The sequence below is a fragment of the Spermophilus citellus genome, assembly GCF_964194105.1.
Source record: "Spermophilus citellus genome assembly, chromosome: 4".
Taxonomy (NCBI): Eukaryota; Metazoa; Chordata; class Mammalia; order Rodentia; family Sciuridae; genus Spermophilus; species Spermophilus citellus.
This window is the reverse complement of record NC_138185.1, coordinates 27,325,127-27,454,830: the sequence shown is the minus strand read 5'-3', so window position 1 is coordinate 27,454,830 and position 129,704 is coordinate 27,325,127. Positions and strand designations below refer to the sequence as shown.

The following is a 129,704-nucleotide window of genomic DNA, read 5'->3' as shown; positions in this document are numbered from 1 at the left end:
CCTATTTTTCTTTTAGGAAAAAAGAATGTTGGGCATTTTAAAATTTATTTTAATCTGAAAACCTGTGTCTTCCAGTTTGAAATTATTTCTATTATTTCCTTATTAGATATATTTTCCAGAAATATTTTCTCACAAAGCATTAGAAGAGTAGCATTATTTCACACTTTTAAAAATCTCTTTAATGCTGGCTTCACAGAACACAAGTGAAGTCTCACATCTACTTCTGCATTCAATCCGCTGCAATATGTTGTTTTGGTTGAAGTGTATGAAGAGGTTAGGACTAAGTACTGTTGTTTTCTTTTTAAACAGGACTGGGGATTGAACCCAAGGCCTTGCACATTCTAGGCAAGTGCTCTACAACTGAGCTACCCCTCCCCACCCCCAACCCTTTTTATTTTGAGACAGAATCTCACTAAGTTGCCAAGGCTGGCCTCCAACTTGTGATCCTCATGCCTCAGCCTCCCAAGTAGCTGGGATTACATGCGTGTGTTAGTGTGCCCGATTAGCATGGATGAACTGGAGAGTTAAACAGTTCTATGTGCCCAGTCTAAGAGGAGCCCTCACTTTTGTCAGTTTTACCTCCAGGAGCCCCGCCAGATTCTCATAGTGAGAATAAAATATCAGGGAATATCTCATACACATCAGAGGGAGGGGAAAGTAACCACTGTGAAATAAGCCCAGCACATTCTCAGCAAAAGTGGCCCAGCCAGCAACGGCAGAGACTTCATCGAGCCTAATTCAACTCCAGCCCCCTTTAGCCTTTGAGCCTCAACTAAAGGTGAGAAGGAGCTAAGATGAACTTAGCCCAGGGGCACAGGCCCATTACAAGTGTAAGACCAAATCATGGGGCTGGGGATGTGGCTCAAGCGGTAGCGCGCTCGCCTGGCATGCGTGTGGCCCGGGTTCGATCCTCAGCACCACATACAAACAAAGATGTTGTGTCCGCCGAGAACTAAAAAATAAATATTAAAAATTCTCTCTCTCTCTCTCCTCTCTCAATCTCTCTTTAAAAAAAAAAAAAGACCAAATCATAGGGTGATAGGGTGCTTCCTCTCTCTGACACCTTGGTACCTCTCTACAGGGCTCCTCTCTGACAGGGGGTTACAGGTGCAAGAACTTCAAGGCTTAGTTCTCTTGAAGCTTTGTTTTGGCAGTGCTGGGGATTGAACTCAGGGCCTCACACATGGTAGGCAAGTGCAGAACACTGAGCTATCCCCAGCCCACTCAGACTCTAAGGAGATTCTGGGGAACCCAAAAGACAACAAGGGAGATCTCTTCATCAATTTCGTTTATGTAGCAGAACACCACAGCCTGGATACTGTAGAAAGAACAGAAATGGAGGCTGAGAAGTCCAAGATCAAGGTTGCAGGGGTTTGTTGTCATGTAGGGTACCCGGCTCTGCCTCTAAGATGCTCCTTGTATACTGCATCCTCCGGAGGCAGATGTCATGTGCTCATGCAGCAGATGGTGGAGGGCCAAGGAGGGAAGGCCTCCCTCTGGAGAGCCCTTTTATAAAAAAACAGGTAGCGCGCTCGCCTGGCATGCGTGCGGCCGGGGGTTTGATCCTTAGCACCACATACAAAGAAAGATGTTGTGTCCGCCGAAAACTGAAAAATAAATATTGAAATTCTCTCTCTCTCTCTCTTCTCTCTCTCTCTCTCCTCTCTTAAAAAAAAAATAGGTGAGCTCATCAATGGGGGCGGAGCCTCAAGGTCAATCATCTTCCAAGAGCCACGCCTCCCAACATCACTGCATTGGGAACCAAGCTTCAGGGTGAATCTTAGAGAGCAAAAGCCACTTGAACCACACAGCAGGAGACAAACAGAGTACTGGAGGCAATGGGCAGCTGTGACACCTATAGCTAGAGCAACAGTCAGCACAGCCAGACTGCTAGCCAGGTAAAGGAGCATCCCATCCTGTCGTCCCACACAGCAGACCTTCAACAACAATAGATTATAAGGAAAGTAAAAGGCAAGAAAAACGTCTATCTGAAGAGACAAATAGCAACAGAATCATCAAATCAGAGAGTGGGGCACTGTGAGACTAACATAACTATGAACAATATGCCAAGAGCTCTGATGGGAAAGTGGGCGACAGGCAAGGACCGATGGGTAAAGAGGACACCGAGGGGGAAGCCTACAAAGTGTCAAAAAGAAATGCATGAGAGCAAATGGGCCAGAGCAGACACGAAGAGCATCCGGAGAGAAGACACCATCAGGAAAGAATCGTGAACCATCTTGAGGACACCCAGTGAAGCCTTCCAAGATGAAACACAGAAAAAATCATGAAAAAACAAAACAGGGTTGGGGGTGCAGTTTAGAGGAAGAGCACTTGCCTGACCTGCATGAGGCCCTGGGTTCAACCCCCCACCACAACAAGCCGGAAAGGAACATTCAAGAACTGTGGGACACAGCACAACAGACTCCACCAGACCCTTCACCAGGCCATGCTGATCTTGCTGTCACAGATGAGTTCTTCCTGCCTGGGCTTGTTCTCAAAGTTCTTTGTCAAGCAACTGTGATCCTAAGCTATTGTGTCTTCAAGGAGGTTCACGGAAAGAATGGAAAAAACTTTGAAGTATAGATTTCTAAAGACTTTACAATCACACCATCGGACTAGAATTTGGAAGAGATTAGGGCCCTACTAGGGCCCTACGTGACCAATTCATGGGGCTCCACGAACCCAGCAAGACCGCACCTCAGCCCATGAGCCCCGCACCTTGTCCCCCAAGGCAAAGCAAGGCCTTAGCCATCCTGAAGGGTGAACAAAGCCCTGACAACCACCGGTGGGACACTTAGTGGCCGTCGGGTGGTTGGTGTAGTTTTACCAAAGTTGAAAGGGCAGAGTAACAGGGCATATCTGACAAACTGGAAATGCCCGCCATCCTTTGGGAAGATGGACTGGCCATTTGTAGAGGCCTGTGTATATGATATGAAGAAGCTGCTCTCAACTTGCCCCCCCACACACACACCTTGTAAAACCTGTGCTACATCTGGACATTGTAAATGTAAAGAGATTGCAGACATATGATAGAGTTACAAAATAACGTAAATGCCCATTTGTTTGAAAAAAATCAGAAATTTCTTCTGGAAGTGACATTGAATGGGATTGTTAGACCACCTCTAGGAACGAATGGCACTTGTCTCGCTTGTTCAGTGGGTTAGAGGACACGGAGAAGACTTTGACCGTGAGAAGGAGGTCTCGTGCCAGACTAGTTTTCTGTAAAAGCCGCTTTCTACTATAACAATTGTTTTGTGTGTGCATTTTATTCCTCATTACTGTATATATAGTTGAAAATGCTAAGAACTTTTTTAAAAAATATCTATAGACTTTTGAGATGCTCTAAAGTGCCTGGCATATGTTAAAAGTAGAAGTGGTAAAATATAACACATTTTGTAAATTTATTTTATATAATTTTTAGTTGAAGGTGGACACAATACCTTTATTTTATTTATTTATATGTGTTGCTGAGGATCAAAACCAGAGCTTCTCACACAGTAGGCGAGTGCTCTACCACTAAGCCACAACTCCCCTACCCCCATTTTTTTTCTTTTTTTGTTAAAATTCTTATGAAAAAAAAATTTTTTGGAGGGGGCAATAGCCAACCCCCTGTTGAGGTACAGAGTTGTGTTCTGGTCCTCATACCCGTGTGCTCACCGCGAGCCAAGAGTCGTACCTTATGTCTATGGGTTTTGTTTTCTTTGCTCTGTACATAGTGTATATAAAGGACAAATGAGTCCTAATCTACATCTAGTCTTTCTAGATGTTATGAGGTTGCCAGTGTATGAGAAAAGTAGAATTATAAAATTCCTAGGAAGGATTGTCTTCTGAAAATTTGAGCATTATAGCCCACCGGGTGGGTGAAGGGCAAGAATGCTCATATTTTGAAGATATTTTCTGTTACATGTGTGCAGTGTAGTCAAGACTGTCGTACAGAGTGGACAAATTGAGTCCCTACTTGAAATATCTAGTCTGTCTAGATGTTTAGAAGTGCCCGATATGTGTTATAGGTAGAGGTAGTTACAATATCACTCAGTAAATATTTTTTTGCTAAACTTCAAATGAAAGATTGTCTTTTGGGAATGGAATGATTGAACCTCCTCTGTGAACAGTATGGTACTGTCTGTACTTGCTCAGTGATGTGGAGGGGGCAGGAGGGAAGCAATTGCAAAAGGTAATATGTTAGTGTGTTCACACTTGGACATTTTCAGACACCAGTTTTCTGCATCTTGTTTTGCTGTGTATATAGTGTATATAAAGGATAGATGAGTCTCAAATTTGCAGCATCTAGTCTCTCGATGTTAAAGAGTTGCCAGTGTATGACCAAGTAGTGAAATTACCACATTTGTAAAAAAAAAAAAAAAAAACCGTGGGACAATGATAAAAGGGGTAAATACACAATGGGGATTGTAGAAGAAGGAGAAAAAGACACATTGTTGAAGTAGTAATGGCTGTGGGTTTTTCAAAATAATGATAGATACCAGACCACAAACTCAGGAAGTTCAGAAAACACAGAATAAATACCAAAAAGTTTAAGCTAAGTGTTTCACACTCAAACTGCAGAAAACAAAAGGAAAAGAGAGGATCCTGACATAAGCCACAGCAGGGAGAAACCCCTTACCTACACCCATCGAGGAACAGGGGGATCATCCCCGACGCCCGCCAGAAACTATCCAAGCAAGAAGAGAGAGAAATGACCTGCAATCCCAGCAGCTCAGAAGGCTGAGGCAGGAAGATCATGAGTTCAAAGCCAGCCTCAGCCGTGAGGCCCTCCGAAACTCAGCAAGAAAAAACAAGAAGAGAGGGAAATAAAATATTTAAAATGTTATATTGAAGGGGAAATTTTTGTTGTTATTGTTAAAAGCCTAGAATTTTGCATCCAGCAAAATTGTCCTTAAAAGATGAGGGAGAGCTGGGAATGTAGCTCAGGGGTAAAGCACTTGCCTCGTGTGCCCAGGGCCCTGGGTTCAATCCCCAGCACTGCCCCAGCACTCCCTGCCAAAAAAAAAAAAAGTGATACCCCAGAGAGAAGGACGATGATGGAGGTTAGAAATTCACCTCCACAAAAAGGAAGAGCATGAGACAAAGAAATAAAGAAGATAAAGTAAAATCTTCCTCCTTTGTATACCACGTGATCATACCACGTGGATCAGCACATGAACGACAGCAGTATTCTCAGACTCGGAGCGGGGATTACAGCAGTAAGGCACTTGCACTACCCATGCACATAGGTTTTTTTTTTTTTATTAAAAAAATTATTTTTGATTGTAGGTGGATACAATATCTTTATTTTAATTATTCACCTTGTGGTGCTGAGGATCCAACCCAGTGCCTCACACACGCTAGGCAAGTACTCTATTACTGAGCTACAACCCCAACTCCTTTTTTTAATTTTTGAGACAGGGTCTCGCTAAGTTGCTTAGGGCCTCACTTAGTTGCTGAGGCTGGCTTTGAACTTGGGGTCCTCCTGTCTTAGCCTCCCGAGCCCTTGGGATTACAGGCATATGCTATCAGATAGCCCAGCTGAAAGTATTAATTCTTAACTATTTATATGCACAGCTTAGATAACCTCACAAACATGCTGAATGTAAGAAGACAGACACAGAAGAGCACATACTGTGTGATTTCTTTTATACAAAGTTCTAGAACTGCAAAACTGACCTCTTTGTGATAGATTAACAGATCAGAATTTGTCAGATAATAGAATGGTTGGGTGACTGCAAAAGAACCTGAGGAAATTTTCAGGAACCATTAAAATAGTCTATATCTTTAAAAAGAGTATTAATTCATTACTTTGTATGTTATAATATAAATAAATTTGTTCACTTAGGGCTGGGGTTGTAGCTCTGTGGTAGAGCCTTGCCTGGCATGTGTGAGGCCCTGGGTTCGATTCTCAGCACCACATAAAAATAAATAAAATAAAGGTCTATAAAATATATATACATATATATTCACTTAGTTTTTTTGTTGACAAAATATGTGAAATCCTGTAAAAGAAATATTTTGCTGCCTGCATTTCTTTTCTGGCAATTACTATTATTCATTTTCCTTCACAGTTATTAAAGAAAATAATTACATCACTTAGATGGAGGGAAAGCAGGAAAGAGATCTGATCCAAGCAGGCACTGAGTTGGAGGCTGAGTTTGTGCCAAGCTGTGCTCAGCCCTCCATGGTCCACCCTCACTGAGACTTCACCGGACCCCATGCTTTCAGCACCCATTCTACAGGTAAGGAAACCAAGGCTCAGTAAGGTGGGAGGGTGAACTGACGATTGGTCACACAGCTAAGAGGTGGTAAAAGGAAGCGCTGGGGGCAGGGGAAAGCTCAGTTGGTAGAGTGATTGCCTCGCATGCACAAGGCCCTGCAACACACACACACACACACACACACACACACACGCACAGGATCCAAGCCCATGTCTCCCTGACTACAGTGTCCACTTCCGAATTGCTAGGTGAGAACTGAGACCCCTGCCACCAGGCCTGGGGGTGGGTGGCCTGGGAGAGGCCAGTGCCCACCAGGTTCGGGGATGGATGTCCAGAGGAGAAGCACTGAAGTATGAAGACCATGTGAGGAGTCCGGTGACAGGGCTGTGACTGCCAGGGCTGGTCTGGGTGGCCTTGGACTTGCAGTCCTTCTGCCTCAGCCTCCCAAAGAGCTGAGATTACAGAGGTGCGTCATGGTGCCTGGCTTTTCTCTGGAGACTTAAACTCTACAAGTAACTGAAGAAGTTACTAATGCAGTTACTATTCTCGTTTATAAATATGACGATTGGGAAACAGAGGAGTGACATTCTAAGGTCACATCTCTGTTCTGCTTGGCTCAGTGACTGTCTCCTAGGAAGTGGTGACTCTGTTCATAACTAGTTCTGACTCACAGCCTCCCCTCAGTACTGGCCTAATATTTCTGGAATGAGGATGTCAGCCAGCAGGTGGAGGCCAGCGAGGTGTGGTCATTGTCTGCTGCCCAATTGTGATTCAGTGCTGTGATTCAGACCAGTTTATCACTTAAAATTACTTCTAAAATGATACCATGTGAAAATAAATATTATTGAATATACAGAAGATTGATAGTCAGCAGCCAGGTAATGTAGCTGGAAGATGTAAAAACTGCCAAAAAAGATTGGATGTGAAGAACTTTGGTGATTATTACCCAAGAGAACAGTGAGTGCTATGCAATTTTATAAGCAAAACTACCTCTTTTCAGTTTTTTGTTTTCTTTTAGTTCAAGGGATTAAACCCAGGGGCACTTAACCACTGAGCCACATCCACAGCCCTTCCTATTTTTAAATTTAATACAGAGTCTCGCTAAGTTGCTTAGGGCCTCTCTAAGGTGCTGAGGCTAGCCTTGAACTTGGGATCCTCCTGCTTCAGCCTCCTGAGCTGCTGGATTTACAGGTGTGCACCACCTTTTCAGTTATTTTAAGGACATATCTGATATTTTTTTAAAAAAAAAACTAAGAAACAGGGCTGGGGATGTGGCTTAAGCGGTAGCGCGCTCGCCTGGCATGCGTGCGGCCCGGGTTCGATCCTCAGCACCACATACCAACAAAGATGTTGTGTCCGCCGAGAACTAGAAAATAAATGTTAAAAATTCTCTCTCTCTCTCTCTCTCTCTCTCTCTCTCCTCTCTCACTCTCTCTTAAAAAAAAAACTAAGAAACATATTAAATAGATTTTTTAAAACTCAACTTAGAATTAATGGTGTCAGAATCAAGAAAGTTCAACAAACGGGATTCTGTGAGCAACGAAAACCCACTTCAAACTGGTTGGGTGAAAGTCATTTCTCTGAGGGGCTGTTAGACCATGATGCAAGAAAAGACCATTGAATCCAATTAAAATCAAATTAAAGCAAGCTTATTATTTCGACCGGCCGGGCTGCCTCTCCCAACAAAATCGTGGGAGCCAAGGACAGCACGCAGCTTTCTTGCAGCCCAACTTTATAGCCCAAAAAGTTACACAAAGGGGTGTTACAGATCACAAAACTCTGAGGAGCATAACACAAAGGCTAGTTTACATTTTTGCTGGCCCCAACATCAGAATTTATGCAGGTCGTTAGAGCCTCAGAGAGGGTCGTTATCTGGCCAGGGAAGGCCAGGATTTATGAGGTTTAGGAAAGGGTTGTTATCTGGTCAGGGAAAACCCGGCATGGGTGAGTTCAGGGCACTGGCAGGCATTCCAATCAGCTTTACAACATCAACTTATGGCCAGGCCATACAGACATCCTAATGTTTTTACAGAAAACAGAAATGAATCCTTGTGATAAGCTGGCTTCTGATCTAAAGAGAGAATTAGGCTAGGGATATCAGGGCTCTTTGCACACAGTGGGATTGGGGCAGAGCTGGGCCCTGTCGAGCTGTCGCTCCCCCAGCTCCACCTGCTGGGGGGCTCCATGCTCAAGGGAGGCAGCCTCAGAGCCTCTCGGATTGGAAGCTTCCAGACTCTCCACAGTTGGGCAGTCCTTCACCTGATGCCATTGGCTGGAACAGGGTCACATGACCCCTCACTTCTTCCCAAGTCTGGGAACGGAATGGAATGCAGGGCTTCCCCTTGTCAGTCCTTCTGCTGGAGTCAGAAGCAAGGAAGGAGAGGCTTCCTCAGAGGAAAACTGGGAGCAGCTACATAAAAAGGGGAAATGGGTGCTGGGTGAGTCCAAAGAACCATCTTTCAAAAATAATTATGTAGATATATGAAAAAATGTAATAACAGTTGGGGGGTTAGAAAGGTAATGTTGGGGTCACCCCCGTGGCAGCTCAGGTGATCCAAAGGACAGCAGCCTTGTTAGACCACCTGTCAGAATTCGAGAGCCCATGGGGGTCTGTGGTGTGGTAGGGATGGGAAACCCGAGGCTCCAAGGGAGGTGACACCCAGGGCCACAGGGCAGCCCACAGGAGAGACCAAACTACAACGCAGACGGGGGGGGGGGGGGGGGGGGGGGGGAAGGGGGGGGGAGGCGTCTAACTTCTCCATGCAGCGCCTCTAGCTTGCCTCTAATGCCCAAGGGGGGCTCTGGGTGGGGGCCTGCACAAGCAGGGCACTCTGGGGCTCCCGTCCCAAGCTTAGTCTTGAGGCCTGCAGTAGGAGGAGTCTTGCAGATACTGGCGATGAGAAATCTGATTGGGTGATGACACAAACGACTTTGAGTCAAGTGAGTGTGACTGTGCAGCTGAGTCTTTAAGTGGGCTTCAGCTGAAGGGAGCCGGCACTGATTGACAGGGCGGCCAGGATGCCCCCTGAAGGAGGTGCAGGCTTCTGTTGATTTGCTGGGGTGGGCTACGGTCTGGCCACTTTGGCCCAGAGCACAGCTCCAAAAGGTGTTTCTTCTTCATGAGACCTGGACCCCCACAGCTGTGCACAACACCAAGATCCTGTGCAAACGTCCTGGCCTGTGACTCAAGCTGAGCCTTTCAATAGGGCGGAAGGACCTGGGAGCTTGGGTGGCTATCGCTGGCACAAGGGCAGGTAGAAGAAAACACGCAAGTTCCAACCAGAAACCAACATGTCTGCACACAGGGCTGAGTAAGACCAGACTCCAAAGTTAGGGTGGCAAAGGGACAGACACTATATGAAGACAGAGATCCTATTCCAGTCGCCCATCACAAGACCAGGTGGAGAGGCGAGTCAGTGTTTATAGCAAATGTGGTCTTCCTGCCGCTGAAAAGTTACCTAGGCAACGGTTATCATCACAGCGCACATGGCCAAGGTATTATCCACAAAACAGCTGCGGGCAGGCTAATCAGGGGTCGCCCTGGGAGACTCCAAAATTAGTGACTTTTAATTTGACTAAAAATCAGTGAAAATAGGTTAATTTAGATTTTTCCCAGGCCACAATTTCATTGTTTGCAAACATCTTGCTTGTGTGTGTGTGTGTGTGTGTGTGTGTGTGTGTGTATGTGTATTAAAGTCTTGTGACAGGACTATTGAAAAGAGCACAAGGATAGAAAAGTAAATTCCATGCTACAGGGGAATCGTAGTTTAGCGCACCCAGGGATTTATTTCATTGTCCCAGCCTCTGTCCCAGCATGGTGGTCCCTGGCTGTCTTCCAAAGATACACTCAAGTCATCTGGTGCAAAGTACTGGTGGCTCCTTCTCCTCCTTTTCCTTCTCCCTCTTTCTCCTTCTCTTCTTTCCCCTCCTCTCCCTCTTCTCTGTGTTCTTCTCCTTTTTGTTGTTTTGGGGTTTGAGGGTTGCATTTCCAGGCCTTTTTATTTTTTGATTTTGACACAGGTTCTCACTGTCTTGGTGTGGATGGCTTGTGATCCTCCCACCTCAGCCTCCTGAGTTGCTGGAATTACAGGCATGTACCACCACACCCAGTCCTTGGCCTTTTTTTGTGTTGGGGGATCCTGGGAGGGGAGTGTTACTGGGGATTGAACTCAGGGGTGCTCGACTCGACCACTGAGCCACATCCCCAGCCCTATTCTGTATTTTACTTAGAGACAGAGTCTCACTGAGTTGCTTAGCGCCTCGCTTTTGCTGAGGCTGACTTTGAATGAACTCTGATCCTCCTGCCTCAGCCTCCTGAGCTGCTGGGATCACAGGCGGGCACGGCCACACCCAGCACTTGGCTTCTGTTTAACAACACTAATCTCCTCAGCAACCACACCATCAACTCCGTCTCACAGTCTCAGGGCATGGACTAAATAAATACAAACACATTCTTTGCTAGAATGCAATAAGGATTGCCTCTATTCTAATTCCCAGCAGAGGCCTCACTTCCATCTGAAAACCCATGAATCTGGACTTGACTGTCTACACTCAGCATCCTGTTTTTCTGAGCTCCCATAAGAACTGCCCATTAAGTTCTGCTTAAGTTCTCAGCTGTCTCTAGCCTGTTTCTCCAAACTTCTGCAAACCAATTTCAAAGGCTTCTGAACCACACCCTAAGTTGTAGTCACAGCGATGACCCCACTTCTTGGTACCAATGTTCTGTATTAGCTTTCTGTCATTATGACAAAATGCCTGAGGTAATCAACTTACAAGGAGAAAAGATATATTTTGGTTTATAGTTTCAGAGGTTTCCGTCCATGGTTGCTTGTTCCCTTCCCTTTGGGCCTATGGGGAGGCGGAACATCATGGTGAGGAGCTTTAGAAGAGCAGAGCTGCTCGCCTCACAGTGGCCAGGAAGGAAAAGAGGGAGGGAGGGAGGAGAAAAAGAGAGGGGGAAGGGGTAGGGGGCATTCCCAGTATCCACCTCAAGGGCACACCCAAATGACCCTCCCTATGCTCTGCCTCCTAGAGATTCTGCAGCCTCCCAAGAGCAGCGCAGGCTGGCGACCATGAGCTTGTGGGGAGGCATTCTAGATCTAAACTACAACAGATAGAACCATATTTCATTTTATATGCCCTCTGTAGGCTCTTCCTGCCCTGACAGGTGATCTAATAAGAACTCTTTCCCACGCTGGGGTGACCTGAGGTAGGTGATCCAGAAGTCACATTTATGAACCCCCAATTATCATTTGTTAATTCCCTTGCAAACAAATATATGCAATTTAATGTAGTTAAGAGAATGGAATTTGGAGCCAGTCTGCCTGGGCTCATATTTCACATTCACTCTTTACTTTGAGCATTCTACTTTAAACTCTCTGTGTGTCCATTGCATCTGTAGAGTGGCAATAATAGGGCATCTGCATGATCCCTCCACAGTGTTGAACACGGGCCCGGGCACACAGGTTCTCAGGAATGTTGGTGGCTCGTTCTGCTGGGAGTCCCCTGTGCAGGAACCTGGTTTCCCCTGCGCCCCACCCCAGGCTCAGGAACCCAGCCTCTGCCACTGCCGGCCCATTGTTCTGGCCTTCCTGTGTGGGGCAGTGGCCACTCCTTGAGGCCTCTGGGAAACTGGCCCTGGCCCCTCCCCAAACCCAGCCCTGCTTGACTGCCTGCACCCGCCTGGTGGCATGCGCTGGACTGCAGCCCCAAGACCGAGTCCCAGTCACCTGCCTTCCTCTCTGAAAAACAGAGAACAGAGGGGCCCACCTGACGGCCCTCTGGGGTTGAGCGAGGTAGCCCACAGGGGACGCTGGCAATCTTAGAGCACATCTGTCCTGGCACTAAGTCTCCGTCAGGACTGGCTTTCAAAATGCTGCTTCCAGCCAGCAGGCAGGGGACAGCTGGGCCTAGGGTCTGGGCCTGAGTAGGTTTCTCAGATAATGCTGTATCTCCCTACGGGAACCCCAGGTTCCCCCTAGAAAAAGGCCGAAAGCGGGTGAAAGGGGTGGGCAACTTTCCCAGCAGGCAGCTGGAGGAGACGTGGATGTGGAGTCCTTGAATCTGTGTGACCTCTAGCAGAGCCCCTCCAGCCTGGGCCTGTCTCCCTCCTCGAAAGTCCTAGGAAGGTAGATGAGGCTTCTCACCCGGCCGCGCAGGACTGGTGGGGTTACTACGGGAAGCTGTTATTCCCTCAGGCCTCAGTTTGTCTAATCTGCAAGTTGGTAAGCTCACCTAGATGGCTGAGATGGCTCCTGGTCCCAGAAGTTTCCGCAGTGGCCCTCTCCCCATTCTCTGTTCAGAGGAGGGGTGGTGGCGACTGGTTGGAGTTGGCTACTGAGGCTTTGGGAAGAGCAGACAGGGCTTGGCTTCTGCTGTGCTTTCTGCCCACCCCAGCCCCAGGAAGCACAGGGCCTGTGTGTCCACTGGTCACTTTTGACATGCCCTAGGTGACACAGGCAGCAGGCAGTGTTCAATAAACCCCACTCCTGTCAACAAAGGGGGGTTGCTGAAGGTGTGAGGAGCTGGGGCTCACCTCAGAGCAAGTCAGCAGCTGTAGAACCTCACCCCTGCTGGCCTTCACCTTTGGGGACAGGGGATCTTTCCATGGAGGTCACTAAATATGCTCTTTTCATTCCCCCTATCGTGTGAACTTCACAAGAACCCCCAAATCTTCTGTTTGCATGGGGGCAGACGCTGGAGGCTTGGAGGCCCCCACCTTTGTCAATTCCCCCCAAACTGTTCCAAATTAAGTCACCCCAAAGAAAACCTGGGAACCTATTCTTAAGCACAAAAGTCCCCTCCATCTTGACCGTCTTTTCCAAACCCCTCTGCCAAGTTCCTAGTCTCAAACTTGCCCACCTAAATTCACCAAGGGCTCAGGAAAGCAACTGGCTTCCACTGAAATACCCGCGTCCGCAGAGGCCGCTGGGAGTGAAGAGACTCCTTGCCCAGTTGTTTCTCCTGTGCCTCAGTCACCTTCACTAAAGGCCTGCAGGGCAGGAAATACTGCCCCCTTGTTAGAGCTTGGAACTGCAGCTCCTGGCTGGGACTGTGTCCTCTGTCTGGGCTGATGGAACAAAATACCTCAGACAGGGCAGTTTATGAACAGCAGAAGGTGCTCGCGGTTCTCGAGGTTGGGAAACCCACAGTGAAGGAGTCTCTGCTGCACGGATGGCAGTGGGGGCCTTCTGGTGCAATCTCACGACAGACAGAAGGACGAACTCCCAAGGCCTCATTCATAAGGGCCTCGCCCTCAATCACCTCCCCCAAGCACCCTCTCTTCAGACCACCACCTTGGGGATTAGGGTTCAGAGGATGGATTCTGAGGGGACACCAACATCAGATCACAGCAGCCTGGCGGGACAGTCAGGTACCACAGGCCGTGCGCAGTCAGCTCTTTTGGGTAGGTCCCAGCAGGGCTCCATGCAGCTCTCCCCAACCCCCCACCTGGCAGACAACCAGGAACAAGATCTGGGATCATCTTTAATGTCACCCTCTGTGCATGTGGTTGGGTGGCACATTCCTACCCCTTTGTCGGTGGGGCCACCTGGCCAATGGTGTAGAAGTGTTATTTGTCACTTCAGGCTGAAGTATTTAATTGCCAGATGGAGACCCCTTTCCCTCTGCCATGCTGCCAACAGCCTCTGAGATGGCAGATGTCCATCACCCTGAGGCCTGGAGTAAGGTGTGGGCTCCTGCCAGTCCTCGGTGGAACGTGGTGTGTGGGGAAACCCACTCTGTGTTCGAAGCCACAGACCTCAGGGTGGTTTTTGCTGCAGTGTGACCTAGCCCACCTTGACCAGTATGGCCTCCAGACCACAGGCCAAGATGGAGCTGAGACATGGACGGTCACTGTGGTGCCGGGGCCCGGAAGGGGCTTTGGTGTTACTATAGCACCCTTGGGTGGCACACCTGGGGGAAACCTGAGATCATCCACCCAAACTGTTCCCTGAATAAATGTGGACACTGGGGCCCAGAGAGCAGGGCGTGACAGCAGGCTGTAGCAGAGGGAGCCTGTGATAGGACCCTCTCGGACTGGGCTAGAAATCTGTGCATCTCGATTCCCATTTGACAGACAGGAGCGTTGAGGCCTGGAGAGGAATTGAATGGGGGTCAAGACCAGATTCCCCACTCAGGACTCTTCATGCTCCCGTCCAGGCAGACGTTCCCAGGCTGCTGCTGGGAAGGCCTCGCAGGCACAGCACCAGGCAGGGTCAGTCTGGCCAGGGCCGCCAAGCACACCTTGGCAAGGGTGGCCGAGACTGCTCTTGGCCACCCAGTGTCATGCTCCCCACTTTCTTAATAATGAACCCCAATATCTGGCAACGGGCCCTGTCTAGACTCCATCTCCCAGCTTCCCATGCAGCTCCACCTGGCCATGAATTAGATTCTGACACAGCTGAAGTCTACCTAGTGATACCGCTGGTTATTGGTGATGAGTCCTGCTTCCCCACATGTTGAAGTCTGAACATTAGAGAAGCTGGCCGAGGCAAGCTTATGAAGCAGGGTTTATTTAAAAAGGGGTAACAGACTTCTCCTAGAAGGGAGAAGGGGGCCATAGCTGGTATCCTGGTATCCCAAGAAGCGAGGTGTTCTGCCCTTTTTTATATGTCCTAGGCTTCCTCTGCTCTCCTGCCCTCTTCCCCTATCTTTCTTCTTCCTGTTTACAGGACTAGGCCCAGGAATACTTGGTGGGGTGGCCAAAAGGTAGGAAACAGGTGGGCTGAAGGGGAAGGGCAGGATGGAGCAGCCAAGGACACATTAACAACCTTTTAGCTCTCTGTAGGGAGAGGCAATTCCTGGGACAGGTTACTTTGGCAACAGGTTGGAGCAGGGGCAGGTTCTTGATAAGATCCCTCAAGGGACAGTCTCCAACTTCCCAGACTACTCAAAATTGGCCCCTAGATCCTACCTGACTCAATTTACCTATCTATACTGACTGCCTGTCTAATTCTGGCTTCACTAGGACCTCTTGGTGGCCTTCCTAAAAGGAAATCTATGACTCAGATGCCACAGGGGGTTGGGGGAGCCCAGGCACCTTGGTTCAGTTCTCAGCCAAGGCTTGACTTTGCCACTCTTGGCTGTGTGGCCTTGGGCAAAGTGCTGTACTCTCTGATTCCTGACTCAGTTTATGCCCTGTGCCCAGTGGAGCACCTAGCCTGCAGGAGCTAGAGAGATGGTGTTCCTCCTGTCATTACATTCAGCAGGGCCGATGAAGTGTAGTGACATAAGTCTGCGCTGCACTACACCTTCCAGATCTGTGAGAGTTGGAGTGAGCAGTGGTTTCCTCTCTGCCCACCAACCAACCTCCCCTCCCCTGGTAAGAGCATCTTCATTTTCCCTGGAACCAGAAGACTGGTGTTTGCAGCCATAAGGGAGATGTCCTAAATGCCAGCTTGTCCTAGGCATTCCCCATGACTCATTCATTTTATCCTGTAAGCAAGTAGACATGGAAAACGTAGCTCAGAGAGCTTTCATAACTGTGCAACGTCACAGATCTGGACTGACATCTGATGCCCTGGCCCAATTCTTCTTTAAATAAGGCCAAGTCATGAAGTTCAGACCTGTAATTGTCTTTTCGAGGAAGAACATTTATTCATTCAGTAACTGTTGAGAGTGTACCATGTGCCGGGCACAGTGCCAGGCCCTTGGGATAAGAAACCGACAGACAAGCCGCTGCCACCATGAGCAGCTCAGGGGCCAACTGCAGGTGATGACTTCTTCAGGAGGGGAATGGTGGCTGGGTCTTCAGGTCTGTCCTGGCCGCTGTCAGGGAGTTTCTGCAAGTCTGCGCGTGTTGGCCACCATGCTTTAGATTTACGGAGAGTGTTGATGCAAACAGACAACAAAGCAGAAAGACAGCTGTCAGAGCCCAGGTTCCCATTTTTATTTTGAAGGGAGTAGTCATTGTATATAGAGCGACCCCCCCACCGCCCTCAAGGAACCCAGGGTCTACCTGGTAGCCTTGGGTAAATGTGAACAATACAAGAGGAGAATTCTCCAAGAAGAGAACAGGATTGTCTGACCTGGAGGTAGAGGTGAGAGAGGCCACCTGGATGGGGACGTCACTGTGCCCTCTGTGGCACTCCTGGCTGAAGGCGCTCCACGTGCAGTCACAGTGTCTCCTCCCTGGAGTCAAGACTCAAGATCTGCTGCCCAAGGCTGGTGCAGTTCTGCCCAGGTGCGTCACAGGGACTGTGACGTGGGCCTGCATGGCCTGGCAAGCAGCCTCGATACTCACCCCTCCCCGAGTGGGCGCCCTGTACCATTCCTCGAGGGAATGCCCAACACCCAGGTCCCCCTCCTTCCCTAGGCACCAGGTGCGACAGGCACCCTTACCTAACCAAACCCACCAGAATCTAAATTCCTCCTCCTTTTCTGTTTAACCTGATGCTGAGAGCCACAGCCGAGTCAGAATGGCCCCTGGCATTTTGCCAATAGTACTGGTTGAGAGGCAAGCCATTAAGATGATGCTGGATTGATTTGGTTGTATATTAGACCTTTACTGTCCGACTGGGCCTGCTACTTTGGAGTTCTCGTGGGGATTCCCGGAGAGTTCCCATTGGTTGGGGAAGTACGAGAGGGGGGATTTCCGGAAGAGGTATTTCCGGTTGTTGGTTCCTGGAGGAGCCCTGTGGCGTTCTGGAGAGTTCCCGGGGAGCGTGTGTGGAGTGTGCTGGTGGAATTCAGAAATAAAGTTTGTTCCTGCTTCAGTGGCTCATGATTTGTGCCCAGCCAGACTGCGGCATTCTGACTTTTGTATTTGAGTGTTTTTTGAGATAACACACTTACATTTTTCAAAATTTAAAAGCACCAAAAAAATATGCTTAACAAAAAATCCCCTCGCACCCTCCCCCACAGCTCCTTAGCTCCCCTTCCAGGAGACAACCAGTTGAAATTCCTTTTTAAAACAGTTAAAAACTTAGTTTGGGGTCCTCCCTTACAACATGTAAGTATTCAGAGCAAAGAATAACATAAAAATCACTAAACTACATTACCACCGTGGAGGACACACAGAAGCACAAACTGAAAAGCTCACCTGACTCAAAAATGCAACCCAGTGTGTGAGAGACCCTGGGTTCCATCCCCAGCACCAGGAAAAAAAAGCAAAGCTGCTCCCCCATTCCACATCCAGTCAGCCAGCATTGAGTTCATGTCCGTCTAGACTGTCACTTACAAAAACAAAATGTAAGAGCAAAACCACAATAAGGCTTTTTCCTTACTGTGTCAGGAGCATTTCCTAATAGCTCCTTCCTTAAGTGACTTTAATAGTTGGATGGTTTATTTAACCAGACCACAGTGACTGGCATTTGGGATTTCTAGACTTTCCCTGTTTTTTTTTTGTTTGTTTGTTTGTTTGTTTGTTTTTTAATGGTGGTGCACATCTGCAATCCCAGCAGCTCAGGAGGCTGAGGCAGGAGGATCGCGAGTTCAAAGCCAGCCTCAGCAATGGAGAGGTGCTAAGCAACTCAGTGAGACCTTGTCTCTAAATAAAATACAGAATAGGGCTGGGGATGTGGCTCAGTGGACGAATGCCCCTGGATTCAATCCTGGGTACCCCCCCCCAAAAAAAAAAAACAAAAGCAAAAAAACATGGAGATGGGCCCTGAGACCTCACAGTAACAGATTTCTAGAAGAAATGCTGGACCACAAGAAATGGGCACTTTTTAAGACCCAGGGGACCCATCAAACTGCCCTCCAGTCTTTTGCCATTGCCACCACCAGCAGGAGGTCTCCAACCCAAACACAGACTTCCCCAGGAAAAGAGCAGAAAGCTCACGCCCCAGTCAACAGCTCTGTGTTGACACAAGTCAGCTGTGTGCACTAACCCACCTCTAAATCCAGAGGAGGCCACCTGCCTTGTTTACCCAACCACAACTGACGTGGGCCTAGCCCAGCCCAAGGTGAGTCAGTTGCCCAAGGGGCGGGCACTACCCTTCCTAGAGCAGGAACCCAGCTGGGACAAGGGCCACTGCATTCCAGGGAGTGAGACAGACTTTGAGCAGTGGCTGGAGGACACGCAGCAGCACCTGTCTGCAGGTAAGAGCGGGGCTGTGCTGACTGGGAGAGGACTGAGTGAGCCCTGCTCTCACACCATCTCCTTGCCACCTCTCTGTCCCTTCCTTTCTGGGACTTCCAGGCAGTTTTCGTCCACCCTGCCACACTCTGAAAGTGACCTATGAATCAGGGTTTCCTCTTCTGACTCTAGCAGCCGGCCAGGTTCCGGGGCTGGTGTTCTGCGCTGCCTCCGACTTCTACCCGTACTACTGGTCTGTTTCCCAACCCCAGACCTGGGGGGCCCTCTGAATGAAAGCTGAACCTTGGCACTCACTCTGCTGCTCACCAGGAGAGCGCCAGGAGTGGAACCCACACCTGGGTCCTCACGGGAGCCCTTGGCAGCAAAGGCCCTGCTGAAGGTAGAGACGGTGTCCACAAAGAACAGGGCCCAGGTCTCTGCTTGTTACTTCTTTTCCTGAAGCTGTTTCTACAAACCACCTCCTGCCACAGCAAGGAAAACCTGCTGGGAAACAGCCAGTGGCTTGACCACTTAGGAACCAGTGTCCTCATCTGCAGGCTGGAAGTAGCCCAGCTGGGACAACAGAATGAGAACAGAAACGAGGAGTCCGCCCATGTCCTCTATGGCAGGGTCTCAGGAAGGGGCTCGGAGTGGGCTCACCGTGGGTTTTTGGCTGTCCTGGCTACTTGACATACTGTGCTTAAATTAGGAACACCTCTGCTGCTTCCCCTCTGCACAGCTGACTGCAGTCTTGTGGTCAGATGTCCCTGAGCACAGCAGGCACCCCCTCCCCAGGGCCTACGCAACAGCTGTGCCCTCATCCTGGAATGCTCCTCCTCACCCACGTCTTTAGGCCTTTCCTCACATGCCCCCCATCCTGCAGGCAGGCTCCTCTGGACCTCCTGATTCTCCACTCTCCGTCTTGCTTCACCTTCTCCCTAGCGGTTCCCACCACCTGAGAGCCCACCGAGTCATGGGGTTTTTTAATCTAGCTCCTCACTACAAAGGAACTTTCTCAAGAATCAATTCTTCTGTTCACTGCCATACTGCTGGCAGCTAGAACAGTACTTGGACTTAGTAGGCACTCAGTAAATGTGTTGGATGAATGAACTACTATTATCGATTGCCTATTATGTGATAGTTACCAAGCTAAATGTTTTCCAAATCCCTCTTTAAAAAAAATCCCCAGACAACTCTGGGGATTAGATATGGGTAATATGGGTACTATTACTCATATTATGAAAGAAATGGCACCCCAAAGGGTCTTAGCCATGCTCTGCTCTCACAAGCCAGATGCAGGTAGTCTGAGCTCAGCCTCCCTCCAAGTCCTGGCTCCTGCCCTGACTCCCTTGGGCGTTCCCATTTGGGAATATCTGTGTTTCTTGAAGTCCACAGCTTTTCCTCAGCAGGTAGTACAGCCCTGAGAGGAGGGGGTGGGGGTATGGGACTGTGGCCTAGCAACAGCCTCTTCCTTTACAACTCACCAGATCCCTAGGCTAATTTGGCCTTCAGAGCTATTCCTCCACCACCTAACCCACGCTTCCCTCCTGCACACTGTCTTCTAAAGGATGAGTTGTCCACAGGAACACGTGGGAGTCCCTGATCTTCAGCTCTTTGGAACAAAGTGTTCTCACTCTATTCAAATATGGGGGCTGAAGACCCCTTTCAGCCCTGATCTCCCAGGACCTGATTGCTAGATTGCTGTGGGTGTTATTGCTTATAAAGAAGCTCAGGGATGGGAATCTGAAAAGTACAGGGAGAGAAAAATCCTCAGGGAGACGCGAGTTAGAGGGGTTGTTTCTTTCTGGGGAACCAATTATTTGCAGGAAACCATTAAGAACTGAGTCAACTCTTCCTCGGAGATTGTAGAAGCCACCACCTTTAGGCTACCTATCAGGGCTGTTTTCTTCTCCTTCTCTAAGCTGTGGGAATGGGTAGACTGCATATCTAGTTTTCAGACTTTCTCCTGTCTCTGCTTTTCAACTCCTTTGGAAGAAATAATTGGATGCCTGTTATATGCCAGGCACTATGCTCAGCACTGTGGATTCTTAAATGACATTCTCTGAGAAGTGAGGATAAGCAAATAAATACAGCACACTGGAATTGCAACCCAGGAAATGCAAAAGGTCTTGCTCATAGTAGATGCTTAATAAACACTTATGGAATGAGCAAGGCATAGGTGATAGATTCTGTGGTCTAGAGAAAGGAGGTTTGCCCTTCTCTCCTTGGAGGGCTTAGAATTAAACCATCAGATGAATGAGGAGGAAGTTGTGAATGTCATTCAAGAGAGAGGGCACAGCACCTTTAATGGCACTGAGGCACAGCTCTCAGGTTGTTTTAGAACCAGCAAATAATTTGGGATGAATTAAAATGCACGGTGAATGAGTGCAGAGGTGATATGGGACATTATCAGGGTTAGGGTTAGGGAAATTTTATGCCAGGCTCAAGTTTGAGATTCATCCTGATAAAGAGGTGGGTATGGTTTCAAAAGGAGGGAAAGGCAGGATCGGAGGAAAACTGATTTTTGGTTCAGCCCATGGATGGACTTGGTGGGGCTGCACTGGAGGGACAGCACAGCTGGGGGAAACTTCAGTAGGAGAATCAAGAGGTAGTAACTATCCAGAGGGCAGCTGGACTCTCAGGCCTGGGCTTTGCTATCCCCCGTACTGCACTGCACACTACACTCTCATTCCCTAGAACTTTCTAGGGTCTTCTGCCTTCAGGTGGCTTTCCTAGCCTTTTTTTTTTTTAACCCTACAGTCCCAACTGCCAGAGTCCCTTGTCAAAGGGCAGTGGGTCTGATTTCACCGGAAGCCCAAGTCTCCTTCCATCCCTGGTGGTGCCTGGGGAGCATCCGCGTGAGGTGGGGGCACACGGTCAAGAGGCGCAGCGTGACGTCACGCCGGGCAGAAACGCTCTGGTCTTCAAGGGCCTTGGAGGCCAAGGGGAGCGCGGAGACTTCCTGTTCACACCAGCAACAAGCCGCGGGGAGCAGGATCTCCCAAGGCTGGCAGCAGTGGCTCGGCCTCACCCCTCTCCCCCGGAGCCCACGCGTGTCGCTCGGAGCCCAGGGCGTGGGAGCGCAGGGGCCTCGCCCACTTTAAGGTTCTTTCGACAGGCGCGGCCTCCATTCCTCGCTTGCTCTGCCGCTTTGCGGATGCCGCTAATCACGGGCGCCTGTACTGTGACTCTAATAACCCACCCAGCCGGCCTCCTACGCGGCGAGGAGGCCGCCATTTTTCGCTCCACAGCCGTGGGGCATTCTGGGAGCTGCGCTCGGCCGCTCGGGCTGAGGTGGGCGTGACACATGTGCTGAATGGGGGGGGGGCTCTGCGCAGGCGCCGTAGGCAATGCAGGCGGGAGTGGCGGGCGGGAGCCGCTAGCAGAGCGGGTCAGCTGGGAGGTGTGAGGGATGGGCTAGCTGGGGCCGGGCGTGGGGGGCGCGCCCCAGGTCTCTGCGGTGCCTCGGTCCATGGAGTTTGTGCTGGTTGCAAATTGAGGCGAGGGAAGGGGCAAGTTCATCCTGAGGCTTCATACTAGGCGATGGTTCCCTTTTGGTGAAAGAGAAACAAATCAATAGGAGGCTTTATCTATGTGGGAGGAGTAAGGGAAGTGGCAGTGATCTATAACAAACGATTGTAAAGTCAGACGGATTAGGTTGATCATGCTTGTACCCAGTTTACAAGTTCAGATTTAACAGGAGGCAATATTCAACTGAACTTTGCAACAGTTTATATTTGACATCTGGAGTCAAAGGCTTAGTATATAGGAGCGTGGAGTCACGGTGACAGCTACAACTTCAGGAAGGCTTGGGCAGGCTATTGTGCTGACACCTGTGGTGAGCAGGGTTCACAGCGATTTTCCAAAATGGTGAAGAAAACAAAGTATAACTTCCCTCAGTTAACCTATTATATGCATTTTGGGATAATACAGTGCGTGCTAAAACCAGGGATATTGTCTTTATATTTGTATATGGAACAGATTATAAACAGATTTTGTTTTGTTTTGTTTTGTTACATGACGGTTTGGTTCATCCTAGGAAGGTGGGTGTCCTCAGGATAACAGAGCTGAGCTTTACAAGGAGGAAAGTGAAAGCCCAGGCACAAAGCATCGCCCTTGGCAATATTATTATTTTTCACAAGTTATTTTTTTAATTTGTTATTTTTGATATATACATGACAGTACGTTGAATTTTGACATATTATACACATATGGAGTATAACTTCCCATTCTTGTGTTTGTACACAAGTTGAGTTTCACTGGTGGTGTGTTCATATATGAAGATAGAAAAGTCATGTCAGATGCATTCCACTGTCTTTCCTATTCCCACCCCTCCCTTCCTTTCATTCCCCTTTGTCTAATGAACTTCTGTTCTTCCCTCCCCACCCCCTTACTGTATGTTAGTGGCAGTGTATCAGAGAAAACATTCAGCCTTGCCTTTTTGGGATTGACGTATTTCACTTAGCATGATAGTTTCCAGTTCCATTCATTTACTAGGAAATGCCATAATTTCATTCTTCTTTATGGCATTAATTTCATTCTTCTGAGTATTATTGTGTATACATACCACATTTTCTCTATCCATTTATCTCTTGAAGAGTTTTCACAATTAAAACGCTCAGGGGGTCACTCCAGGGAAACTGGGCTAACTGGGCTGTGTAAAATGACCACATAAGAGACACAAATACCTTTTTCTCTGGGGTCGCTGTGACAGCTTCTCTGACCTTAAGGGTCCACAGGAAGAGAGAGAGCACGCGCTGACCCCTTTTATTGAGGAGAAGCTATTCAAATGAGGCAAGGGGTCAGGTTTCAGAGGGCTGAGTCTATCTTCATGATGTCCACTATCAGCAGGTTGACTAACAATTAGGTAGGCCATACCCAAAGTCACAGTAAGAGAAGGGGACACACACAAGGCACTTCCATGGAACATTATCCTAAACAGGGCAAGGGGTTATATTACAAAGGAGCAGGTGATCATAGCTCCACCCATGGGGCTATAGGAAGACACAGCCTGGCACCGGCAGGAAGACAAATTCAGGAAGAGCAGGGCAGTCTAGCAGCATGGGTGCCTGAGGCCACATCGCCCAGCAGGGGAGTTAACTCAGTCACGTGGGAGGTTGGTGTCCTACAGAGGGACCTAGTTTGGTTCCATAGCTTAGCTATTGTGAATTGAGCTGCTATAAACATTGATGTGGCTAAATCACTGTAGTAGGCTGATTTTAAGTCCTTTGGGTGTATACCAAAGAGTGGGTTAGCTGGGTCAAATGGTAGTTCCCTTCTAAGTTTTCTGAGGAAACTCCATACTGCTTTCCAGAGTGGCTGCACCAATTTTCAGTCCTACCAGCAATGTATGAGTGTGCCTTTTCTCTAAATCCTCACCAACATTTATTGTTACTTGTATTCTGGATAATGGCCATTCTGACTGCAGTGAAATGGAATCTCAGTAGTTTTAATTTGCATTTCTCTAATTGCTAGAGATGTTGAACATTTTTTTTCATATATTTGTTGACTGGTTATATTTCTTCTTCTGTGAAGTGCCTGTTCATTTGACCATTTATTGATTGGTTATTTGGGGGGGTTAAGTTTTTTGAATTTTTTATATATTCTGGAGATTAATGCTCTATCTGGGGTGCAGGTGGCAAAGATTTTCTCCCATTCTGTAGGCTTCTCTTCACATTCTTGATTGTTTTCTTTGCTATGAAGAAGCTTTTTAATTTGATTCCATCCCATTTATTGATTCTTGATTTTACATGTTGCATTTTAGGAGTTTTATTGAGGAAGTCTGTTCCTAAATGGATGTGATGGAGATCTGGGCCTAGTTTTTCTTCTGGTAGACACAGGGTCTCTGGTCTAATGCCAAGGTCCTTGACACTTAGAGTTGAGTTTTGTGCAGGGTGAGAGAGAGGGGTCTAATTTCATTTTGCTACATATGGATTTCCAGTTTTCCCAGCACCATTTGTTGGAAAGGTGATCTTTTCTCCAATTTATGTTTATGGCGCCTTGTCTAGTATGAGATGACTTGAAATACTTCTTTTTTTATTTTACTTTATTTTATCGTGGTGCTGGGGATTGAATCAGCCCCTCTTGCCACTAGCCAAGCCCTCTACCACTGAGCTATATTCCCCAGCCCCTAAAATACTACTCTTAATAGAGGAATAATGTTAATAATTACCACTTATAAAAAGAGACAGAGAGGGGTTGTAAATCTGCATATCTAATCTCGCATTATGCCTTGACCAGAATCACAAGGGAAGCCTGGGGGCTCTTCCCAGTGTCGGCCTCTGGGGAAGAGACTTGAACTACAGGAGGGGGTGGGGTGGGGGGTAGGCTCTCTCTTCACATTGTTCCCCTTGCTGTGAAGAAGCTTTTTAGTTTGATTCCATTCCATTTATTGATTCTTGACTTTACTTCTTGCAATTATAGGAGTCTTGTTGAGGAAGTTGGTTCCTAAGCTTTGGCAATGTTATTGCATTCGTATCCATGCTAAGGGCTAGAAGCTCGGCCATGAGTGAAAAGGCCCAGTTGCTGCCTCTTGGGACTCCCGATTTAATGAGGCAGTTGGATAGGTAAAGAGATGACCACAGGAGCAGTGAATGACCAACAGGAGTAAGGGCATGGGGCAGTAGCTACCAGGAGCACAAATCAAGTGGGCTTCCTGCAAGAAGGGTCCCTTGATGTTGGACTTGAAAATTATTAGGATCTAGCCAGGCAAGATGAGGAGGCCGATGGGTCATTCCAGATAGAAGGAATGACACACACAAAGGCCTGAAGACAAGGGACAATAACATTCATTCAAATATCTGAAACTAGCCTATCACAACTGGGACTGAATGAAGGAATTGGGACGATGCGTGGCAAGAAAAGAAGCCGGAGAGTGAGGCCACTGTTGCCAACAGATGTCCCCTGGGTCTTGATTCTGTCTAGAACAGTGGCTTGGGTGTAAGGGACAATACAGAGTGGTGGGGCCTGAGGTGCCCTGGAGTCTGCTGCTTCTCCACCATAGATAGCTACTCAGATGCGGGCCAGGAGCAACAAAGCTTCCTGTCTTTGTTTGTTTGTTTTTAGGAGCAATGGGAAATATAGATTATAAACGCAGGGTCTTGAGTTTTGCATTTAGGCCACTAATTTGAATGTTACATACTCTGCAAGGTTCGTTACATACTCTACAATCTGTTTACAGCTAGCTCATGGGGCGCCTGTTCCAATCTCCGGAGGAATCAGGACGTCCCTGTGGGCCATTTTAGGAAACAAAGGTCACATTCTGAGGGCAGTGGCATGCCACCTAGGGACACCACGCAGGGCCACAACACCTGAGGCGCCCTCTGGGAGCATCCACAGGGGGGAGGTAAAGACTCGTTGGAGGATGTTGTGGCCCTGGGGAGGGACCGGGAGATGAAGGAGGTCTGCCCAACACAATGTGTGGGGGAGGGGACTTGATACAGACTGGAAGGGTGGGGGGTGGGGGTCAGGGATGACGGGGTGGGGCAGCATGTGCACTGTGGGAAGGAACAGTGACACGTGTGGATGTTCTTGGTGCCCATGGATCACTGAGGGAAGTGCCCAAAGGAACTGGTCCCTAGGAGCAGGCCAGAGTCACATTTCCCTTGGCACAGCCCACCCAGTCCCCTGTGCCACCATCAGGCCTTCCTTTATCACATGCACCTGTCACATGTAGGCAACAGGACACACCTTGACCCTGAGAACCTGCCGTCCCCCTGGGAAAACAGACTGAGGACAGTTGAAAAGTTCAGGGTGGGAGGCTGGCCAGAGCCTGTCCCTAAGGGCAGGCCCAGGGTGAGAGGGACAGTGACCTTTCTACCAGGAGCACCTTTCTGCAGGATTCAGGGTGATCGGGGGTGGGGCAGGTCTCGGGCTGGGGTGGAGGTGGAGGTGTGCAGAGCCAGGGGTGAGAGGGTCAAGGGGATGAGTCCAGAAAGACCAATAAAGATTCCCTTCCTGCATTTTATCTAGCAAGGAGACAAAGCATTTCTCAAACGGCTGTGACTCCTGTCACCACTGGCCGGACTGGCAACTATAAAACCACACAAACACAGAAATACCTTTTTGGGGGTCAGGGACAGCTCTGAGCCCTCAGGTGTCAGCTCCCGTGCAGGAAGGCAAGGTGAGCAAGGGAGGCAAGAGAGAGAGGGCACAACAGAAACCCCCCTATTTATGGAGGAAAAGCCATCATAGAATATTCCACCCAAATAAGGCAACGGTTTGGATTTCGAAGGGTGGAGTCTTGCTTGGTGATGTCTTGTGATCCCCAGGTTGATTGACATCTTGGAAAGCCACACCCATCTCAGGTGCTGTGTGGGATCACGGGCAGAGGGAGAGAAAAGGCACACATACGCACAGCCCAATCAGGCTGCAACGTCAGGCCAGTCCCCTCATAGGGCTCAAATGCGCATAGCTCACACACAGGGCCCATGGATGGCTCATGACAGATTCCTTTGAATTTCTCTGGGCATCTTGCTTAGGGGCTCTACTGAGTCTTGCTGTTAGCAAGTGTTCTCAGTTGCCCACCACCCCAGTCTACCTTTGTGGACCAAGCTCTGTCCAGTGATTGAATTTTGCCTGTTTGTATGTATGTTAGGGGTGTGTGTGTGTGTGTGTGTGTGTGTGTGTGTTTCTGGAGATGGAACCCAGTGCCTCACAAAGGCTAAATAAGTGCTATATACTACTAGACTATACTCCCAGTCCCCGTGTGCATATTTTTAATGAATTTTAAGGATCTTACTTCATTTTAGCTAAGATCAGAAGTTGCCAGGGTGTCTGGAAATCAGTGGTATACAGTGGATCTCAAATATCCAGAGGTGTGTGGAAGGTGAGGGATGGAGGGACTTGGAATGCCCTGCTGCCTTTGCCATTTGTAGTTGTGAGATGATTCTGTGCATACCCCTAACCTAGACCTGGTATATACCAGGTCCTTTATATATGCCTGCTGGGTTATATTTAGATCTTGAGTGATCTGACCTTTGACAGATGGCAGGGGAGAATGTGGTTCATGATTCTGCCCTTCCTCCTAGCATATCCTGGCTGATCCCCTGGGCCTGGGTTCTAAGCCAAACATAGTTGGATGTGTAGAGACTATGAGCTTTGGAGTCAAACAGACTGGCTCAAAACCTAGCCTCCCATTTCTTTCTTCTTTTCTCCCCCCGCCCTCTGCTTTCTCCTGGGCATTACACTCAGGGGTGCTTTACATCCCCTGACCTTTCACCTCTCTATATCCCCAGATATTTTTAATTTTTAATTTTGAGATATGTCTCTCCAAATTGCTGAGAGTCTTGCTAAACTGCTGAGGCTGGCCTCGAACTTGCAATTTTCCTCAGCCTCCCCAGGCATGTACCACTATGCTCAGCCAGTCCTCCCATTTCTAAAACAGGGATAATAACACCCCCTGATGATTTTCTCATATCCAGGAATGCTGAGTGGCATATGGGGCAGAAGCCTGATGTCTGCGCCTCTCCTCAGGAAGGTGGGAGATGCATCCTCAGCCCCTCACTCTCTCTCTCTGCAGGGTGTCCCAGGGAGCAGCCATGTCCACCCTGTACCCATCTCTGGAGGACCTGAAGGTGGACCAAGTCATCCAGGTAAGCCACCAGGCCCCATTAGCCTGGGTTCCTTGGCTGAGGCCTTGGGGGTGACCCCCGGGTAACTAAGGGAGACTTTCCTGGAAGGCGCTGGGTGCTGTGGACCCTGGGCACTCCTGGGAGTCCCTGTGGCCTGCAAGTCCCACTGCAGGGGCTGGGCAGGGAAGGCATCCAGAGCCAGGGCCAGCGGAGCCACAGCAGGAGTGGGAAGGACCAAGGAGCCACCGACATGCCTTTCAGGCCCAGCTCTGTCCCCACACTTCCTGCTACAGGTGGACCCTGTGGTGCCAGGGCCAGCTCCATGGGAAACCCAGAGGGTGTGGCCTTGGTGTGTCCAGCTTCTTCCTCCCTCCATCCCACTGCCCTGGGGTCCCAGAGCACTTTGAGAATTTGAGCCTTTCCCACTGAGAACTTGTTCAGGAGGTTGGCCTTGGTGTTCTGGCTGCCACAGGCAAAAAATGGATGGTGACATTTGGTGGGTCATTGGCCCCAGGAGAACCTCCTCTCAGAAAGATGTCTAGCTACAGAGGCCACTTTTTTGAAAAAAAAAAATTTATTTTAATTAATACATAGTAACTGTAGCTATTTATGGGGCACAGCATAACATTTCACTACCTCTACACTGTGTAAGGGTCCGATAAGGGCGGCTCGCACGTGTATCACTGCAGACATTTACCATTCGTTGTGTTGGGAACACTTACAACCCTCTCTGCTCGCTATTTTTAAATATTTGATCCCTTACTCTCAACCATTGTTTCCTGACTATGCTGTAGAACATTCGAATGTATTCCTCCTGTCCCGCTGCACCCCTGCACCCTTTAACAATCCTCTCTCCAACCCTCTCCCTGCCCCATACCCTCCCAGGGCCCTAAGAACTACACTTCTATTCTCTACTTCTTTGAAATTGAATGTGGGAGTGAGAACTTGCAGTATTGGGCTTTCTGGGCCCCACTAATTAACAGAGCGTAGAAGCCACCTGTAGGCCACAGAGCCTGGAGAGCTCCAGGGCACCCCCATCCCAGGCCCACATTTGTACCCAATTCCCAGACTCCCCTGCTCAGGGAGCCCCAGGTTCTGAGGATCCCGGGGCCCTGGCCATAGCTGACGGAACTCCTTGCCCCTGCCCAGGCCCAGGCCAGAGCCTTGCCCAGGATGGCCGCCCTGCCTGCCCAGGAGACAGCTGTGTCCCCACCCTCAGGTGAGTGAGCCTGACACAAATGTTCACACCTAACACCCCAGCTGGCACTACTGGTCCTGGTGGGTCCCCATCACCAGAAAGGACATAGAGGATTCTGCTCCCAGGATGGGGCAGGTCCTGCTTGCCTGGGTCTCGGGGTAGTCTTGACCTTGAGAACCCAGCCTCACGTTTCTGGACACTTCTGGACACTTCCTCTCTCCTTCTATTATGTGAGGGCTTTATGCACATTTTGCTCTCTCCAGAACCCTTGGAGGGGACACTGGCCGACTGGTTTAGTGAGGGCCACCACCGGAGGAAGCGTGCGGACACCAGATGTTCATGGTGCCCCCTGAAGGCGCTCCTGCATTTTGAGTCAGTTCTGTAATAGAAACTTGAACTCAAGCTCCATCTTGCCCTCTACCCTGTGCAGGTTCTCTGGGGGTTGCCCTGGGCTCAGAGTCCTTCCTCCATGACTGTGGACCCCACCTGGCCCCCACTAGCTTTGTGCTGGATGTTTGGCTGATGCCAAAGTCAGTGGAGTCAAATTCCAGAGTGGTCCCCGAGGGCCCCTGAGGCCCAGGCTGCTCCAGGACAAAGGCAGGCTCCCTTCCCCATGCGCAGCTCATCCTCTGAGCCAGTCTGCATCAGCAGCAGTGTCCCGGGGTGCTCAGCACAGGGAATAACAGTATCCCCAGGTTCCATTTTTTACTAAGAATGGATGGCCAGGCATGGCGGAGCACATGCTCTTGAGTGACCTTTCTTCCTCCTCTCCCATCAGTTTTGTACCCAAACCTAGCGGAATTGGAGAGCTACATGGGTCTTTCCCTCTCCAGCCGAGAAGTCCAGCAGAGCCTGCCCCAGATGCCAGAGGGCGACTGTGTGAGTGTCTGTCTTCTGTCCAGCCATGGCTCAGGACGTCCCGAGCCCCCCTTCCCCCCAGTCTCATCTTTTCTCTGTGTTTGAGTCTCCTTTCTCCGCTGGGTTCTTATTTATGGGTCTGTTTCTTAGCGGCACTTTTCATTTTGAGCCTTTATGGGAAGCATTCCGGGGCTTCATGTCTTCCCTGCCCCTTGACCTGTGGCTTCAGGCTGCTGGTCTGACACAGCTGGATGCAAAGAAAAGACATTAGAGCCAGTAGGAGCCTGGGACATCTAATGCTATGGCCACCTGTGACTCAGCAGCAATGGCAGGTGCTCACACCCTGATGTGCTCCCCAAGTCCAACAATACTTGATTCCTGCTTTTCATGGTTTCGAGAGCAAACCAAACTGTCACATGAAATGCTCCTGAAAACGCATTCACTGATAGGACCCCTTGCAATCAGCTCTGGCATCCCTGTGACCCATCTGTCAATGTCCCCATTGTTTAGCTTCTCCCCGAGCCAATGCAATTGATTGCAGAGAACAATTTCACCTCTTGCCAAGGCTGCAGGATTTCCTGAAGCTGATGCAAGTGACAGTAGCCATATGTAAATCCACGGATGAGTGAGGACTTGACAGGAGGAAATCATTAAGGATGAGGACACGTGGGACCCTGGGGAAAACCGGTGACTCCCTACGGTCTTTTTCCTAAATGACCTCCTTGATAGTCATGCTGTGAAATACAACCAGGAAGCAAAGAAGGTCATGTTGGGTAATTAGGACATAAATGCATTCAGTCTAGGTCATAATAATATAAGAGGATAAGATGTATTTTTGTAATTGAAGGCTCTTGCATTGTGTTTTACTTTTTATTTTACCTACTTATCACTTTTTGTGATGCTAGGCATTGAACCTGGGGCTCCCACATGGTAGGAAACTGCCCCACCACTGAGCTGCATTCCAGCCCCAAACCTTTCACTTTTAAATAATAGGTTTAAGTCAGGCAAGGTGGCACAAGCCTGTAATCGCAGCAGGTTGGGAGGGTTAAGCAGGAGGACCGAAAGTTTGAGGCCAATGTTTGCACTTAGTGAGGCCCTAAGCAATTTAGTGTGAGACTCTGCCTCAAAATTTAAAAAAGTAAAAATAAAAAAAAATAAAAGGTCTGGGGATATGGTTCAGTGGTTAAGTACCCCTGGGTTCAATCCCCAGTAAAAAATAAATAATAGGCTCACAGGCAGTTGCAAATATAGTATAGAGAAGTATATTTCACTGGTTATGTTTTGTTGATCTCTTTGTTCTTTTGCAGTACAGGGATCAAACCCAGGCTCTCACGCATGCTGGCCAGCCCTGCCACTGAGCAGCACCCCCACTCACTGGTTCCGATTTACATAACCATAGCCCTACCTCAAAACCAGGAGTTTGACTCTGGTGCAATGAATGCCTGCAGGTCTGTGTCATTTTGTCACATGTTTAAATACACGGAACCACAGCACAGTCAAGGATGAACCACTTCAGCCCCAGAGACTCACTCCTGCCGCTGCTTTGGAATCCTGCTCACTCCCACCTCCACACCCTCCCCAACCACTAGTTTATTTTTCCATCTGTATAATTTTGTCACTTTGAAATATTACATATTATAATGTGACTTTCTGAGATTGGCTTTTTTTTTTTTTTTTTTTGGTACCGGGGATTGAACTCAGGGACACTCAACCACTGAGTCACATCCCCAGCCCAATTTTGTATTTCATTTAGAGTCAGGGTCTCACTGAGTTGCTTACTGCCTCACTTTTGCTGAGGCTGGCTTTGAACTTGTGATCCTCCTGCCTCAGCCTCCTGAACCTCTGGGATTAACAGGCGTGCACCACAGCACCTGGCAAGATTGGCTTTTTTTTTTTTTTACTCAATATGTCTTTGATGTCCATGCCCGTCATCATATGTGTCAGTAGTTCATATCATTTTTCTATCTATGTGTTTATTTATTTACTTATTTTTGATACTAGGGATTGAATCCAGGAGTATTTTACCATCTAGCCACACCCCCAGCCCTTTTAATTTTTTTTATTGTGAGACAGGGTCTTGCATAGGGCCTCACTAAATTGTTGAGGCTGGCCTTGAACTTGGGATCCTCCTGCCTCAGCCTCCTGAGTCACTGGGATTAGAGATGTACACTGTCATGCCCAGCAGTTTATTCCTTTTTATTGCTGAAATATTCTGCCATTCAATGTAACAGTGTTTGTTTAACCTGTTGAAATACATTTTAGTTGTTCCAGTTTTTGATTATTACAAACAAAGCTGTTCATGTATAGGTTTTTGTATAGACATATTTTATTTTCTTCTTATTTATTTTTGAGGATTTTACAAAGTTGCTTAGGGCCTCACTAAATTGCCCAGGCTGGCCTCAAACTTGCAATCCTCCTGCCTGAGCCTCCTGAGTTGCTGAGTACAGGCATGTACTGCTGCACCCAGCTTGCACTTTTCCCTCCTCACTCTTCCCTTCCTTTCTCCTCTTTCTTCTTGTTATAAACGCTCAAAGTGCACTGGGCACAGTGGCACATGCCTATAATCCCAGCAATTTGGGAGGCTGAGGCAGGAGGATCACAAGTTTGAGGCCAGTCTGGGCAACTTAATGAGGCCCTAAGAAATTTAGTGAGACCTTCTTTCAAAATAAAATGTAAAAAGGGTGGGGGATGTAGGTCAGTGGTTAAGCACCCTGGGTTCAATCCCTGGTACCAAAAAAATAAATAAATAAATAAAGATTAAAAATTGCCCAGACAATTACTAAGTACAGTTACTAAGTTATATGGTAAATGTATAGTAATAAAAAAAACTGTCAAAGTATTTTTCAGAGAGGACATGTCACTTTACTTTCCTTTCAGCCATGCATGAGTGCTCCTGTCTCTCCACCTCCTCTCCAGCATTTGGTGTTAGCATCGTTTTTTCATTTTAGTCACATGGTCGGTGTAGTGACGCCTCACTTTGGTCTTAATTTACATTTCCTAATGGCTAGTGATGTTGACTATTTTTTCATGAATTGTAATTACATAATTTTTAAGTCCAGTGTTGGGAATTCTTTATATATTCTAGAGTCCTTTGTCAAATATGTGGTTTGCAAATATTTTCTCTGAGTCTTCTCTCCTCCCTCCCCTCCCCACCCCCTCCCCTCTCTCAATCCTCCTGCCTCAGCCTCCTGAATCTCTGGAATATAGGCATGCACCACCACACCTTACTCTTTTTATACTTTTTTTTTAGTATGTATTTTTATAGTTGTAGTTGGACACAATACCTTTGTTTTATTTATTTATTTTTTTTAATGTGGTGCTGAGGATCAAACCCAGGGCCTCGCACATGCAAGGCGAGTGCTCTACCGCTGAGCCACAACCCCAGCCCGCTCTTTTCCTACTCTTAATGGGGGTGGAGTCTTTTGCAAAACAAAAGTTTTAATTTTGACAAGGCCAAAATTTTGACTTTTTTTCTTTTGTGTTTCATACTTTAGATTATCATCTAAGAAATTCTTGGCAAGTCCTGGTTCCTGAAGATTTTCTTCTTTATGTTCTAAAACTGTTACAGTTTTATGTTTTACATGAAATTTATGACTGACTTTGAGCTAAATTTTGTATAAGGTGTGAAATTTAGGTCAAGGGTCACGTTTTTTGCCCCTGGATGACCAACCACTCCAGCTGTTCCAGCTGATTGTTGGGAGAGTCCCCCCTGTTCCCCCGGGCTGCTCTGCACCTCTGCAGCAAAGCCCTTGTCCTTTCTTGTGTGAGGCTATTTCTGAATGCTTGATTCTGTCCCATTGATCCGTGTGTCCAGTATCACACTGTCTTATAGAAGAAATCTTGAAATTTGGTGGAGAAATTCCTCTCCTTTTGTTCTTTTTATCCAAATTGTTTTATTCTAAAATTTTGTTGTCTTCCCATAAAAAGTTTAGACTAACTGCACCTGTATCTACAAAATATTTATATACATTTGTTGGAAATTATATTATATTTGTATATCACTTTGGGAAAACTTTATAACCATACTAGTTTTTCAACCCATGGATACTCTTCTATTTTTTTAGGTTTTCTTTGACCACTTATCAGTATTAGGTTGTTTTGTTACAGTTTCAGTATATGTTTTGTTAGACTTATGCCTAAATATCTCCCCTATTTCAAATTATTATAAGTGATATTTTATTTTTAGTTTAAGTTTCTACTCGTACTTGTTAATACACAGAAGTATCACACATATTTTGAGACTAGGTCCTGCTGTCAGCCCAGGCAGGCACAGAACTCCTGGGTTCATGGGATCCTCCTGCTTCAGCCTCTGCAGTAGCTGGGTCTAACAAGCCCAATTCTCTGTACCTGTGGCTCGAAGCATTGATTTTCTCACAGTTGACTTGTATCTTATGACCTTGCTGAGCTAATTTGTTGGATGTAGGAGTTTACTTGTAGATTCCTTGGGATTTCCTAGTAGACTGTGATGTCATCAATGAATAAGAACAGTTAGATTCCTTCTTTCTGGTCTGTATGCCTTTTATTCTCTTTTTTCTTGCCTTATTGCGCTGGTTAGCGCTTCCAGTACTATGTTCAGTAGATGAGTGAGAATAGACATCTTTGCCTTGTTCTGCACTTTATGAGGAAGCATTTGTTAATCTTTATATTTTGGGGTTCATTTTTTTAAGAATGAGAATTATACTGAGCCTTTTCATGCGCCACTGCTCACTATTTACCATATTATTTTTCTATTTTAAGTGAATTTGAAGGGATCTCTTCCTGATATCAAGTTGCCTTGGAAAACGTGCCCCCCTCCCTTCTCTGGGGCCCCACCACCCTTTCTCAGCCCATTTTTAGGGACATGGGCTTTGATGCCCTCTAGTGGCTTCCTGGAGCCACGGCGCCTCCCAGCCCCTGCGGAGCCGTGTGTGGTCTGGGGTGGATCTGGGCTCCCAGGGACTGCTGGGTCCTCCTTTGCTCTTTCCTACCCGCCAGCCCAGAGACCCCTGAGGCCTTAAGCTCCTGGGGTTGGCCTGACTCCCTGTGCCCCTGATGGCTGCAGGAGGCGATCTCCAGTCTCTTGCCTGGCCAGGTGGTGGCACCGGTGTCCGGGAACAACCTAGGCGTGAAGCGCGCGGAGATCAAGCCCGGGGTGCGGGAGATCCACCTGTGCAAAGACGAGCGCGGCAAGACGGGGCTGCGGCTGCGGGCCATCGACAAGGTAGGCGCGGCGGCGGGACACGACCCCTGGTGAGAAAGCGCGCCAGCCCGAGAGGGCACCGCAGTGAGGAGGGGGCAGATGGGGCATCCTGACCCAAGACCCGGGGCTGGGCTAGGTTGCGGCAGGGACCCTCCACCACCCCTTCTGGGCTCCCGTTGGTCCGTGGCTCCCTGGGGAGCCATGCCTCCCCCCGCCCCCAGGCACCCCACCACCCAGGGATCAGCTTCCTGGCAACTGACCGTGAAAGCTGAGAAAGCCATGCCTCTGGAGGGGCGTGTACTGGAGGGGTCGCCGTGCAGCCTCTGGCCAGGGTTCAAATCCTGACCCAGCTTCCCCCAGCTGTGTGGCCTGCCCTGCTTCCTCCCCAGGAAGATGGGGTGACCGTGTTACCTGCCCCGCAGGGTCGAGGCCCCCGGGCTCAGGGCGGCAGGGGCTGACTCTAGGCTGCCTTCCCCAGGGGCTCTTCGTGCAGCTGGTCCAGGCCAACACCCCTGCCTCCCTTGTGGGGCTGCGCTTCGGGGACCAGATCCTGCAGGTCGATGGGCGGGACTGCGCTGGGTGGAGCACGGAAAAGGCCCACCGGGCGCTGAAGAAGGCCTCGCCTGAGAAGATCGTCATGGTCATTAGGGACAGGTGAGCAGCCAGAGCCCCAGAGCCCCTCTGCCTAGTTCCAGCCACGTCCCCAGGCCCAGCTCACTCTCCCTCTCTGCCAGACCATTCCAGCGGACGGTCACCATGCACAAGGACAGCTTGGGCCACGTGGGCTTCTTCATCAAGAAGGGGAAAGTGGTCTCTGTGGTCAAAGGGAGCTCTGCGGCCTGCAATGGGCTCCTCACCAACCACTATGTGTGCGAGGTGAACGGGCAGAACGTCATCGGACTGAAGGTAGGCGGTGGCCGCTCTCCGTGGGCTCGGGGGAGACCCTGGGGTGGGAGGGCTGGTATCTGGACAGGCTGCCGCCCCTCCCCTCCCCATGCAGTTTCCTCCTCCTAAGGTTTCAGTAAGACCCTGTGCCTAGAGCTCTGCAGGGCACCAGGCACAGGGCAGTGCTCAGTAAGTACTAGCTACTGTGACTAACCCCAGGCGCTGAGGGCAGAGGGGCGTGGCAATGCATGTGAGGACAGGGGCACCCCAAGGTGCCCGCTGCATGGACACCTCTTTCTCTGCATGGTGCTCCTGGTTGCATGTTGATCACTTCTGATCTTTGTTCCTTTTTCAAAGGTGGTGGTGAGTTTGAAAATCCAGAAGGTGCAAGGAGGGGTGGGCGCTGTGCATCTGGAATGGGGGTGTCTTGGGGGAATGGACCAAGGATGATGAGTCATATGGTCCTGAACAAGTGAAAGTGGCTTTATCCTGACTTGATACCACTTGGACTCAGAGTGGCTCTCAAACCCAGTTGTGACATAGAGGGAGCGCCCCCTCCTGTCCATGTCCAGTGCTTTGGTACTTGTGGGGCAGAGCTCCCCCCACAGAAGTGGTGTGAGTAGTGGCATCTCACTCCTCAGCTGACACAAGCCATTCCTGTCACATGTTTGCTTCCTTATGCCTGACAGTCTCCCCCACCTTCCTTGGAGTTTGTTCTTCATGACTGTTGTGGTCAGGAAGTTCTTCCTAATATCTGTCCAGTATCCCACCTACTGCATCATCTCCCTTTTCTCAGACATGACAACTAAAAAGTGCTTAAAAAGTTGAGTATAGTAATATGGATTCTGAGTAGCTGGAGAGCCCTGATATTAGTGAACTCCTCCTTTGAGAGCATTACAGTTCTTCCTTCCTAACTCTTCTGGAAGTCAGTCCTGCTAAGATGGGATTCTGTCATCTGCATGGATGGCTCAAGGCATGGTCGTGAGTTTGTCAGTCACTGTCCCAGGCCATGTCTCTGTGAGGCCTTAGGGAGGAGTTTGTCCTTCTCCCGAGAGGCTCTAAATGGCTCGTTTCTTCACTGGTCTCTCTGAAGTTTATTTCACTCTGTGGCTGTCGCTAGTCCCACCTGGCACATTCGCTCCCATTTATTCTGGAACAACTAAGAGAACACAGCCAGGGACAGATGTGCAAAGTAACGGTCACCAGGCCCTGAGTCCGGGCCAGAGGCTCCGATGGCCCCGGCTGTTGTGTTGGGCTGCTGGGCACAGGCTGCTCAGAGACTTCAGGTTTGTCCTCCTCATGGTCGCAGATGTAGGGGACAGCACCCACCTGGCCTGTCTGGCCACACGAGCGGGGGTCAGGTGTGCTTACTGTCTCCCACTGCAGGGTTCTTCTTTTTGGGCTTTAGAACCCAAACCCCAGTGTGACTGGGGCCAGGGAGATGGGGTGGCAATGTGGGCCCTCGCAAGGGGAAGGAGGCTCTGTCTATGAGGCCGTGTTGCGTGCCTGGCCCACGCAGCTGGCCTTCGCGGGCGGGGGAGGGGACTGCACGCTCCTTTGACCCTGGAGATCCTCAGATGGGAGGCCCACGTCCTTGCTCAAGCCAGACTGTGCCTAACCCTTGCCAAGCAGGTTCAGGGGCCCAGGTGGCCTGGCCCCTGCAGTTGGGCATCAGTGGCCTGTGGCAGTATCTCTGGCCCCGGCCCTCAGGGAGACCATTCACTCACCTCCTATCCAGGACAAAGCGATCATGGAGATTCTGGCCTCAGCGGGAAACGTCATCACCCTGACCCTCATTCCCACTGTGATCTACGAGCACATGGTCAAAAAGTAAGGAGCGCCCTCCTCGTCCCCCCGCCCCCGGGGCCACCTGGCTTAGCCACCCTGGCTTTTCCAAGGCTGACCCAGGGGGCAGGCCCAGCTTGCCCCACCTCCTCTCTCTTCCCCTTTCTCCGAGGTGGCTGGTGGCTTCTGGGGATCTGAAAGTTTTAGAACAGGGGTGAATGCCCCCCTGGGGTGCACAGGCTCGGGGGGCTGGGCAGGGAGAAGGAGCTTCCAGTGTCCACCACTGTCACCATTGCCACTGTCTAGGTTGTCCCCGACGCTTCTCCACCACACCATGGACCACTCCATCCCAGATGTCTGAAGCTGCAGGAGGGCAGCTCAGCCATCCCACCCTCCTGCAGGAAAGGGCAGTGACCTCTTGGATGACAGGTTGCAGCTGGCTGCCTCCTGGGGTGGGGTCTTGAGGGGAGCACGTTTCAGGTGGGTGGCACTGGATGGCGTGAGTCTGTCACTCAGGCACGGAGGTCTCTGGGAGTCTCCCTCCTAACCAGGCCGCGGCCCCAGCAGTACCCGATGCAGCCCATTCTCTGCACTTATTTACATGCTGGGCATGTGGACGGGCCAGCCAGACGCCTCTTAGAGTCATAGCTGAGTCCTTGGAAGACTTTGCCTCTGCCAGGGAAACAGCCCCGCAGTTTGAGAGACAGAACCACATTCTTTGTGAGAATCTCGCCTTCGCCTTCCCTTGCTTTTTGCTGCAGACTGAGCACAGATGGTCAGTTACGACCCTTGACTGTCTTTGGAATAAAGATTTGATTGGCAACACAATCCCTTCCTCAAAGGTCATTGGGAATTCCAGAATCCTTGGTCCCGGGACACGCCAGGGCTGGTGTTCTTTGAAACAGTGGTGACACTCAGGCCTTTCTACACATCCCCTCTGAGAGGGGTGACTTGGCCCTGCCTCCGCCAGGTACTGCCAGCTAGTCTGGCGCAGGGATGGCTGGATCTAGGGGGCTGTGTGGTGGACGGAGCGTGTCCTTGGCTTTGAGCTGTGGGTGACCGTGGCTGCTTCTGCATCTGCAAAGTGGGCATGAGAAGCCACGTCAGGGCTGTTGGGGAGGAAGAAATGCAAGGCACTCAGTGTCCAGGGTCTGACACCTGGTGGGGCAGGCGGAGAGGGTGTCCCTGATGTGGAGTGGGCAGTACTGGCCCGCCAACAGCCTCTGCTTCCCTCTGTGCTGGGGGAGGACAGCGCGGATCTCCCCCAACCCCCGCCTTAGAAAATGACACTGTACAAAGAAACCAGGCGGAGAGTCTTGCTGTGTGCTCATGCTTTAATCAGAGCTGTCTGGCGCAGGTAGGACTCTAAACAAAGGACAAAGGGGACGAGAGTCAGGACCCTCCCCATCTCCCGCTTCCCACGCCCCCTGAACTCTCCGTCAATGGTCTAATAATATAAGAGTGCACTGTGACCCAATGGCATTGTCCCCAGGTCAGAGAGGGAGTCGTGAGTTTGCAGCAGGTGTTTGTCTAGAACTTTGTAAGTTGCCCCGCCCCTCCCCAAAGTGCTGCCAGACGCCCATGTGCTCGTGGTGCCCGGGAAGGTGCTCTGTGAATGTCGAAGCTGCTCCCTTGGGAGATACTGGTCCTAAACTCTGTTCAGGGTCAGCTCCCCGGGGAGAAGCCCGGGCCCCAGCTCCCATTTCCTGCCTGAGCTGTGACCAGAGGGGCATCAGGGCTGCCCTGGTCCTGAACTAGGTCTCTGGGCTCCAAGGGACCAACAGTTCTAGACCGTGGTTCCTGGGGATGTCGTTCCTCAGGACTTATCTGCTCCAGCCAGGGGCTGGGAGGGGGGGTCCCGACGACTTCTACTCCAGAAGCCAAGTGCAGGTGGGAGGGCCACACCCCGACAGGAGGAGGGTCAAGCAGAAGGGAAAGGGGAGCTTTGGAGGATCAGTGCTCTGGGGAGGCCCAGCCCCCGGCCCCAGCCTTGCCCTCCCAGGCCCTTGTCCGGGGCCCCGCTAGTCAGGGCCGGGAGTTGGAGCCCACAGGCTGCTGCTCGGCCACCTCTAGGAACTATTCGGGCAGCACTGCCCCTTTGCATAGATGCAGGATACTGAGTCACACAGGCCCAGGAGCTGGACCGGGGCACCAGCCGTGTGGGCCCAGGTCTGTCCCAGGGCTGGGCAGTGAGCTGCATTCTCCACTGGCCAGAAGAGAAGCCTGAGAAAGGCTCCAGCAGACCCACAGAGGGGACCCAACACGATGGGCTGGGCCCCCGGACCCACGCAGGTCTGGCCCAGAGCAGGAGTCGAGGTGTCCGCCAGCCCTGTCCCCTCCTCCACGGGCCTCAGGCCCACCCACTGCCCAGCGCTTTCCAAGCGGCTTCTCGAGCAGCGGGGCAGAGTGGACTAGGGCCCCAGGTGCCCTGCCCACGTCCACCGACACACAGACACACTAGGAAGGCCACAGACATCGAGACGCGGACAGGGGCAGAGGGGCGCAGAGCTCGACTAAGTTCCAGTGGAAAACACGTAGATTCTATGGCGTCAGATGAGTTCGTACATTTATTTTGTCTGCAAAGCTTTGACTGTGTCTAGGGAGACGCTACGCAGCTCCGTGAGGACACGGCTCGGGAGGCTGGGTCCGTGGCCAGTCCTGGCTCGGCTTTGGATTGCTTTTGTTCCCTGCCTCCTCCATGGCACGAGCCCAGTGTCCTGTGGGGCAGCCCCAGCAGGCCCCAGGCATTCGGGCTTGATTCAGCTGGGGGGGGGGGGGAGCTGCGCGTAGGAGGGCTGGCCTGAGGCCCCAAACGAGGTGGGGGTCTTTGGAGGCACAAAGCGCGTGGGGGGGCTCCTGCCCCGATGGCTGGGCTGCTGCCCATTCCCAGGGCATGCAGGTGCCCCCTCGCGGGGAGGGCACAGAGCGGAAGGGCAGAGCCCGTGAGTCAGGCAGTGGGGTGAGGACAAGCCACCTTGGCAGGGAGCCGGAGTGGCCCCTAGGCCAGAGGGCCGAGTGAGACCTAGGGTCCCGCCAACTCCCCATGTGGGACCCGACGTCTGGCAGGTGGGTCCGATGACCGGAGGGATGTGACTTTGTAAACTAGTCATGGCAATTAACATCACCGGCTTTCTGGGGTCTCCCACGGGATTCCAGGCAAGGGTTGGGGACAGTGAGCTTCCCAGGCTGACTGGGCTTGGGCTTGGGCAGGGGGAAGGTGGCTGCAGAGTTCCAACCCCCTCTGCCATGCCCCTGCCCGGGAAACACGTCCCTGCTGTGGCCTGGACGAACCCCATGGCTTCTGGACCCCGTTTTGAGATCTGCCAGAATCTGCACCCTCCTCCGAGGCAGATAGGTTGAAGACACAAGGACACTCATCCCGGGAAGAAAGCAGCCACCTCTCTGGAGGTCCTGGGATGAGGGAGAACCAATCCCCAAAGTGAACGTAGTGCAAGGGAGAAGTTGGGCCCAAGGCCCCCAGAGAAACTCGGGCAAGCTCCAGGGGCCGTGGGGGCCTCCGGCTTTTCAAACTGGCCGAGGATTCCTGAGTCCGGCCAGGCCTCGCAGACAGCAGATGAGATGGCCTCATCTCAGAAGGTGGAGGGCTCCCTGGACCGCCCTGCCCCTGACGCCTTTCCTGCTGGTGGATACTCGCGATGGGACCTTGTCTCAGGTGAGGGTCCCCGCCCAGCAGCACCGAGCCCATGGGGCTTAGATCTCTCACAGAAGAACGATCGGACACACCCAGAAACACCAAGAGGAAAGTGGATGGTGGGGAGGGCCTGGGAGGACAGACAGACACAGAGCCCACCCTGCCTTCTGCCCCCGGCAGCCCCAGCCCGTCTGTTCCGGGCTCACAGCCTCCACGGTGCTTCTGAATCCCAAGGGGCGGACAGGCTGGGGGCGCTGGAGCTCCAGCCCAGGCCTGGGATCCAGACCCTGCTCCGAGTCCGTGGGTTAGCTGTCTGCACGTTGGGCCACGGCTGCCTCCATCTGAAGGGATAATATTGGCCCAGAAACCTGGGCGCAGGGCAAGGGGTGACTTGGGAGAGAGGACATGGAGTGGACAGGCCACTGGACAGGATGGTGCAGGGGGGAAGCCTCCCCAGAGAGATCCAGAGACTTCCTAAGCAGGGCCCACCCTGTCTCAAGGGCCAGGTGGACACAGGGGGCCCTCACCAGCTTCTGTCTCTGCAGTTTGCCCACTCAGTGCGCCCCTCACTCCTGGTCTTTGGCCTTTCTTACTTTTCTCTCTCAGGAAGTCTTGGGGTGTCTCCCCCAAGCCCTTCTCCTGGACCCTGGTAATGTTGGGGGGTAAAAATGGTTCCAAACCCAAAACTAAATAAATAAGATGATACCCATGGGGACAGTCGAGGGGAGGAGGGCATCCCTACAATCAGTGGTCAGGCGGCCGGGTGCTGCGGGGACAGGCCTCCTCAGAGCTGGGAGCCCCCGCTGGCCGAGCTGGGCCCCGGCTGGCTCAGCGAGCGGCAGCTGATTCTGCGGATGGAGTGCAAGGCCACCGTGCAGCAGCCCCGCAGCAGGGAGCTGATGTTGTAGATGGGCTGGCCCTGGCGCCGCTGGGAGCGGCAGAGCCAGGCCACGGTGGGCACGGCCGGCACCACCACGGCCAGCAGATCCACGATGTAGTGGCGGCTCCAGTAGCTCTTGGGCTCCTTCTCGGCCGGGGCGGCCTCCTCCTCCTCCTCAATGGGGCACACCACGCTCACTGACAGGCTGGGGCTGGGGTTGGCTCCAGGCCCGTGCGCGGTGGGCCCGTGGGTAATGGGCTCCGGGGCCTCGAGCTCGTCACCCACGGTCACCACCACTGCTGAATCGGGGTCTCTGGGCCCTGGGGGGTGGGGATCTGGCTCCCGGTGCCTGTCCTCGGGAACTGTCCCACAGACCTGGGCCTGGGTCACTTTCTCCAGGATGGCGTCCAGGTCGGGCTGGTACTGCGCAAAGTCCGTCTGGATGGCGCGCTCCTGCAGGCAGCTGACCTGCACGCCGGCCTCCGTGCCACACAGAAGCTTCTCGTAGGTGTTGCTGGCGGGGAAGCGGGGCCCCAGGTTGAAGCTGTGCAGCGAGGCCTCCTCGGGGCCGCAGTCCACCCCGGATGAGAGCAGGCTGCTGGCCTCCAGGGCATCCGTCCGGCTCAGCGTGTCATCAGCGGCCACAAAGCCACTGTCAGGTCCATCCTCGGCGGAGGCGCTGGGGGGGTCACCAGGCTGGCGGTCGCCGCCGCAGACAGCAGGGTCGCTGAGCTTGGTGTAGGTGGAGCTACGGGTGAGGGAGCGGGCGGGGGACCCGCCGGCGGACTCCCCGGTGCCGTCCTCCTTGGCCATGCCGTTCTGGGCCACCTCCATGCTGTGCAGCAGCGTCTCCAGCTTCTTGTTCTGGATGTTGATGTCCACAAAGTACTTCTGCAGCCCCTTGTCCTTGTCGATCAGGTTGTTCTTGACCGTGTCGATGACCTGCTTGAGCTGTTTGATCTCCTTGCGGGCCTCCTTCAGGGCCAGCTGGGCCTCCACGCGATGGCACTCCTCCTCGATCCAGTCCTCCTGCATGCGCGACAGCTGTGTCTTCAGGTCATCGATCTCTGTGTCCCTGTGAGCAGATGAGACGCACTTGCTCGCTGCCTGCCTGCCTGGCCTGTCACCACCACCAGGGAGAGGCAAGGACGGGGCAGGGTCACCAAGGACGGAGGGCTCTGTGCTGCAGAGGCTGAGAGCTAGGAATAAAAGGAAGGACCCCCTGCCTGGTTCCCTTCTACCCCACCAGGAGGAGGAGGACAGGTGGAGCAGGAGGCCAGGGCTGAAGGCAGGAGGGGCCTCCTCCTGGGAGAGAGAAGAAATGTCCATATCCCATCCCCCAGGACTGAGCTGCAGAAGATTTTTTTGGGGGGAGATACCAGGGATTGAACTCAGGGGCACTCGACCACTGAGCCACATCCCCAGCCCTGTTTTGTATTTTGTTTAGAGACAGGGTCTCACGGAGTTGCTTAGTGCTCACTTTTGCTGAGGCTGGCTTCGAACTTGGGATCCTCCTGCCTCAGCCTCCTGAGCTGCTGGGATTATAGGCGGATGCCACCATGCTCGGCTAAAAACCTAATAAAACTTTAATGTAAAACAACAGAAACTAGATAGAAAAGCTCTGCCTGCTCTATAGAAAGGGATGCAGCCTCCTATTAAAGCAGGTGGTGAACATTTTAAGTAAAGGGACGTTTGGCCAGAGACCCCCAGGGAGAGGACAGTGGCCTGAGAGAAGTGACCACCTTCGACGTCGGCAGGGGGAGCTACATTTCTGCCATCCCCCAAGCGGAGGGTGAGAAGTGGCAGGAGTGACTCTCGATTTCAGCCATGCTAGAAGTTTCTTCTTTGTATCTACTCTAAGGAGGAGACACTGAAAAGACGGCTGGGGAAAGACAGGGCTGCTCCTGAGAGCAGGGGCAGGCGCAGGCCAGCAGGACCACTGGAGGGTGCTGGTGCAGAAGAGCACAGGCCTTTCAAAGGCCTGAGTTAGAGATAAACCTGGAGGGTGCAGACAGGGACATTAGAGAAAGGCCGTGTGGCTGGAGGTGACACCGGGGTCAGCCTGAGCAGAGGCCGGCTAGAGGCAGTGAAAAGGAAGGACAGCCTTCCACAGACTAGCCCCTGCCCTGGGCAGCCTCGCCCTCCAGGCCACAAGCACCCCCTCAGCTGGAGCCCTAAATCCACCGATGCCGTGGCAGTCAGTGTGGGGTTCCTGAGCTCAGCAGAGTGACGGTCCCAGATCAGGAACCACGTGCTTTTCAAAGTCAGAATGGAAATTCCATTTCAGGACTAGGCCCAGGATCTCATTCCACAACATACCAAAGGCACCAGGCCTCGCGGACTGCAGTGGCCACGTGGCCAGCAGTGCGGCCTCCTTTGGAAGGCAGCCAACCATCCAACAGGACACGACCCGGCAGCAGCGAACCTGAGTCACTTAGAGCAGCAATGACAAGCCGGGTGTGGTGGCACAGGCCTGTGATCCCAGCAACAAGGGAGACAGAGGCAGGAGAATCCAAAGTTCAAGGCCAGCCTCGAACAATCTCAGCAACTTAGCGAGACCCTGTCTCAAAATTAAAAAAATAAAAATGAAGGCTGGGGATGTGGCTTAACCTGGGTTTAATCCTCGGTACCAAAAATAAATAATCAAGTGGAAGTGACAGATGTCACTTCACAGCATGAAGGATACGAGGGATACGTGGCCTTCATTCCTCCTGCCTCGGGCGTGGCTCACTCCTGGCCTCTCCCCCACAAGAAGATGGGCTGGGAAGAAGGCACTGGGCATGCTCAGTTTGGAGCCTCCTGGACCCCAGGGGGCAGTGGCTCTCCAGCCCTCCGTGGACGACAGGGCATTATGTCTTAACTGGGTCCTGAAGGAGGAGGTCGCCAAAGAAGCCACATGGGGAAGACACCTGGAGTGGTGGGGACGCGGTGTACAGAGCACAGAGTGACCAAGCACGGGGCATCTTTGAGGAGTTGAGGTGGGCCCCACAGAGGGCCAGGAGTGTGGCAGCCCAGCAAGGAAGGACCTGCCACAGAGGCCACAGGGCAGAGTGACAGGGCTGCGGTGTGCGCATGCCCAGGCCACGCAGGGCGGGTGGTCTGCTCTCGAGCCGCAGAGCTGGCCTAGAAAAGCAGCTGAGAGATGGACCATCTGCTCCCTGGGAATATTACTGAGAAAAGGTCAGGCAGAGCCTGGAGATCATTAGGAAGAGGATGAGAAACAAAAATAGAAAGCCCAGCTCAAGGACAGCAAGGTCCCCAGCACACCCCAAACCTGCGCTTGGAAACCACAATGCACCCCGACCGGATTGGCTGCTTGGCAGAGCAAGAAAAATGTGTCAGGCTGGGGCTGGGGCTGGGGCTCAGCCTGTGTGAGGCACTGGCCTCAATCCTCAGCACCACACAAATAAATAAATAAAGGTACAGTGTCCGTCGACAACTAAACATGTTAAAAGAAAGAAAGGTGTGTCCATGCATGCAAATAGACAGACTTCACAGAGAGACCAGTGGTTGCCAGGGACGGGTAGCTGGAGAAAAGTGGTGATTGCTAATGGGAATAGGATTCCCTCTGGGGTGATAAAAATGCTGATGGAGTTAGATGATAGTGACGGTTGCACAATCCTGTGGCCACACTAGAAGGCACCCAGCGGTGTACTTTGGATAGGTGAGTTGCATGGTGACAGTTACATAGGATAAGGTGCTATATAAGAAAAGAAGCCATGTGCGGTGGCACACTCCTGAAATCCCAGAGACTTGGGAGGCTGAGGCAGGAGGATCCCAAGTTCAAAGCCAGCCTCAGACTCACTCTGAGCTGCCAGAGGAGGGTTAAGCCAGGAGAAACCCTGTCTTTCAGCTCCCCAGCCCACAGGGAAGAGAAGTGGCCAACAGGGCCCATGGTCGGGGACAGACTGCCACAGGAGCAAGGCTGACAGGCCAGCTCCTCACTGGGGCAGCCCCCACCTGGACCAGAGCGGCTTCCTGGGGCCATCCAGAGGAGCTGGGGGGCGGGTCCTACTAAGGGGCCCAGACGAGGCTTGGGGGGAAGGAGGGTGCGGTGGGCGCCTCGAAGCCCTGGCCGCTCCTCCTTCTCAGAGGCCCCCTGGGCTGCACCCCGCTGCCCAGCCACCCGCTCACCGGTCCTGGAGCCGGTCCTGGGTGTCCTTCAGCCGGGCCTTCAGGTGGCGGATGCAGACCTCCTTCTGCTGCAGCGGCGTCAGGTACTGCTCGGGGGTGGGGGGCTTGATGCCATGGTTGTCGCTGCACAGTGTGTACTTCATGGAGCGCCTGCAAGGGACGCCGTCATGGGGTGGGGAGGAGGGGGCACTGGTGCTGTGGGGGACAGGCAGGGGACACCTGCCTAACCATCCTCAGTCCGTGACCCCCAGGGGCCTCCAAACCACGCCTCCCGCGCAGGCCCCAGGAGCAGGGGAGCCCTCTGGATTTAAGGGACTGTTGAGTAAACCCAGGACAGGGGTCTCCAGGAGGGGCACCCGGCACCTGGCATCTTGTCAAGCGCCCTCCGGCTGCCATCTGCATGGTCCTCATGGCAGCCCTGGGTACAGGGTGCCTTCACCTTTGAGAGGGGCACTGGCTTCAGAGAGGCTGGCTCTTGCCCCCAGCCCCACAGCCAGCCCCAGGGTGAGCCAGAGCCCCGGCTCCCAGCCCCCGACTCAGACAAGGACCCTGAGGGCAGAGGCTGGGAGGAAGGGCGGGCTCCAGGTGGCACGGAGGTCAAGAGCAGTGTCGGCAGCACTCCTCTCTGGAGCCTGGAGCCCACACAGCCTGGGCACAGGGAGGGAGACGCTGGAGGGCACTCTGCCCTCACCCACCCTCATGTACCTGTGGATGTCACGGAAGCCACACTTATTGGGAGTGCGGGTCTGGGTACAGGACTCCCAGTCCTAGCCCCCTGCATGCCCCCACACCCCCATCACCTTGCTGGTGCCCTCACCAGTGACCACCTGTGCCAGGCCATGGTCCATGGGTGGCCACACTGCCACCCTCTGGGGACACATGCATGGACACCTGTGGCTCTGAGGATGGGCTGTCACTGCAGGGCCCTGAATGGCAGCAGGCTGCACAGACGGCAGTGACGTGTCTTGGGTGCAGCACACACAGCCCCACCACGCAGAGGAGGAGGAATCTCCAACCAGAGGGCAGCCGTGCCAGGGACCAGGGCTGACCAAGGCTTTCCCCGAGGAAGGCCCCCCCCCCCCCACTGCACAACAGATTGAGGCCCAGACGGCTCCACCCACGGCTTCCTGGCTGCTGGATCTTCTGTACTTAAAGAAACCTCCTTGCATCTTGCCTTAAAATCCCAGGCATGTCCCCATGTCACCAGAGACTCAGGCCCTGCTGCCGTCCCACCCTGCTCCATCCAGGATGGGGACTTCCAGACACAGAGAGGGGCAGACGCTTTACAGGCCCTGGTGGGTCCTAAAGTTGGAGGCCATTTTTAAAGTCCTGTGGAATCTCTCCAGTGTTTGTAGATTGTAAACCATGGAAGAGAATGTGGCACTAGTGTGGGAAGGAGGAGAAATGCCATCTATGTAGTCACCTCCTGGTCCCTGAGTTCGACTCAAGCCCAATCCCATGTAGGCCTCTTTATAGCTTGGCAAGGGGCAGGGGGTGACATGGGCTGGGGGCTTGTGTTTTCTCCCTTTGATCTAAAAAAAAATCTCTTTCCAAATGAGAAGCAAGCCACATGGACTGTCCTAAGGCCCATGTGGCCCTCTACCTGTCCTCCCCATGTAAGGGACTTGGCCAGAGGGATGCAGTTTGTCCTCCATGCCTGGGGTGTGGTGGGTGGTGGTGGTACTAGTGGAATCAAGATAAAACTAGTAAAAGTAGAAGGTTAGAGGGAAGAGACTGTGTTAATATTTTTCCATTTTCTTTCATGAGTCTTTTTACATTTAACTCTCTATCTTTGTAAAATACATATATGAATATATAAACAGAGCTGGGTGTGGTGGCATGTGCCTGTAATCCTAGTGACTTGAGAGGCTGAGGCAGGAGGAATGCAAGTTTGAGGCCAGCCTCAGCAATTTAGCAAGGCCCTAAGAAATTTAGTGAGACCGGAGACCCTGTTTCAAAATAAAAATTAAAAAAGGGCTGGGGATGTGGCTCAGTGGTTGAGCGCCGCTGGCTTCAATCCCTAGTACCCCTCCCCAGCAAAAAATAAAATAAAATAAAAGGAAAGGAAAATATGCTATGATGCGTGTCTCTCAGCCATTCAGGCCTTTGAAAGCTTGGCTCTAACAGGCACCCTGGCTGACCCAGGGGCAGCTATCCTCGTGATGAGCAGGAGGACGATTCTGCAGAACCACAGCTCAGGCGGGGGCTGAGATGACCCTGAGGGCTACAGTTATGAGATGTGTTAGAAAAATCTGTTACTAACGAGAAAATATTGAAATTGCCAATTATAGACTTTTGCAGACGTAAGCTAACACATCCCCTTATGTCCTCAGGGTTCTGAGGTCTGATGCAAACAGGAAACTGGGGGATCCTGCACAGATCATCTGTCACATGTGTCTTGGTGAAAAATCCTGAGATCTACTGCTTCCACAGCTCTGGACCTCACTGCACACAAATGACAGCCTCTCTGCTGGAAGGGCCACATGGGTCTTCCCCAGAGAGGCTCTGGCGTTGGGAGCTGCAGGCAGGACATCTTCTGGGTTTTTCTTGCCCATAACCTTTGACTCAGATCAAAGTCCTAATAAGAGCAATAATTGGCATGTGAGATGAGGGGCAGGCGTATGGCCCTCAGCTCACTGAAGTTCCGCCTGTTAGCTCCACTTCACAGACAAGGAAATGGGGACTCAGAGACAGGAAGAGGCCAAATCCCAACTCCCTGCAGGTCCCCGCGCTCCCCTACCACCCACGGTTAGTTCAGCAGAATGGGGCCCTTCCTGCTCTTGCTTCCTGGTGTTGAGGACCTGCAGTCCCCCTCTCCCTGCCTGAACACCTGACCCTGCTCTTCCAGTCTCATGCACGGTGTCCAACACCACAACTCAGCACCTTTATAACACATCTCACTTTCCAAAACTTGGCCACCTCTGCCACTCTCAAAGTGTTCCCTGAGAAGAGCAAGCTGGCAGCATGCTGGTGGCGTGCCCATAGGGGTCTTGCCTTCTTCCCAACAGAACCTGGGTTTTGTCTGGGGTGGCACTGTGCTGGGGAAAACTCCACCTCTCTGCACTAACTGGCCTGCAGCTAGAGATAGTCACATGGCCCTCTTTTATCCAATGAGGTGTCAGCAAGGTTTCCCAGGGAAAGTGTCTTCTTAGGGTGGGGGGGGGGGGGAGACAGCAGAGGGGATCTTGGGTCTTTTCCATCTTTTTTCTTCCTGGATGGCTGACCTGATGGCTGGTGGTACAAGAGCCATCCTGTGGTGCTGAGGACAAATGCTGTTCCCAAAGAATGGTGGGACAGGAAGGGGGAGGAGCACTTATGCTTTCGAAAGCCGCCTACCTCATGTTCCGTGTTCTGAAAGCATCACCCCGAGGTTACTTAGGACACTGGATTTGCTTTTGTGCAGGTGAGTATTATCATGTCCGTTTTAAAGACAGAACTGAGGTTCAGAGGGGGGCAGTGACCTGCTCAAGGTCGCGCTGCTGTCACATCCTGGAGTCAGGGATGGTCAGAAGCCCTGCTGCGGGCTCCAGGAGGGCCGATTACCTGGGCGTGGGGCTGCTGTCGCTGCCCTTGCAGGAGCCCGAGTTGCTGCTGCTGCTGAGGGAGGAGGTGCCGTAGGCGTCCCGCACGCTCACCGGGGGCGAGGTGCGCCTGGGGGCGGGGAGAAGAGGCAGGTGCTCATTCTGGCTGGTGGGCAGCTGCGGACACTGGGCGAACACAGCCAGGCCGCTGCGGCCCAAAGTACTCCCACTTTGGGGTCATCAGGGAGAGAAGCGGGGGGGACAAGGGGGAGCACAGACAGGGGTGACAAAACAGCGCAAATCAAGATGGAAGCCAGGAGGCTGGTCCTCGGGGTCCCCAAACAAGGAGCGTATGGGCGGGGCTGTGGATCAAGGGTGGGGCCCCTCTCTGAGTCCTCAACTCCCAGGGTCCCCCAAGCCCAGGGTAGGAGATCTAAGAGGGACTGGAGGAGGGCCTGGGTGAAGACCAACGGAGGCCAGCGGAGCCTGGGGGAGGGGATTGTGGCCCCCTCCAGGAGCAAGGCTGACGGGGGTCCTGGTAGGAGCCCCGAGGCTTGAGCCTCCAGGTAACCTCCATCCCCGGGTCACTGGAGCCCTTGAGCCTTCCTGGAGGGCTGAGCATTAGCAAGCCCATTTTACAGACAGGAAATCCAGGATGTGATTTGCTCAAAGAACACTGCAGGTCAATGGCAGGTGGGGACAGAGGCCTGCCCTCCTCCCGCCCCTGGAGGCCAAGGTTCTGGGCCAGGGGAAGACTCACCTGCGGGATCCAGCAGAGGCCCGTCTACTCCCTGGCAGGGACATGGCCATTAGGCTGCGGGTCCGGGTGAGGGGCGGGATAGGCGGTGTCCCCGGGGCTGAGGAGAGAGGGCGGGTTGGGGGGGCCGCGGGGAGGGCCGGGCCAGGCCATGTCATCCTCTCACTGGGGCCGCTGCCCGGCATGGCTTCTCCTGTCACCACCCTTTGGCAGGACACCCCAGGACTGGGCGAAGCTCTGGCCACAAGTGCCTCTCCCAGTGAGTTCAAGGGGCTGGTGCACAGGTTCCTGCTACGGATCGTCACAGCCCCAGGGGTGGCTGTAAACCATCAGTCCAACCCGGTGTCTCCAGATGAGTGAATGTGCCCAGGGGGGCAAAGGTCGTGCCCAGGGTCACCGGGGCAGCAGGAGTAGGGCCCCGTCTGCCCCGCAGTACTGGGTCCCTGACCCTCAGACCCCGCCTCCCCCGCTCTTCGCCTCGGCTGAGGCTGCAGTCTGGAGGACCCCCGGGCAGGACCAGGAGCCCCAGGTGAGGCTGGCCTGGTCTCGACGACCATCAACTTCCCAGTTGGCGCGATGCTCGGGGCTTCCCGTCTACAGGGGAGACAAGACAGACCAACGTACCAACACACGTATAGAAAGACACACGGATGCGCACAGACACAAGCAGGCCCCATGTCCTGTCATTCCAAGGTGCACCACACACATCTCCATGAACATGCCCAGCGCCTGCCTGCGACACGGGACACGCCGTGGCCCCCAGCCCCACGCCGCATGCAGGCACCCCTGCAGACCCCCATGCAACCGCGCATGCTGAGCCTGGCAGAGCCCGGGAGCTTAGGGCATAGGCTGAGCGCAGATGAAGAGGGGGTGGGGACGGAGCAGAACCCCCCTCTGCTTGCTCCCGGCTGTGCTGGTGGGTGGGCCCTACAGGAAGCGTCCTTGGCTGGAGGGACTCCGGCGCCCACTGGCTCCTGCTAGGTGTCCGAGGCTTCTTTCCTGGGCAGGGGCACAGGCTCCAAGGGCAGCCGGTGGGGCTTTAGGGAAGGGGAAGCTCCATGCCAGCGAGGCCGTGGCCAGGTGGGGAGGAGGGCCGTGTGGGCATCAGCTGGACCCCTAGAGTGCCACGCAGAGGGACCCGGCTCTCTGCAGCCAAATGCTAATTCCAAGCCAGCTCCAGAGGCAGCCCTCTACTTTCCAAGCAGGGACTGAGGACAGTGGCCTGGGTTCCAGGAGACTTGGCTGGGGTCCTCGTGCTGTGGACCTCATCGTGCAGGGAGAGCAGCGTCCAGCCCGCTCCACGCCAGACCCCCGTGCCTCACATTACGTACATTACGCCATCGACTCCTCCCAACAACCCTATGGGGAAGTGCTGTGATTAGTCCCCTGTCACCAACGAGGAACCAGCCCCCAGGAGGGAAGGGAGTGTCCGGGTCACCCCCTGGGTACCAGCCCAACATCAGGCACTAAGGACTGGGTCTCAAACCTCAGGGTCCCTGGGCCAGGGACCACCCCTTCCCACAGCAGGGCCTCCCAGGAGTCCGGGCCTCCCAGCCAGTGGAGGGGCTGCCTCCTTGGTGGACAAAGATGGCCTATTCCCCTGGAGGCCTGGACACAGCCAGCATTGTCTGCTTGGAGGTGTCGGGTGCCGGGCTGCAGGAGCAGCAGACACCACACCTGTCACCTGAGCTGCTCACCGGGCTGCGTCCCGCCCCCCAGGCAGGGCCTCCAGGAGCCACAGGGCAGCCCCAGCAGGAGCTCCGGGCAGGTGTGGGGCAGGCCAGCAGTGCCCCCAGTGCTGGTGTGGACAGCTCACTGTCTCCCAAGCACCAGGAGCAGCTGGGGGTGGCACCGGCAGGGGCTAGTGGTCTTTCCTCCTGGATGGGCAACAGCCCAAAGATCACCTGTCATCCACTGAATCCCTCTGTGGCCAGGTGGCCCTGCTGAGGGCTTCCTTGCATCCTGCCCCCTTACTTCCCACAGTGTCCCTCGAGGCAGGCTGTGTGTGTTTGTGTGTGTGTGTGTGTGTGTGTGTGTGTGTGTGTGGTGCTGGGGATCAAACGCAAGGCCTTGGGCACGCGAGGCAAGGGCTCTACGAGCTGAGCTCTATCCCCAGCCCGCTTCACTGTAGTCTGCTGGGCTCTGGCCTCCAGTTCACACCAGGCTGGTTCTGCAGGCCATTCTCTGTCATTGCCCCTCCCCCTGGCTTTTGGGAGGAGGCGAGCAGGAGGCTGAGCCCAGCACTGGCGGGACTCCCAGCCCAGCACGGGGCTCTCTCCTGCCCGCCAGCTCAGGCGAGAGTTGCTAAAGAGCCAGGAAAGTCCAGGTAGAGTTCCAGGGCCACGTCCTGAGAGGCAGGCAAGATGCCACGTTGGCTCGGAGCTGCGTGTGGCCTTGGTACAATGAAGGCCTTGTCCCCACTTGTCCCTGCTGATACCTTGCCCGGCAGTCCCTTGCCTCCCTCTTCCTGCGCCCCTTCTTCCTCCCTCCCTCCACAGGGCCGGCATTGGTACCTGGATGCCGCGGACAGTCTCCTGGGAGGCAGAGCCAGCCATTCATTCGGGATGGAGGTGGAAGTGGCACTTCCCCTACTGGGACAGGACCTGACAGGCAGTGTCCCTTGTGGGCAGGCAGAAGCCACCCAGGCTCAAAGGGAGCCACCTCTCCAAGTTCTGCTCTGACGCCTCAGTATGTGCCTTGTGCCTTCTCAGGTCCTCCCTCCCTCCAAGGCCCCAGAGAGGAGGCAGGTTGTCATAGCATTTGTCACCATGCCACCAGCTCAGCCTGGAGTCCCACAGGCCTGTCCCCAGGCAGCCAGAGGCTGCCATTTGCAATGGAAGTGGCCTGGCTGGTAAGCACGCAGCGCATCCTTTGAACCCTAAGGGAGCAGCCCCTCGGTGCTCCTGGCTCCCTCCATTTCCCATCCTGTGGGCACCATGGCAACCCTGCTGTGTCCACCCCTGAGACGGGTCCCCCACATGCCCGGGTTTCCTGGGGGCCTGCAACCAGGGTCCAGCAGATCTGGGCTCGAATCCCAGATACAGGCCTCGGGCAGCTCCTGCCACTCCTCAGAGCCTCGGGACCATTTGTACACGGGACAGTGACGAAATGTACCTCTGTGGTTACTGTGAGAGCCGACCTGAGCCCCAGACATGCAACATGAAACCACACGTATGTGGGGCTTAGGTCAGTGTGCGTCACACAATACACACACACACACACTCACACATACACTCACACAACACACACACACAACACACACACTCACATATACACACACACACTCTCTCACACAAATTTACATATGCACACACATATACACACACTCACATATATACACACAACACACATACACACAACACACACACTTACATATACACACACCCACACACAATCACACATACACACACTCACGCATACAAACATATACACTCTCACATATACACACTCACATGCTCACATATACACACACAATACACACATACAACATACACACATAATACATACACTCACACACACATACGCTCACATATACAAACAAAACACACACACAATACACACATATATACACACACTACACACACATAATACACACTCACATAATATACACTCACACACACAATACACACACAATAAACACACTCACACAATACACACATACACAATTCACACACACAATACACACACACTCACATACACATAGTCTCACATATGCACACGCATACACACTCTCACATATACACACACATACACAACACACATACTCTTACATACACACACCCACAATACACACACACACACTCTCACACACACAATACACACACACTCTCACATACAAATAGTCTCACATATGCACACACATACACACACACTTTCACATATACACACACAACACACATACTCTTACATATACACACACCCACAATACACACACTCAAACACACTCTCACACACACACAATACACACACACATTCACACATACACACACACTCTCACATATACACACACTCAACACACACACATACTCTCACATATACGCACACACAATACACACAACACACACATACACAATACACACATAATACACACACATACTCTCACATATACGCACACACAATACACACAACACACACATACACAATACACACATAATACACACACACTCTCACATATACACACAAAACACACCACACACACAACACATATATACACACACATATACACACAAAAAACACACACATAATATACACTCACACACACAATACACACAAACACACTCACATACACAATACACACGCACATATACACACACAATTCACACACACATACACACTCACACACATATACACACACTCACACACACCACACACACATTCACACACACACCCACACACACATTCACACACTCTCACACACAGCCAGTAATCTGAAAGCAATTGCAATGTGATATGAGATTCAAAACAGAAACACATTCTAGGCACATTGGTGGCCTCAGGAAGGTCAGGAAAAGCTTGTCCCAACCCATATCTGCGCTGGACCTTGGAGGATGAATAGGAGATGGCCAGGGGAGGGGAGCAGCAGTCTGGCCAGAGGCAGCAAATAATTCAACAGCAGGGCCTCAGGAAGCGAGGGTGCCCCGGAGCGGGCAGAGATGGAGGCCGGCGATGCGGCAGGTGGCCGGCCAGGTGGGCTGTGGGCACAGATGGGAGCTGGGGTGGCGGGGGGCCTGCAGGTGCTTTCAAAGGAGGGGGTGAGGCACAATCAGATTTGCACTTGAGAAACCTCCTGGGTTGGGGTCCTTGTGGCGTGAGCTGGGACAGGGAGAGATTAGAGGGCGGGGGACCAGTTGGAGGTGACTAAAAACTCCCAGGGAGAAATGGAGAGGGTCCGATGGGGCAGTGGCAGGGGGAGGGAGAGGAGGGTCTGTTCTTGGAACTCATTAGAGGTAGGAGTTAAATAAAAATCAAGGCACAACTCTGGACCCTGAAGTTCAAGGCCCTCCCATTCACACTGCTCCCAACTCTTTCTCCCTCTCCCTCTGGTGACTCCCAGGGACCCTGCTGGTCACGGCCGCCCCCGCACGGTATGATGGCCAGCCGGGGGCACCCTCCCTCACCCAGCCCTGGCTCAGGCACAGGACCTGCGTGTGCAGGTGCCGCCCGCAGCCCTTCCCAGGGGCCTCTCCCTGACTTCCTCCTGACCATGTCGACTGCCTGGGGCTGGGACTCAGGGAGCAGCCCCCGGGGATTTCACAGGAACAGATAATCAACACACGTGCACGTGGGTCACACAGTGGATGAAACACGCGGGCTGGACCCAGGAGCTGGACTAAATGGTCTCTGAGGTGCTTCTGGATCTAATGACCTGCTCCAGTGCTGTCCAGGGACAGATGCTGCCCCCTTCAACCACTGGGACTCCTGGGTCTCAGCTTCCACATCTGTAAAACTCGGAAGCTGCACCCCAACCCCGACAGGCACCATGGCATTTTCCTGGGGGAGGGCACAGACCAGGGTGACTTCAGATTCCAGCCAAGCAAAGTCCCTGCGTGGACTTTCAGTGATCTCTTTCTGAAGCATGAGCCGTCGGTAAAGAAGAGCAACCCTAAAACCGCAGCCCTGAAATCCCAGGGAACGGAACCGTCTGCCTGGTGACTTGAGCCACAGACGGCTGGAAAGCAGAGCATCACCACCTGGGGACAGACCCTGGGGGCTCCTCCCTGCTGCCTGGGCTGAGCGGGTGCTCCTAGAGTGCCGTGCAGAGGGGGCAGGAAGGCGGGCTGAACACACGTCCACAGCCACCTCTCCATCTCTGAGAGCTGGTGACACCAGGCGACTCGCGGCTGAGCTGGGCAGACCCTCCACTGGCCTCGTGGCCACACCAGCCACTGCCCTGCTCCTGTGCACCATCAGCAGAAGCTGACCATCCTTCAGGATTTGGGAATCGAGGCACACACAAGTCACCTCAGGGCTGCAGCCACAGAGGACGCCACCCTGCCCCTGTCCTGGGGCAGGGTGGACCCACAACTTGGCCAAAGGCTGAAGGGTTCCCAGGGCAACAGGATGGGCTGGAGGGCTGAGGCCACCCGACCCCGGACATCTCCACTTGTCAGACTCTGACTTCTGGGCACTCGGCTGGGTCTGCGAACCATGGAGGGGACCTGGCTTAGGGACTCCCAGAGGGGTGCTCAGGCCTCAAGAGCTCCCTCCCGTATCCCTTCTGCACAAGGGGGTCTGAAGTAAGATTACCTTTTAAAAGGGTTTGGGGCTGGGGGTGCAGCTCAGTGGTGGAGCCCGTGCCCAGCACACCAATCAGTGCGGAGCCAGGGGAGGGGCTGCCGGGTAAAGATGTACCCACCCTGTTTATCACAACGAGGTGTAACTTCACACCCACCAGGGTGGCTGGACAGTGAAACACGAAGTGGGGAAGGTGCTGGGGGAGCCTGGCAGCTCCCCAATAGTCAGACACAGAATCACCATGTGAACCAGCAGTTCTGCCAGGTGTGTTCCCCAGAGAACGGAGAACAGGTGTTCAAACAGAAACCTGCCAGGCGCGTTCACCGCAGCAGCATTCACAATGGCCAAGAGGTTGACACAATCCAACGTCAATTGATTTTTTTTTTCAGGGCTGGGGATGGAACTCAGGCTGCAGGCCCAGCAAGCGATCCATCACTGAGCCTGAGACTGCCCAGGGTCCATTAATAGGCGGGCGGATGGACACAATGAGACAGGTGTCACCACAAAATACTACGTAGCCACAAAAAGGAATGAGGGGTTCATATGTGCTGCGACTTAGAGGCACCTCGAGAACATGATGCTGAATGAAAGAAGCCAGACACGAAAGACCGTGTGTTGGGGCTGGGGCTGGGGCTCAGGGACGGAGCGCTCGCCTTGCACACGTGAGGCCCTGGGCTCCATCCTCAGTGCACATAAAAATAAATAAACACGATGACAACTACTCCATCCACAACTAAAAAATATTTTTTTAAAAATACCACGTATTGTATGATTTCATTTACACAAAACACCCAGCAGAGTCAAACCCTGGAGACAGGTTGGCAGAGACCAGCGAGGGAAAGGAGGAATAGAGAACAACTACAAAAATTTCTTTTCTGGGATGATGAAAATGTGTTTTCCATTAGATTAAGGGACTGGCTGGGCAATTTTGTGAATGTCCTACAAACCCCTGAATCGTACACGTTAAAAGGGTAACTTTTATCCCTGTGTGAATTTGATCTCAGTAAAAATTTTGCAGCTTTATAAAAATCCACAAAATACATATTTATTTAGGTACTAGGAATTGAACCCAGGGCGCTTAACCATTGAGCCCCATCCCCAGCCCTTTTTTTAAAAATATTTATTTTTTAGTTGTAGGTGGACACAATATCTTTATTTTCTTTTATGTGGTGCTGAGGATTGAACCCAGTGCCTCATGCATGCCAGGCAAGCACGATACCACTTGAGCCACATCCCAAGCCCCCCAGCCCTTTTTTTATATTTTATTTAGAGACAGGGTCTGACTGAGTTGCTTAGGGCCTCCCTAACTTGCTGAGGCTGGCTTTGAACTCATGATTCTCCTGCCTCAGCCTCCGGAGCCGCTGGGCTTGCAGGCGTGTGCCCCTATGCCCAACACGATGCATATTTTAAATCACAAGGGCCAGGGATGGCCCGAGATGGGAGGGAGTGCCCAGAGCTCTCGGCAGGTGTGCAGCAGGGGAACACAGGCAAAGCCTCCCCCACCCACTGCAGGCAGTGGGCCCAGAAGCCGCCTGGTCTCCTGGCCCTGGGTCAGCCCTGGGCAGTGCTTCCCGAGCTCCCTGCAGAGGGAGGCCAGGTGGAGACTATTGGCTCTGACACCTGTGAAACCTGAAGCCACAGGGGAGGGGGAAGTCCCAAGGTGGCTCCCTGGACTTTGGGTCGTGGGCATTTTGCATTTCACTGCATCAGGAAGCCCTCGTCAGACAATGGACGCGTGGTGCTGCATAAAAGAAATAAGTGACCTTCCCAAGAGACTCTCAAAGCCATGTGGAGGAGAGGGAGAATGTCCCCAGGTGCCTCCATAAATGCAGCGCTCACCAAGATGAGAGGGAAGTGTAGGACAGAGCTGGTTTAAAAGAAATTCCTCTGAACCGGAGTAAATCTCTGTTCTTAAGAACCGTCTTGGAGGCAAAGGAGAGGCCCTGCAGGACCACCCTGTTCTGGCCTCTCCCAGCCCAACTCTCTAGGATCCAACTAAAGTAGCAAACGAAGGGCCACGGAGGGCCGGGGGCTGGACTCTGGTGGAGCACTTGCTCAGCACATGTCAGGTCCTGAGTTCAATCCCCAGCAGCACCAGAAACAAAGAGAATAATGGAAGGATGGGGGCAGTTCTGGGAAATCAGAAGACTGGTCATCTCCTGCTGTTACTCCCACTTCCTCTTTTTTGGGGGACAGGGGTGGGGATTGGGGATTGATCTCAGGGGCACTCGACTACGGAGATACATCCCCAGCCCTATTTTATATTTTATTTAGAGATAGGGTCTCACTGAGTTGCTTAGTGCCTCACGTTGCTGAGGATGGCTTTGAACTCGCCATCCTCCTGCCTCAGCCTCCCGAGTTGTTGGGATGACAGGCAAGCCCCCCTGCGCCCAGCTACCACTACCTCTTGAAGGAGATCTTTTTTTTTTCCTCTTCAGAGATTTGCCGGCATATACCCTCAGGGAGCCAGAGCACACCCAGGGGTGCTTCTGAAGTTATGGGCACCGACCTCCAGGCCAGCCTCCCCCAGGATCGCTCTCCAGGGCAACATGGGCCAGGCCTCCCATTTGGGAAGGGAGCCGTAGGTACCTCCTGACTCCCATCCCTCCACCATCCCAGCTGCACCATCATGGACGCTCAGGGAAAGGTGGGGGGACAGAGGGGCCACGGAGCCAGTCCCAGCTTGGTGGCTACCTGGCAAGGGGCTCCGAGCAGATGGAGGCCGTCAGCAACCTTGGCCGCCGCGGAGGCTTCCCTGGGCTTCCCGACTGATAGAGCTGTCAAGCCTCAGCCGGCTCCTCTCCCTGCCCCTCCTTCCAAGTCTGCAGCCTAACAGCGTCACGGGAAGGGGCAGACGGTGGCACTTCTATCCCTTTTCATCTCTTGGGCTTGGTTCTGAGGATCCTTGAGTCGGCGTCCACGACACTGACCCCAGTACCAACAGGGCTGACAGACTCAGAATTCAGGCACGGATCATGGGCGGGGCCGGTCACAGCCCAGCATTTTACACAGAGAGAAACTGAAGCCCAGAGAGAGTCTGAGAGCCCCTGGGACTGCCCTGCAGAGAGGGAGCACAGCCTAGGCTGGGAGCTGACGTCGGTGACAAGCCTCCACCTGTCACCCCCACTCAACCCAGGCAACGGTTCCATCAGATAAGACACAGGGTAGAAGGAAAGCCCAGAGGTAAGATAGAAAAAGTTCTGTCAACTTTGAAGCAACTCACAAATGACATTACAGTAAACTGTGCATCGAAACTACAGCCCAGGGAAGGAGGAAGATTATAGCCAGAATGCAGGTACAGACACGGTGGCAGTCATGGGGTTCAGATTTCATTCTGAGCTTCCTGGCCACTCGGGTGAAAAGGGATATTGTACTCCGTCTTGTTCTCATGGTTAGGAGAAAGCAGGAAGCAGATTAATTTGGGGGGAGAAATAAGGATATCCCAAACCAAGTGTCAAAAGAAATAATTTTGCATGGGATTAACTGCAGGAGCCTGTGAGGAGGGTGGTATGATTTGGGTATGAGGTATCCCCCACTCCCAACATCCTGTGCTAAGGCGGGATGTTGGGAGGTGAAATGACTAGACCACGAGTGCTATGAGGAGCCTCCTCAGTCCACCCTAGTGAGAATGGACCGGTGGCTTGGGAGGTGGGGCACTGGTGGTGAGCCTGGAAGGGTGCGTCTCTCCTGCGGCCCCCTCCCCATTTCCCTCCTCGGCCCCCCGCCGGCAGGTCCTGAGCCGCTCTCCCCCCCACATCCCTCTGCTGCGAGGAGCTGCCTCCCCTGGGCCCAGAGCTCCCCTCTGGAGCCTGAGCCAAAGCCCTTCCTCCTCGAGGTTGTGGCTGCGGGTGTTTTGTCCATAGTGACGTGGAGCGGACCAGCACCAAGGTCCTAAGGCCAGAAGACGGTGCCTCGGAGCTGGACCAAGTTCCCCACTGTGCCATGCTGCGTCACAGGGTCGAGGCACCCATGGGTCACGAGGACCAGAGGGCTAAAGGGCTGTGGAGAGGCCATCAGATCTGCTGGGGCCACGTCCCCATCCCAGACGGGGGACCACAGACCCCCCGCCTCCACCTCCCTGCGCATCCACGACTCTAGTCCAACTGCCACATTCACTTAGCAGAAACCCACAGCGTGGACAGGAGACCGACACTGCGACACTGCGAGGCGGCCACTCAGCTCCTGGCGGCCACGGGCACGAGCACCCAGGCCCCTGGAAGCCGAGTCACACCCATCTTTCCGCAGCTCCTGGGGGCTAAGCACAGAACGGCCCCCATCAGCCCCTCAGCTCTCTCCCCGCAGCCTCCCTTGGCCTCGGGTCCCAGCCAGCCATGCTGGATTCCGCCACCTTCCAGGGGATCCAGAGCCGCCATGAGGCCCCGTGGCTCCCAGTTCCTGGATGAGGGCGGGTGACCATCAGATGCCCTCCTGCCCCTTCACTCAGCCTGAGTCGGCTTTTCAAGATGCTTTAGGAGGGAGGTTCTGACAACCTGTTAAAGACCCCATCTCAATGGTTCTCCCCCTGCCCAGGATAGAACTGACCGGGTAGAAGACACAAAGGCTCCGGGGTCAATGACAACGAGATTTGGATTCCAAACTCCCACAGTCACCATATTGACGAGGGTGGAAGTGCTACTCTACTTCTCGAGGCCTCGGTCTCCTTATCTGTAGAGTGGGGCTAACCAAGGTCTCCAGCACAAGATGGCCCTGGGGAGCAGTGACATTTGGTAAGTGCCTGGCAAGGTCCTGGCATTGGGAGAGCCCTCCAGTGGCAGTTATTTATTTACCTAAGTCTGTTATTATTCTAATGGACTCCACATATTATATCTTTATCCCAACCCCAAATCTTTTTTTTTTTTTGTACCAGGGATTGAACCCAAGGGTGCTTAACCACTAAGCCACACCCCCAGCCCTTTTCAAAACTGTTTAATTTTGAGACAGAGTCTCACTTAGTTGCTGAGGCTGGCCTAGAACTTGCCATCCTCCTGCCTCAGCCTCCTGAGTTCCCGGGATTACAGGGGTACACCACCACCACTGACCCTACCCCAAATCTTAATCTGAAATATTGTAATAGTTTGTATTTTAGAGATTCCTAACTACAGTGTCATTTTTTATATCTTAGTTCTACTGGCAAAAAGAGAGAGAGAGAGAAGTCATAGGCCAAGAGCTGTCTACCAAACCACAGAATTTCAGGACACTGCCATTTTGGTCAAACAGAGCGTGTTGAAGTTAAATGTCCAAAATGCAGATTTCTGCTTTTTCCTTCAAAAAAATGTGGTTTTCTGTAGCTTTCCTTGTTTCTGTTAACAGCGATGCGGTTGTTCCAGGTGATCAGGTCAACACTCAGGTGCATCAGAGGAAACACCAGCTTTCTCCCCCTTACAGTGTGGCCAGAATCCGACACTAGCCAGTGACTGCGGTCTCCTCTCCCTAGTCCAAGCCACCACCATCCCTCCCCTGGACGCAGCAGTCCCCTAAACCCCTGCATCTCTACGCTGTAGCTGGAGAGGTCCTTTCAGAACGCAGATCAGACAGATCCCTGCTCCCCTCAGAACCCTCCAGCAGAGCCCATGGTGATGCAGAAGCCGAGCCCTTACTCCTCTGATGTTAGGTCCTGCACACCCTTCCCTCCTGCCCTCTGCTTCCTGGTTCCCTGGGCCCTAGTCACCGGGACTCCATGCCGACTCCTAACCTCGGGACCTTCCCACAGGCCATCCCTTCTGCCCGGAACGCTCTGTCCCCAGACTGCTACCTGCTGTGACGTCACCCACCCAAGGTCTTTGCTCCAGAGGCACCTTCTCCATGAGCCTTTTAAAATACGATCCCCCACCCCCAGCACACCCTCTCTTTCTACCCACACTTTATTTCCCCCCATGATGCTTAGCAGCGTCTAATATATGGATGTGCTTATTTTGTTTATTGTCTTTAGCATTTAAGGAAGACAAGGATATATAAGGAAGCCCTGGATACGTGCCCATTTGGATCTTTTTTGGGGGAGGGTACTGGGGATTGACCTCAGGGGCACTCAACCACTGAGCCACATCCCCAGCCCTATTTTTTTATTTTATTTTGAGACAGGGTCTCACGGAGTTGCTTAGCGCCTCGCTGAGTTGCTGAGGCTGACTTTGAACTCACAACCCTCCTGCCTCAGGCTCCCAAGCCTCTGGGAGGACAGGTGTAATCTACTGTGTCCGGTCCATTTTGATCTTTATTTAGTCCCCAGTCCCCAGTCCCCAGGACACTGAAGACACTCAGTACATATTTGCCAAATAAGTAGGTGTGCACACCCTTGGGTGGATGTCACCACCCAAGTAAGTATGGGCTTCTGAGCAGGTCAACAGCAGGGCAGAAGTTCCGCAGTGCTTCATTTACATGACAGTCCTTTCCACGCAGCCCTCTTTAGTGGGCTTGTCTCTGTGCGAGGTCATGAGGGGGAAGGGTCTCCTCCGCCTCCGAGTCCTCAGGGACCAGCGGAGACTGGAACACAGCACAGCCACTGGCTCTTAGGGGGGAGAACCAAAGCCGCACAGTGTTTTGCCGTTGTCATCTGCAGCACCGGGGACGGAACCCAGGTCTCGTGCATGCAAGGCAGTACATGACTCAGGGGACCTGTCACTGTGCTCTGTCACTGAGCTCCATTCCCACTTCTTTTTACTTTTTAAACGTCAAGGCAGGGTCTCACTTTGTGGGGCTGCCCTTGGACTTGCAATCTTCCCTGTGTCCGCAGCCCCTGGGCGCAGGCGCTACCCAGCTGCATTCTCTCCATTCGCCCTGGCGCAGGCTGGGGAAGGTCTGGAACTCGAGTGGATCCCTCCTGCCCCTCAGAGCACCTCTGCACACTCAGGAAATCCAGTTAGTTGTGTCAACAACTCCCAATCCTGACCGCAGCTCTCAGAGAATGAGCCAAGAGAGTCAAACCCGGGGAGCCGTCCTCTGGGAGTCTCTGTGATGAATTCACCTGCTTGCTCAGATTTTATCTGAAATCCCCAAATCAATACTCAAGTCCCTCGCAGTCCACAGTCTCTCGCAGACAGGGGAGGTCCAGCGAGGTGACCTTGTTCCCGCTATCTTCCTGTCCACGAGACAAGGCCCCAGCACAGGGCCAAGGTGCTCCCGGGTTTCTATGCCTAAGATGACTGAGGGTCTCCCCGAGAAAATGCCTGGATGGGGTGAGCCTCCTCCAGGCCTGGCTGCCGAGTTGGGGCTGGTGTTCACGAGCATGAAGCCACGTGGAGCAGGAAGGTGCTTCTAAACAAGCCCCCGGACAGCAAGGCTCTGCGTCCAGGCAGATGGCCCGACCGGAGACTCACAGGTCCCAGACCCTGTGTTTCCCCTCCCAGCTCAATAGTCTGCACAAGTTGATAGAATATAACTATCGCACAGGAGGATCAACCTCCAGCATGGAGGTTCCCTCTGAGGCCGGTAGTGACTACGATGCCGTGGTTCAGGAGATGGTCAGGCACAGTGGTGCAGGCCTGGAATCCCAGCGGCTTGGGAGGCTGAGGCCAAGTTCAAAGCCAGCCTCAGCAAAAGCAAGTTGCTAAGCAACTCAGTGAGACCCTGTTTGTAAATAAAACACAAAATAGGGTTGGGGATGCGGCTCAGTGGTCGAGTGCCCCTGGGTTCAATCCTGGGTACAAAAAAAAAAAAAAATCAAAACCAAAAGAAAGAGAAGTTCAGGTGACAGAGTCACACCCCTGTATTGCCAGCAGTGGGTGCCAGCCTGTGTCACTCTCAAGGATGATTTCTTTAAAGGCACACTGTTGTGACCCAAGTGCAGGGCAGCCCATGACAAGCCCTAGTCCATGGAGCGTGTTCCAGCTGGCAGGACTTGCGGCAGGCGGCAGGAAGCCTTTGGAGACCATGCACTTGGCAAAAACAACCATGAAGGCTAAGCAAAGCCCCGCTCTGGGCTGGCCACCCCCTGTCCTCCCAGCTCCCACAGGCTGGGGCCTTGGTCTGCTCTGCCCTGGCTGTAGCAGAGTCAAAGTCCGAGCTGCTCTGAGGCAGGCGACCATGGTGCTCCAAACTGGCAGCCCATAGGCTGCACCAAGCCTGCAGAGGGCTTTCCTTTCACCTGCGTGCGTATGGATGTTAATTTGAGTCAACCTTTATAATTTTAAATCAGATTTATTTTTTGAGTGGGGGAGAGGACTGGGGGTTGAACCCAGGGGCACTTCACCCCAGTCCTTCATATTTTGAAACAGGGTCTTGCTAAATTGCCGAGGCTGGCCTCCAACTTTCGATCCTCCTGCCTCAGTCTCCCCAGTTGCTGGGATTACAGGTGGGCGCCACTGCGTCCAGCTCAGATGTTTTTAATCCAGGCTTCTGGTTTGTCTTGAACTGAGGATCTTGCAGCTCTGTGCCCACATTTCTGCATGGCAATGACTATCCAGGGCTCAGAAGTGGCTCCCTTTGGGCAGAATTCTTACCTCAGATCTTGCTCTCAACCTGACCTGCTTTGTTTGTTAGCTGCCTGGCCCTGGGGTTTGGCATGTCTCATGGAGCCTAGACCCACTGAAGGCGGAGGACCTGGGCTGGGGGTGGGGAGGGGTGGCACTTGCCCAAGGCGCCAAGTCAATCGGTGGCAGAGCTGAGCTCAACCTGCGGCTTGCAGCTCTGAATCCAGGGCAGTGTGATGCACTGGGGTGGGGGGGGGGGGGCGGGAACCCAGCCCTGAAACGAATGCTCTTTGGCTTGGATCCCAGCCGGTGAGAAGAATGGGGGGCTGGGGCTAGTGGAGAGTCCTGGCAGGAAGAGGCTGTTGGGCTGGAGAGGCAGAGCACCCCACTCCCGCTACAGCCAGCAAAGAGCGCTCTTCCTCCAGCTGCTGCCAAACACTGACTTCCTCTCTATGAAATGCACCAGGTGAACGGCTCAGCCCCTCCCCTGCCCTGTTGACACAGTGCTCTCAAGTGTCCCTTCCACCTGTCCTTTCCCCTGAGCAGCCAGAGCGTCACAGTCACAGGGATCCAGAAACCACAGACAGCAGGGACTCTAGCAGGGTGCGCGGTGCGCACTCCTGCAAGCCCTGAGGCTCAGGAGGCTGAGGCAGGAGGATGGCAAGTTCAAAGCCAGCCTCAGCAACTTAGCAAGGCCCTAAGCAACTCAGTGAGACCCTGTCTCTAAATAGAATGTAAAAAGGGCTGGGGATGGCTCAGTGGGAAAGAAAGAAGGAAGGAAGGAAGGGAGGGAGGGAGGGAGGGAGGGAGGAAGGGAGGAAGGACTCTATCCTCAGGCAGCTCAGAGCTGGGGCCCGGGGCGCTGTGGCTTCGTCTGCTAATTGAGGTTCAGTGGAACGCAATGATGTACCTGGGAGTCTGGCGCCAGCACTCAGGGGACGGCGGTGTCTTCCCCTTGCTCTACAGACAGGAACTCCTCCCAAGGAGAACACAGACCGGAGAGACTCCCTCAGCTCAGCCTGGGTGGATTTTACATTTTTAATATAGTTATTAAAGTAGAACTCACCCTTTAGAGACTTTCCAGTTTTGCTACTCAAAGATAAATCACTGAATAATTCGTTACTCTTTTTTATTTTGCCTGAGCACAGATTTTTTTTGGCAGGGGGTAAGGGGAGCATTGTTATTTTTACACTGTTCTGGCCATGGGGTGTGTGTGTGTGTGTGTGTGTGTGTTCTGGCCATGGTGTGTGTGTGTGTGTGTGCACCCGCACTGGAGGCACCTGTGCATGTGCAATTTTGTATCTTTTAAAGTTTTAACACAGTGTAGGAATTGTACATATGGCATATTCTTTATAGAAAGTGTTTTATGGGCTACATAATATTCCACTTTGTTGGTCCATGATGGTTAATGTAACTTTTCTCTGCTAAACATTTAGACTTTATTTCTTTCATAAATAATGCAAAAATAGATATATTTATGCACAATTACTGTTCTGTATTCAGGAATTTTTCCTCAGGATGGATCCCTGCTAGGGATTAATGTCTGAATGTGTTGCCAATTGTTTTCCTGGAGGTCTGGGTCACTGATTTCCCCTGTTCATGACAGCCACACAGTAGCTGGGGTTTCCACTCTATAAAACCACTGGCACTAGGCCAAAGCTCAGACACAGTGTCACCAGGTCCAGACATGGGGGCTCACACTTATAATTCTAGCAACTCAGGAGGCCGAGGCAGGAGAATCACGAGCTCAAGGCCAATCTCAGCAACTTAGTGAGACCCTGTTTCAAAATAAAAATTAAAACAGACTGGGGATGCAGCTCAGTGATAAAGCACCCCAGGATTCAATCCCCAATACCATTTAAAGAAAGAAAGAGTCATCCAGGATAGTCCTACCCTCCACCCCCACCCTCTGTGGCCTTCACCCCCATGGGGCAGTGGGGAACTGAGGCTGAGCTTTAAAGTGGCCCAGCTCTAAGACCCAAAGACAGGCTCCCAAAGCTCCTCCTTCTCCTAACGCCAGCAGGTTCTGTCTGTGTGGCGGCTCTGGAGTGGCTGTGTCCATCAACACTGACCAAGCCTCTCCTGTGCACAGTGGTTGCCTCTGCAGACAGACAGTCCTGGTCATCAAGGCCTGGCTCCAGGAGTGGGTGGGCAGAGGCCAGACGAGTCTCTGCAGGAGTCAGGGGCACCGGAGCAGGATTCTCAAGGGTGAATGCCCAGCTGCTGCCGGGCACTAAGAGCAGTCTATGGAGGAGGGCTGTGGACAGTGCGGGGAGGGCGGGGGGCTGAAGTTCCTGCAGGGCTAAGCTCAGGGAGCAGGGAAGTAGAGAGGAACACGGGCCAGGAGAGGAACCTACAGAAGAAAAGTCCTGAGCAGTTTTAAGGTCAAGGTCAAGTTTAAGGCTCAAGGTCAGATTTATATTGTAAAAGACGATCCTGTGCTAATTCTGTCAAGAATAGGTGGGGAAAGGAGGAGGAGAGGTACTAGGAGACCAGATGGGGGGTAATGAGGCTTCAAGGCGGGGCTGCCAAGCTAAAGTGGGGGAGGGAAGGGCACGGAGGAAGGAGAAGCAGAGATGGCTTCAGAAAGACACTTAGGAGGAGGCCCAGGAGACACCCTGTGGGGAATGAGGGGGAGAATAACAGAGACGATGCGGGCACCCTAAGAGGTGGGTGATGAACTCCAATCACTGCCTCCCAAAGGTCACACCCTCCCTCTCCCTTAAAACAGAAGCCAGTTTTTGTTCTGCTTAAACATACAAGCAGACACTGGCTCTGTGTCCAGAGCTGCGGTGACAGTCCTGGCCTGTGAGCTTGAGCTGCCCCAACTTGGCTGTCTGCTCACCTGCAGGGGCTGGGAGAAGCCGGCCGTGCCTCCCATGGCTGGGAGCCTTGCCAGGTGCTGGAACAGGGCTGCATTCAGACTGCGGCTCAGCTACCAGGCTGAGGGGAGCCAGGCAGCACCCCCCCCCATGACCTGGAGGGCAGGTGACTCCAGGTCCCAGGCAGAGGGGCCCACAGAGCCCTCCTCTCTGGCCCCAACCCCCCGGGGAAAGCCTGGCAGAGTACAGCACAGTATTGGCAGCAGGGGACTCAGCTGTCCTCCACGCACAACCTGAGGGCACAACCCTCCTGACCGCGGACCTGTCTCCCGTCTATAAAGTGGAAACCACACCTGCCACCTCTCAGAGCTACTGGGGCAGCGTGACCTCCGTGTGACCTCCCACCGCACTCCCTTCCCAAAACCATCTTCTCCCGCCTTTGCCCGCCATGCAGTGCCCTCCGCCTGGAAAGTCCCCGCCTGTGTCCCTCTCCAGCCAGCTCCTCTCCCCGTTCGGTTCCTGCAGGTGTGCGCGGCTCCCCGCGGGGCCCCACTATGTCAGCCCCCTCCAGGCACCTTAGAGCCGGAGGCCGCACCCCTCTCCCAAGGCTCCGCTGTGGACCACAGCCTCCCAGCTGTCGGGGTTTCTGGGCCTCCACGCCCCCACGCACGCACAGGTACGCATGCACACCCCCACACGCGCATGCACACCCCACACGCGCATGCACACCCCACACGCGCATGCACACCCTCCACACGCTGCTGGAGGGCTGTGGACGGGCTCCCTAAGAGGCGTTGAAGGCCGCCTGCTCCTGTGGGTCAGAGCCCAGGCGGAGCACAGCGGAGTCAAGCATCCCCCACCTGCCATCAAAGAGCACAGCAGCCTCCTCCTCCGCACCCCAGAGGCCTTTAGATCACAATGGGGCAGACCCCTAGGCCTCACCCTCGAGGTGCAATGGTCAGCTGCAGAGCCCTGCTGAGCCTCTCACCCACAGCCAGGCGCTGTGGTGGCCTTCTCCCAGCACTCACCCCGGGTCACAGGAATGAGGCATCAAGGGCCGGCTACAGCCCTCTTCCTCTCAGATCAGCGTGCCATGTGGGCTCTGGCATTAAACTTTCCTGGGACTGTCTGCAGACGGAGGCTGCAGAGCCCTGTGAGCCGCGAGTACCTGCAGGCGCAGGCCTTCCTGACCTGCCTGGCAGGAGGAAGAACTGAATTCCGAAGCAAGGGTCTCTCGGAAGCCAGTCTCCCTTAGATTCTCTCTCTCTTTTTCCCTCTCTTTAATTTATTTTCTGCAGTACTGGGGATGAAACCCAGGGGTGCTCTACCACTGAGCCACATACACCCCCAGCCCTTTTTTTATATTTTATTTTGAGACAGGGCCTGCTAAGGGCCCAACCTGATCTTGAGCTTGTGATCCTCCTGCCTCAGCCTCCCCAGATGCTGAGATTATAGGTGTGCACTTTGTGTACCACCGTGGTGCCTGGCCAGTCTTTTAGATTCTCTCTTAAGTTTTCTTTTTTTTCACCCACACATGTACCATGAGTATGAGACTCTCACAACCCCTCTAGGGAAAGCCACAGACCGAGAGAAAATATTTGCAAAATATATTGTTTGACCAAGAATTTGTATTCATAGTGTTAAGAATTCATACAACTCAGAAGTCCAGTAATTCTTTTTTTCTTTTTCTTTTTTTCTTTTTTTTTTTTTTTTTTTTTTTTTTTGGTACTGAGGATTGAACTTAGGGCCACTGGACCACTGAGCCACATCCCCAGCCCTATTTTGTATTTTACTTAGAGACAGGGTCTCACTGAGTTGCTTAGCACCTCACTGTTGCTGAGGTTGGCTTTGAACTCACGATCCTCCTGCCTCAGCCTCCCAAGCCGCATGGATTACAGGCCTGCACCACCACACCTGGCTCTATTTTTTTTTTTTTTTTTTTGATGAGCAAATCAGTAAAGATACATGGATGGCAAACAAGCATATAAAATGATGATCAACGTCATTAGTCATTAGGAAAATGCAAATCGAAACCCAGGCTGTTGGAATGGCTAAAATTAAAGCCTGGCCATTCCAAATGCTGACGAAGTTGTGCAGGGGCTGGAATCCTCACATGCTGCAGCTCTGGGAATGTACAATGCACAGAACTTTGGAAACACGTGGGCAGTTTCTCAGAAAGTTAAATATGTATTCACCAAATTATAGCCATTTTACTCCTAGCTATTTACCCAAGAGAACTGAAAAACACATGTTCATTGAAAGATTATACACAAATAGTTATAGTAGTTTTATTTATATTACAAAAAAAAACCCTGGAAAATAACAATTGTCCATCAACTGAATGGACAAACAAATCATGTCTTATGATTTATCCACACAATGGATGCATACCATTCAGTAAGAAAAAGGAAGATACACACAACATGACTCTCAATAATGCTGAAGCCAGGTGTGGTGGTACACGCCTGTAATCCCAGTGAAGAGTGGGAGACTGAGGTGGGAGGATTGCAAGTTTGAGGCCAGCCTCAGCAACTTAGTGAGACCCTGTCTCAAAATAAAAAATTAAAAGGGCTGGGGATGTAGCTCAGGGCCAAGTGTCCCCAGGTTCCATCTCTAGTACCTCAAAATGAAGATATACTGAGTGAAAGAAACCCAATCAAGAGCGGTGCACCCTGCGTGGTTCCTTTATAGGAACTAGAAGCCAGCTGGGCTGGGTGTGGCTCAGTGGAGAGTGCTCACCTGGCAGGTGCAAGGCCCTGGGTTCAATCCCAGCACCGAAAACAAACCAAAACAAAGGCGTCTTCAGTTGTTGTCTGGGAATGAGGTGGGAGGAGGCTGAGGGGGGATTACAAAGTCTGAGGAGGGTGGACCGTCATCTCACTGTGGTGGTCGGCTCTGGGTCTACACTTATGTCAAAACTTACCCAAAGGTGACTTTAAACACCGGCAGCTTCCTGGTATCCACTCTGCTCAGTGACGCTGGAAGAGGAGAGGGGCCTATAGCTGCTCTTTCTCCTGGGAACAGCAGTGTCACCTGCTGCTGGCATCAGTGCTGTGACCAGCCCTGTGCAGGGACCCCAGACCCTCTGGATGGCAAGGCTGATGAGCACAGTTGTCTGTCACAACTCCAGCAAGGTCACCTACTGGGACAGCCAGGCCCGTGTGAACGGCCCACGGAAAGGAGAGGAAGATGGATGGGGAAGGCAGAGCTGTCCTGGGAGGTCAGGTGCATGCACACCCAGCCCCCCCCCACAGCCCCCCACACACTCACACCAAGTATGAGACTGCCACCTGGCCTCTGGGGCACCGAGGATTCCACCTGACCCTAGGCCACTCGTGCTGTGCTCTGTTTCCTTTGGGGGACTGGGGATTGAACCCCGGGGCACTTAACCACTGAGCTACGCCCCCAGCCCTTTTTGTTTTTTGAGACAGGGTCTTGCTAAGCTGCTGAGGCCAGCCTCAAACTTTGGCTTGTGATCCTCCCGTTTCAGCCTCCTGAGCAGAGTAGCTGGGACCACAGGCAAACCTTGCTGCACCCGGCTTAGGCTATTTGTCACACACTCAGCATTTTTCCGGAGTGTTTCCTCTGTGACTGGCTTGTGCAGGGCAGGGGGATGCAGAGGCACATCCACCCCATCTCTTCCCTAGGGCATGCGTTCCAGCAGCCACGGTGTAGCCTTCCCCAGATCCACCAACACCTGCTCAGGCCGGCTCCCCCCACTGCGGCCATCCGAGCCCCTCTCCAGGGCCTGATTTTCTCTGTGCCCTTGCCACTTCTTGGGAGGCACCGGTGCTGGCCTCCTCCAAGTCTTGCAATGAGCTCACACGTCCAGCGAGACTGTCTTTATCTGTGCTAAGCAGACCTCCAAGCCGAGCCCAGCTGACTTCTTTTTTTTTGGGGGGGGGTTCTTTTTTTTTATTGGTTGTTCAAAACATTACAAAGCTCTTGACATATCATATTTCATACATTTGATTCAAGTGGGTTATGAACTCCCATTTTTACCCCGTATACAGATTGCAGAATCACATTGGTTACACATCCACATTTTTACATATTGCCATACTAGTGTCTGTTGTATTCTGCTGCCTTTCCTATCCTCTACTATCCCCCCTCCCCTTCCCTCCCATCTTCTCTTTCTACCCCATCTACTGTAATTCATTTCTCTCCCTTGATTTTTTTCCCTTTCCCCTCACATCCTCTTATATGTAATTTTGTATAACAATGAGGGTCACCTTCCATTTTCATGCAATTTCCCTTCTCTCTCCCTTTCCCTCCCACCTCTCATCCCTGTTTAATGTTAATCTTCTTCTCATGCTCTTCCTCCCTGCTCTGTTTTTAGTTGTTCTCCTTATATCAAAGAAGACATTTGGCATTTGTTTTTTAGGGATTGGCTAGCTTCACTTAGCATAATCTGCTCTAATGCCATCCATTTCCTTGCAAATTCCATAATTTTGTCATTTTTTAGTGCTGAGTAATACTCCATTGTGTATAAATGCCACATTTTTTAATCCATTCATCTACTGAAGGGCATCTAAGTTGGTTCCACAATCTAGCTATTGTGAATTGTGCTATGAACATCGATGTAGCAGTGTCCCTGTAGCATGCTCTTTTAAGGACTTCAGGGAATAGTCCGAGAAGGGCAATAGCTGGGTCAAATGGTGGTTCCATTCCCAGCTTTCCCAGGAATCTCCATACTGCTTTCCAAATTGGCCACACCAATTTGCAGTCCCACCAGCCGTATACAAGAGTACCCTTTTCCCCACATCCTCACCAGCACTTGTTGTTGTTTGACTTCATAATGGCTGCCAATCTTACTGGAGTGAGATGGTATCTTAGGGTGGTTTTGATTTGCATTTCTCTGACTGCTAGAGATGGAGAGCATTTTTCATTTTTCATGATAGGAAAAGAGGAACTTAAATTATCACTATTTGCGGATGATATGATCCTATACCTAGAAGACCCAAAAGGATCTACAAAGAAACTACTAGAGCTAATAAATGAATTCAGCAAAGTGGCAGGATATAAAATCAACACGCATAAATCAAAGGCATTCCTGTATATCAGCGACAAATCTTCTGAACTGGAAATGAGGAAAACCACCCCATTCACAATATCCTCAAAAAAAAAATAAAATACTTGGGAATCAACCTAACAAAAGAGGTGAAAGATTTATACAATGAAAACTACAAAACCCTAAAGAGAGAAATAGAAGAAGATCTTAGAAGATGGAAAAATATACCCTGTTCATGGATAGGCAGAACTAACATCATCAAAATGGCGATATTACCAAACGTTCTCTATAGGTTTAATGTGATGCCAATCAAAATCCCAATGGCATTTCTTGTAGAAATAGATAAAGCAATCATGAAATTCATATGGAAAAATAAAAGACCCAGAATAGCAAAAGCAATTCTAAGCAGGAAGTGTGAATCAGGCGGTATAGCGATACCAGACTTCAAACTATACTACAGAGCAATAGTGACAAAAACAGCATGGTACTGGTACCAAAACAGGCGGGTGGACCAATGGTATAGAATAGAGGACACAGAGACTAATCCACAAAGTTACAACTACCTTATATTCGATAAAGGGGCTAAAAGCATGCAATGGAGGAAGGATAGCATCTTCAACAAATGGTGCTGGGAAAACTGGAAATCCATATGCAACAAAATGAAACTGAATCCCTTTCTCTCACCATGCACAAAAGTTAACTCAAAATGGATCAAGGAGCTTGATATCAAATCAGAGACTCTGCGTCTGATAGAAGAAAAAGTTGGCTCCGATCCACATATTGTGGGGTCGGGCTCCAAATTCCTTAATAGGACACCCATAGCACAAGAGTTAATAACAAGAATCAACAAATGGGACTTACTTAAACTGAAAAGTTTCTTCTCAGCAAGAGAAACAATAAGAGAGGTAAATAAGGAGCCTACATCCTGGGAACAAATTTTTACTCCTCACACTTCAGATAGAGCCCTAATATCCAGAGTATACAAAGAACTCAAAAAATTAGACAATAAGATAACAAATAACCCAATCAACAAATGGGCCAAGGACCTGAACAGACACTTCTCAGAGGAGGACATACAATCAATCAACAAGTACATGAAAAAATGCCCAGCTGACTTCTAATGGTCAACTACTGAGATCTTCAGAATCATGGAAATTTGGGGCAGGAAGAATCTGAAGATGTCAAAGGCCAAGGTCAGAGGGACTCAAGTTCCAGAACCTTCCTGATCCGCAGGAACCCCGGCCTGCTTGAACCCTTCCAGTGAAGAAGGAGCTCATTACCAACCAAAGGGGTGCAGGATCTTGGGAAAACAGGAGGTTCTTCCTAACTCTTATTAAGCACCTACTATATACTAAACTTTGTGCAAGGGACTTTGCATACATTTTTGTTTGTTTGTTTGTTCGTTTTTTAATGTGTGTAGTACTAGGGATTTAAACCTGGGGTCTCTACTTCTGAACTATGTCTGCAGCTCTTTTGGGACAGGGTCTCACTAAGTTGCCCAGGTTGGCCTTGAACTTGAGATCCTCCTGCCTCAGCCTCCTGGGTAGCTGGAATTACAGGTGTAGCTGGCACATACAGAGGGAATTTCTGATCTGGTTTCTCATGCCAACTTTGCTCCTATGAGGCTAGAATTCACTGGGATGCTCATTTTACTACTGAGGTAATGAACAGAGAGTGTAAGTTACTTGTCCGTGGTCACAGAGCAAATCCACAGTAGAGGCGGAGAGGGCGGTTAGAGTGCATCCACCTCTGATCTGTGCCTTCAGCGAGGCCCAGTCAGGAAGCAGGACTCCTGCTCTCTGCCGAGGGCGGGATCCTGGTGTCCTTTACCTGGACAGCGGGTCTCTAGGTTCCTCACAATGCACATCGCCTGCCCGGCCCCAGGAACCCAGGCCTGCTCTCTCAGGCATGGAGCCCCTAGAGCGAGGAGCTCCTGACCTGGCAGGTGGCCGGGGCTCTTGACAGCACAGAGCTCAGCGTGGGGACTAAGGGCCTGGGCTCCCTGGAGGTGCTGTGGGGGTCGGAAGAGGACCCCTGAAGGTGGTGTGTGAGCTGGGCCCCACAACGGAGCTGAAGGCGCAGAGGGAGCAGGAGCCGCAGGAAAAAAAAGCCCAGAGAGAGGGGACAACGCAGGGAAGATAGTGAGACGCACGGACGCCGCGACTGCTGCTTGGGCAGTGCGCCCAGGGTCACTTAGGGACTTACTTGGCTGAAGCCATCAAGCGTGGAGACATCCTCGGCCCTGAGCTCGCCCGTCCACCCCGGGTGAGCAGCCTGGCCCACAAGGGCCCCTCGGAGAGCGGGAGGGAGGACCAGCCAGCGCCGGCCTCCGCCAGGAACAGGCGGAGAGAGCCAAGGACAGAGGGGACAGGAGAACCTGGGCTCTGGGGCCCGAGACCTGGCAGCTCGGCCCCTGGGAAGGAGCTGGGGACCTCGCACGGGACAGTGGCTCTGCTTCCTCTCCACAGCCTGCTCTCTCCCCTGGCTGCCAGGAAACTGCCAGAAGGTCACATGTCCCTGTGCCGTGCACAGTGTGGTGTCACTTAACTTGCATGAGAGCTGGGGCTGGGGGCAGAGGAGCAACTGAGGGGACGTCCCATCCTGCACACAGACCCTTTCCCACGGCCGCTGCCAACAGGGTCCCCTCTCCTTTCAGGCAGGAACAATCGATCCCTCTCTGGTGGATGAGGAAATGGCCAGGGGCGTAACACGATGTGTCCCAAGTCCCCGCCAATGAGTGACAGGACTGGAAACCGGCCAGGCCTGACCCTGAGGCCCTGCTCACCCTGAGCTGCTCCCAGGAGACCGGTTCCTTCAGAGGATGGAGCAGGGGCTCCTCCCCCTTGGCTCTGTGACCCAAATGTGAGGGAGGTGACCTCCACACAGGTCTCACTGAAGGGGCAATGTTGGGCCCACCTCCTGAGGGGCTCTGGGGGGACCCGGGATCACTGTACCTCCACGTTACTGTTTCAACAATCAGAGGAACAGGGAACTGCCTTTGCCCACCCATGGCCAGCAGAGCAGCGGGCTCCCTGGCCCACGCCTCCCTCCTCTCCCCTCCCCCAGCCTGCGCCACCTGCTCTTCAGACCCTGTTCTAACCACATCTCAGTGTAGAGCTCTGCTGCCAGCCGCTGTGCAACCGTGAATCAATTACTTCCCCTCTCTGAGCTTCAGGGTCCTCATCTGTAAAATGTGGATAACACATGCTAAGTGGGCCTCCTCCTCCTCCTCCTCCTCTTCCAGAAAACCTTCCCAGATAGTCCTGACCTACAGCTGTTCTTTCTCTTGGGAACAGCAGTGTCACCTGCTGAGGGTATCAGTGCTGTGACGAGCAAGGATCCCAGACCCTCTGGATGGCACGGCTGATGACCACGGCTGATGACCACGGCTGTCACGACGGCAGCCCGCTGCAAGAGTCGCTTCTGGTCATCTGGGCCTGTGTGAGTGGCCAAGAGAGCAGCTGTCTTGGTGCTAGATGGCTTCTGTTCGAGAATGTTCTCCTTGGAATGGGCCGGAATGCGCCTCCTTTGCTGGCATCTTGCCAGCACTGGTCTGCGTCTTCAAGGCCTCAGGACCCCAAGCTCTCCCGTGACCTGCAGAGAGTCCCCTTTCCTACCCTGTCATCGCAGAGGGAGGCCACATCCAGCACACGGGGCTGGAGTCCTGTCCCCACCTCTCCCTGGTCCACAGCTCGGAGCCTCCAGTTTGCTCTCCTAGGAGTCCAGTCTCCTCCTCTAGAAAAGCCCTGCCTCCCTAGTGCCCCCCTCGAGGGAGTGTTCAACAATGGAAACTTTGTTTCCTTCATGATGCACTTATTGGGAGGCTGTGTGGCTCAGGGGAAGGAAGGAACACTCTGAGGTTACAGACAGACCACGATCTCAGTGTGGGCTCTGTTGCCAGCCGCTGTGCAACCTTGAACAAATCACTTCCCTCTCTGAGCCTCAGCGTCCTCATCAATGTGGATAACACAGGCTAAGTGGGCCTAAAACAATGTCAGTTTTGTGGCGCCGGGGCTCAGAGGTAGGGTCCTTCTTCAGGGTCTTCCCAGTTTTTCAGGCCAATAATAACATTGCTCTACACCCAGTGGCTGGCACTGTGCAGGGTGCTGTCACAATTGCCACATCTGCCCTCTAGGGCAGGCACTCTGGTGGCCAGCACCTGGCACTCGGAAGTCAGTGTCAATGGAGACCCCATTCCCGTCAGGCGGATGCACCAGCCGCGCCTCTTCCTTCAACCAGGCTGAGAAGCTTCCAGGCAGGGACCACTGTAGGTGCCGGAGACCCTCAGAACCCACCTTTGCCTTCCCCGCCCCACCAGGGCCAGAATGGAACCTGGCCACCGTCGGTGCCCGGGGAAGACCGGATTCCCTGGACCACAGGAACGCAGACCGTCTTCAGTGGCTTTGATCTGAATCCCCAAAGGCCCCGGAGCCGTGTCTGCGGGGTCCCTCTTGCTAATTAGGAGCTCCTCTGAGGTCCCTCTCTAAGAATGCCGCCCGACCTCAGCTTCGCCTGTGCAGGGCCATGCAATAGGCGGACAGCTTGCAGGCCGGCCCACAGCGCCCGCCTGAGCGGAAAGCAGCACGCCCAGCCAGCTTCCACGGGCAGGAGGGCGTTCCTCTCCAGGGCCTCTGGAGCTGGGTAAGTGCCAGGGCTCCCAGGCCATCCTCTTCTGAGGCTGTCCACCAACTGTCAGGGACCTCTGGTGGGAGGCCTGGTGGGGCCCAGGCTCAAGAGGGGACAGGGAGGTGTCTGGAGGCCTCAGTCCCCAGAGCTTCAGTCCTGCCAGAGCCACCCAAAACAGAGGGGCACAACCAGGGCCTTTGAAGTCGGGGGCCCAGAAGCCAATGGTTGACAGCTGTCAAAGTGAGGCTGAGCTCTGAGCTCGCAGGTCAGGCTGCCCTGGCCGGGGTCGCCTTTCGGCCTAGTGTCCCTCCTCTGTGGACCGGCTGGCAATTTGCTGGGCAGGGCGTGCCCCACATCTGAAACCCACATCAAGGCCGCTACCTCATGGCCCGTCACAGACGCACCTGATTTTTTATTTGCTGATTTATTTTTGTGGTGCTGGGGACTGAGCCCAGGGCCTGGTGCAGGCCAGGCAAGCACCACTGCACGGAGCCACGCCCCCCAGCCCACAGACACATTTTAAAGTGTGCATTTGAAAACATTGTCCAGTCAGCCACATTTTTAAAATTAGAAGATGTTACAGACAAATATCTGGATTTCTGTGCTGTGGATCAGATCTGAGAACACGGGCCCACGTGCTCATGGACAAGAACGGTGGTACAAGAATCCCCATGCCTACAACCTTCCTGTGGCCAGCCCCCATGTTGCCTTTTTAGGAGACTGTAGTCGAGGTCCCTGGGGGCTTATGTAACTTATTTTAGCACACAGACCTCCCAATGGCCCTAGGAGATTGACAGCATCATCTCCCCATTTCACAGGTGACAAGCAGAGACTCTGAGGCCAAAAGGAATGCAAACCCAAGCACCTGACTCCAGAGCCACACAAGGACACTTGTCTGTGGCGAGATGAGCAAAGTCAGGACAAAGCACGAGCTGGCTTGTGGTTCTCGAACTGAACCCAGAGGCGCTCTATGATCAATCTCGTTAAGTTGCTGAGCCTGACCTTCAACTTGCCATCCTCCAGCCCCAGCCTCCTGAGCATTGGGATTACAGGCGTGTGCCACCCCAGAGCCACCGTGCCCAGTAGGGGCTGTTTGTTTGTTTATCTGCGGTGTCTGGGACGGAACAGGCGAGGCAAGTGCTTGACCAATGAGCTACACCCACGGCCCACAGTGAGTTTCTAGAAAAGGAAAAGGAAAAGGCATTCGATTGGAAGTGGTGCCTTTTTCCTGACAGCATCGCCTTTCTGTCTCAGGGAGAGGGGTGTTTAAATGCTTCTATGTGACAATAAAGTGAACTCTCAGTGTCATTAGAAATGTCCTTCCCCAGCATAATAAAGAGCTGGCCAACCTAGGATGGGTTCCCAAGGCCCTCTGTGAGATCCAAGTCCAGGAGCCACTGCTCACCATCCAGCCCTCCTGTCCCCTCCTGTCCCCATGTGACAGCAGACTCCTGCTCCTCCTGGTTCGGTGCATGAAACAAAACAAACACACAGCAACTGCCTCCGGGTATCTCGGAGTGGAGCCCCTCCCCAGCCCTGTCCCCCAGCCCCAGAGCCCTCCTCTGGCCTCTTGCTACATTTATCTTATTCTTCCCCAAGTCAGGGCTACCTGCACCCCGCCCACCCTTGCACCCTGGAAGTGGTTATAGAACAGGAAGAAGCGCTGTAGATGGCCAGAGTTGGAAGAGTCACCGGCTCTGCTTCCCAGAGGTGTGGACGAGCACAAGGCCCAGTCTCAGGTCACCACTGAGTCATAGCAGAGCCAGCGCGAGGGCCCACAGCTCCTGGCTCCTTAGGGCTGGAACTCCACACCATGCCACTTCCTCCCCGACACCGCGTTCTGGTCGGCGTGGCGCCTCAGTGACAGAGGACAGTGCTGGGCATGTGACAAACGATAAATACCTGCCCACTGGGGATGCAGAGCACCCGGGGCCACACAGGCTTCCGTCTCTTCAAGGGCCTCACTCAGTGTGTCACCTGCACCCAGCCTGTCAGCACCGGCTGCCCATCAGGTGGAGATGTGGCCCTGCAGGCCCCTGGTGGCCCAGATGCAGAAAGAGCGTCTGCAGTTGGCTCAGAACTGCAGCCCCACTGCCCAGAGGGCCAGCCCAGTCCTGCTGAGCAATCGTGGGAAACTGCTTTCACTCTGAGTTCCTCCAGGCAGGACGGACAAGGATGGACAGGGCCAAGGATCTCCCAAGCAAGGCACTAAGCGGGTCTTCCAAGAGGAATTGAAGAGTCCAGCTTCTAGAATCCTCCAAGGACAGGGAAGGTTCTGGTCCACCCGGGGCCAAATGAATGGTCCAACTGGAACTGTGCCACAGAGTGAGCTTGGATGGCCCTCAGACTCTCTGGCCCCTTCTGAGTTGCTGGGGACAAGAACTAAAGGTCAGCTTGGCGCAGTCACACAAACCTGTAATCCCAGCCACTGAGGCCGCTGAGGCAAGAGGATCGCAAGTTCCAAGCCACCCTCAGCAAGAGCGAGGTACTAAGCGACTCAGTGAGACCCTGTCTCTAAATAAAATACAAACAGGGCTGGGGATGTGGCTCAGAGGCTGAGTGCCCTGAGTTCAATCCCTGGTACCAAAAAAAAAAGGGGGGGGGGGGAGAGAGAGAGAGAGAGAGAGAGAGAGAGAGAGAGCGCTCTAACAGTTCTCTAGAATGTTTTGGAGATGTCCTGAGCTAGTTGAACCTTTATCATCATTTTTTTTATTCCCAACCTCAATGTGCCACCTCACCAAAACCGACCAGGCCCATGGGGTAGGTGGGAAAGACCACCCAGGCTTCTCTGCTCCCCTGAGACCCCGCATCAGCACGCCTCACAGCTCCTGGGCATTTTCCATACTGACTGTTGGGTATCCAGCTCTCCCTGTTCCATGAGAACTTCTGGAAACCAGGGATCACCTCTGATTCTTTCCTGTACCCTGTGATTTTTGCCCAGGGTCCCCTAATAGACAACAGCAGATACTAACCAGCACCCAGCAGCTCTGGAGTCCACCCCAGCCCCCACAGCGGGGTGAAGCCACACTTGGGCCTCTTAGGGCTGGGAGAGGCACCCAGTTCGTTGGAGGGGTGGGAATGCTGACTCCCAGAGGAGCCTGGCTTACACGGTTACTGGGACAATGGGAGGCCTCAGACTAAAAGCAGGCCTTTGAGGCCCAGGCCAGCGGCTTCCAAGTTCTATGACACATCAGCGGTCAGCCCTGGGGAGCCCTGAGCCCCTTTAATTCTTATAAATTAAGAATTTAATTTATTAAATTCTGGCTCTCTGGCCTCTAGAATTCTTATAAAGTGCTTGTGTATTGGGAGGGTCTGGGGAAGACAGAGCCCAGCAAACAGGGAGCACTCAAAAGTGTGTCTGTCCTGACTGTCATTCAGACCCAGGCACCTTCCCTGGTCAAGGGGCACCCGGCCCCGTCAGAAAGCAGAGCTCGTGCTGAACTCCCCAACCATGACTCACACACCCTTCAATCGGACCGGCCGGCCCTCGGCAGCAAGCCCGCGACCTCTCATCACGAAGCCTTCCCACCCTCCTGTCCCGACCCCTGTAGGAGTGTGCCAGGGCACCCTAACTTAGCCACAGCGGGGTTCATAAAGGAAAGCGAGTCAGGCCTCGTCGCAGGTTAACAAGGCCACCATCTCCAGCTGTGCCGCATGGGCACGTCACTTGGTCTAAACCTCGGTTTCCTCATCTTTCCAATAGGCCTAGGTTGTTCTGAGGCGTACGTGAGGTGGGTGTGGGTCTCGTATATTCTACACGTAATATCAGGAGGAATGAAGAGTTATCCACTTGAAATAATGTCAGTCCTAAAGGAGCCTCAGCCGTCCAGCCCCGTCCCCTCAGGATAGAGATGGGGATGCAGAGACCTTGAGGGGGGCCTGGCTGAGCCAAGGCCACGTGACGAGGGGGTGGATGAGTGGGACCCGGGGCCTGATCTCCTGACCTCCTGCTGCGGTCTTGATTCCTGCTCTGCTCCCTCCCTCCACACAGCGATGCCTGGGCTCACTCTTCCCAGCCCCTTCCCTCCACAGTCACGTCTCACACTGGCCAAAGCCATCTGGACCCCTCCTTGGCAACATCACCACCCTCCCAGCACATGCGCCCCCTTTGGCCCTAGTCAGGAGCCCTAGAAGGACATGTCAAGTATCTGTTAGCCAATGACAATGGCAAAGCCGAGAGTATTAGTTATACTAACGACGACCGTGTCCTCCACTTGAAAGCCCTCCTCCCTACAGCGCCCCTACCCAGTGCAGGATCTAGTCAACCCCGCTGCTGTAGGAAACATTTCCTCACATATATTCAATCCAGCACTTATTGAGCATCTACTTTGTGCTCAACAGCACAGAGCCTGAAACACAGAGAGGAAAAGCCTCTGTCAGCAGGAGCTCACGGTAGAACAGGGATTTAGGGCAGAGCGGGGACACCATGGTTCCCTTTAGTCTAAATGGTGCAGTGGCAGAATGCCCTGCCGGCCCCAGTGGGGAACCTCTTTACCATGGTGTCCAAGGCAGAAGGCATCTGTGCAATCAACTGGAAAAGTCCAGTGGAGGCTGGAGACGACGCCATGGAGGGAAGATAAAGAAGAGAAAATACGGGTGCCCCAGACCTGACTCCCTGGTCTCAGGGAGAGACTGGGGGGGGGAGGTCCTGTGAAATCTGGAAGTCTCGGTGCCTGTCCCCTTACCAACATGCAAGATCAGATGCTTCTGCTCCCTGGGAACCTCTGCCCGAGGATGTGAGGGTGCTCCAAGCCCAGGGCTGGCCTACACATGTTTTCTTGGGACCATCATTTGCTAGAGGGATGTCACAGCCCTTGCAGTGGAAATGTCTGCACCTCCTGGTTGCTGCCAAGGCCCTCAACCGGGTGGCCCAACACGTTCCAATATTCATAATCTCCTGGCAGGGACACCATCCTCAGGGATGTGGAAAAGACTGGCCCGGGAGGGGGAGGGGCAGCAGATTCAAGGCAGCCCTCTCCTCTCTCCGGGTCCATCTCCCCTGAGCCCGGAAGATCTGAGCACCCACTAGGTGCCAGGCATGGGCACCATCCCAGCAGCTTCCAGCAGGTACCCCTCTTCCCAGGTTACAGATGAGGAAGCTGAAACTTGAGGTGAGGCATAACAACACAGGGATGTCACTATAGACCTGTCTGACACTTCCAGTGCCAGGAGGCCCACAAGGTCAGCGTTTCACTGGAGAAGTCCAGAGCTGAAAGGCACTAACCCAGGGAATCCCAATGAATCCACAGACCTGAAATCAAATAGCTTTGGTAGGGAGGTCCCCCTGACAAGAGCAGCTTGAGGGGTACCCTAAACGAAACAGACCATTGAATCCAACTCCGGCGGCATGGAACACAGCAGAAAGACACCCACGCCCGGAGCATTTTAAGATGGCTACTTGTCGCCAACTAGCAAGTTCAGGGCCTAGAACCGCGGTCTCTAGCACTTTTCCTCACCCCACTCCACGCAGATCATCTTTCCTAGGAAGCTCCTCCAGCCCAGCCCAGCCCACACCACCAGATGGGCAGAGAAGGCTCAGGGAACAGGCAGCATGTGACCAGGCCTCTCCTTGAGTCTGCAGGGCTGAGGCAGGGAATCTGGGGCTCCCCAGGCTGGTAGGTGTCGCCAACAGCCCCCTCCTTGCTGGGGAGTGGAGGAGAGTGCGGGCACCCCGTGGAAGCTCAAGGGAGACTGCGGCCCACTCTAGGAGTCCTGGACAGTTTTTCCAGACACTGCAGAGCGCGGAGGCTCCCCGGAGGGAAAGGTGGGGAAGAAGCAGTCATTGGCACTTGACCTTGGAGTAGGTGTGGGGTTCCGTCCTGCTCCCACCCCCAGTACCCTGGCTCCTTCTCCAAGAAGGAAAAAAAAAAAAAAGAAACCCCGCCTGTTTGCCAAATACCAGAGGAAGACAAACAGGACGGGGAGGGGGCGCTCCCTGGCAGCGCTCGGGTGTCGCCCACCTTGGGCACCCCCCTGCTGCGCTCGGCATCCTGTCATCAGTCAATCTCAGGCTGGGGTGGGGGCGCTTAGGAAGATGCAGGGGACTGAAGGGAGGGCAGGAATGAGTCACGCTTAATCCCTCTCGCGGTGCCCTCGGAGGGATTCTGTCGCAGCGAGCGGTCGCCAGCGGCCCCCGGCCCGGGCGCCGGAGCGCGGTCCCTCCCGCCGGCCGCGACCTCCTTACCTGAGTCCACTCGCCCTCCGCAGTCCCGCCGCCCGCACCGCTCCGGCCCGGCTTGGCGCAGCGCCTCTGCAGTCGCCGCTGCAGCCGCCTGGCCCTGATCAGCGACCTGCGGCGGCGGGGGAGAGAGACACACGGGGCGGCTGAGCGCGGGCGGGGGACGCCGGGGCAGTCCAGCCCCCCGCCGACCGCTGGGCCGCCCCGGGCAGAGGGCTGGGGGCGCCGGCTGCCAGCCGCGGGCCCAGTGCGCGGCTCCGCGCCGCCCCCACCCCCTGGCACTTGGCGCTCGTGGGTGCGGCGGGCGCAGCTGGGCGGTGGGCCCGGAGGTCCCCAGGGTCCTGGTCATCACCTGCCGAGGCTTCCATGGCTTTGGCTGCCCAGCCCGGGCCGCCGACTCGCTCTCCCGAGCCCCAGCTGGAGGCGGCTGGCCGGGTGCTGGCCGGGCTGGGGCTGCCGGGAGGGAGGAGGGAAGGGAGGAGGGTGAGGTGGATGCAGGGGACCAGCCAGTCGGCGGCTCGCCGGCAGCTGCGTAAGCGGCCCGTCTTCACTTTCCTTCTTAAAGAGATAGTTGATCTCTGGTTCCCCAGGGCCCCGAGGGACGCGGCGCGCCGGGGGGGGGGGGGGGGGGGGGGGGGCTCCCGGGGGGGGGGCTCCCGGGGGGCTCCCCTCCCACCCACGCGCCAGCCTGTCCGGGGCGGGCTGCGGGGCGGGTCGGAAAGCGTGTTGACCCTGGGCAAGTCCCTTCGCCACTGGGGCCTCAGCTTTCTCATCTGTAACCTGGGATGAGGACACCCTTCTCGCTCCCTCGCGCGCAGTGTAGTAATTTGAGCTGAACGCCTTTAGGAATGTTTTTCCCTCCCCAGACCCAGTCTGAGTATTTAATGTGGACAACCCTTGGACTACGAAGAAAATAATAAGCAGAAACTGATTTCTTAGGACACACATGTTTTCCTTTGAAAGACTAAAACAGTGAATTGTTGATATAAAGGAAAGCATTCGCAACCTAAAATATTCATTTGGGGTCTTTCTCTTCAGTTTTCCCCAACAAAAGGATTAAGAAAAAAAAAAAAAAAAGTCCAGGAAACTGCATTTCCACTTTCCATGTCTAGCCGGTCCACTTGAGCCATGCAACTTTAGGAACTCACTCTCTGGGCCTGATTCCTCATCTGCTCCACGGGTGGGAAGTGGGGTGGGTGGGTGGGGAGGGGCTCCCTCTTTCTGAACAAGCCCTATCTGATCAGCCATCCTCTGCTCACAGGCACTTTTCTCTGTCACCTCTGCCATCTGCCCTGTCTGACCCCTCCGACTTTATCTCATGGCATGAACTTTCTTGTCTCCCTTGCTAGGCCTCCAGGCTTTTATATTTGCCATTCTTTGCCTGGAGTGGTTTGCTCCTTCACTTCCTCCAGGTCTCTGCTCAAATGTCACTGTCCTTTGGTGGGCCTTCCTTGATCACCCTATATAAAATACAAACCCTCTCCTCCCCCACTCTTTTGCCCTGTATTTGATCACCAGCTAGCTGACTTACTAGTTGTTTCACTAGAATATACACTATCCCCATTGCCTAGAACAGCACCTAACACATAGTAAGTGCTCAATAAGAACTGACTGAATGAACAGTCCAGCAAGCACACATTATTCCAGGCCCTAGTTGTCTATAAGAATGCTCAGATGTCATGCTGGGGGTCTTTATGTCTGAAGTCTCTTTAAGTCTTTAAGTATCTGTCTACTGTTGTTAAGGCTAAACTTGGTACCCTGTCTTCTCCTCCCCAAGCTGACTTTTCCAAGAGAAAAATGTATAAACTAAGTGCAAGGACTTACTTCATGACTCTGCATTATTGGCCTGGTGAGAAATAGCTAATATTTATAATGTACATGAAGAAATAATTATTTTAAAATTTTCTTGGGCTGGGGATGTGGCTCAAGCGGTAGCGCGCTCGCCTGGCATGCGTGCGGCCGGGGTTCGATCCTCAGCACCACATACCAACAAAGACGTTGTGTCCGCCGAGAACTATAAATAAATAAATAAATAAATGTTGAAAATTCTCTCTCTCTCTCTCTCTCTCTCTCTCTCTCTCTCTCTCTCTCTTCTCACTCTCTCTTAAAAAAAAATTCTCTCTCTCTTTCTCCTCTCTCACTCTCTCTTTAAAAAAAAAAAAGTTTAAAAAAAAATTTTTCTGTTACTTTTCAAAGCTGAATATTTTTCTATAGTGCAGTTTTTGTTTGTTTGTTTGTTTATTTGTTTGTGTGTGTATGTGTCTTTTCTTGTCTTGCAATAAATGCATATACATTTTTGACAGTAGCTATATTTTCCCTTCTATTCAATTACACTGAATCTTCCTATCAGGTGGTCATTATTATACTAGTCATTGTGGGAAAATATGGCAGAGAAATTGTAGCAGGAATAGAAATTGTAGTTGAAAAAGCCATGTGAAATATTGAGGCCTGCTGTCTACAAAGCGTAATGCTGTATTAACCAGTTAACAGAGGAATTTTTTATCTGTCGGAACATCCACCTAAATCATATATGACTTCTTTACACTTGAAACAAAACCAAAAGAAGCCATGTAATCACTATATGGTTAGCAGGAGAAAATTTCTGAGCTCATTATACAAATATATACATATTTTTTTGTCTTTCCCCCATGTTTTATTTTGCTTGGTAGTTAGAAGACTACATTTCCCAGAAATCTCCACTAGGAACATCTCCAAAACAAGAGAGCTTCTCTACCCCCATTATTTCCATCTGGAATGGTGTCAGCTAGTAAAGAATTCTCCTGAGCATCGGAAATCAGGTGATTGAGAAGAGAATCAGTGTTTAGTTATAATATTAATTGCAATGAGTGAGGATTTTAAGTATAAAACAATATAAAATTATTCCAAAAAAGTCGGGAATTTTGTTTGGTTTTGTATTTATTGGGAAATAGTTACATTTCTTTTAGTTTCAAAAGCAATTTTCATTTCAGGTCTGGGTAAGCGCACTCCTCCCACTGAACACAGCAATAAAACCAGAACAAAATAAAAGAGGCAGCTACTTGAGGATTCTAAAGAAAAAAAAATACTAGCAGGCACATTGGGGAAAGGCAGAATTTGATGAGCTACTGAGCTAGTGGTGAATTTACCATTTTTGTTTCCTCTGATCTCTCCCAGCCTGGTCTCAAGATACACCAAAATCGGGAATCCACAGAGAGAAAGCTCACAAATGATCCCCCTGGTTCTGACTTGAGGACGAGAGGAGACTTCTGATTCTCAGAGTGGGGGGAATACATTTTTCTTTTAAAATCTTTTCTTCAGTTTCTCTTACCCCAGTCCCCAGGTAATCCTTTGGCAGCAGGAACACACAGGGTACCTAAAACTCTGAGGGAGAAGAAACTTCTCCAATCAGAGTAGCTGTGGTACTGAGGGAGGGTGAGACCCTGCTAGTTTGCATCTTTTTCTGGTCCCAGATGCAGACAATTACTGTGGGAAGCAGGCAGCAAAGCAGAGCTGAGCAAATAAGTCTCCAGTTTCCAACTTTATAAGGAATCCCAAAGAAGATGAACCAAATGAGAACAATGTCATAGTTTCAGGTACTACTAAACATTAAAATCCAAGAACATAGTCTTAAGAAAGCAATCAGAGAAAAATGATGCATTAATTATATGAGACTAATGCTTTGAGTAGTTGCAGATTTCTCATTAGAAACCTACAGAGGGCCAGAGAAAATAGAACAACTGTATGTATTGCCAAAAGAAAGGGGACGTCAACCAGAATTCCATACCGGGCAAAGATATCCTTCAGGAACCAAAGTGAAATAAAGACTTTCTCAGATAAATAAAAACTGAGACGTTATGTCAAAAACAAAACATGGAATACCAAAAAGGAAGCAAAGACATTAAAAAATGGCAAATATCTGAGTGAATTTAATATACTATTAAATACACTAATATACACTCCCCTTAAATTCTTTAAAATATGTTTGACAGTTGAGATTGTTGAAAGCAACAATTGTATCATTGTTTAATGGGTTTTTGTATTTAGATATAATAATAAGACATATACTATATAAAGAAAGTGAAAGGTTTCTGCATTCCACATGAAGTGGTAAAATACCAATTCTAGGTAGAGTATGAGATGTTAGGGATGCATTTTGAGATCCCTTGAGCAGTTCTTAGAAATTTTATTTATATTTTTAAAAATGTAACAGATAAATTAAAATGGAATTCTAAAAAAAGTTCAAATATTTCAAAAGAAAGCAAGAAAAGGGAAAACAGGCATGAAAAATAAAGGGAACAAATGGTAAACAAAAAATAAAATGGCAGACATAAATCCAAACATGTTAATAAGCTCATTAAATGAAGTGATCTAAACACATCAATGAAGACAAAGTTATCAAAATAGATAAAAATGACTATTAGTTGCAGGATACAAGAAATTCATTTTAAACACAATGACATAAGTAGACCAAAAGTAAATCTGGAAAAAAAAAAATATATATATGCCATGTAAACCTAATCAAAGGAAAGTAGATATCGCTATTAGAGAGTATAGATACTATTAGTATACTATAGTTACTATTAATATAAGAAAAACAGACTTCAGGGGAAAAACTACCAGGGATATCATTACACAATAAGTAAAAAGTTCACTTACTCAAGAAGATATAACAATTGTACATTTCAATAATCCATTTACAACAATAATTGTGAATGTGTCTGTGCCTGTTGGAAGGCCTCATAACATATGAAGCAAAACTGAGAGGAGGAATAAGCAGACCCACAATCATAGGCTAAAGACACAAATGCTCCTGTCCTCCGTCATTGGTAGAACTAATAGAAAAAAGCAAGATAAGAATTGAACAGCACTATTAACAACAAGGTCCAATTGATGTTTATTGATGCTCACCTAAAAATTAAGAATATATTCTTTTTAAGTACTCATGGGACATTCACCAAGATAGATAATAAACTAGTACATAAAACAAACTTTAACAAAGTTAAAAAGAATCAAAATCATTTAAAGTATGTTCTCTGAACATAAAAGAATTAGACAAAATTCATTATTGAAAAAATTGCAGGAAAATCTCTCTTAGAAATTCAGCAACATACTTCTAAATAATTCATAGGTCAAACAGGAAGTTTCACGGGAAATTAGAAAATATTTTTCACTGAACAAAAGCAGAAATACAATATATCAAAATATGTGATACAGTTAAAGCAGTGCTTGGAAGGAAATGAGTAGCCTTGTGTTTTTACATTAGAAATGAAGGAAGAGAGCTGGGTGCAGTGGTGCACGTCTATAATTCCAGCAGCTTGGGAGGCTGAGGCAGGAGGATCATGAGTTCCAAACCAGCAACTTAGTGAGGCGCTAAGCAAATCAGTGACACCCTGTCTCTAAGTAAACTACTAAATAGGACTGGGGATGTGGCTCAGAGGTCGAGTGTCCCTGAGTTCAACCCCTAGTACTCCCACCCTCCAAAAAAGAAGAGCACAAATAAATTATCTATACTTCCACCTTAATAAAACTAGCAAGATAAGAGCAAAAGAAACTCAGAGCAAGCCAAAGGGGAAAAATAATAAATACAGGACCAAAATCAATGAAATTGAAAATAGAAAAACAAAAGAGAAGATGAATCCAAAACAGAAGTGTTTTGTTGTTTTCGTTGTTGTTGTTGTTGTTACCTGTGGTGCTGGAGATTGAAGCCAAGGCTTTGTGCATGTGAAGCAAGCACTCTACTAACTGAGTTATATCCCCACCCCAAGTAGGCTGGGTGTTGTGGTGTACACCTGTAATCCCAGGGGCTTGGGAGGCTGAGGCAGGAGGATCATGAGTTCAAAGCCAGCCTCAGTAACTTATCAAGGCCCTGTCTCTAAATAAAATATAAAAAGGGCTCGGGATGTGGGCTGAGTGTTTAAGTGCCCCTAGTTCAATCCAGGCACCAAAAACAAAAACAAAACAAAACAAACAAACAAACAAACAAAAAAAAACGAATGAACAAAAAATCCAAAACAACATTCTTTGAAAAGACCAATGAATTTCAAGCCTCTAGAGCAACTGGAAAAACAGAGAGAGAGGTAGGGAGAGAGAGAAAGAAGACATAAATTAACACCTCTGGAATGAAAGGGCAGTTATTACTATGGATCTCATAGAAAGTAAAAGAATAATAAGGGAATACTTGAAACAACTCTGCATACACAGACTCACCAATGTAGATGAAACAGAATGATTCTTTGAAACCACAAATTACCAAACACTCCCAAAATGAAATAGATGACTGATAGTTTTACAACTATTTAAAAAATCAATTTATAGTTTGAACCCTTCCAAAATATGAATCTCCAGATCCAGGTGGTTTTATGGTGTGAATTCTACCAAACACTGAAAGAAGAAATAACACAAATCTCCAGTCTTTTCCAGAGCATGAGAATAGGAGGAAACACTTTCCAAGCATTTTATGCTACCCAAACCAGAGAAACATTACCAAAAAAAAAAAAAAAAAAAAGATTATGTCTTTGAACAAAACCCCTCAATAATATATTATCAAATCCACATGAAAAAGATGTTCAGCATCATTAAAGAAATGCAAGTCAAAATTGTAAGATACCACTTCACACTCACTGCTATGGCCATAATAAAAATGAGGAATAATAACAAGTTTTGATGAGGATATAGAGAAACTGAAATTCTTATACATTGCTGGTAGGTATGTAAAATGGTGTTGCTCTTTGAAAAACAATTTGATAGTTCCTTAAAATTTTAAATATAAACTTATATCACAGCAATTATACTACTATCTACATAATCAAGAAAAATCAAAATACACATTCACAAAAATTTATGCACTAATGTTGATAGCAGCATAATTCATAATAGTCAAAAATGAAAACAACCCACATGTCCATCAACTGATGACTGGACAAATAAAATGTGGTATACCCATCCAATGGAATATTATTTAGGCACTAAAAGAAATAAAGAAAAGGTATGGCCAAGAGGTAGCACATGCCTGTGATCTCGGCGGCTCAGGAGGCTGAGACAGGAGGATTGCAAGTTCAAAGCCAGCCTCAGCAAAAGCAAGGCGCTAAGCAACTCAGTGAGACCCTGTCTCTAAGTAAAATACAAAAAAGGGCTGGGGATGTGGCTCAGTGGTTGAGTGCCCCTGAGTTCAATCCCTGGTAACCTGCCCCCTGCCCAAAAAAAGGCATGTCCTAAAACATGGATAAACCTTGAAAATGAAAGAAGCCAGGTACAAAGCATGAAAGTTAATATTGTATGATTCCATTTATGTAAATGTATAAAATAGCCAAATTCTTAGAGACAGAAAGTGGATTAGTGGTTGCCAAGACCTGTGGAGGGTGAAGAAGGGAACTGGTAGTTATTACTAATGAGTATGAGGTTTCTAATTGGGGTGATGAAAGTGTTTTAAAATTAGATAATGGTTACAGTTGCATAACATTGTGATTATACTAAAAACCACAGAATTGAATACTTGAAAAGGGTTGATTTTATGGTATGTGAGTTATATCTAAATAAAGCTGTTAAGAGTTTATTAGCAAATCAAATACAGTATACATAAAATGAAGAGTACACCATGACCAGTGGAGTTTATTTGGGAAATACAAGATGGGTTAAAAATTTAGAAGTCCATCAGTGTATACTACAATATTAACAGCCAGAAAAGAAAAAACCCTCATGATCCAACTAACTAATAAGGGAAAGCATTGGACAGAATTCAGTATCCATTCATAATAAAAATCTCTCGGCAACCGAGGAATAGAAAGGAATGTCTTTGCTATGATTCAGATGCCTCCCAAAAGTTCATGGGCTGGAAGGTCAGTACTCAGCATGGCAGTACTGAGGTGACAGAACTTCTAAAAGGTGGATAGTGGTTAAGTTACTGTGAGCACAGATCATGGCTAGTTCAGGCAACTAGCAAATTGTTCTAAAAAGAGCAAGTATGGACCCTGGGTTGCCCTTGCTTCCTGATGACCACATGAGCTCTCCTTCGGGCATATACACCAGCCATAATGCCATTCTCCATGCTGTGATGTAGTTAAGGAGGCCTTCACCAGAGGCCAAACAGATATGACTGCCTCATCTTGGACTTCTACCCTCCTCTAAAGCTGTGAGCTAAATATGCCTCTTTTCTTTTTAAGTACCCAGCATCATTGTTACAGCAATAGAAAGCAGACTAATACAATCCTCAATCTGATTGATACAAATTACTCCCCACTAAAAACACACAAACAAAAACTATACACCCAAATATAGTTCACATCATATTCTGCTGTGAAATAATTAATACTTATCTTCTAAGACTGGGAACAATGCAAAGTAGTCTCACTATTCCTATCTAACATCATATTAAGTGTTCTAGCCAGTGGTACAGGGTAAAAAAAAAAAAAAAAAAGAAAAGAAAAGGCAAACAGGATGCAAAGGAAGAAATATAACTGTTTCTTTATGTAGATAAAATGGTTGTCTGTGTAGAAAATATCAGAGACTTCACGAAAACAAACAAAACCACCTGAAACTAATTTGTAAGCTTAACAAAGTCCCTGGATATAAAGTTAACCCAGGAAAGTCAATTGTATTACTAACAAAATTATAGCAATGAAGTACAGCTTAGTGGTAGCCATGGCTAAGGAGAAGAGTAGGGAGGGAGGTAACTAGCTAATAAAAGGCAGCATAAATGATCCTCGAGATAGAATTATTCTGCTTCTGTATTATAATAGTGTTCATACAAAGCTACCCACTGAAAACATTGCATGGAACTAAATACACAAACAAATGAGTACATGGAAAATTGGTAAAAGCTGAATAAGGTTGGTGGATTATAGCAATGTCAAATTCCTGGTTGTGATATTATACTAAAGATGTTAACAATGGGAGAAACTGGTATACAGTCTCTCTGTATTATTTCTTAAAATCGCATGCGAATCTACAATTATCTCAAACTAACAAGTAAATTAGAACTTTCATACATTACTAGTGAGAATGCAAAATTGTACCTCCACTCTGGAAAAGAAGTGTATTATAGTGTTAAATGTACCACCTGACACTGCAGTCCCAGTCTCAGAGAAATCAAAACTTATATTCACACAAAAATTGTACACAGATATATGAAGCTCTATTTATAAATATAAAAACTGGGAACAAGTTAAATATCCTTTAATGGGTAAACACATAAATAAACTGGCATATCCAGACAAACAGAATGATAGTTAGCAATAAAAAGGGACAAACTATGGATGCATGTACCAACTTGGGTGAATCTCAAAGATGTGATGTGGAATGAAAGAAATCAGTCTCAAAAAGTTACATGCCATATGATTTATATGACGGGATCTAAAAAACAAAAGTGTAGTCATGCAGAAGAGTGGTTGACAGACATTAAAATGTGGGAAGGGTGTAAATACAAAGAGATAATTCAAGGGAGTTTTCTAGGGTGATGCTACTGTTTTCTCCTGATTGTGATCCATCTGTCTATCTGTCTATCTATAAAAATCTACATAGCTGTGCACCAAAAATAAAATCAATCTATGTTAATTTTAAAAATAAAAGAAAAATTATAAAAGCAAATTCGACATTTGTACCTCATATTTGTACCTTATGACTTATTCATTCTGAGGCTATTTAGGATTTAGTTGTTTGTAGCACTATAGGCTTCATCTTACAGTGACTATGGAGTTCACAGGGCATAAAACAAAATCTCCTAACTCAAACTTTAACTAAGAAAAAAATTGTTTTAATGTAAAAAATGTAAGCACCAAGTTAAAGAACAATTATTTTAGTGATCTTTACTCAAATTTTAGCTGCAGACAACATGCCTGCAGTTGAACAAGTGTCTGTTGATTTTTTTTTTAACATAAAAAGCAGATTTAGGACCTGGTGTTGTGGCTCAGTGGTACAATACTTGCCTCATATGTATGAGGCACTGGGCTTGATTCTCAGCACCATATATAAATAAATGAATAAAATAAAGTTCCATTAACAACTAAAAAAATTTAAAGAAAGCAGATTTAGTTATGCTGAAACATTAGTGGTAGTTATAATAATAATTAAATAATAAATAACAAGTTAAATGACCAACAAGTAGACTAAAAATCACTTAGGAAGTTTAAAACAAAGATGAATTTTATAATTCTTCAGTTAAGTTATCATATTAAAAATATGGCATTAGGTCATATCAAGGATGTTATGCATTAGAATTAAATAAATTACTGTCTGTGTAGAAATAAGAAAGTATTAATTATTCATTAATCCCACAAAATTTATGTAAATAATCCAATGTAAAATATCATTTGAAAAAACATCTTTGAATGTTTCTTGAAAGTATAGTATTTAAAAAAATGTAATCCTAAATGTAGCCTAAATACAACATTCAAATCAAGGAAATGATAAAGGCTCTACATTCAAAAAAATTAGTTATAATGAAGTATTTCTGTAAACATCTAGTTTTCCAATCCTGTCTATGATTATTTTGAATTTACAGAGAGGGAATAGGATCTGAATCCTAGAGAGGGAATAGAAATAGGCATCTGACCTATGAGATGTCAGAACTTTGGCAGTTTCCAGGTGGCTTCTGCATTAAATTGAACAATCAATGCGGAAATGCCAGTGATGGCATAAACCTGCATGTTCTGGTTTCCTTCACAACTTATGGAACATTGGTCCTACTGTAGCTATAATATCTGCATAGGGAGCACTCTGGTTCAGCTCAATAGCCTGCTGTTTTTTTAGAACAAGAAAGCTATAAAACTTGGCAGCGGTTCGCTTTCGGTCACTATTTCTGCAGAGTTTCATCAGACTGAAGGACTGCATTCCCATCTTGTTGGATTCCTGGGAAAATGATTAGAAAGGAGGAAGGGAAAGGGAAACAAAATCATCAGATGTCAAGCAGGCTGTAGATTCAAAATGAACAACAAGATACTGAAATTTTAGATAAGTAACTATAATATCCTTAAATGGAAGAATACAAACAATTCTTTACTAAACTTATAAAAATCCCATAGGTTACTCAGCACCAATTTGGTTCATCAAGAAAATACAAGCAAAACAATAACAACAACAACAAAAAAAAACATCTTATAAAGGATGTTATGTAAATTTGTAATGTGTTATACAAAATGTTAGGTCTTTTAAAACATTGATGCTAACATAAATACCTCCTATGGAAAATGCAAATAGTTTATACTTTCAGGCAGAAAAATATCCACAGAACTTTGGGAGGCTTCAAATACAAAGAAAATGCTCAACCTATTAGGGTTCTTCTTCTCCTAAAAGTACTAAGAGGCAGGGAAGACAATAAACAACTTAAGTGGTAAATACAGAAGTACATTTTATAAAATAAGTGAACATCTTTCAGATTTAAAAGATATTGGATTCATCACATGGCACCTGTGTACCTACTAGAAATAATTGAGGTATAATAAAGTAAATAATTATGGATTAAGATAACTCATTTTTTAGAGTCTAGGCCTTGGAATCAGATTCCTAGAGAAGCATAGTTTTTTTAGTTAGAAAGAGTATAGTAAATATTGTCTGATAACCCTGAGTATTGTATTCCTTGGATAATTGTAAAATACTTTTAGAAATATTATGTTTTTCCAGTTCATAATCCTTAACAAATTAATAAATGAAATATCTTCTTGTGCTTTATCTTAACCGAAAATGTGGCCCAGAGTCAGCAACCTTTCAGTCTTTCATTTATTTCCTCTCTTGAGAGACAAGATGTGGATTGGTGCCCCCCACCGCCATCCCCTCACCCAGAGGGAGCAGGAACCACTTTTTCAATTTCAAAAATTCTTTTGAAAAATCTTGAGGGGTCAAATATGCAATATTTAACACATCAGCTTATTTCTGTTCCTAAAGAAACCCTCTAAAATGAAGGAATAAAAAAGTGACAAGTAAAAGAAATAAAGACACAGAAATGGAAAACATAACTGACTTAGCAGAGTAGAGAAGGTTACAACCCATGCGTCAACAAGGAGGAAAGCCAGCCAAGGGAGGCCAGCATAAGGCACAGACCTTGGGAAAACCCAGGAACTGGAGACATGAGAATGTTAAAAGCTGGAGGTGAGGGGAAGACTGAAACCAGAATTCCTTGAGAGTTAGACATTCTGACACTCCTCAACCTCACAGAACCAGATGACTACTCATACAGCAGAAGGCAAGAAGGTGTCTTTCTGGAGGTACCAACCACTGAGGCTCTGGTCTTGGTACCCTGGCACTGTGGATGGGCAAGGAGAAGTATCACACTACAAACATGGAGATTAAGTGACACTCCACATCTATACAGTAAAGCAACCAGCCTCTCCCTTTCCTTTGGTTCCTGAACCACTGGCATCATGCTTATATTTCCTAGGCAGCAGATTTAAAGATTGCTTCAAGAAAACCCACCATTCTAAGGAAAAAAAATCCTTTCAATAATAATGTCTGGCAGAGGAGCATCATCCAGTTAGCTATCAAGACCACAAGCCTACAAACAAGCCTTACCATGTGTATAGAACTTTGAATCTGTTTTTTGATACTCTTAAATAGGAACAGATAACTACCAGATATTTGAGTACAAGTTCTCACATTAAAAGCAAAAAAGAATGTATTTAAGAGAGCCAAGGACAGAGAATGCAGGGGACAAAAGAAAACAGAAATCTCTGAAGTGAAGAGAAGTGTTTCACATTTATTAAAAGCAGTTAGGCTGATAGTAGAGAAAGATCAGTGGTGGCTTGGAGATGCGGGATCAGTGCAAGTGATGGGGTGGGGGCTGTTAAGGGGCAAGGAAACTTTGGGAGTTTTAGATACATTAATGTCATCCTGAATGTGATGGTTTCACAGATGTACACATAAATTAAAACTTATCTAACTGTATACTGATGTTAACCATACCTCAATAAAGATTTTTATCTTAAAAACCAGATAAAAATTAAATCAAAGATTAGGAATCTATAAACTCATAGTTAATAACCTTAAAAAAAACTCATGGAAAACAAAAAGTTGAAAGCAGAAATAAAAATTTTGTAAAGACTAGAATACAAAGTTGAGGAAATCTTCCAGAGAGTGAAAGCGTTCAAAGCCAAGGGAAGTTAATATGGGAGATAAAATATGTTTTAAAGATTAAAGGATAGGGGCTGGGGTTGTAGCACAATGGTAGAGCACTTGCCTAACATGTTTGAAGGCTCTGGGTTCGATTCTCAGCACCACATATAAATAAGTAAAATAAAGGTCCATTAACAACTAAAAAATATTTTTTAAAAAATTAAAGTATCAGCTAGATGCAGTGGCACATGCCTGTAATCCCAGTGGCTTGGGAAGCTTAGGCAGGAGGATCACAAGTTCAAAGCCAGCCTCAGCAATTTAGTGAGGCACTTAACAACTCAGCGAGACCCAGTCTCTAAATACAATATTCAAAAGGGCTAGGGATTTGGCTTGGTGGTTAAGCATCCCTAGGTTCAATCCTTAGTACCAAAAACAAAACAAAACAAAAAAATTAAAGGATCAATTTAGGAGATCCACTATCAGATCCATAAGCCCTCCAAGAAGAGAAAACAAATAAACAAAAAGGAGAAAGTCCAAGGGGGGAAAAATCCTAGAGCTCAAGAACATGGAATTTTTGATTAAAAGAACCCATTACATGGTCAACACAGTGAACTTAACATTAAAAAAAAAAAGCACATCACCCTTAAATTTCAGAACACTAAGGATAAAGAAAAGATCTAAAAACTTCCAGAGAGAAAATAAAGTTCACCTACAAAGGATCACCAACCAAGGCAGAGTCTGACTTTTCAATAACACAAGAATCCATGTTACAAAGCTTTCAGCATCTGAGAGAAATTATTTCCAACTTATATCCAGAAACAACAAATTAAGTTCAAGGTAAAACAAATTTTCAGTCTTGTGAGGTCAAATTTCCTACACACTGTTATCTTAGGAAATTATGAGAGGATGTTAATTACCAAAACATTTAGGATAAAAGATGATCAAGCACCAAGAAATAGAGGAACTAAAAGGGAACAAAGAAATTCCTGTGTTTAAGATAAAGGAATGTCCCAGGATAAAAGCTATGGAGCAAACCTTAAGAGCAACTAGTTTGAATCAGAACAAGAGGATGATGAGCTCTAAGAAGGTTATTTTTAGGGGGAAAAATGGAACTGACACATCCATTAATAATTTGAGATATACATATACTAAAAGGAGTTTTATTATATTGTCACAGAGTTTGGAAAGGTAAACAGTAAATAAATGGAAAACATGAGGTAATAACCCAAACAACAACAATCACAACAACAAACCATAACATTTACAAGAAATACAATTACACTTGAAGCTTCATTGTGAACTAATTTTTGTACAGTCTTTGTAGTAGCAATTGTTAGTTGTCCTTTAATATCCATTTTCTTCTTCTTCCATAATAATTGAATTATTAGCTGGGCTTATGGTTACTGAATCAGGACTACATATAAAAATGAAAACAGTTGCCAAACTTGACCATCTCACCCGCAAACTATTTAACATCTGAAGTAATCTTCTATTCCATCTCTCTGCTTCAGTGTTTTGTTCATTCTCCAATGACTCCTGTATGAATGATTGAGAAATATTTCACTTAAGCAAATTTTACTCAATGTTAACTATTGGTCAAGCATAGCGTTCACTGCTATGGGAAACATAACACCAAGTTCTGCCAAATAAAGAGCTTATGATAATGGAGAGAATAAGACTAACACAAATATAGATGAGCCTTTCAGGATTATAACTTTGTTCTCCAGATTGTCTTCTGATAAGGAAATCTAAAGTAGGAGATTCTGCATTCTGTCTGGATAATGCTCCCAGAGCATTATGCTCTTAAGTGCTTTGAAAAGTAAAGTTAGCCAAGACATTGCTTTCTGCTGGGACTATCCTATTTCTAGTCAAACTGAACTCAGTTGACAAGAATAAACTTAAAGCTCTAGAAAAACTGCCTTGTAAAGACCTTTATTTGAATTTCCCTGGTGATTCTGGAGCTCTAAAAATAACTGTTGTTTAGTAGTTTATGACAATTGGGTTAGAAACCTTGTCAGTTTTGAGCGTGTCTTGTCCAAAAAGGTCAAGCAACTGCCTGTTATATTATCTGAATAGGTTCATTTTTTTCAGTCTTTAAAACTTAACCACTTTCTGAAATACCTCAATATTTAAAATTGTAAAATTTTACCCTTCCAATAAACACCTTATGAGCTTCTGAGAATGGAAATTATCATAGGAAATGTGTTGATGAATCTGATGAAAGAGCAGGCCTACCAAGGGTTGGGGAAAAAAAAGTGGCACAGATCTGACTTACTTTGTCATTTTTCCTGCACTAGCACTGATCATGCCACACACTACCTGTTCACTGTTATCACACTGTTTGCTATTTGTCTAGCTTCCTATACATCTGCAGATCAAATAAATTTTCAAAGTACTTTCAATTTCATGGATTCCAAGATGATTTCAGAAAGTTCCAGAATATTCTGGAAATTCCCATATTTATGATAAAGAAATAAAAGCTGTGCAGCTGACCTAGAGAGCAATTGGTTTGAATTAGAACAAGTGGACAATGAGCTCAGAGAGGTTATCTTCAAGAGAAAAAAAAAAAAAAAGAATCTGTTGGATCAATTATATATATATATATATATATATATATATATATATATATACACACACACACACACACACACACACACACACACACACATATATACATACACACACTAAAATGGGTTTTATTATATTGTCAGAGGGTTTGGAAAAATAATTAAAGATGGGGTTCAGATGTTAAAAAAATGGAAAAAATTAGGTTATGATTAACTCCAACAACAATAGAAACAAAACTATCATGAAGTTTACAAGAAAAGAAATAAGATTACATTTTTCAAAATTTTAAATCATTTAAGGCTAAAGGGACCCTTTTGAGTCCGTCCAGAAACTGCTGAGTGCCCCCAGAAACTGCTGAGTCCCCATTCCCACCAGCTATGCAGCATGGTCCTGCCTGTCCTGTATCCTACCTTGTGTCCCAGTGAGACTGATTTTAAAAATATAGTCATTTTTTTTTTCTGAGGAGTTGTTGAAATCTTTGTAGGTATGATTTATGTTTATTCCCTTCTGGTCTGTCCTTGGGTAAATTAGTTTACCTATACTCGTGTTTATTGTTAAATATATAAATGCTATTTCTGAAATGTAAAAAGTTTTGTTAAAATCCATGAAACTGTAGCTTCACCTACAAGGCCCAAATAACCAGAAAAAGGCTCAGCATCGTGTGTGTATTTTGCTAGCGCTTGTCCATTTGATCTATCTGACATCCTACAACTGAATCTATTGTGGGGAAAGCCCAGTGGATTATTAAAACAGCTGAGCTTGTGCTGTGGTGTGGTTTGCTTGACCATGTATGAAAATAAACTGTCAATGGGAGCAAAGAGGGTGGCAAAAGTGAATCAGCTCAGGGCTGAGAACGTGGTTCAGTGCTAGAGCACTCGCCTCACACATGGGAAGCATTGGGTTGGATTCTCAGCACCACAAAAAATTAAAATAAAGGTATTGTATCCAACTACAACTTAAAAAAAAAAAAGAATCAGTTCACTTCTGGCTCAGCTGTTTGGATGTTTCAGGTAAAAAGTTCAGGTTATTTCTTCTGTCCTAGATTATCTAGAGAATTCAGTCCATTTTTCATGTCTGAAAAAAAATCTAATAGTCTTAGAACTTATTATAAAGATAACTTATTTTAAAGCCAGTTAACACCAGGTACTAATAGGTGTTTTTATATTGTTTACTAAAGAATTTTTGCTGAAATTCCTTACAATTCAAAATGCTTTCTGTACTCTCTTGTCACATATATCTAAAAAAAAAGAAAACAAGAAAAGAATTTATTTTTTACAAATGCCTTCTGTGTTCTGGGACAAGGACCAGAGATACAAGGCAGTGCATAGGGAGTCGGTGAGTTAGATTTTACTTCTCATTTTGCTATCAACATGTGGTCTGATGAGCAAACCATTTTCTGATTTCCAGAAGTCTTATACAGATACAAGCTTGAGCCATATGTTAAGAAAAAAAAATTCCCTCACTATTTTGTAAATAAAATAAAATTTTAAATGCCCTAGTCTGTATCCCTAATACAGACAGCATGGTTTTTCTAGAGATGCTAATTAGAAAAGCTTACAACAGTGATTTGTTAATATTTTAAAATCTTTGGTAAAAATCTCATATAATTATTTGACATTTAAAAATTAAGAAAACAAAAGAACTGATACATCTCTGCTTAAATGATGAATTTAATTATAAATTTAGAAAGTAACATGACAGCCCTAAAAAACAAATTTTAGATTAAATATTAAATATTTAGGAACAAAGTTTTTAAGAATATCCCCCAAATTATCCATATATTTACCAATTCAACCTGACAATTTTCTTGGGTCAAGAAAGCATTCATCAAAGGTGATTCTTCAGCAGCTGAATAAACCATTTCGATAAGATCCTGCTAAAGTAAATTAGACAAAGATAGGTCATTCTGGTAGTGATTATCACAGGTATAATCTAATATTGTTAAATGCTTTAATCAAATGAATATTTGTTTCTCAAATTAATTTAAAATGCTACCCACATTCTCAAAATATTATTTCTGAAATTTCCCATACAGGCAGGCCTTGACTTAAACCTTCCTTTTTCTCATGCGCTTCACACAGATGAAAACCCTGCACACCCCTTCCCGCCTTACTCCCTATCCTTTTCCTTCCTATTTCCCTCTCCACTTCAGGCTTCATCAAACAGTCTCTACTGCTGAGATCACTTCCCTTTGAAGCATTTTATAAAGCCCCAGTCCTCTCCCTCTCAGACCAGTACCAGGTGGCAGAGGAAGAGACCTGCAATGGGCAAGCAGAGGGAGTGAGAGTGAGGGAAGGGATATTAATATCCCTACCCAGGGCATGACAGGACTTTTAACACCACTGCTGGAGCCATCACTGGCAAGAGGAAAGGAAAAACCGTGTCCTCTGAAAGGAGGATAAAAGACAAAGGAAGAAGGAAAAAGAGAAAGCCAGAAATTCTCCTATTCCCCGCCATCACCTCCCCTTTGCATGGCTATAAAGCTGTCAGCCCATTTCATTTATTTCCAAGCTTCATTCCCAGCTCTCATCCCTGACCTTAAGAGCTTCCTCCAACAGAGTTTGCCGATTTTTACTTTAGCTTTAAAATTTTTTAGTGACTACAAGAAACTGTATTATTATTGTTTTTACGGTACTGGGGATTGAACCCAGCACCTCACTCTACTACTGAGCTATATCCCCAGGCCTTTTTTTATTTTGAGAAATTCTCATTAGATTGCCCTGGGCCCTCAAACTTGCAATTCTCTTGCCTCAGCTTCCCTAGTAGCTGAGATTTAGGCACCTACCATTATACTCAGCTACATTTTATTTTTTATTGTACACATTTATGGAGCCTTATTGTGTTTTTCTGCTTTTACTTTCTTTTATTCCCACAGTTTAGATACTCTTAATTTTGTAGTTATTGTATATAAAATTGTTTTATGAGGATTTGAAAATGATTCATTAGGATCAATATTTTCCTGTCCCTTCAAACTAACAGTGCTCCCATACTTCACTATATTTCATATTTGTTCACTATTTTGGAAGCCACCTAATAATGGAATTGAAGGCTAAAGCATAGCAGAGGATATAAGAGTAAGAGTTCCAAAGAACCAGTACATCAATCTCCTTCCTTCCATTCCAAGAAGATTGAAAAAAAAAAATCTGTATTGTTAATATATCTGTGATAACTTCACTTCCATATTCCTTTCAAAAATAATAAACTAAATAAGTTTACCTAGTTACAATTTTCAGTAGGTACATTATAAGAAATGCCAGAGCCCCAACACAGAAGATGGTACTGGCAACCCAGTACGTATCTAATATATTATCAAGTATTTAGTAATACATGTTCTGTTTAATGCACTGTGAAGCTGTATTTCCTTCCAAGGGCATTCAGTTTCAATGTGGGTTAACTTTGAATTCCCTGAGTGGTTATCAAATACAGTGAAGATAGAAGAGACCAGAAAAGCACTGGTTTATTTTTATCTGGTATAACTATAATATTACATTTGTGCCATTAACAAAGTGGCAATTGAGAACATATTTTAAAGCACATTATTTCCAACTATGTTTTCAAATAGCAGTTTTTCAAATAAAAATTATGTCTTTAAATAAAAATTTTAAAATTTATTTTGGTCATGGTCTTCAGATAATCTTTCAGATTCAAGGTCAAGGTCACTGGTAGGTCTAAAATGTTCTTAGAGATAGGAAGGGTGAACTTATAATGAGAAATAAAACATGTTTACTGGCTAGAGTCCTAAAAGATTACATGACATATTGAATGTGGGGCCTAGTAAGATTCTCAGCACATAGCCAAATTCAAGGATTGACTATCATTCACTTAATATATCATGTAAAATACTATTTCAGTGTGAAATAATTCTACTCTGTGAATCACTGTTCTAAACTTGTAAAGAATATTGCCTTACAAATAAAAATAATGCTTTATCTTATAGTACTTTCACTTACTAAAGAAAATATAGAACATTTTAAGATGAAATATGAACTGTCAATGTAAGAAGATCTATCAGAGGCAACAATCCTTCACTATAAGTTGTCAGAAAAAGAACATTTTTGTGATTCTCTCTGGTTAACTTACCTCAGAGTTAATATGTTTATTGATATTCTCATGAGAGTTACCCTTAAATTCATCAATCACATCCTTCCAAGTTTGGGGTTGAATTAACTCTTTCTGGTAATGTGGTTCTTCTACCCTGGAGACCTCTGAATTATCAAGGAAAGTAAAGTAGAGTTCTTTCAAGCTTTCAAACCAAAGTACCTTTCAAACTTGAATTGAGATATGGCTGTTACAAAAGAAAACTTTGGAGACCACTTGAAATCCACGAATTTAATCAAAGGGTACACAAACTTTCTTATAGTTCCCCTATGTCTACCATGTTGATCTTCCCTTCCCCTCCTCTGTCTCTTATCACCTCACTCCCATCCTCTGTCAGCTGTCCCCTCCACACTCACACTTTCACATGTTCACTCACAAGACAACGTGGATAGCTCAAGTTCATTACGTTGTTCAGTACATTTTAATGCTTTCAGTAGATTGGGAAATGGAGGCTCACTGACAACAGAAGTTGGTTTTATTATTACTTTATAATTGTCACAATAATAATCAGCTATTATTAATACTCCGTGTACCTTTGGGTGGATGGTAATATCTGCCTCAGTTTAATTATATAGCTCTTGTTCCTATATAGTTTTTCATGTTAGTTGTTTTAAACATTATCCTGATAGATATAAATATTTTCTTTTTTGAGGGTTTGTGAGTACTGCTTTTGGGGATGGGAAAGTAAAAAAGAGTAAGAATAAGAAAATATTTCATCTTTTTAATGAAGTATCTGGAACAAAAATTGATCTGAAAAGCAGAAAAATGCAATACTGAAGTAACTTTTAAATTAACATATTTTTCTAGAGATAGCCTTTCTACTAAAAAAGTATGGAATTGGATTCCATTTTCATTTTAAAATGTAAATTAAAACTTTTGTTTCCACATTCCCCTCAACATCAACAGAATTAGGAAATCTCACCTATTATGTATTGGTTTCCCACTTCTTCCCTTACTGACTCCTTCTGTATCAATTTTCTTCCAAGTTTAAAGCCAGAGGACAGAAAGCACTTTGTAAACAACTGTAAAAACATACATTTTTATTTCCTGTTTTTTTCCCCAGTAAAGCAATCCAATAAAGCATAAGCATAGATGCTAAAAAGCAGAAATTATAATTCATAGATATAGATAGATAGATAGATAGATAGATAGATGGATGATAGATCTCCAACAAATTAATTTTAAAATGAGGAGCCATTTTTTACAAGTTCAAATTCTGTTGCACATATGTATTCAAATAAGTATTTATTTAATTTTAAACAAACATTGCACTCATGTGATAGAAGGGAAACGATTACCATTTTCAGTTCAGCATGAGTCAGATCCTGGGCAGCAGTTGACAGCAGGGTGTCCACTCCTCCCCTCTTCTTCCACATCATTAATCTCTGGGTAGGAGGCGCAAGTTCCAAAACCATGAGTGTATCCGCAAAGGAAGTAAGTTGCTTATGCATAGTTTTGCTACTGATCTCCTTGACTGGATCAATGAGCAGTTTTCTCTTTTTGCTTTTCCTTTTCTCAGTAATGTCTAAATATAAGAAAGAGGCATAAATGTGATTGGTTGTGTAGCTTGATGAAATAATACTCTAGGCACTGCATATCTAAGAAATGTCTACAACCTGCAGAGTTGCACTGGGAAGAAAATCTATTATTTTCTGAACATGATGCTTTGTAAAGTTTCTGCACAGCTAGAATTCCTGAGCAGCCAAAAGCTGATATATTTTTAAAGGTGCTGCTTGAAAGTACTCATGAGGGACACTGTTGACTTGCTAAGTAGGCATCTGAGGAAGCTTGGAGCAGAGGCTCCATTGAGAGGGAAGTTAACCAATCTGAAGGTTCCTTAAAATGCCTATGTACCAGGATAACCTTCGGAAACATTCATTTGTATTTGTCCATTGTATTTTGCTCTCCCCTAATTAAATTCATGTATAAATTCAAGGTAGGAAGCTAGGTCTGTGGAATTTCACTCCTTTAGGGAATTTTACCAGGCAGAAAGCAGAAGTCAAGCTTTTCTTTAGTAAAGCTGCAAAAGGGGAGCAAGGATTAGATTTCCCAGTCTATGAAGATCCCAGATCAGATGGAGCCAGAAAAAAACATAAACCTGCTTGTTGGTGTGCTTTAGTAAAAATCCTGGGAGCACAAGATACTATACAGTTGTCTGTGGAGCTGGGACAGTGGTCACTACTAACTGATGTAGCTGATGACTACAGGTTCACCTCTCACACCCTTCCCCTAAACTTTGGTACTACAACACTCCAAGAACATAGGGGAGTTGTGCAGATTGAATTTCCCACCAGCCATGTGGGATAGCAGCTCAGAGTTAAATTCAGTAAAGAAAAAATTGGAACGCTTTATTCTTTGCATGCCTGAGTTTATAAACTGAAATCTATATCAATTATACTATTTAAAACTAGAATATTCTAGTTTTAAATAGTATAATTTAAAATTATATATTAATATTAGTATAATCCTAAAGGACCTATTTACATATGAGATTCATACTTACTGTTTATTTCTAAAAACGTGTTAAATGTCAGAGGCTAAATATTAGAGGGCACAATGCCTTTCTTCTGCCCTGTATTCACTTGCATGTTTATTTATCTTGATTGTACTGAAAACTTCTTAAAGGCGGGAACCATGTCTTCTTCATTCCTACCCCCAGCACAGAATAATGACTTAATAACTTCCTGAACTAAACTCAGTTTTTAATTTTCCAGTTTCCCAAACTGGATGTATTATTCAAACAGGAATGAGTATAATGAAAGAATCATCTCAAATTTCCTTCATGCTCTTCTCCTATTGTATTACAAATGCTTTTACTAGATTGACTACCTCTTAGAATATTTTGTGGATTATTACAAATATCTCAAGGTAAACATGATAGCAGTGTGTTGGAGATAAATAGTGCCTCTGACCTGAAATATCGATTGGATCAAGAGTAAATCCTTCCTCTTCATTTGACAATAATGTTGTTTCATTCATTTTTTCATTTTCAGGTAGACGCATGTAATCTGGATTATCTGGTTCTACTAATCAATGACACCATAAAAGTAATTATAAAAACATACAGTCATGTTGTAAGCTAGAAGACTATGAGAGTTAAAGTAAAAGCAGAGTAGAGATCTATATTGCTAATGGGAGCCTTATCTAATTCTTAGACTCATATATTTAATAGAGATGAAGAGACTCAGAGATTATATGGACTGGGACCCACAATATTTAGGTGAGTCGAGTATCATCATTCTCTGTGCACACTAGTCATTTAAAGGTAGGCTATACTCAGTAGCAGTAACAACAGTGGTAGCAATATATGACTGACATAAATTTGATATGTCCATTAAAATATTTATATTCTGTTGGATCACTTATCAATTGACTCATAAAGAACCAAAACTAAAATTTTACTCCTCTTTTTACATTTTCAATTTTGATTATTGTTTTGGAAAGTAAATACAACATCAAAAATCGTGAAGAGGGGCTGGGGATGTGGCTCAAGTGGTAGCGCGATTGCCTGGCATGCATGCAGCCCGGGTTCGATCCTCAGCACCACATACAAACAAAGATGTTGTGTCCGCTGAAAACTAAAAAATAAATGTTAAAAAAATTCTCTCTCTCACTCTGTCTCTCACTCTCTCTTTAAAAAAAAAATCGTGAAGAATCAAAATCAGGCTAGTTGTGCCTCTAATTTCTTTAAATATTTATTTTTTAGTTATAGGTGGACACATATCTTTATTTTATTTTTATGTGTTGCTGAGGATTGAACCCAGTGCCTCATGCGTGCTAGGCAAGTGCTCTACCTCTGAGCCATAATCCCAGTACCTCTGATTTTTAAGAAAAATCAGCTTAAAAGACCTAAATCATCTGAGGTATTTTGTAAGAATTTCAAATAGGGAAAATAGCTCCATTTATAATTTCTCTCAAATTGTATACAGATTGTCAAGTCATACTATTTAAAAATCTTTTTCTTTCCATGTAACATATATTCAGTGATTCTAAAGCATAGTTTTGGCAGGGGATTTAAACATGTTCTCATACTCAACTCATTCCTAATTAAATACCCTTCATTCCACCTGTCTTAGAACCCAACCTCCTATTCTATATTATCTAGAGTCCTTCTAAGAGTTTGAGGGACAACAGTCTTTATCATTCACTGCACTATACCGCTGCTTGAACTCAGAATTTCTAAGGCTTAATATCAATATTAGTCTGCATTGACTTTCTACACAGAGGAAAACTTCAACATACCCACTGTAGCATGGGGAGGCTCAGGAGGAAGGGAGATTTCTCTGTTCAAAGGCATGTCTTCTAACAGGATATTCTCATCATCCTGCAATAGATTGTCTTGAAAAATACAACACACACTTTAGTCACACAGACTTGAATCTGTCATTTGTTCACTAAATACTTATTAACATTACTTTACACAAAGGCATTATGAAGGAATAATCAGAGTTTTAATGTGAACTGGAAGACATTTAAACTATATCTGAACAGCTAACAAACAATTTTTAAACTTACTAAGCTCAAAGTTCTTGATTCTGCAAGTATTTCAATGATATTGATACACAGGCATAGTAAAATAGGTTGGAAATAATAATCTAGAGCTTTTTTATTATTATATTAATATTATGCTTAATATTATTTTTCCTATTATTATATAATTATATTGTTATATAAATACATATTATATATTAGAAGTTTTTTTAGGTGTTCCCCATCTAGGATGATGGGTTAAATATATACATTTAGTTTTCTCAGTTTTTGTCTACCCTATTTCTATGATTATAATAATATCATAATATAAATATAAGATGGTAATATAAAATGCCAGAAAGATTCTTTAGAATAGCTGTCCCACAATTTGTGTCAAAGAAAGCTATGTTTTCCAGCATATAATCTAGTATGTATTTTGAGGGATATACTGAACTCACTCCTTCCCTTCCCAAAATTAGGACTTTATAAAAACTGGGTAGTAGTTCCAAACTTTTATAGAAAATGTGCTTAAACAGATGGCTATTTACTTAAGACTAGCTTAAATATATTGTAGATTTTGAAAGCTTGTCTGAAAAATGAGTTTACCTACTTGATACAGAAGCACAGCTGAAATTTTAGTTTGATGTAATAAATCTACTAATAGTAATAAATATTTAAGTTCTATATGACTGGACATCATACCAATCATTTCTCCTGCAGCTCCTTCATCTCCAAATCCATCTCCACTGTCATAGAACAAAGACTTTTCTCCAATAAGGCTTCCAGAACTATGTTCAACTAAAGGACCACTGGAGTTCAGTAATATGTTGTCATCAAAGAAGCTATGTCTTCTAAGAATTTCAGATTCTTCCCCTAAATAATATATGTCATTAATGCTAAGTTAGTCATAGAAATACATAACTTTAGGGTTAGAAGGAAAATGAGATATTATCTAGCATAATCCACCCTCATTTTATGAGGAAATGAAAAGCTGAAATAATTATTTGAATTGTTCAACTAAAGTCACTCAATTAATCAGTAGAGATTAGAATTCTAGTTTAATAATCTTCCAAATAGAAAGAATGCAAAAACATTAGGTAGAGTTTAAAGTTGTGATATAGTTTAATAATGTCCTAGAAGGCAGAAATACTATGATAGTAAAATGATTTCCTCTACTGTAGGTAGGTCCAATACTGCTTGACCAAGCATTACATCATTTCAAGGACAATTGCTTCAGTGGTTTTACTCCTAAGGAGAATTGGGAAAATAAGAAGCATATCCACCTTTTTAGGAAAATGGAAAGATATTAAAAATATTAAAGAATGGACTCTAATGTCCATTGAATATGTTAATAGTTAGAGCAGTAAAAATGATAACACTGAAACGGCTAGCATTACCTGAGTGCTCATTACATGAACTAGAGAAGCATAGTTAAGCATAGTTAAGAATAAGAATTAATGAACAGACACTATCTTCTAAGCATTGAGCATCATAAGAATCTGAGATTACAGAAAAGAAATAATTGCTACTTCAATTTTATATAGTAGCCCAATTTTATGTAGTAACCCAAAATTTGATGGGTTAATATTAAATATTTCTCAAAGGAAATATTTGAGGTTGTTTTTGAAGAAGAGAAAATCCCATATTGGTGGAGAAGGCTGAAGGAAGAAGAAAAGAAAAGAAATAATCTATGATGCTGCTGGTAGTATCTCAACTTTCATGACAGGGCAGTAAGGTTCAGAAAAGTCCAGTACAACAGAGCAAATCAACAGAGAAAATCCAGATTCAAATCTAACTCTGTTGATCTTCTAAGAACATGTTCTTCCCACTTCTTAAAAAATTATACAACACACAGAACTGTGAACAACTAAATTGTATTGATTGGATGGTAAGACACTTGAATAAAGTGTCTATATTAAGAATAAAACAAACAAGGTTGATAAAATAAAGGTGATAAATTGATATAAGGCCTCAAGGATAAGCAGAGGGATTTGATACTGTGTCATAAGGACAAGGTACTTAAGCAAAAAATGTGATATGAAAAAAAAATAAAATTCAAAGACAATTGCTCTTGCAGAGATATGTAAAATGTGGGAAGAGAATGGCTGATTTGCAGGTGGGTGGTGCTGTACTCCAGGCGGCCTTTGGTACTAGTGAATTATGTTGGTGGCTAAGTAAACAGAAAGACCTAAGAGACATTTTAGGTGTGTGTCTGTGTGTGGGTTTTAAATCAGCACTAATATGAAGATGGTAGAAAGTGTAGTTGAAAGTAATTTTAAAAGTTTCAGGCATGAAGAAAAATAGCAGAATTTGCAAAGAAAACTGTAAAGAGTATTTTGGGTAGTTAAGAGAATATAATTATGTCATTGCCAATATGTCACATTTCTAAGTCTGGGAATACAGCCAGCAAGAGACCTATTCTACTCAAAATATGATCTGCAGACTGGTGCTGGTCCATAATAAATAATAGCAATTAGAAGTAAACCTTTAGGAAGTTTTATAGCAATTAGTAGTTTTATGTAACTAAACTCTAATAACAAAAACTTGAGGCTTATTTCTTGAAATTTTTAATTTTTCTAATGATCCATTTTCAAGTCTAGTAATTTATTTATACAAAATTAAAATACAACATAGACATATTTGAAATTGACAAAAATTATAAAACTAGTCCTTCAACAGATTGCTTGAGAAACAACTATAGATAGCAAGAGTTACATAAAGAGAGTGTGGATAAGAAGCCAAGACTCGAGATGTGGTTTGAGCATTATACCCTTGACCTCCCTCCCTGACCCAAGACAGGTTTAGGCCGTCCTCCTGCTATGTTCACTGTTTTGGGTACTATAAGAAATTAAAAAATGAACATGACTTAGATCCTACCCTTATGAAGCTTGCTGACTAAAAAGGAATGTGTATAAATATCATGTTACAAGACAGAGTGTGGTAGATGCCAGAAAAAAGAACAAATACTATACAGTTGAATTAAAACTTATCACTTCAATTGTCAAGTACATTCACCCAAACATATTTTAACATTTCAAAAATCAGTTTCTATTTTATAATCAATCCGTTATTCAGTAGTAGTATTTCCTATTCTTCACACCCAAGCTGATTTGAAATCCATTATTTTACAACTAATATTCATTATACACTGGAGGAAATATATTTGAAGACATTTAATGCAGCATACATATAAAAATTTGTATATGTGTTAATTATAGCAATTGTTTATTTGCATGTCTCTCTCCCAGCCTGAAGTTACTTGAGGGCAAAAACAGCTCCTTTAAACTCTGGTATGTGTAAGTCTGTGACAGCAGCTGCCACAGTAGGTAGTCAACAAAGAGAAGTACACTGGGAAAGAAATACATTCTAAGACTGAGTCTTGGAGATGATATTGTACCAGAAAATGGCAGGGAAAATTTATTAGGGATTATATTTATAAATGAAAGTATTCATTCTATAGATATTTCTACTGGCATTGTGTCAACAGAGAAATGTAAATATAATTGATTATGACTTATAATTTTGATTTCTGATATATTCTTACCAAAGCTCCCTGCTTGGAAAAGTAGATCATTGCCATAATCTTCTCTAAGTGTAATTTCTTCAGGTCTACTTTGGTTTTGAGTAAAGAGTTCTGTAACATCAATTGCACTATAGAGGAATATAAGATTGAGGAAAACATAAGAATAGAACACAATGAATTTGAAGCATCCTTAAAAAGAAAAAAAACCTTAAACAAAAGAAAAAAAACAGGTTTATTATAAAATAAAAATTTTTATTTTCTCAATATTATTATTTATAAACAGGAGTTTTATATATATACATATACACAACATACGTACACATAAATACATACATAATGTACACATACACATATAATCATGAGTTTTTTATATATACATATATCCAAGTTGCCAAATCCAATGGTTGTTCTGTCTTTATCCTACTTGTGCTAACAAACAGCATTCAAAATAGACGCCCACTCCTGCCATAACCTGAATGTTGTGTTCCCCCAAATTCATAGGTTGAAATCTAATCACCAATGTGACGGCATTAGGAGGTGAGGTCTTTGGGAAGTTACTAGGTCATGAAGACTCTGCCTTCAGAAGTGGGATTAGTGCCTTTATTAGGCCCCAGAGAGCTGCCTTGCAAGATCTCTCATATGAGGACACAGTGAGAAGACTGCTATCTGTGAACCAGGAAGCAGACCCTCACTAGACGCTGAATCTGCTGGCACCTTGACTTTGGACTTCCCAGTCTTTGGGGCTGCTGTAACAAATACATGAGATGAGGTAATTTATAAACAGAAATTTACTGTGCAGTTCTGGAAGTTGAGAAGTCCAAAATCAAGATGCCTACAGATTGGATGTCTGGTGAAGTCCTGTTCCTCATAGATGGTGCTTTCTTGCTTTGTCCTCAGGTGGTAGAAGGTGCAAGGAAGCCTTCCCTGGTCTCTTTTATAAGGGCACTAATGCCATCCACAAGCACTCTCCATCCTCATCACCTAATCATCACTCACTCAAAGGCCCCACCTCTTTGTACAATAACCTTAGGGGGTAGATTTCAACATCTGAATTAAAGAGAACACATACATTCTGACCACTGGAAATGTGTAATAGTCACTTCAAAATTTATGTGTAAGATTTAACTTACTTCCTTCTCTCTCCCCTTCTTTAACCTGACATTCCTTAGTTATCCTAATTCTGTTTTCATGCCTAAAATCATATAATCATCCTTCACCTCTTTTTTTTAGAGCCATATCCAATTCATCAGCAAATCCTGTTGGCTGTGCCTTCCACGCATATCTATAAATTGCTACCACCTCTATAAGATGAAGAGTGAGAACTGATCACAGATACTATCTTCTTTCTCCAGGACTTCCTGCTTCAATAATCTCAAGGGCCCTCTGCTTCTTCTCTTTACCCTTATAATAAGTAGTCAGAGAGAAGGCATTGCAATCAAGTCAGATCTGGTCGCTCCTCTATTCAAAACCTTACCGTGGAGCACTGGGTTGTAGTTAAGTGGTAAAGCACTTGCCTAGCATGCCCAAGATCCTGAGTTCTATTCCCAGCACCACAAAAAAACAAACAAACCACAACAAACACACCTGGGCTTCATCTCTGAGTGAAATAAAAGACTTAACTGCAAACTACAATGCCCTATATCATCTGCACCTCTTGCATCTCTGACCACATTTTTCTACCTTTCAGCTCCTCATTCACTCTATTCTAATCTCACTTGCCTCCTTTCTGTTCCTTGAAAATGTCGAATGTGTTCTTGGGGCCTTTCCACTTGTGGAACATTTTTCCACATTATTGAATGAGTTTTCCTTTACTTCCTTCAGGTTTCTGTTCTTACCTTATCAGAAATTCCTTTCCTGACCATCCTATTATTTATTTTATTTTCTATTCTCTTCATACTTATCATCTGGCCATTTCCTGGAGTACTATGTATTTACTTGTGTATTTATTGTCAGTTTACTTCAACTAAAACGTAAGATCCAGGAAGCCAAAAGCTGTATTTGATTCATTGCTATCTCTTCAATGATAAGAACAGAGCCTGGTAGGAAAGGCACTCAGTGAATATTTACTGAATGACTAGATAAATATACTGTCAATATTGCATACAACATTCAATAAACATATAAGCATACATTTTATTGTTGCACTTTAGAATGTCATACTATATTTAAGCCTTTGTCAACTGTGTACTTGTTTAGTTGTTAACTACACTCCATTTGCCTTCACAAAATTTGAATATGAAAACAATAAAATATCCAAAAATATCAAGTTGAGGGAAAGTAAATAAAATAATTTACTTCATATTATGGGTGTCAAAATCATGAAATTCTTCTGGTAATGTGATAGAGTTGTAAGCTGCTTCAAAATTCTCTTTTGGGAGATCAACCAGTCCTGAAAATTAAAGAATCACATTCAATAAGCAATGATGTGGTATAAAGTAAGACATTCCCAATTAAATGTTCATTTTCTGAACAACTGCTTCATCTATTTAATGGTTTCCCCGTATCCACTCCTGTCCATCTTTAGTCCTTTTTCTCTAAGCATCCAGATCAAAAGCAAAAGCAAAAGCAAACAGATCAGATGACTCTCATGCTTAAAACAGTTTAGCAATTTTCCCAGTACATTTAAATAAAATTCAGATTTCTAACTGGGGCCTCTCCAGTGCTACAAATCTATCAGGCATCATCTAAAGACACTCTCTTCTTCACTTGTTATACTTACCACAAATATACTAGCCTTTTTGTTCCCTGAAAAAGTCAAGCATTTTTTTCACCTCAAGACTTTTTTTTCACCTCTGCTCTTGCACTTTTGTTTGCCTAGTATGCCATTCCCTTGGGGACTTTTTACATGACTGGGTACTTCTCATTTTTCAAGTCTGAGCTTAAATTCTGTTCTTTCAGAAAAGTTTTTCCTGGCCAACTAAAGTGAACTTCTGTTATTTTCTGTTGTAGTGTTCTGTTTATTTTCCTTTATAGCACAATGACAATCTGTAAGTATTGTAATAAGTTTTTTAAACCTTTTCATCCTCTGATTTCTTCCCCAGACTAAAAAGAACCTTATTTATCTTGTTTGTCAGTGTGTCAAACATCATGTTTGGTGCAAGGTATGAAATCAATAAATATTTATGGAATATATAAATGAAATTATATTTGGGCAAGTGAACCACAGTGTGAGTATAAATCTCTCTTGAGATTCTACAAATATTTTAACTGAAAAAGAAAAAAAAAAACCTGTAAATTCTAAATCTACAAAAGACGATACTATAAGAGATTCAGAAAATGGAATGTCAAAGATGCTTCTGCCAGGGAACTTAAACACTAACGATAAAGGAAAAACCTACTGTATCTAAATAACCATCACAGAGGATAGAAAATGATGGGTGTAGTAAAAGTAGAACAGATGCTACATAAACTAAAATTTGAAGTCTTTATATATGTCTCCAGCACTTTAAAATGCCAGGAAATTTTGACAATATTTCATAAACAGCATGAAACTTAAAAGTCTTGCAAATTTTAAAAACAATGACAATTATTGATATTTACACTTTGTCAGTCATGTTAGTTCTAATTTCTCTCATAGAAGCAAAAACAGACGTAACAGACTAAATGACACATTACAAATGGAATATCAGAGTTCTTACACAGTCTGCTTGTTTTAAGTGTATTTCTTACACAAATCACAGGAACATTACAAGTTTTAGGAATCATAACTTTTTTCCTGAAAACACGGGAAAAGAACAAGGGAAAGAATATAATTTTTCCTTAACTATGGAAACTTAGATTCAGCAAAATGAAGTTTACATTCACTATTCTTGCCTGAAATTACAGGGTTCTGCCAATTAAAAGAGCCCACACAACATAAAAATGTAAAAGGGAACCAAGAGTGAGACAAATTAACGTTGCATGTATACCTGGGCGAAATGTCATCTTCATTTTAAGAAATGCTTCACTGCAATCTGCCAAAAGATATTTTGCCTTCCTATTATAGATTCGAACAACTCCCAAAAGAAGGTGTCCTGAAGTTCGAAGTGCAATTTTCACCTTTCAATAATTTTTGAAGTATTAGAATAATAAAAATTAGGTTCATGAATCCTGTTCTTTGAAAATTACTAAATCATAAGAATTTCTTCTCTTTAAAAAAACATTCCATTTTCTAAAAGTAAACCACTTAACTTCTACTTCACCTTGCAAAATTATTAACTTCTGTTTTGCTTACTCAGTAAAGGTAACCTACTGTGGCATTTAAGTGAAGTATATTATTATTAATATTATGGGAAGAATGTAAACTCTGCTGTCAGGCAGACTTGGGTTTAACCTGTGGCTCAATTGCTAAGGCTGAGTAACTTAATCCTCTGAACTTCAGTTTAATAACTTATTCTATATTTATTTTGTGCCAGGCACTGTCCTAAGAGCTTTTCATACATTGATTTACTTAATTTTGACAACATCTATTTACAGAAGAAAAAATCCAGACTCAGATATGTTGAGTGGCATGCGTAAGTAATATAACTATTAAGTAATAAAGCAAGGATAAAATATAAATCTGATCAACACAAAAGTTCATGCCAACTACCACACTTAATTGAGGCCAAAAGAAGTTGATTTCAGAGGGCTGTTGTGGAAATTTAAAAAATTAATAGTCTAACCCAGTGTCCAGCCCCATAGTAGCTTTTTAATTATAATTCATCCTTTTCTCAAGCAGAAAGACACTTAATATAAAAATATCAAATTTTTATGCAAATTCTAATATTTGTTTTGAGCTATAATATTTTCATATAAATTCTAATAGTTGTTTTATAATGAACATAATACTCTTGTTTATGATATAATTTCACATATTTTTAAATTTATAATCAATTTTCCTTCTTTTTCCTATGCTCCCAATTCATTCATTATTTTCTAATAAGTACTTATCAGGTACCTACTATGTATAGCAGTATTTTGTTAGGGAATATGAAATATTACAAAATATGCATAGAATATGCCCTTTTTTCTTCAGGGCCCAGTGTATTTATGATAAATATATGATACAATTACCAATGGAAACTGATATTTTTTTTAATATATATATTTTTAAGTTGTTGATAGACCTTTATTTATTTATTTATATGTGGTGCTGAGAATTGAACCCAGTGCCTCACACATGTCAGGCAAGTTCGTTACCGCTGAGCCCCAGCCCCAGCCCAAAACTGATATATGTTCAGGCAATAAATGCAATACAATTAAAGTAATCATATGAGAAGTAAAATTGCTTTGCAAATGTATTTTATGATATAAATGCCCTGTGCCTGAATCCATTTCAACAGCTTCCATGTTAAAGAATTAGACAAGGGGCTGGGGTTTTATCTCAGTGGTAGAGTACTTGCCTAGTACTTATGAGGCACTGGGTTCAATCCTCAGCACCACATAAAAATAAATAAATAAAATAAAGATATTGTGTCTAAGACTAAAAATTTTTAAAAAAAAAAAAGAACATTAGACAAGAAATTTTATTTTTTCTTGCCAATATATTTTTTGTTTGTTTGTTTGTTTTCTTTTTTTGATTTATTTTTTAGTTATCCGTGGACACAAAATCTTTGTTTGTATGTGGTGCTGAGGATTGAACCCAGGCCACACGCGCATGCCAGGTGAGTGCGCTACCGCTTGAGCCACATTCCCAGCCCCGCCAATATATTTTAAGTCCTTTCCTCTTCAGAAGTCATGGAAAATAAAAACTATCATTTTAATCAGTAACATACCTTAGGTGAAAGAATTTTTTCAATGGTTATCTCTAGATTACATTCAAATACATGAGCCTTTGTAAGTTTCTTCTCCCAGTGAGCTGCGAGCCATATTTTGGCCAGTGGCCCTCGTTTACTCATAAGCACATGGGTGTAGAACATGTTGCCTGTATTCCTTAGTAATTTTTAACAAATTAGAGAGAAAATGAAAAGATACTTAAAATTTGATAATAAAAACCTTTCAGGACTATTTTACAGCAAGCAAATACATTCTTATCAATTCTATAAAATAACAGATTGTTTAATTCAATATATTACAAAATATTTTCTTGAAAAAAAAGAGAAGTTTATTTAGAATATAAAACAATAAACTAATGTCAGGCCAGGGGTGGTGGGGCATGCCTCTAATTCCAGCAACTTAGGAGGCTGAGCAGAAAGAATGCAAGTTCCAGGCCAGTCTCAACAACTTAGCAAGATCCTCTGCAACTCAGCAAGATGCTGTCTTGAAATAAAAAATGAAAATATTGGGGATGTAGCTCAGCTAGAGCACCCCTAGGTTCATTCAGTCCCCAGTCCCCACCCCCCCACACACAAATTATAAACTAATGACAGAGCTCTAATAGTTTGTTAACTATATCTGGTTTAAATGTATCCTAATCAATGATCTCTTCCTAGGTTTTATTTTATCCTATACAGAATTTGAGATCATACTAATGCGGTCAAATAAATAAAGGAGAAAGGCTGAAGAAATAGGAGATGGTAATGGGAAACAATAGAATAGGAAAAATTGGACAAAACTAAGAAACAGAATTTTGAGAATTTGTGAAGTGTTGGGATCATTGATTCATATTCAAGTGTTGAATTTCTTTGTTTTCTTCAAGATGCTCTGGTTTTTTCGACTAATTTTTGAAGTTAAGACAGTAGATTCTAACGGATTATCAGAAGAGAAAAATGAAGACAAAACGAAACTATAGGTTTAAAATGAATCAGAGGTGGCAAGAAAAGAAACAAATTTAAACATTTTGAAATAAGAATGGTAACAAAAACATCCTCACTTGACGACAAGAAAGTACTATACATTTCCACAAACTGTACTATTCTTTTTTTTTTAATTTGTTCTAATTAGTTATACTTGACAGCAGAATGTATTTCGATTCATTGTACACAAATGGAGCACAACTTTTCATTTCTCTGGTTGTACACGATGTAGAGTCACAGCATATGTGCAGTCATACCCGTACCTAGGGTGCAAACTGTACTATTGATAACATTTTAAGGCTCCATAATGAAGCCCAAAGTGAGAAGAGATTTTACAGCACTTTGGCTGACTCCTAGAGAAGAACCAAGTACTGCCTACATGTAAGTAACATTAAACTAAGGTTACTGAAGCTTTTTTTCTATTTCAAGTTTGGATAAGAGAACATTGAGCCAAAATGAACACAACGTCGGCCACGGAATTATAAACGGAGTGAACTTTGATCAATGCCCATTTTCACCGCCAGAATCACCTCCTTATGCTCAAAACTATAGGTTGTGCAATTACCAAACCACAACCCCCGCGGGACACCTAGAGATTTCGACGTTTGAGGTTTATGCCTTGCGTTGGCTCCACTTTCTTTTCTAATGGGTGTCTTTGGGCATCTTGGAATAAAGTCCAATTTATCTTTTGAAATTGCTCCCAGGTGAGAGATCCTTTAAAAGGACCTTTTAAGTAACTGATAAAAAAAAAAAAAAAAAAAAAAAAAAAAAAAAAAAAAAAAAAACCTAGACCCTGAGATTTTTCTTTTTCTTTGAGATATTGATTTTCTTAAGCATATACTAATCAAACCAATCCTCCTCACCCCTTCTCCCCAAAAAATCACCCTTCCAATACCCCACAACCCTGGGGATTCTTCCTAGATTGACTCTGTTTCATGCGGAGTAAAGCCAATGACAGTGGGTGGGAGGAGGCGCCAGCGCCCGAGCTGCAGGGTGACAGCGCGCAGGAGAGCCGGGCAGGGGCGGGCGCCCGGGCGAGCCAAGTGGGCGAGCCCCCAGGGCAGCGAGAGCCGGAGAGGGGCGAGGAAAAGGGAGGCGCCGGGACGCGGTCCGCGAAGCGGCCGGCAGGGACGCCCGGGTCTCCTCAGCAGACCACTCCCCGGAGGGCGGACCCCAGACCCGGGCGTCCGCAGGAGCCCGCGTGCACGCCGCGAGCGAGCCCGGGGTCCCGGGCGGCGCCGCCAGCCCCAGGCGGGCAGCGGAAGGCTCGTTTCTTCCTCAGGCCGGGCCGTCAGGGCTCGGTGAGGAGCGGGATGGCGCGCGCGGGGACGGGCGGCCTGCATCCCCATCACCCTGCCTGCCTACTGCCCTTGGAGCCCGCCCGGCCGGTAGGCTGCGCCCTACTTTAAGCGCCCGGTCTGACTAGAGGTGCGCCGGAGCAGGGACTGTGAGGAAGAGTCGCCGGGGGCGCGAGTCAGGTCTGAGGCAAGGGGCTCGCCGGCGCGACTGTGCGTCAGCTACGCGCAGCCGGGCGAGGGGCGTGGCGTGCAGGGGGCGTGGCGGCCAGGGCTGGGAGAGAGGGTGTGGCTTGATGAGGAGCGCAGCGGAAAGGGCAAAGGGCGGGGCGGGCGGGGCTACCGGTGATGGGCGGGGCGGGCGGGGCTACCGGTGATGGGCGGGGCGGGCGGGGCTACCGGTGATGGGCGGGGCGGGCGGGGCTACCGGTGATGGGCGGAGCGCTCCGTCCTAGCGAGCTGTCTCAGGGGCTGTGCTAGGGCGCTGCAGCAGGACCTCTGCTAACCTGGGGCACAACAGCGACCAGGCACAATCCCTATAATTCCATTGTGAAAGGTGATCCTTCCACCTGGATCTCTGAACATCCCTATAATGCAGTCCAGTCTCCTCTACTTACTAGTTAGAAGTTTCTGGTGATCCCTTTATACCTGAGTTTTTGTCATCTGTAAAATGGAAGTGATAATAAAAGTACCTGCGCCATAGGATACTGTAAGAAATAAATGAGACAAAGCATGTAAATGGCTTACAATAATAAGTGCTTAATAAATACTTGTTATTATTAGTAAGGTCATTCACATTAACATGCCCTTTGGGGACAACAAAAGTTTTCCAGCCTCGAATATCACAGCTTTAAATAACAAAGCCAATTGCTAGGATCTGAGAAAAATCATACTAGAATGTAAGGATCCAAGGCTGCTTTTTTCCCTGGAGCTGCATAGTAAATACTAATAAATCTCAGAGCAGCAGTGACATCCAACAAAAGGTTATTGATAAGTCCGGTCTCCTTGCTGAGCATTTTCATAGGTTACTTCATTTACTCTTTAAACAACCTCAAAAAATAGTTATTGGGTTTTGTTTTTTTTTTTTTCTCCTTTGCAATAAGGTCCAGAGACAAAAAGCGACATTTTCAGCAGTCACATAGTTGGGAATATTAGAAGATTCATACTCAAGTTTAACTTCATCTTCCAAACTCAGGGGATGATTACAGCAACCACTTAAGCAGAAGTCTGGGAGACACCCTTGATGCCACCTTTGACATCCACTGATGTCAACCTCAACCCATCAGCAAGCCTATCATTCCACCTTCAAATAAAAATTCACTTTCTCCATTTCTCACTCTCTCCACCCACTCCACCCTAGATAAGCCCCTGCTGTCCTGGGAGATCTCCCATAGCCTCCTCAGTAGTCACCTTCATGTCACCTGCCTCCCAGAAGCCCATTCTTCACAACAAAGCCAGAAGAGTATTTGAAAAATGTGACTCAAATCCTGTTATATGACTCAACCTGCTCTTTTAAAGTCTGAAAGTTCTTCCTGTTGCCCTTATAATAAAATTCAAACTCCCTTCTAACAACTACAAGACCTTCCATGATCTCCCCCTTACTTATGATTTCATCTCATATGGTGGATTTCCCTTGACAATCCTGCATCTTCACTTTCAGGGTCTTCCTTCTATGAGCCCTTTTAAGGTCCTGGGAGACACCTAGTGATGCGCTCACATGGGCAGGTGTTTCTGTAAACTTCACAGATGAAAGATATTTAGCTGTGATCCTTTCAGATCAAGGTCATCCATTTCAACGCTATCACACTATAGTGGCAATGGATAAACGAGGGCTGAGGCTAAGGCAGAGTTGGGTGTGCGTTTGATTCAGGTGTAGAGAGATCTAATTATGTGGTGCTTAGTCACTTCCATCTCTGGTAAGTTATTGCTACCCATCTCAGTGTAGGAATGGCTTCCAGGAACACACCAGCCGCCCACCAAGCTGGCTCACCCTTCGTGTGACTGAGGATGCAGGTCCATGGTGCCCAGCATCAGGAGCGTGTGCACAGGGATAGGAAACAGAGCCAGAAACTGGTCTATGGAAAGTTCTTCCAATCATCAGTCATATTCAACTAAGAGAGGATTTGGTTCTCATCAAAGCTCAGTTAAAGCAGAAATTCTTTCTTATCAGAATCTATCTGGCAGTGAAGCATATACAATTATAAATGCACAGCATGCCTTTTCTTCTTTTTAAACAAGAATTGCATAGAGTAGGAGATATGAATCTTGTGCTCATAGAGCACAAACGTGACAGTCCTATAAACAGCTGGTACATCCATGTGAGAAGTTGCAGGTTGTATGATCTCATTGTATTGGATCTTGGCTTAGTTGGCACATCTGTCTTGCTGATGTCTGGTGCCTATGGACAAAATGTCCTGTGGATCATAACAGAAATAGTAATTCACTAAGGTGGATAGATACATTTGAAAACAAAATAATGAATAGACTCTTGGATCATTTGATAATCTAATTAAAATGAGTGAACAATAAACATATTGGGACAGATTTAGTTTTCTCTATTATTTGATATGAAATGCTAACCTGGATGAATGAAATACAGAACTTATAACACACCACTACAATGGGGACTTTGACAGTAAACTAGTTAATATACTGTTAGCTCAAAGAATATTTAAAACTAGTCACTATGCAATGAGACTTAGAGTTCATATGAAAGAAACTTAGAGATTTCTCCAAATTTGGCAATACTCCTAAACTTTACACAGCATTAAACTTTACAACATAAAGAAAATTATTTAAAGTAGCCACACAAAAAGTTAATCAACCTTGTAGAACTAAATTATTTCCCTGGTCTCTTTATAGAAAAAAACCCAACAAAATCATTGGTTATGAGTAGGTGATTAAAAAATATCAGAAAAAGCATAGAGAAAATTATTATAGAGGCATATACAGTTAATTAATAAAAAACATTATGCTGCTGGGTACCCATAATCCCAGCAGCTCCGGAGGCCGAGGCAGGAGGCTCACTAGTTCAATGGCAGCCTCAGCAAGTTAGCAAGGGGCTAAGAAACTCAGTGAGACCCTGTCTCTAAACAAAATATTAAAAAGGGCTGGAGATTAGTTAGTTAAGTGCCCCTGGGTTCAATCCTCAGTACAAAAACAAAAATATTATTCTATGTTTCTATATTTTATAATGTGTGATATTTGTCAGATTTTTAAATTTTGGAATTTGTCATTTTTTTTTCTGATTCTAAAAAATATCCTCCTCCTAACCTAATTCTGTATTTCTGACTTTGTATTCTTTTCTTTCTTTTTTAAAATTTTTTAAATTAGTTGTCGGTGGAACTTTATTTTATTTACTTACTTACTTACTTACTTACTTACAGTGCTGAGAACTCAGCCCAGTGCCTCACATGCTAGGCAAGCGCCCTGCCACTGAGCCGCAACCCTAGCCCTGTATTCTTTTCTTAAAGGACACACTAACTTGTGTGAACTTCAGGCCCCACAAACTTGGATCTGTCCTGCTCAGCCTTCTTGCTCCTTGGGCTCCAGTCATCTTGGATGCCTTCTGTACCGATGACTTAGGAAGTGTTTGGTGCCTGTTAGCATCAGAAACGTATTTGTAAATGAATGAATGAATCCCAAACTGGAATGCTCAATGTTAGTGGCCCGAACTTGGTCTGTTGTAATTTATTGCTGCATTCCCACATCCCAGACCGTGCCTTGCACCCAGCAGGTGCACAGTGTTTGCTGAGTGAATCCAGGCCTGCTCAGCTGCACGTGAGGCTTCTTCCCATTGTGCCAGTTACCTCCAGCTTACCAAGGACTTTGATCCTTTCCACATCTCTGACAGGTGTCATTTTCCTTTTGGAGTTAAAGCTAAGTGGAGATTCAGAGAAGTGACTGACCCAGGTCGCTCAGTCTGTGGCAGAGTTAAGTTCAAAGCCAGATTTCTGGCACCGAAAACCCTGTCCTCTGCCATTCTCCCAATGCAATGCCACACAATACATAGGAAAGCCGATGGTAAAGATGCAGAGGGGTCCATTCCCTGAAGGAAGGCTTTACGTGAACACTAGGTGGCGCCCAGGTACAGTGTACATGGTTGCCCTCCTCTGATGGCCTAGGATTAGAAAGTAAACTATGGGTCACAAGTCCAACTTTGAATGCCAGTTTCAGTTGTTCTCAAGTGTCTTGCTTTTGCTTCTTTGGCCATTGCTCGCTGGGTCTCAGTCTTCTTTTCTGTCAAGTGGGAATACTTACTAGTGAGAGGATATGGTCTCTGTGCATAGTAGGTGATCAAAAAATAGGAGTTCTAGGGGCTGGGGCCTGGCATGTGTAAGGCACTGGGTTCAATTCTCAGGACCTCATATAAATAAATAAAGGTGTTTACGGCTACTGTGATTCCTTAGTGTACTTAGGAGACTGGTTCCAGGACTCCCTATAGATACCAAATTCCATGATGCTGAAAGTACCTTATGTAAAATGGCATAATATTTGCATAAACTACCCACACGTCCTACTGTATACTTTAAATCATCTGTAGATAACTTAAAATATCACAATGCAAATGCTGTTTAAACAGTGATTATACTTTATTGTTTAGGAATAATGACAAGAAAAAAAGTCTGTACCCATTCAGTACAGCGCAATTTTTTTTTTTTTTTGTGAAAAAAATCTTTCATCCTCAGTTGGTTGAATCCAACAACGTGGGGCTCATGGATATGGAGGGCTGACTCTAGGTGAGATTCTTACTCCTGCACATGGGTCAGAGAATGATTTCCAACAAGAATGAGAGAGAAATTCCCTTCTGCTGATCACCAGCTGTGGTAGGCTACCACATCCCAACCCCTGGAAGCTGTGAATGTTAGTTTACATAGAAAAAAAAAACATGGGAGGGAGATCCTTTGCAGATGTCACTAAGCTGAGGATCTCCACATGGAGAGATTATCCTGGGTGTCCCGGTGGGCCATAAGTATAATCACACAAATCCTCATAAAGGCAGATGGAGATTTTTACGCACAGAGAGTAGAAGGCAATTAGAAGATATGTATGGAGACTGGGGATGTAGCTCAGTGGTAGAGCACTTGCCTAGCATCATGAGGCCCTGGGTTCCATCCCCAGTGCTGCCAAACAAACAAAGAAAGCAGATGGAGATTGGATTGGTATAGCCACCAGAAACAGAAAGGAGTGAGAAGCATTCTCTCTCAGAGCCCCCAGAGGGAGGACAGCATGGCCAATACCTGACCTAGCCTGTATCCCAGTAAAACTGACCTCAGGCCAGTGAAACAGGAGAACTATGGCATGGGGAGGGCTTGGGTAGATCAGGGCATAAACCCTACCTATGAACTAGGGCTCCAGAGATGCTGGTAGCCTGGAAGAAGGTGCCCTGTTGGGGATCCCAGATTCTGTTCTGCCTGCTAGCCTGGGTGAGTACAGAAATGCTGACCTGGAGTTCCATTCACATGCCCGAGGGAGGAGGGGAAGGGGACACGTGTGCCTGACCTCTGGCCTCCTCTCTCCCATGCTGGGCCTCTCCCCACTGTTGCTGATCAGAAGAGCAACATCATCTGGTGAGAGCCCTGCTTAGGCAGGAGGAGGGCCCAAGATTTAATTCCACCAACACCTTTGGTTATTTTGTTATTTGGGGACAACTTAGCTCCTCTAAAGTTCCTTTGCCCATAAAATGAGATATAATATCACCCTTGCAGTTCAGTGTGATAAGATCTTTACAATGCTTCATGTGGTTTTGGAAGTTAGAGCAGATGATTGAGAATGATAATGAATAGCCCATGTGTCACTTGGACCTGACTGGATGACAGGCACCATTGTGAGTGCTTTACAGGTATGACCTCATTTGTTCCTCACAGTAACCCCAGGAGATAGGTAGGTAAGACTATTAGCCCCATTCTACAGGTGACAAAACTCAGGCACAGAACATTTAATGGCCTGCCTGAGGGCACACAGTAAATGGCAGAGCTGGGATTTGAACATGGGCAGTGGGGCTTCCAGCTGTACCTCTAACCACTACATGATCCTGACTGAAAAATGGTAGCTGTCATCATTAATGATAGCAAAGTTTTGTGGAGCACTTTCTATGTGTCAGGAACATATTGGCTCATTACATTTGCTCAAAGCCCTATGAGGTATTTCTTTTACTATCACTACTTTATACTGGAGCAAACTGAAACACAGGAAAAAAAAAATGTGTTATTTGTCCAAGGTTAGAGAGCTAATAAGCAATGGACCTGGGATTCAAACCCAGGCAACCTGAAGTCCCAGCCTAGACGTTAAATCACCCTATTATATTACTGTGTGTTGATGAAGAAGAGGGGGAAGGAGAAGAGGTAGAAAAAGAAGAGAAAGGAGGAAGAAGAAATAAACCTATCTTGTGCCAACAATTTATCATGTGTCCAGGTGTCAAGAGCTGAGCCGACCAATCAGATTTCCTCTCTGTAGACTCCGACTTCAAAAAAGCAGCAAGACAGTGAAATCATTAGCAGAAAAAAACAGAAGCGAAAAGATGCAAAAAGAAGGCCAGAATGTAAAGGCCAAGCATGAGTGAGGAAGCCCCTGGGCTCAGAGGGTCCTGGGCAGCTGTGCCAGCTGACATTCTCAGCTCAGATCCCCCAGCTGCCAGCATCAGCCAGAGGGGTGAAGGACTCAGGCTTTGAGACAGATGGAGCCACGTCCACCACCTGACTGCAACCACCCGGGACCCAAAGCAGGAACCGCTCAGCTGAGCCCAGGCAACCCACAGACCCACGGGAAGTAGGATCTCAACAGCTGTGAGTGTTGTTGCAATCATAGAATGACGTTGTTTTAAGTTTGGGGCCCTTTGTTGTTTTGTGTTTGCAGTGCTGGGAATGGAACCCAAGTTCTGTGCACGCTAGGCAAGCGCTGTACATTCCTGGCCCAGGGACAGTTTATTACCCGCCCGTGCCTGCTCCGGAAATTGTCGCTGCAGGCCAAGGATGAGGCTGCCCTCTCTTCAAGGAGAGTCTCTGATCACCTCCCAGCCGTCACAGTGAGTCCTGCCCTGCCCACTATGGGCTTCACGTCTTGAACTCCTCTTCTTCCTGCTCCTCGGCTTTTAGCTTCTGATCTCATTAAGTCTTTTGCCATCTGTGTCCCCTCCTCTCTTCACCTGGATGCCAGGCTCTGGGGTGCGTTCTTGGTTTTGCCGTCTCAGCAGAGAAAGCCCCGCGCTTTCCTTTTTGAGAGCACGGTGCACGGCGCCCCCTGGTGTTCACTGGCTGCCCTGGATGGGTACCACTCCCAGCCCAGCCCGCCCAGAGGATCCACGCTCGGGATGTCAGTTGGGAGCTGAGGATCCGGAACTGAACATTGGTTCCAGATGTGGAGTCTTGGAGAAAGAAAGACATCAGAGGGGCAGGCTCGGGTACTCTAGGTCTGTTTATCTTCACAGATTAGGGTGGTGGAGGTTGCAGGGGGGTTTGGTCAGTGGGCCCAGTTGTGGGAAGCTGGATGTGATAGACCCATGTCCTTTTGTTCTTTTCAAGGCTAAGCAGATCTCTCTAGATGATGGTCGCTAACAAGCCCATTTATTTATAATAGTCACAATTTCACAGATTGGTATATAATGACACGGCAGTAATGACAAGCTGCCATTTATTAGCCTTTCCAGTGCCAAGTGCTGTGTAAAGTGATTTATGTGCATTATCCCATTTAATCTGCACAATGATCCCATGAGTAAGTACAATTATCATCCCCTTTATCATAGACCAGACAGGCTGAGCAACTTAACTAAGATCAAAAAGTAAGTAAATGGCAGAGATAGAATTAAAACTCAGGTTAAGAACCACATGTGGTCAGGGTCATGCAAGTTAAGCTCAAGATCACAATCTTCTTTATTCTTATTTTTTGTGGTGCTGGGAATGGAACCCTGGGCCTTGCACATGCTGGGCAAGTGCTATACTACTCAGCCCTAAGATCACCATCTAATACCATTTTGCATTCATTATATTGGCAAAATTAAGAAGATTGATTATATCAATTGTTGGCTAGATACAGAGCACCAGGACCGCCCATGCACAGCTTGGGACGAGGGTCAATGATGACCCATCTTGGAAAACAGGTTTCTTGTAAATCAGTGTTCACATTCCTCCAGTTCCACTCATAACTGTCTCCTTCTAGAGACTCTTGTACTTGTGCACCAAGAGACAGCAACAAGAATGATCACAGTGACATTGGTAAGAAAAGCAAACAATTGTTTGAGTCGGGGACAGGTGGGAGTCAGAAACCACATCAGTTTGTTTGGTTTTTTTTAATCACAGAGAATTTAATATAAAGAAGTGTTAACTAGGTATAGAGTTGTTAACTGGCTGACTGAAGGTTATAAAAAGAACTTTAAGGTAGCAATTACAGGAAGCATCTACCACCCCCAGGGCTGAGGGAACATAGAAAAGAAGCGGAAATAATATAAAACTTAAAAACTCAAGCCTGCTGTGGTGGTGCATGCCTGGAATCCCAGCAGCTTGGGAGGCTGAGGCAGGAGGATCAAGAGTTCAAAGCCAGCCTCAACAATAGCGAGGCACTAAGCAACTCAGTGAGACCCTAAATAAAATACAAAAAAGGGCTAGGGGGGCTGGGGTTGTGGCTCAGTGGTATCGCTCCTGCCTTGCACTCATGAGGTCCTGGATTCTATCCTCAGCACCACATAAAAATAAATAAGTAAAAATTAAAGATACTGTGTCCATATACAACTGAACAATATTTTTTAAAAAGGGGGGGAGATGTGGCTCAGTGGTCAAGTGGCCCTGAGTTCAATCCCTGGTACAATCCCCCCACCAAAAAAAAAAACAAAACCTCAGAGGAGGAGGAGCCCTGTGGGGCCTCAGCTGGCTACTCTGCGCTCTGTAGTGCCCATGGGGCTGAGACCTCCACCCTGGAGAGGGCTAGTTCCCTGGAAGGAGGTGCTGCTATGAGGGGAAGCGGCATTGATAGAGGTTGTTCATAGGAGCAGGAAGGCCACAGGGAACAAAGACGGGGCCTTTCTCTCTCCTGCCTTGTGGTCTTGATGTAGGACAGATGAGGCTGGTCACCTGAAGAATTAGCAGGGAGCAGGTTTATTTAAGCTGCAGCAGTCCAGAGGGGCTAATGACTAAAAATCTCTGGACCCTGAGTCTGAAAATTCTTGTAGATTTATGCCCAGTGTGTGTGGGGAGGTGGGATTTACATAGCAGTGGGTGGTTACATGGAGGTAAATTTTGTCCCGTATTCCTAGGCTAGACAGAGGTTTTCACAACAAAAACAGTAGTAGTAATTTGGGGGCAATGAACTTGCTAGCAGATCTAGTTTTTACAAGAAAGAGAAACTGGGCCTTTACAAGTCAGGGAGCTGAGACCACACTGGGCTTTCTGCAGAACTCCTGTGATGCCCTTGCAAAATCTTGGTGACAAGAAGCATAATTATGGGGAGGGTCATTTTGGTGAGGGTACCTGGTAGCTACTTCAGTCAACCCCCCCCCTTTTTACTGGCAAAGACAACAAAGCCCAACAGCAAGCAGCTGGCAGCCTAGAAATGTAGCTGGCAGGGTCCCAGCCTCAGCTGCACAGAGCAGGGGGTTTGTTTGTTTGTTTTGGTTTTGGGTACCAAGGTTTCCAACCTAGGAGCACTTAACCACTGAGCCCCATCCCCAGACCTTTTTTGTATTTTCTATTTAGAGACAGGGTCTCACTGAGTTGCTTAGTGCCTTGCTAAGTTGCTGAGGCTGGCTTTGAATTTATAATCCTCCTGTCTCAGCCTTGAGAGATGCTGGAGATTATAGGTGTGCACCACCACACCTGGCTGTTATCAAGTATTTTATTAACATTGCAGGTTAGCCTGACTACACACACTGTACTTATTACACACCCTCTGCACTCTGCTTCTGTATGCGAAGGATTTACTTTTTCAAAGTTGTAAAGAGCAATATTCTAACAAGATGCGATTCAGTTGTCAAAACAAAAGCCCACCAATTGGCTCATCCTAACACGATGACGTTTTTCACTTTCACCTTTTCTGTTTGAGCCTGTCTTAAAGGCAGACATATTTTCAAAGTCCTGATGATGCATCCCACACAATTGAGTGTCCTGCTGTATTTTGAGCCCTGTTGCCTAC

At 47.6% G+C, this 129,704-nt stretch overlaps 3 protein-coding genes across 12 annotated transcripts; 1 reads left to right on the top strand and 2 right to left on the bottom strand.

The window, feature by feature from the left end:
- The first annotated feature begins 18,171 nt into the window (after nt 1-18,171).
- On the top strand, nt 18,172-38,482 carry SDCBP2 (syndecan binding protein 2). Of its 3 annotated transcripts, none has more exons than XM_081291969.1 (9): nt 18,172-18,248; nt 27,746-27,818; nt 28,947-29,016; nt 29,774-29,874; nt 34,895-35,053; nt 35,511-35,686; nt 35,767-35,938; nt 37,656-37,747; nt 38,009-38,482. In XM_081291969.1, exons 2-9 carry the CDS (start codon nt 27,765-27,767, stop codon nt 38,061-38,063), a joined length of 879 nt encoding a protein of 292 aa, XP_081148095.1. In that variant the 5' UTR covers nt 18,172-18,248; nt 27,746-27,764; the 3' UTR covers nt 38,064-38,482. The 3 variants fall into 3 exon arrangements, with proteins under 3 accessions (XP_081148095.1, XP_081148094.1, XP_081148093.1); XM_081291968.1 differs by lacking the exon at nt 18,172-18,248 and adding an exon at nt 21,183-21,330; XM_081291967.1 differs by lacking the exon at nt 18,172-18,248 and adding an exon at nt 21,183-21,519.
- A 384-nt stretch (nt 38,483-38,866) lies between these two features.
- Nucleotides 38,867-84,371, bottom strand: SNPH (syntaphilin). 8 transcript variants are annotated; one of them, XM_081291409.1, is made up of 6 exons: nt 84,272-84,371; nt 83,926-84,031; nt 50,650-50,746; nt 49,912-50,118; nt 46,369-46,518; nt 38,867-43,309 (listed from the first exon to the last, which is right to left on the bottom strand). In XM_081291409.1, the coding sequence occupies exons 3-6, from the start codon at nt 50,697-50,699 to the stop codon at nt 42,139-42,141; spliced, it is 1,578 nt and encodes a 525-aa protein (XP_081147535.1). In that variant the 5' UTR covers nt 50,700-50,746; nt 83,926-84,031; nt 84,272-84,371; the 3' UTR covers nt 38,867-42,138. The 8 variants fall into 8 exon arrangements, with proteins under 8 accessions (XP_081147535.1, XP_081147532.1, XP_081147528.1 ...); XM_081291406.1 differs by lacking the exon at nt 84,272-84,371 and adding an exon at nt 51,978-52,005 and having other exon boundaries at nt 83,926-83,955; XM_081291402.1 differs by lacking the exon at nt 84,272-84,371 and adding an exon at nt 51,978-52,005 and having other exon boundaries at nt 38,868-43,309; nt 50,650-51,240.
- Nucleotides 84,372-94,551: 10,180 nt separating this feature from the next.
- On the bottom strand, nt 94,552-117,474 carry RAD21L1 (RAD21 cohesin complex component like 1; the record flags this gene model as incomplete). Its single annotated transcript, XM_081288837.1, has 13 exons — nt 94,552-94,740; nt 98,395-98,472; nt 101,291-101,380; nt 103,585-103,709; nt 104,525-104,624; nt 104,901-105,127; nt 106,515-106,628; nt 107,845-107,940; nt 108,775-108,945; nt 111,617-111,723; nt 113,891-113,984; nt 115,504-115,633; nt 117,331-117,474. 13 exons carry the CDS (start codon nt 117,472-117,474, stop codon nt 94,552-94,554), a joined length of 1,665 nt encoding a protein of 554 aa, XP_081144963.1.
- Nucleotides 117,475-129,704: the final 12,230 nt, after the last annotated feature.

Coding starts and splice junctions, on each gene's coding strand:
- SDCBP2 (XM_081291967.1), top strand. CDS start 21,383: ATGCCGCTAATCACGGGCGCCTGTACTGTGACTCTAATAACCCACCCA. Junction 27,819..28,946: donor AGGTGGACCAAGTCATCCAG/GTAAGCCACCAG, acceptor GCCCCTGCCCAG/GCCCAGGCCAGAGCCTTGCC. Junction 37,748..38,008: donor TACGAGCACATGGTCAAAAA/GTAAGGAGCGCC, acceptor GCCACTGTCTAG/GTTGTCCCCGACGCTTCTCC.
- SNPH (XM_081291402.1), bottom strand. CDS start 50,831: ATGCCGGGCAGCGGCCCCAGTGAGAGGATGACATGGCCTGGCCCGGCC. Junction 50,119..50,649: donor GCCTCTGCTGGATCCCGCAG/GTGAGTCTTCCC, acceptor ATGACCCCAAAG/TGGGAGTACTTTGGGCCGCA. Junction 46,519..49,911: donor GACAGCAGCCCCACGCCCAG/GTAATCGGCCCT, acceptor CGTCCCTTGCAG/GCGCTCCATGAAGTACACAC.